The sequence below is a fragment of the Panthera pardus genome, unplaced genomic scaffold (genome assembly GCF_024362965.1).
Source record: "Panthera pardus isolate Hobbes unplaced genomic scaffold, ASM2436296v1 HiC_scaffold_1, whole genome shotgun sequence".
NCBI classification, from domain to species: Eukaryota; Metazoa; Chordata; class Mammalia; order Carnivora; family Felidae; genus Panthera; species Panthera pardus.
The window spans coordinates 37,952,714-38,096,892 of record NW_026526654.1 but is presented as its reverse complement, the minus strand read 5'-3'; the positions used below and the strand labels follow the sequence as shown (position 1 = coordinate 38,096,892).

At 37.3% G+C, this 144,179-nt stretch overlaps 1 protein-coding gene and 1 long non-coding RNA gene across 2 annotated transcripts; one reads left to right on the top strand and one right to left on the bottom strand.

Moving 5' to 3' along the window:
* Window positions 1-49,086: 49,086 nt before the first annotated feature.
* Window positions 49,087-111,600, top strand: NDFIP2 (Nedd4 family interacting protein 2). The gene is made up of 8 exons (XM_019444115.2): window positions 49,087-49,441; window positions 78,339-78,495; window positions 84,445-84,578; window positions 89,695-89,788; window positions 97,872-97,996; window positions 102,566-102,632; window positions 105,478-105,583; window positions 108,232-111,600. The coding sequence occupies exons 1-7, from the start codon at window positions 49,169-49,171 to the stop codon at window positions 105,579-105,581; spliced, it is 954 nt and encodes a 317-aa protein (XP_019299660.1). The 5' UTR covers window positions 49,087-49,168; the 3' UTR covers window positions 105,582-105,583; window positions 108,232-111,600.
* Window positions 111,601-112,639: 1,039 nt separating this feature from the next.
* On the bottom strand, window positions 112,640-137,407 carry LOC109264193 (uncharacterized). The gene is made up of 3 exons (XR_002078645.2): window positions 137,311-137,407; window positions 126,052-126,087; window positions 112,640-113,355 (listed from the first exon to the last, which is right to left on the bottom strand). It is a non-coding gene; the product is annotated as an uncharacterized LOC109264193 (long non-coding RNA).
* Between the last annotated feature and the right edge of the window lie 6,772 nt (window positions 137,408-144,179).

The window sequence follows — 144,179 nt, the reverse complement described above, 5'->3', positions numbered from 1 at the left end:
TAAAAGATATGTAGCACACAACAAATGATAAAATATACAATACTCTTTATTATGAATTCCATATAACAAATCAGTTCTGACCATGTTTTTGCTGATTTTTGCCAAATGCTTGTATCTATAACATTTTATGCACATTTTTTTACATCTAGACAATCAACGAAACAAAAAATCAAGCCCAGCTCTGTAGCAATTGCCAATTTCCATGGTGTAAATGCTCCCAAAATAGCCAATTTCGGGTTATCAACATACCACTGAATGCAGAGTTGGAAAGAGATTCACAGGAACACATCATTATACAGTAGTATTTCTACCATGAAGATACAATAGCTGTAAGTAACCTAAGGTGTACAAATAATAATAAAATAGAGTAAATAAGAAGTGATAAATTTTTAGTATTTATTGCCTTTTAAAATACAACTGATGTAATTTTAAGCTTAGATAGTTTTTAATACAAGTTGTATAAACCTCTAGCTTGTAAAATTCTTGAAAATAAGCTCTTACAGGGTGCTAACAGCCAGCTCCAGCACACCATTGACTGGAAACACCTTTACCTTCCACTACATGAGGTAGTCTCAATTTTTCAGCAACCAGAATTGAACACATGAAACAAGAAGCACAAGTAGTTTAAGAGAGTAATATCGGTCAGAACAAACGAGAAAAATGAAACTGATAAAAAAGAGGGATGAAAACCTGAATTTTTTTTGTTTTATTAAAAAAAATTTTTTTAATGTTTATTTATCTTTGAGAGAGACAGAGACAGAGTGGGTTAGGGGCAGAGAGAGGGAGACACAGTATCTGAAGCAGGCTCCAGGCTCCGAGCTATCAGCACAGTGCCCCACGCAGGGCTTGAACTCACAAGCTGTGAGATCATGACCTGAGCTGAAATCGGATGCTCAACCGACTGAGCCACCCGGGCTCCCCCTGAATTGTTTTTTCTAAAAGGCATCCTTAAAGAGATTTCAGTTCAACCCCTCTCAAAATTAAAGAATTTAGTAGATAAAGAGAAGGATAAGATGGTCACCACTGAGACATTAATCAATGATCTGGAAGATAAAAATAGAAATCATAAAAAGAGAAGAGGTAACTTGTAATTTTGCAAAGCACATCGTAGTTTAGTACATCATTGATTGCGCTGCCATGACAAAAAACTATAGATACTCAGAATTGTCACGTAAATTATTTTTTAGCTATGCAAATATTTTATATTCCTCTTAGCTTCAACATATGCATATGATATTTTTAATCTATTAAACATTAATATACTAACACAACAGTAACATTTATGTTCACTGTAGTTTGAAAGCCATAATAAATTAAAAAGTTAAAATACTCCTTCGTGTATATATTGTGCATGTAGAGATTTTTTGTTGTGCAATCCACTTATGTGGTACCATATTTAAAGATGTATTAAGAGGAACAGGGACATATTGAATAAAACTTTAACATTTATATTGAAATGCTCATCTTACTTGCTAATATTAGTGGTATATTAGCAGAACTTAACGTATGTAAGATTATGGAAAACACACAGTTTAAAACTACTCTCTTTAATATTGGCAAATGAATTAATGGCATTAACCATGTGCTAGTTTGTTTCTAAATAAAACCAAAATACACTCTGATATGCTACTACAGAGCCGGCAGAGGGAGCTCAAACATTTTTGCTATGTTTTTTAATTTACTATTGAAAATATTTTCTCTTTTAAAAGGTGTTAGATTCTGAAAAATATGTAGTTATCATTTAAATAATAAAATGTGTTCATAAAAAGTCTTTCAGTTAAAAATATATTCACATAGAAGACATCAATATCACTTAGCTTATTTAGAAATGTCAGGCAATTGAAATTACGTTCTTTCCATTTACTTTTTCCAATAGCCTGCACTTCCAAAAATTTTTCTAACCAAGATTTCTGGTTCTGGTAAGGTGGACGAAACTAAAATGGAAACTTTCCAGCTATAAACATTAAACATGGTAGATAAAATATGACACATTTTAAGTTTAATTCTTGTATATGTAATAAAACAGGAACATATTCCCATTCACTCATTTCTTAGCTCCTCCACATAAACACCATTCGTTATTATTTTTGTAAGTATCCTTCCAGAATTTATTTATGAATACACAGACACATATGAATATAAAGTCTCATTCTAATGCACTTTTTCCTATACAATAAGTAGCATTTCATACACCCTATTCTGTATCTTGGTTTTATCACTAATATATCTTGGAAACCTTTCCATAGTCTACAATTGAGAACTTAATCACTTTTTAAAACATTTGTATAGTGGATAGCAAGCGTTTTATGAATATATCACAATTTATTTACATGTTCCCATTTGGTGGGACATTTTGAGTTCTGATATTTTTCGATTGCAAATAATTGAATAATTATTGAATATTATTGAATAATAACCTTATATACATGTACCAAGTTGTATATGTAAAGAGTATACCTGAAGGATAAAATCCCAAAAATGGGATTGCTAGGTAAAAGGACATATGAGTTTATAATATTGATGGATATTGCCAAGTTACCATATATGAAGATTTTTATCAATTTATATTCTCTCAGGAGCAGTGTACCTATTTCATAACAATATTTGTCAACTGAATGTTATCAAACTTCTGAATTTTGCCAATCTGATAGATGACATGTATCTAGGTATAATGTACATTTCTCTTATTATGAGTGAATAGAACATCAGTGCCAGAGCCATTTGTATTTCTTTTTCATGACCTTACTGTTCATAATCTTTTGCTCATTTTTCTGTTGGTTTGTTGGTCCTTATTACATTGCATTCTCTTCTTATTAGGGCAATTAGCCCTTTGTGATATGTGTTGCCACTTTGTTGTCTTTTGACTTATGGTATATATTTAGCACGCAGAAATTTCCATATTTACATAGTCAAATTTATCAATCTTGTTTACAGCCTTTTAGATTTTGAGTCACAATTAGAAAATCCATCCCCACTCCCAGGTTATAAAGAATTCTCCCAAAAAAAAAAAAAAAAAAAGGGGCGCCTGGGTGGCGCAGTCGGTTAAGCGTCCGACTTCAGCCAGGTCACGATCTCGCGGTCCGTGAGTTCGAGCCCCGCGTCAGGCTCTGGGCTGATGGCTCGGAGCCTGGAGCCTGTTTCCGATTCTGTGTCTCCCTCTCTCTCTGCCCCTCCCCCGTTCATGCTCTGTCTCTCTCTGTCCCAAAAATAAATAAAAAAAAAAAAAAAAAAAAAGAATTCTCCCATGTTTTCTTCCAATAATTTTATGGGCTTTTTTAAAATCGATTTTTGGATTTGAACTGTATTCTGAAGTACAATGTGAATTATGGAACCAACTTCATTTTTCCAAATGGGTAGCAAAATGTTCCAAGACTGCCAATAGAGTATAACATCCTAATGACTTCACCAAAAAATCATGGCAACTAATAAATGAATTCAGTAAATTTGCAGGATACAAAATCAACATACAAATATTAGTTGCATTTCTATACACAACAAAAAGAAACAAAACAGTCCCATTTGCAATAGTATCAAAAATAATAAAATACTTAGGAATAAATTTAACCAAGGTGGGTAAAGATCTATACACTGAAAACTATAAGAAAAAAATTGAAGAAGACACAAACAAATGGAACAATGTTCCAGTTTTCTGAATTGGAAAAGTTAATATAGTTAAAATTATTGTTAAAATACTACCCTAAGCTATCTATAGATCCAGTGCAATCCTTATAAAAATTCCAATGGCATTTTTCACATAAATAGAAAAGGTAAGCCTAAAATTAGTATGGAATCACAAAAGACCCCAAGTAGCCAAAACAATATTGAGAAAAAACAAAGCTGGAGGCATTACACTTTCTGATTTCAAATTCTGTTACAAACTTATAGTAATCAAAACAGCATGGTACTGACATAAAATCAGACATACAGACCAATGAAACAATTAAGAACCCAGAAATAAACCCATGCATATATGATCAAATAATATTTGACAAGGAGGCCAAGAATCAATGAGAAAATGATAGTCTCTTCAATAAATGGTATTGGGAAAGCATGCAAAACAATGAATGAAATTGGACCCCCATCTTAAACCACTCACAAAAACTAAACTGAAATAGATTAAGGACTTAAGGTCTATAAGACCTGAAACTGTAAAACCCCTACAAGATAACTTAGGGGAAAAGATCTTGACATTGGTCTTGTGAAAGGTTTTTTGGATATGACACCAAAAGTGAAAGCAACAAAAACAAAAATCAACAAGTGAGATTACATCAAACTAAAAGCTTTTGCTAGCAAAAGAAATGACCAGTGAAATGAAAAGGCAACCTATTTGCCTGTATGCAAATCATTATCTGATAAGGGGTTAATAGCCAAAATATATAAGAAACTCATACAGCTCAATAGCAAAAAATACCAAATGATGTCATTAAAAAACGAGCAGAAATTTGAATAGACATTTTTCCAAAGAAGGCATACAGATGGCCAGCAGCACATGAAAATATGTTCATTGTCACAAATCTTAAGGAAATGCAAGTCAAAATCACAGTGAGATACTACATCACACCTGTTAGAATGGCTATTATCAAAAAGACAAAAAGTAACAAGTGTTGGTAAGGATATGGATAAAAGGGAACCTTTGTGCACAGTTTATGGGAATGTAAATTGATGCAGCTTCTATGGAAAACATGTAGGTTTCTCAAAAGACTAAAATTAGCACTACCATATGATGCAACAATTCTTCTAAATATTCATTCAAAGAAAATGAAAACACTGATTTGAATAGATATGCATTCCCATGTTTATGGCAACATTATATCCAATAGCCAAGACATTGCAACAGCTTAAGTGCCCACTGACAGATGAATGGATTTAAAAAAGGTACACACACACACACACACACACACACACACACACACACACAAACTGGAATATTATTCCACCGTAAAAAACAATGACTTCTTGCCATTTGCAACAACATGGATGGACCTTGAGGGCATTATGCTAAGTGAAATTGGTCAGACAGAGAAAGACAAATACCATATAATTTCACTTAGATGTGGAATCTTAAAAAAACAAACAGACAAGCTCATAGATACAGAGAACATATTGGTGGTTGCCAAAGAACATATTGGCGGGTCGGGGGGTGGAGGCATGATGGGTTAACTGGGTCAAAAAGTACAAACTTCTGGGGGCACCTGAGTGGCTCAGTCAGTTGAGTGTCCAACTCTTGATTTCACATCTGGTCATGATCTCACAGTTTGTGAGATGGAGCCCCATTTGGGGTTCTGTGCTGACAGTGCAGAGCCTGCTTGGGATTCTGCCTCTTTCTCTGGCCCTCCCCCACTCACGATCTCTCCTCTTCTCTCTCTCTCTCTCTCTCTCTCTCTCTCTCTCTCTCTCAAAAATAAACATTAAAAAAGTATAAACTTACAGTTACAAAGTAAATAAGTCATGGGGATATAATGTACAGCATAGTGAATATAGTTAATAACATTGTATTGCACATTTGAGAGTTGCTAAGTAAGTGGATCTTTAAAGTTCTCATCAAAGAGGCACCTAAGTGGCTCAGTCAGTTAAGTGTCTGACTCTTGATCTCAGCTCAGGTCTTAATCTCAGGGTTGTGAGTTTAAGCCCTGTGTTAGGTTGCATGCTGAGCATGGAGCCTACTTTAAAAAAGGAAAAACTTAATTAAAAAATCTTTTATATAAAGTCCTCATCAAAAGGAAAAAATTTTAACTATATGTTATGACAGATTTGGGTAGACTTATTGTGGTGATCATTTCACATTATATACAAATATTGAATCATTTTATTGTACACCTGAAACTAATATGTTATATGTCAGTCATACTTCAATTTACAAAATATCTGTTGACTATATTTATGTAGGTCTATGTCTGGGCTTTCTGTTCTGTTCTATTGGTCCATTTGTCTCTTCTTTGACCAGTACCACACTGTCTTGATTACTGTAGCTTTATAGTAAATCTTTCAGTTCTTCAACTTTGTTCTTTTCTTTCAATGTTTAGTTGGTTATTCTGGGACTTTTTCCCATATAAATTTTAGAATCCATAAAATAACTTGCTGGCATTTTGTTTGGGATTATACTATACCTATAGATCAAATTGGGAAGAACTGACATCTTGATGCTACTGAGTCTTGCTGTCTATGAACATTGAATATCTCTCCATTTAGATCATCTTCATAAAATCTTTCTTCATTGTTTGGAATTTCCTCATACAGCTCTTGTACATATTTCATTAGATTTATACATAGGTTTTTCCGGGGGGTGTGCTGCTAATTTAATGTGGTAAATGTATTTTTAATTTCAAATTCCACTTGTTCATGGCTGGTATATAGGAAAGCAGTTGATTTTATATCGACCTTGTATCCTTCAACCTTTCTATAGTTGCTTATTAGTTCCAGGAGGGTTTTTTGTCAATTTGCAGAGGGGGGGAGGTTCTACATAGACAATCATGTCATCGATGAACAAAAACAGTTTTATTTCTTCCTTCCCAATCTGTACAACTTTCATTTCGTTTTCTTGTCTTATTGCATTAGCTAGGATTTATAGTATGATGTTGAAAAGCAATGATGCCAGAGACATCCTTGCCTTGTACCTGATCTTAGCAGGAAAACTTCAAGTTTTTCACTATTAAGTATGACATTCGCTCTCAGGTTTTTGTAGATGTGCTTTATCAAATTGAAAAAGTTCTGCTTCTATTCCTAGTTGGCTAAGAGTTGTGTTTTGTTTTGTTGTTGTTTAAGGTAGTTAACATCACTGAACTCACAGGATCTTTCCTAGGGAGGGCAGCAGCTGCAATCTCTGTTCAGATCTTTTGGCCTTATCTAGGTTACTTTATGTTTTTATTTTTTATTTTCTTTTTATTTTAGAAAGAGAGAGAAAGCATCAGCATGGGAGAGGGACAGAGAGAGGGAGAGAGAGAGAGAGAGAGAGAGAGCATCTCAAACAGGCTCCATGCTCAGCACAGAGCCCAATACAGGGTTTGATCCTAGGACTCTGGGATCATGACCTGAGCTGAAATCAAGAGTTGCCTGCTCAACCAACTGAGCCACCCAAGTGCCCCTGGGTTACATTAAATATACCCTGAACAGCTAGAGCTTAGGCTTCAACTAAAATATGAGCAGAGTATTTGGAACTCTGGACCTCTCTTATATGAAATCTTCCTTTTTTCCTTCCAGCTATAGTTGTCATCCCAAACTCTATGCTTTGTTTATTTCTTGAAGTCAAAATGTGGGTTTCTCTCCAAAATTTAGCTCCTTCACTGGAGCCTGCCCTTAAGATAGAAATTATATATAAATATATATAAACCTGTAGCCACTTCCTTCAAGTGTTGCCCTCCCTCCAGTTTCTGCCTGATTTTGGTCACTCTCCAGTTCATTTAGGTAGTTGTTTTCTAAGGAATTTTTAAAATTATGATGTATTTGAATGATTAGTGTCAGTGCAGAGAATTGGGTCTAGTGAACAAAGGTTGGATCCAAGAAATTACACATAATAAACTGATGATAGTCTGAAATGGAATAATGAGCATAAGAATAGGGAAGGCAAAAAATTAGGATCATCTACAAGCTCATATTAAGAGTATCATAACTCTGAACTGCCACATTTGACCAGTCTAAAATTTTCTCTATCGTGTAGAGAGGATTAAAAAAAGAATTGAGGTAGTAGCAGTCAGAATTATTGTCACAAAAAATTCATAAATGAGGTAAAAATAAAAGAAATTAGTGATAGGTTGAAGCAAAAATATTTGTTCCATTTCTCCTTAGTTTCCACTACAGGAAATAAATCCAAGCATTTCATGGAGTACCATTGATAGTTGACTGCATAGATGTATCATATTACATAAGAATTTTGACAACTACTAGCAATAGAAACCTGACTACTATGACTTAAACACCTTAGTGTTTATTGTTTTACATAAAAGAAGTTCAACTGTGGGCTTTCCACACCAGATGGAGTTCCACAAAGACAACAGGAATCCAGGACTTTCTGTATGTCTACAGTGCTTTTCTTGATTCATGGCTCTATCCTCAGTGTCACAAGATGGCAACAGGAATTGTAACCATCATATGTCCATGCATATGTCTCTATGCAGGCATACCCCATCTAGATGTTCAAATAAGCATTAGGAAGTCACTTTCTTTATCTGTCACCTGTGTTTTTATATGGAATGGAAATAGTCTTTGACATATTCTTCCCTTCTGGTGGCAAGATAACTACTAGAAATAATGATCTTACATTCTCCCAGTTTAGTGATCTCAGTGGAAAGAGATCACCTGTTTCTTCATTTTAATTTTTTTTTTCAACATTTTTTTATTTATTTTGGGACAGAGAGAGACAGAGCATGAACGGGGGAGGGGCAGAGAAGGAGGGAGACACAGAATCGGAAAAAGGCTCCAGGCTCCGAGCCATCAGCCCAGAGCCTGACGCGGGGCTCGAACTCACGGACCGCGAGATCGTGACCTGGCTGAAGTCGGACGCTTAACCGACTGCGCCACCCAGGCGCCCCTGTTTCTTCATTTTAGAAAGAGTCATAAGAGGGACTCATGGTCCTTGGTATCATGTGCCTAATCCTATAATAATTGTAGATAAGAGTATGTGCTGTTCCGATTGGTCAGATCTGTGCTGTGGACCTCATCCTCCCAGGTCAGTCCCAGCTAAACCATATGAACTGAGTTGAAGGAGATATGTCTTTCCAAATTAAACTCAATGCTAGAGAAAAGATGAATGGATTCCAGGCAGACAAAAACAACAGGCCTGGTGCAGAGGGTAATAACTTTGAAGAAAAAGTTTAATTCAGGTATTTTCAGTCCAGAAATGAAAAGACAAAATAGGCAAAATACTGGTGACCTATGAATCCCTTGCATGATTCCTATTCTCTCAATATTATTCAGTAACAATGTCCACAAGGAGAAAGTATACTCCAGGCCAGTGCTGGTAATACTTTGAGCATTATGAAAAGCTTTTGTAGTTCTAAAACAACTACCAATATACCAAGAAGTTTTTCATAAGTATGCTATTTATAGGGATATTTATTTGTGGTAACTCTTTTAATACCTAAATCAAAGAGATTTAAAGTGATGCACAATCATAAGTTAATCCTTTCAACACTCTGTATTGTACAAGATTATAAGGAGAATGGGGCTCAAAGCAGTGATGTGGTTTTTTTCCAAGGTCACGAATTGAATTAGTAGCTAACCAAAGTTGCAGACTCCCAAAATATGACTCATTCTGCTCCACATTTCTATACCTTATTTTAGTTTATCATAATGATTGTTCCTTTTTAGAATTTTTTTTTGTAGGTGAATGGCAGAAAATGAAAATGACCATATGTTTGAAGCTCAGCATCATCTGCCCTAGGGAAATAATAAACAAAACAGGAGAGCACAAATACTCAAACGAAAGAAGCAAATAGGGCACAGCCAAAAAATCTACGGAGAAAAATTGCCAGTACCTAAAAATAACCAATAGTGGTGTGTAAATTGAGGTATTAAAACTTTCAGTATTTGCCATGACAGTGAGTACATGTAGAGCTGGCTGTCTTTTATTTTGTTTTAACATAATGTCATACTTACAGAAAAATTTCAAAAGTAGTACAAAGAATTCCAGAAAACCCTAAACTCAGATTCCCCAAATGTTAACTTTTATTGTCTCATAATCTTCTTCTTCATTCTCTGTCTCTACACGTGAATGTGCACATGCACACACACACACACACACACACACACACACACACATGCACTTGCGCTTCTGAATCATTTAAGAGTAAGTTACAGATACAATACTTCTTTCCTGCTATATACTTCAGTGTGTGTTTTCTAAAACCAAGAACGTTTTCTTATATGACCACAGCACATTTTCAAAATTGGGAAGTTAATACTGATACAACACTATTACCTACTATACAGACTTTATTCAGCTTTTACTAATAGATCAGTAGTAGCAATTACAGCAAAAGGAATTTAAGATCATTACATTCAGTTGTCGTATCTCTTTACTTTCCTTGAATATGGAAGTCCTGAGACTTTCTTTGTATTTCATGAAGCTGACATCTTTAAAGAGTACAGGACAATTATTTTGTAGAGTGTCCTTCAAATTAGGTTTTGTCTGATGTTTTCTTGTTATTAGATTCAAGTTATGCAGGAATATCACAGAAAGGATGCTCTGTTCTTCACAGTGCACATCAGAAGGCATATACTGTTCATTTGTCTCACTACTTGTGCTTAACCTTGATCGTTTGACTAAAGGGGTATCTGTCATGTGTCTCCACTCTGACATTATTATGCTACCTCTTATAATTAATAAATGACTTTTGGAAAGATACTTTGAGATTCTGTAACTATCCTGTCACTCCTCAGACATTTACACACTAGTTTTGGCATCCATTGATGACTACTACCTACTACTAACTAAAATAAGAATTTTTTAAAATGTTTATTTATTTTAAGAGAAAGTGCCAGTGGGGGAGGGGCAGAGGGAGAGGGAGACAGAGAATCTTAAGCAGGCTCCACACTCAGTGCAAAGCCCAACACAGGGCTTGATCCCATAACCGTGAGATCATGATCCCCTGGCCAAAATCAAGAGTTAGACACTCAACTGAGCCACCCAAGTGCCCCTAGAATGAGTATTTTTCAATTAAACTTGTTTCCAAAATGTATACCACTCTTGCCATGCTAAGCATTAGCATAATCATGGGACTTTTATTATAGATGAATTCCTATAAGCTAAAAAACATGATAATCAGGGGCTCTTGGGTGGCACAGTTGGTTAAATATTGGACCCTTGACTTTGGCTCAGGTCATGATCTCACAGTTTATGGGATAGAGCCCCACATTGGGCTCTGCACTAACCAAGCCCTCTCCCTGTCTCTCTCTACCCCTCTCCCTGCTTGCTCGCTCTCTCTCAAAATAAATAAATAAAAAATAAAAGGCATGATCGGGGCGCCTGGGTGGCTCAGTCGGATAAGTGTCCGACTTGCGCTCAGATCATAATCTCGCGGTCCGTGAGTTCGAGCCCCGTGTCGGGCTCTGTGCTGACAGCTCAGAGCCTGGAGCCTGTTTCAGATTCTGTGTCTCCCTCTCTCTCTGACCCTCCCCCGTTCATGCTGTGTCTCTCTCGGCCTCAAAAATAAATAAACGTTAAAAAAATTAAAAATAAATAAATAAATAAATAGCATGATAACCAATGATAAGGTTATGGGATACATTTTCAATGTGCCTAAAAATGAACTAAGGACTGTTAATAGGCACCAGTGATTTTATTGGGGGGGGGGGGTGTTAGTGTTCTAAAACTGACTCATGGTGGATGGTTGCACCACTCAATAATGTTACTGAGTCACTGAATTGTACACCTGAAATGAGTGGATTTTATAATATGTAAAACATATTTCACTAAAGGCATAAAGGTATAAATATAGGAAAAATGTATGAGTTAAAGAAATAATTGACTGATTTGAGTCAGAACCCAGAAACACAGACCAGTGAAAGCAACTTTTAAATGTCATGATTTACATAAATAAGAAATAACTTCTAACTCAAGGGTTCTTAACCTTTTCTTATATCATAGGCCCTTTTGGCAGTCTGGTAAAGCCTGTGGATTCCTATTAAGAATAATGTTTTGAATACATAAAATATATAGGATTACCAAAAAAGTAACTATATTGACAACGTTATAAAATATTATTTTTCTGGAGCACCAGTTTGCCTCAGTCAGGATAGCACGTGACTCTTCATCTCAGGGCCATGAGTTTGAACCCCACACTGGACATGGAGCCTACTTTAAAAAAATTATGTTTGTAATGTAACAATATATGAATTTTTAAAAATATGCTACATAACAACAGATTTCAAATATAGGCAAATCAAAGTTAAATTGTATTTTTATAACACTTATCCGTGTGAAGGCCATTGTTACTTAATATGAATAAGAACGATAAACTTTCTTTGACAGGGCAATGTGTATGTCATGTAAAATATCCAATTGATTTCCAGTTTGGGGTTTTTTTGGTTACAAGTGTTGACAATCCAGATTATCAAAAATATATTATCATAAATTTAATTAGTTTCCAGAGGTTGCTTAACAAGAAGTGGATAGGTTCCCCCAAGGAATACCAAAATTCTTTGAAGCTGTTGAGTTAAAGTTCTATTATGAGGTTATATAGCTTCAATAGGTGAAGGCCCAGATTAGTACTCCAGTGCAAGAGTGTCCATGGACAGGGAGGCTGAAAGCTAATACCATAGTACTTTTGAGGAGTGATCAGCATAAATAATATTTTAATATGTCTATAACAACTTCACTGTGGTCTGAAAGTATCTGTGGATTCTAATGGTGACAAGGTCACAGGGACCAAGATTTCTGCCAACATTCATGTTTGAAGGACTCTCTAAATTTCAGTTAAATGTTACTGAACATAAATTTTGTTTTTACCCATCAAGTTCAAATACCCTCTGAATTCTATCCATGGACCTTTTGGGTACCCAAGGAGTTCCGATTAAGAACTCCTGATATAAACAGATAGATAAATTGAACAGAATTCATAAACTCTCATATTTTGGTTATTTGGTACAGGGTTCCTAAAGACAATGTAAATACATCTTTAAGCCAGGCTGTTTTAAGAGAAAAGTCAAATTCCCTGGGTTTCATCTGTGTCAAGTTTAAAGACTTGAAAATAGGGGCACCTGGGTGGCTCAGTCAGTTGAGCGTCCAACTTTGACTCAGGTCATGATCTCACGGTTCGTGAGTTCGAGCCCCGCGTCAGGCTCTGTGCTGACAGCTCAGAGCCTGGAGCCTGCTTCCGATTCTATGTCTCCCTCTCTCTCTGTCCCTCCCCCACTCATGCTCTCTCTCTCTCTCTCTCAAAAATAAATTAACATTCAAAAAAAATTTTAAAAAAAGCACTTGAAAATAGAGTCCTAATTCTCAGTTTCTTTCAAGTTCTTCCTCATAAAACATGGTCAAACGACTTAGTGCTGTTAAACAAACAAACAAACAAACAAAACAAAACCAAAAAAACAACTCCAATGATGAGACATCTCTTTCTGCTCTTTCATTACTAGGCATTCTTGCAGCTTTGGTTTTTTTCTGCCTCATCACTTTGACGAGAAGAAATTGGTCTCTTGTTTTTTATTCTTATTTCCAATTTGGGGCTACCTTTTTAATTGTTTCATTCTCATCTATATTTAGATGTTGAATTCTTTTTTTAGATGTTGAATTATTTTTAAATTCATTGCAAGTGGGAGAAGTCCAGTTACTGTTCTCAAGCAATTAGTTCTTTCCTATTACAAAACTCAATTTAGTCCCAAATTGTATTATCTGCTTCTTTAGTTCTCTGAAAGAAAAATACTAGAGATGAAGTTTCTGCAACCTATATTCTAATCAAAATAAAAATTCTTGGAATTAAGATATAATGAAATATACTGCTGGAAGTCATATATGTTTAATCTTTTTAAAATGTTTTTAAATTTATTTTTGAGAGAGAGGGAGAGAGCATGAGCAGGGGAGGGGCAGATAGAGACAGAGACACAGAATCTGAAGCAGACTCCAGGCTCTGAGCTGTCAGCACAGAACTTGACAGGGGGCTTGAACTCATGAACTACGAGATCATAACCTGAGCTGAAGTTGGCTGCTTAACCGACTAAGTCACCCAGGCACCCGTTTAATCTTTAATCTACGTTGTGCCAAATCAGGTACTCCTAAGACTATGTCTCTGAGCCTCAGTGCTGGTTATGTAGAAAATGAGTGGTCATGTTCTATCTAATCTCTAAAGTACATTCTACCTCTAAACACTTAATAAGTCATGACCATATCTTACACAGTCATCAACTGGACTATGTTGGTGGCCACCTTCCCTTGATCTGGCTGGTTTGTCTACCCCTAATCCCCTAGCTGTTAGGAGTATTTGCTGTTAGCAATTCATAGATGTCCCCATCTCAGGCAAATTGCTCTCTTCCTTTCAGCAGAACAGAGAGAGACTGGAGCAGCCACACCCTTGAAGGGCTAACATGGGGCACATAAGTTGGCCCCTTCCCTCAAGATGGGATGAGAATTTCCTGGGGGACTGGACTAAAGTTGAAGTTAATGTCTTGATGAGATTACATCCTTGCTAACCTTTATTCCATGTGCCGCCTTGCCTCTCTCACTCACCTCTTGAGATCACTTCCTCAACTAATCATTTCAATAAGAATCCTCATCTCAGGCTCTGCTTCTAGGACTTGATACAAGATAACCTCTTACAGCAGGCATTCAGCAAATCTTTGTGGACTGAATGAATGAATGAATGAATGAAGTTAATCTGTTTGGTGTTCATCATAAAAGTTTTAGACAAAGCCTTAGAATGTCTCATGTAGTTTTCCGCAATTACTATGTGTTGGGAATATTTCCTAGCAAGTACTATGAATATGTCTGTAAACTTGCTTCTTTCTGTCTTTTCTGATAAAATTAATTAGTTCATTTGCAGAAGGAGCTTCCCGCAGATGCTTATTCAGTGTTCAGCCGAAGATGGACTTAACCACTAGCCCAAGTGATCAAAGTTACAAACTCAATATTTAGGGAGGAAAGGAAAGCTGCTAGCTCATGTTCCCAGAGTTCAGCACCTTTAATTAATTATTTATTTCTAATATAAGGGGGTACATTATCAACTTATTAGCAATACAATATTAAGAATGTATGAGAAGACAGTGCAGTAAGTGCCCAAATGTGAAGCTAACTTTCAATTATTCAGTGATAGAGAGGAGTCATGTAAATGAGTAGGTTGGAACAGATTATACAGCTTGTACCAAGCCACAGAGAACAGACAAAACTCATTTATCAACATATCTTGTTTTAACTAATAACCCAGTGTTCTTTTTTTTTAAGTGGAAAAAGCAGTTGTATAAATTTTTAAACTTTTCACTGGAGAGGAATTCTCTGTAATTACTCTTCAGAACAATCGCAAATACAAGAGCTGCTCCTGTTTTCTAATAGTAAAGTCCCAGATACCGTGGTTTGGATTCTAGCTCTACTGGTGTATGGACGCTTTCTCTACTCAGCTCTAGGTATCAGTTTCCACACCTCAAATTTTTATCTTTTAGGGGGTATTTAGTTGTTAATGAACACCTGTTTGGAGATCATTAGGACATTCTCCATTAAATGTAGTAAAAGTTTTATCATTTTTGCATTTGTGCTTCTTGCAGTAGTATGGTTAAGCTGGAAAAAAAATGTTTTTCCTTAATAATTTTTCCATGATTAGGCTACATTTACATGTTATTGTGGGGATTTACGTTATTACAGTCAAAAAGCACTAAGATTTTAGTGATCATGAACAGAAAACTCAATTTTCTTTTGTTTATTAAAGAATGTAAGAGAATATATACGTATATTGTTTATTGTTCTGCTTGTTAGAGAATACAGGATTGATCTACCACTGTGGTCTTCAGCCCAGTTAAATCTGAATATTTTAAATTTCTTGAGTGAAATAACTGTTTCTTAAAATGCTCATATTTCCCACAGTGCCTAGCAGACAGGAAGCATTTTCAACTCACCTTGAAAAAAAATACTTTAAAACCCCTTGTGTTTGTTTGATAGAGCTGTCATAACAAAGTAACACAGACTGGGTCATGTACACAACAGAAATTTATTTCTCATGGTTCTGACCACAGTATCAGTAAGTTGGGTTTCTTCTGAGGCCTGCTTGGATTGCACATGTGCATCTTCTTGCTGTGTCCTCACATGGTCTTTCTCATGTGTGCATGTCTATGTCCTGATCTCTTCTCATAAGGACACCAGTCGTATCAGATTAGGACCCACCCATATAGTATCTTAATTACCTCTTTAAATGCTCTATCTTCGGGGCGCCTGGGTGGCTCAGTTGGTTCAGCCGCCAACTGCGGCTCAGGTCATGATCTCGCGGTCCATGGATTCAAGCCCCGCGTCGGGCTCTGTGCTGACAGCTCAGAGCCTGGAGCCTGTTTCAGATTCTGTGTCTCCCTCTCTCTGACCCTCCCCCGTTCATGCTCTGTCTCTCTCTGTCTCAAAAATAAATAAACGTTAAAAAAAAAACAATAAAAAAATAAAATAAAATAAAATAAATGCTCTATCTTCAAATACAGTCACATTCTAAAGTACTGGAGGTTAAGACTTCAACATATGAATTTTGAGGAACATAATTCAGCCCATTACATTCCTTTATGTTAGTCTCATACATTTTAACTCTTATCAAGTTTGTATACTAAAACAAAAAATAAATACTTAAATTATCTTTTTTATTTAAAATTTTGATTTTAGGGGTGCCTAGGTGGCCCAGTGGTTAAGCATCTGACTTTGGTTCAGGTCATGATCTCGTGGTTTGTGACTTCGAGACCCATATTGGGCTCTCTGCTGTCAGAACAGAGCCAGCTTTGGATCTTCTGTCCTCTTCTCTCTCTCTGTCCTTCTCCCACTTGTGCTCCCTCTCTCTTTCTCAAAATAAATATACATTAATATATATACATATATAATTTTTATTATATTTCACTTTTTTTTATTTTTGAGAGAGAGAGCTAGTGCAAACCAGAGAGAGGAGCAGGAGGTGAGAAGGGGGGGCGGGGAGAGAGAGAGAGAGAGAGAGAGAGAGAGAGAGAGAGAGAGAATCTTAAGCAGGCTCCACTCATGCCCCACTTCAGGTGAGCCCCACTTCTTTCTCTCTCTCTCTTTCTCTCTCTCTCTCCCTCTTCCCCTCCTGGGATTCTCTCCCTCTCTCTCTGCCCCTTGCTCACTTGCACACTCTCTCTCTCAAAAAAAAAAAAAAAAAAAGAGTCAGACGCTCAACCTACTGAGCCACCCAAGTGCCTCTTAAATTATTTTTTTTCTGTTTTTGTGAATATATGTTTTATTTTTTTCTATTTTTTTATTTTTTAAAATTTACATCCAAATTAATTAGCATATAGTGAAACAATGATTTCAGGAGTAGATTCCTTAGTTTCCCTTACCCATTTAACCCATCCCCCCTCCAACCAACCCTCCAGTAGCCCTCAGTTTGTTCTCCATATTTAAGAGCCTCTTATGTTTTATTCCCCTCCCTGTTTTTATATTATATTTGTTTCCCTTCCCTTATGTTCACCTGTTTTGTCTCTTAAAGTCCTCACATGAATGAAGTCATATGATTTTTGTCTTTCTATGACTGACTAGTTTCACTTAGCATATATACCCTCCAGTTCCATCCACGTAGTTGCAAATGGCAAGATTTCATTCTTTTTGATTGCCGAGTAATATTCCATTGTATATACATCCCACATCTTCTTTATCCATTCATCCATCGATGGACATTTGGGCTCTTTCCATACTTTGACTATTGTTGATAGTGCTTCTATAAACATTGGAGTGCATTAGTCCCTTTGAAACAGCACACCTGTATCCCTTGGATAAATGCCTAGTAGTGCAATTTCTGGGTCGTAGGGTAGTTCTATTTTTAGTTTTTTGAGGAACCTCCATACTGTTTTCCAGAGTGGCTGCACCAGCTTGCATTCCCACCAACAATGCAAAAGAGATCCTCTTTCTCCGCATCCTCAAAAATATCTGTTGTTGCCTGAGTTGTTAATGTTATTCATTTTGACAGGTGTGAGTTTTGTGATTTTGATTTGTATTTACCTGATGCTGAGTGATGTTGAGCATTTTTTCATGTGTCGGTTGGCCATGTGGATGTCTTCCTTGGAGAAATGTCTATTCATGTCTTTTGCCCATTTATTCACTGGATTATTTGGTTTTTGGGTGTTGAGTTTGAAAAGTTCTTTATAGATTTTGGATACTAACCCTTTATCTGATATGTCATTTGCAAATATCTTCTCCCATTCTGCGGTTGCCTTTTAGTTTTGCTGATTGTTTCCTTCACTGTGCAGAAGCTTTTTATTTTGATGAGGTCCCAGTAGTTCATTTTTGCCTAAATTATTTTTAAATAAGAGTTATGATTATAGCATTTGTTTTTTCTAGCATTTGCTTGGAAAATTAGGTATACTAATTACAATTTAGTAGCTGTTATAAGCTATATAAATGTTCCATATGTGAAGAAGCAAATATTAATGAGGCTAATGAGAAAAATTGAGCTTCCATTTCCTAAACACTTCATATAAATAAAATACAGAATTCTCTGAGACAAATCTAGGACTTTTAATTAGCATCTCTTTTATTTATTTAGTTTTTGAGAGAGAGAGAGAGAGAGCACAGGAGAAGGGCAGAGGGAGAGGAAGAGAGAGCAGACTCCACACTCAATACAGAGCCTGACTTGGGGTTCGATCGAGTCGGACGCTTAACCAACTGAGCCACCCAGGCACCCCTAAAATCACTTTAAGTGTAATGTAAGTAAGGAAAAACCTGGGAGTGTTCTCAACAAAATTCCTTTTTTTGTTGTAATTATAATGAAAGGCATTTCATTTATATGAGAAACTTTTGTCTCAGAAAAGGTAAAAAAGAGAATAAACTATACTTTGGAATTTTGTTTTTTTAAAAAATAATTATTTAATTAATTTTTTATGTAAGGCGAGTCAAGTGAAGTAGTGGGAGTGGAGAAGAAACAAAGAAATCTGTAACTGGCTATGATCAATTAATTGTAAACACCACTGCACTCAGACCAGCCTCTGGCTTTTTTTTTTTTTTTTAACCAAAAAAGTTTGGATCATCTGAAGATGATACAATATCCTGGGAAAATGGAAAGAAGGGGATGATTATCTTCTTTATGTGTTATGTATGCAAATAAGTGACCCAAGTCACCTATTACAGAAGGCCTCTATATCAACTTTATAAAATATGGATATCTTGCCTATGGCAAACATATATATTTCAAGAATATGTACTTGATATTGGATTGAGGCTGTTCAACTTAGGGTTAGCTATAGCCTTTTCATAGATGCTATTATTAGGTTGAGAAAGTTCCTGTCTATTCTAGGTTTTGAGAGTTTTTATCATAAATAGGTGTTGAATTTTGTCCAATGCTTTTTCTGCATTAATTGGTAGTGATCACGTGGTGTTTTTCTTTAGGCTGTTAGTATAGTGAATTACAGTGATTGAATTTCTCATAGTGAACCAACTAGCCCTGTATTCCTGGGACAAACCCCACTTGGTTGTGATGTATTATTCCTTTTTATATGTTGTTGGATCTAATTTTCTAATATTTTGCTGAGGATTTTAGCATCTATGTTCTTGAAGGTATGATTCTGAATTTTCTTTTCTTCCAGTGTCTTTGTCTGGATTTGGTATGAGAGTAACTCTGGCCTCATTACATGATTTGGGAAGTGTCTTCTATTCTATTTTTCTATTTACTTCTACTTATTCTATTTTTTGCTTCTATTTGCTGGAAAGAATGTATTGAATTGTTTTTATTTCTTCTTTCAATGTTTACTAGAATTCTCTAGTAAAATAATCTGGGCTGGATATTTCTTTTTCAGATTTTAAACTATGAAGTCAATTTGTTGAGTAGTAATAGGATTATTCAGATTAAATTTTAGTAGTTTGTAGTTTTCAAGGATTGGCCCTTTTCATCTTAGGTGCATAGGAGTTATTAAATTGATGTGCACAGAATTATTTATAGTATTCCCTTTTTATTTTCCTTTCCTTATTATTCTTTTATTGTCTGTGGGATCTATAGTGATATCCTCCCTTGCATTCCTGATATTAGTATTTTTGTACTATTTCCTCCATCTTGCTAGAGATTTATAGATTCTGTTTATCCTTTAAAAAAATTTTTTTTAATGTTTATTTACTTTTGAGAGAAAGAGACAGAACGTGAGTGGGGGAGGAGCAGAGAGAGAGGGAGACACAGAATCCGAAGCAGGCTGTAGGCAGTCTATGAGCTGTCAGCACAGAGCCGGACTTGGGGCACAAACTCACAGACCGCAAGATCATGACCTGAGCTAAAGTCAAACGACTACTACTGAGCCACCCAGGCGCCCTTCAATTCTATTTATTCTTTTCAAAGACCCTCCTTTTTGTTTCATTGGCTTTCTCTATTGTTTTTCTGTTTTCTCTATTGTTTTCTGTTTCAACTTGGTTGATTTCTGCTCTAGTCTTTGTTACTTCCTTAATTCTTCTTGCTGTGGGTTTCTCTCTTCTTTTGCTAATTCCTGAATTAGAAACTTAACATTATTGATTTGAGACTTTTCTTCTTTTCTAATATAAATATTTAATGCTATAAATATCCTAGTAGGCACTGCTTTAGCAATTGTCTTTCAGTTTTAAGATTCATTGTATATTAAGATTATTAGCCCTTTGTCCATCTTATATGTCACTAGTATTTCTCCCTGTTTGCCAGTTTATGACAAACTTTATGTTTTTTTGTCATGCAAAATTTTTAAATTTTTATGTAGTCAAAATTATTATTTTCTTATTTGTCTCTGGATTTTGAATCGTGTTTAGAAAGTCTTTCATTACACCAAGGTTAAAAAGGAATTCACTCATGTTTTCTCTTTTTAAAAAATTTTTTTAAAATGTTTATTCATTTTTGAGAGACAGAGAGAGACAGAGGGTGAGCAGAGGAGGGGCAGAGAGAGAGGGAGACACAGAATCTGTAGCAGGTTCCAGGCTCTGAGCTGTCAGCACAGAGCCCGATGTGGGGTTCGAACCCATGAACTGTGAGATCATGACCTGAGCCAAAGTTGGACACCTAACCGACTGAGCCACCCAGGCACTCCACTCATGTTTTCTTTTAGTACTTTTATAATTTTTTAATTTATGTTTAGATTTCTAATCTATTTGGAATTTAGATATGGATCTAATTTTATCTTTTTCCAAATGGTTACCTAGTTGTCCAAGTACTTTTATGTTCTGAGGTTAATAGAAAACTCAGCAACCAAAAATGAATGAATAGATAAATGAATGACAAGATTGTTGAGAATACAGACTCCTCAGGAATTAAGTTTGAGATCATTCCACCAAGTGAAGAGCCCCAGCTAGCTGATATCTTTCCTGAGAGCAAACAAAATATGGAAAGGATAGATGTCAACGACAGTCTCATGGCCAATTACAAAAGCTGGGGCTATAGCAGCTTTGCATATTTTCTATTTGCTTAAATGCATATATTAGTGATTTTTTTCCTCTCTCATTTATGATTTTATATACGTGTTTTTGAAGGTTACATTTACAGTTTAGCCTTTAGATAACAGAATATTCAACTGGACTATGATTGAATTATAATACAGTAACTCTTGGCATTGTGTGTCTCTCCATTTTGGGAAGAGGGTAAGAACTTTTTCACGTGTACAGAGGACAGCTGTAACTTACTGGTGGAGAACTTGAGTTGTTTTGTCATAGAATAGAGGTCTAAATGTGTGGAGAAAAGTGTATATGGAAGCTGAATAGCCAGAGGATGGGCTGTGAGGTTATCGATTTATTGTCTGTCAGCTACAAATCCACCATTATTTGCCCTACTTTGTAATATTACAGCTGGACTTTAAACACTGGTGTGACCCTCCAGGCAATATCAGCAGGAACATACTTCTCTTCCAGATTCCTGTCTTCCAATATTATTCTTTAGAGCAGATTAGCAGCTGGCTGTTCAGAGGAGCTCCTGGCATACCCTAAGGTTATGATCTCCCTACCAGAAGCCTGAGCAGCTCTGGTCTGTCTACGCTTTCAGGCAATGGTGTATCACTTCTAGAAACCAGCTCCAGCCCACTCACAACTGCCAGCAATGGTGCACCCTTTTCTGCAGACCTATACTCAGTCAACTTCTTCGGCTACCAGCAGGCTATGTGCTACTGTGGTAGCCACTTTCTCTCTGAAGACATCAGAATCTCAGCCTGAGCTATGGGATAGCCTGCTTCTGGTGATTAGTTCCTTTATTATCTATTATCTATGGTTTCACAGTCTTTGTACAAAAAGTAGCTGCTTTTTTACACCTAACATTTCTGGACTCTTTTTATTCATTTTGGTAGATGACCACCTTCTACTTTCTAGCAATTCTTTATATTGTGTTATTCCTGTTCTAATAACTGGTGTGATTTCTGTCTCCTGACTGGACTCTGACTCATAAACCCTTTGAAAAGAATATCATTTTTTTTGAATTGTAAATTGCCTATTCTCATTGGTTTACTAGGTTATGAATAAATGTCCTACATCAGATTGCATTTTGTTTTATAGTGAACTTTCTGTTCTCTAAGCTCCTGTCCCCAAAAAGAAGATGTGCTATGGAACTTGATTTCATCTATTATGAAATACACAATAGCAACCTTTGTACTTGAGTAAGTGTAAAAGTTTTGTTGAAGCATTGTCATAAATAATTGCCTAAAGTCATGGAGTGAAAATTGATGACGATTCGTAAATTTTATCGGTTGGTGCAAATGAATCAGCAGCAAGTTTACTGTTTTTTAAAGTCTTTCATTTTCAGAACTATGAAAAGTTCATTGTAACTCTCAGTAGTTAGAAAAAAGCAGTCACTTTTTTTTCTGCAACAGACCTTTTCAACAAAAGGATTTGTGACAGATTCCTGAAATCTAAACACAATGCAAAAATTTTGGATGGCTTTTTTTTTTTTTAAATAAAAACCATTAACATATAACAATCAAGACAAATACTGGCCCTTAGAGTTAGACTGAGCTTTCTACTCTCATTAAAATAAGCTGCAGGGGTGCCTGGTGGCTCAGTCGGCTAAGCATCCTAACCATCCGACTTCAGCTCTGGTCATGATCTCACAGTTTGTGGGTTCAAGCCCCGCATTGGGCTCTGTGCTGACAGCTCAGGGACTTGAGCCTGCTTCAGATTCTGTGTCTCCCTCTCTTTCTGCCCCTACCCTGCTTGTGCTCTCTTTCTCTCAAAAATAGAATAAACATTAAAACATTTTTTTTTAAAAGCTGCAAACACTAATGTTATAGAGAAGTAGTTCTCAAACTTTAGCTAAATCACCTCCTGGGCTTGTTAAAATCTGGGTTGCTGGATCCCGCCTAAGAGTTGCCTATTCAGTAGTCATAGGGCAGGACCAGAGAACCTGCATTTCTAACAAATTTTCATATGATACTCATCTGGGGTCCACACTTTAAGAACCAATGTTTTCTAGAGCAACCACTCAGGGCCTACTTCCTCTATTATCTCCCATTTCTCTCCCTTTCCTTCCATTTAGTCCCAAACTGTTTGCACTTGGTATTATTATCTGGGGTTCCATATTCTTCACACCATATTCTGCCTTAAATTCCTGTAACTCTTTCTCCAACATTATTGCAAGTTAGCACATTTTTTTTCTCTTTTTTTCCTCAGTCACCTGACCTTGACATTTCCCATTGCCAAAGACTTTTAATTGCCTGCCCTAATGTTCAGTGTAATATTATACTAACTTAAATTGCAGCCCTGTAGCCAGTGTCCCTCCTTTTCCCCTCTCCCTCTCCTTGAAGATCACAAACACACTCTTCTATTCCTAGTAATGAATGGTAAGTGTGAAATTTGGAGAGATGAGTTCAGGGTGTGTTGATCTTTTCAAGTTAGTCCATGCTGGGAACTAGGAGGACATGAAGCATTCCTTAATAATCCAATTAGAATCCTCCCCAGAATCTATCATTTCAAAAATTTATGGAATGATCTTATCTCTTCTGAATGTTATATAATCTTTATTTTACTCCTTCTCTGCATCTGTCTTTCATGTGTCATGTGGGTAGCAGTGTTAAGAACAGGATTGCAACATTTCCTCTATGTTTAGACTTGATATTTCTTTCCTACCATGGTTCCTGATGCTTTTCCTCACTTCCTGCTTTTTATGATCTGATCTTTGCCTCTTGCTCCTAATGATTGATAAAATTCTTCTGATACTAACCAGAGGATCATATCCATTTATATGTGTCCTCTCTGAGTAAGCCCTATTTCTGGGACCATAATGTAATGACTTAGTTTTGTAGAAATTGGCTTTAGAGTAGCAAAAGTAAGCACTCTGACATTTATGTGTTATACATTTTATTGTGTAACTTACAGTGATACATTTTCAGGAAAGAATAACAGAAGGTATGAAGCTAGGGAAGTCTTTCTTAACTAATTCCAGGAGAGAATCAGGCCTTATTGCAATAAGGCATCCCTTGCATGCAACGGATTGACTTCTCTCCTATGCATCTAGAGTGGTACTAGTTATGGAATCAACTTGGGAAAATTAAGAAAATTGTCACTCAAATCATTTTTCCATGTTCTTTGGTTGACATGGGTAGAAATATGGCTTCTAGTGTCCCACAGAATGGTGCCTATGGTTTTGTGATTGTTCAGGGTAAGGTCTTGCCACACTAAAGAAAGTCCCCCGTTGGAGCAAAGGCAGATTTAAGCTCAAGCTTTAGGGGTCTTTGCTTGCTTAAGCCTATCCCCAGGCCTTTGGAGAGACCATATAAATTTTGAATTTGTCAGTTTTTATTTCTTAAATAGGGCCCTGCTCCCAAACTGACTACATTTCAGACTGCAGAAAATCTGAATCTGTTACTGTTCTTATTCAAACTATGTTCACCCGAAACTCCAGGATAATTACCTTTTATGGTTTCTAAACTGTCTTAAAAGTACATTACATGCATCTCATCCAGGTTCTAGGTACAATATTTACTGTCATAAATACCATATTGCTACATGGTACATCGGTTATATAAAAATGACTAGGGCTTATCCATGTAGAGTGGCACTGCAGTCATGTTACCTTGGCAGTATGCAACAGTGACCAGTCTGCAAACATGCATGCGGCATGGCAGGCCTGGCTGGGACCCATCACATGTGGGTGCCAGCCTTAGGAGCTTGAACTTCGTGTTCTCCTTTCTTTTTCCTCTCTTTTCCTTTTCCTTTTCCTTTTCCTTTCCTTTCCTTTTCTGTTTCCTTTTCCTTTTCTTTATCTCTTTCTTTTTTCCTTCCTTCTTTTTTTTGTGAAATATAACAGAAAAAGAAGGAAGAAGGGAGGAGAAGGGGGTTGCAGGGAAGTGAGCAGAAAGGAAAGAAACAACTTGCTGTGTATGGTATTTTAAAAATCATCTCACTTTATTTAGGCACATTACTGCCCTCTGACATTGCCCATAGTTACATGCTTTTATTTCCATTACATATACATATGTACACGCATGTGTGCATGTGTGTGTGCATGTGTGTATAAGTAATATCACAATCAAAAATATAACTTAAATGAGAGATTACTAAAAAATTCACTGTGAATCATATTGTTTCTTTTGATATCCCCCCATTCACTCACTCATACTAAACCAATAACACTCTATAGTCTAGAGTATTTATTGGTGTGATTACTGATGCCATTTGAACTATATAATGAGAAATAGATTTCTGGAGTTGCTTTTTTTTTTTTTTTTTAAGACTTCTGGAGTTTTAAACCCTCTTGAGCTATATAGGAGCCTTAGAATCTGTTCCTCTGAGTTTTTTGAAATATAGTTTCTTAAATTTAGGAAAATTGATTTATTTTAGATAGACTTCCCAAAATTAGATTATGCCCAGTTTTTCTCTCCAGACCTATGACAAACTCTAAAATTACAAAACTTAAGCTCTTTAACACTGTCTCTCCTACGTCATCTCCTGCCATTCCCACCTTCGCACCTTGTGTTCCAACAAAATTGGGCTGCTTAAAATTCTCTAATCCAGTTGGCTCCAGGCCAGTGACAAGAGTTGAGGACATTCACAAAGACACATGTTTCATAGCCCCTCCACGTGGGTACTCCACTGTATGGGAGGTTAAGTTGCAAATAAGCATGCCAAGATCTCCAACATAAGATATCAATTCTAAAAGGTGGAGGATATTGACCTGTAACACTTTTAAGCTATAACATAAAATAAAACAAAGAAACGAATATACTGGAATCATGATTTTTTTTTAAAAAATCCATTGACATTGCAGAATAGTGCAGAGATCAGGTGCTGCAACTCTAGTTGCGTTGGGAATCCTTGTCATTCCAGGAGAGGTATTGTATGCAAAGCTACGAATAAACAGATCCCAAATAGAATGCCAAGGATTGCAGTTCTGTATCTTATTTTGGACAATTACTGATAGCATTTAGTGGGAAATACAGTTGACTATACCACAGAAAATAAGATCTTCCTCCTGCACGGATTTTTTCCCCCGATGGAAAGAAAATATTTAACTGAGAAGCAGAATAGAAAGCCAATTTTATACAAATGATATGAAAAACAAAGTTACTGATTTTAGACTTAATTTAGCTTGTGTTCAAATAAGTAAGGAGATGCCTACAAGAGAAATGACCAAAAATAAATGAAGTAAATAAATAAAGATAGGAGTTATGCTTGTCCTTTAAAATGGCCCTAAGGAGAAAGAGGATGAGTCATAAAGCACCTCAGCAGAGCTGAAGATTGGGGCAATTCCCCAGAACTCTGTGTGTGGGGAGGTGCAGGAGGAGTATGTTACTACTGAGCTAACAAGTACCTGGCAACAGCAGGGCAGTGACTCATGGCAGGGAGTCTCTTCTGAGACAGGAAGTGGCTCAGCCACTGCTAGACCCAGTCCTGAGATCTGTGTCTGTATAATGAAATTCTACCTGAATAAAAATGTTGGCTAACCAGCTGGAGGGAAGGGTGAAGCTGTGATGTTTGTCCCTGCCCACCCAAATTGTCCTAGAACTCCATAAAGAGAAGTTAATGCTGTTAGATCATTTGCGGGGGTGGGGGGGGGTGGGGGAAGGGGTAGAAAGAGAAAAAGAACAAATCCAAGGCAAATTCAACAGCTAGATAAGGTGTAAAGATTTTTGGCTGGGGCAACTAGGTGGCTCAGTTGGTTAAGCATCCAACTCTTGGTTTTGGCTCAGATCATGATCTCACAGTTCATGGATTAGAGCCCCGAGTGGGGCTCCATGCTGACATTGCAGAGCCTGCTTGGGATTCTTTGTCTCCCCGCCCTCCCCACCCCCCACCTCTCTGCCCCTTCCCTGCTTGTAGCAGGCTCTCTTTCTCAAAATAAATTTAAAAACTTAAAAAAAAATTTTTTTTTGGCTACTTGGTTGGGCTTTTAGGAAAGACCTAACAACAGCAACAAAAACCTGAGAGAGTTACAAAGTGTAAGTTTAGCCCAGTTAGGAAAGAGGGTCATAAAGAACGAAACTGAGGGAAATCATTCTGGGTGATAAAGTTTGTGGACCTCAATTATTACTGTGCATCATATCAAAACAGAAACCCTCTTTCTAAAGCAGTGTGATTTACTTCTGAACCTAAGGAATCCTATAGCCAGAAAATTAGAAGACAAAATGAAATATAAATTGATCTTTTGGTTCTTGTGAGAGCTCAGTAATAAGAAAATAGACTTCTTTTCTTAGAAATCATTCTCCATCTGTTATATTGTCGAATGCCTGCTGTAAGCTAATCCACACAATTTGAGCTGTATCTGAATTCAAAAATTGTAGCCCCCCTCCGCGTCGCCCTGCCCCAGGGGCTCAGTTGGTTAAGCGTCCAACTTTGGCTTGGGTCGTGATCTCGCGGTTCATGTGTTCGAGCCCCGCGTTGACAGCTCAGAGCCTGGAGCCTACTTCAGAATCTGTGTCTCCCTCTCTCTGCCCCTCCCCTGCTCATTCTCTCTCTCTCTCTCTCTCTCTCTCTCTCTCTCTCTCTCTCTCTCTCCCAAATATAAATAAAAACATTTAAAAAAATGAATTCAAAAATTGTCGTTCCATTGATTTAGACAAGGGCAGTCCTGAAGCTACTTTGAGAAGTAAAAAGTCGGATCCTAAATCATTCCTGATGACGTTAGAAAGTGGGTCAGTGCATTATTTCCTCATATTTCTCTAAAGACTTTTCAACGATCTTTTCTGAACCAATCCCCAAATTCTAATATACTGGTGCATACCTAACCCCCAAGATACTGCATTCCTAAAAAATAAAAATAAAAAAACAGGATGAAGTGGAAAATGGTAAAGAAGAGTTCTTAGAAATTATACAATAGACAAAATCTTTGTTAGAAGAGATGAAGGATAATGTTAAGAAAATCTCCCAGAAAAATAGGACAAAAGGACAAAGAAAAAGACCTTCAAAACTGTAATGGAGCCTAAGGATTGATCTAGGAGAACATCTGAAGAAAAGAGTAGTTCCAGAAAAAAGAGAACAAAAAAAATTTCCTGGAATTGAGGTCATGAGTCTTCAGATTAAAAGGACCCCATTGATTACTAGCAGAATAAATGGAAAAAGATCCAAACCAAGGCATACAGTCATGGAATTTCAGAATATCAGGGATGAAAGAGTCAGACTTGCTAGCAGTAATTTAGCATCCTAAAGGACAGTATAACTATTCTTCCATTATTTGTGAGACAATGATTTTCACCTAGACAAGTTAACAGTCAAATATGAGGGTAAATGAGGACATTTGCAAACACATGGGAATTCAAATGTATGACTTTTGTAGGAAACTACTGGAGAATATACTCCAGCAGATGAGGGAGTATACATGATAGCAAACTTCAGAGACTACAGGAAGAAAGGGATCCAACACAGGTAGGGTCCCCCTCCCTGTTTTTATATTATTTTTGTTTCCCTTCCCTTATGTTCATCTGTTTTGTCTCTTAAAGTCCTCACATGAGTGAAGTCATATGATTTTTGTCTTTCTATGACTGACTAGTTTCACTTAGCATATATACCCTCCAGTTCCATCCACGTAGTTGCAAATGGCAAGATTTCATTCTTTTTGATTGCCGAGTAATACTCCATTGTATATACATCCCACATCTTCTTTATCCATTCATCCATCGATGGACATTTGGGCTCTTTCCATACTTTGACTATTGTTGATAGTGCTTCTATAAACATTGGAGTGCATTAGTCCCTTTGAAACAGCACACCTGTATCCCTTGGATAAATGCCTAGTAGTGCAATTTCTGGGTCGTAGGGTAGTTCTATTTTTAGTTTTTTGAGGAACCTCCATACTGTTTTCCAGAGTGGCTGCACTAGCTTGCATTCCTACCAACAATGCAAAAGAGATCCTCTTTCTCCGCATCCTCGCCAACATCTGTTGTTGCCTGAGTTGTTAATGTTAGCCATTCTGACAGGTGTGAGGTGGTATCTCATTGTGATTTTGATTTGTATTTCCCTGATGATGAATGATGAGCATTTTTTCATGTGTCGGTTGGCCATGTGGATGTCTTCCTTGGAGAAGTGTCTATTCATGTATTTTGCCCATTTCTTCACTGGATTATTTGTTTTTTGGGTGTTGAGTTTGATAAGTTCTTTATAGATTTTGAATATTAACCCTTTATCTGGTATGTCATTTGCAAATATCTTCTCCCATTCTGCGGTTGCCTTTTAGTTTTGCTGATTGTTTCCTTCACTGTGCAGAAGCTTTTTATTTTGATGAGGTCCCAATAGTTCATTTTTGCTTTTGTTTCCCTTGCCTCCAGAGACGTGTTGAGTAAGAAGTTGCTGCGGGCAAGATCAAAGAGGTTTTTGCCTGCTTTCTCCTTGAGGATTTGGGTGGCTTCCTGTCTTACATTTAGGTCTTTTATCCATTTTGAGTTTATTTTGGGGTATGGTGTAAAAAGTGGTCCATGTTCATTCTTCTGCATGTCGCTGTCCAGGTTTCCCAGCACCACTTGCTGAAGAGACTGTCTTTATTCCATTGAATATTCTTTCCTGCCTTGTCAAAGATTGGTTAGCTATACATTTGTGGGTCCATTTCTGGGTTCTCTGTTCTGTTCCATTGATCTGAGTGTCTGTTATTGTGCCAGTACCATACTGTCTTGATGATTACAGTTTTGTAGTATAGCTTGAAGTCCGGGATTGTGATACCTCCTCCTTTGGTTTTCTTTTTCAAGATTTCAAGATTGCTTTGGCTATTCGGTGTCTTTTCTGGTTCCATACAAATTTTAGGATTATTTGTTCTGTGAAGAATGCTGGTGTTATTTTGATAGGGATTGCATTGAATATGTAGATTGCTTTGGGTAGTATCAACATTTTAACAATATTTTTCTTCGTATCTGGGAGCATGGAATCTTTTTCCATTTTTTTGTGTCTTCTTCAATTTCTATAATTATAAGCTTTCTATAGTTTTGGTTAGATTTATTCCTAGGTACTTTATGGTTTTTTTGTGCAACTGTAAATGGGATCGATTCCTTGCTTTCTCTTTCTGTTGCTTCATTATTGGTGTATAGGAATGCAACCGATTTCTGTGCGTTGATTTTATATCTTGCAACTTTGCTGAATTCATGAATCAGTTCTAGCAGTTTTTGGTGGAATCTTTAGGGTTTTCCATATAGAGTATCATGTCATCTGCGAAGAGTGAAAGTTTGACCTCCTCCTGGCTGATTTGGATGCCTTTTATTTCTTTGTGTTGTCTGATTGCAGAGGCTAAGACTTCTAATACAATGTTGAATAACACTGGCAAGAGTGGACATCCCTGTCTTGTTCCTGACCTTAGGGGGAAAGTTCTCAGGTTTTCCTCATTGAGGATGACACTAGCATATGGCTTTTATGTTCTCGAGTTATATGATCCTTCTATCCCTACTTTCTTGAGGGTTTTTATCAAGAAAGGATACTGTATTTTGTCAAATGCTTTCACTGCATCTATTGAGAGAATCATATGGTTCTTGCCCAATTGTTTTGTTGTAGTAAACTACATAATGTAAAATTTACCATCTTACCATTTTAAGTGCAGAGTTCAATGGTATTAAGTCCATTCATATTGTTGTGCAATCATCATCACTATCCATCTCTAGAACTCTTTTCATCCTGCAAAACTGAAACTCTAGTCCATTAAACAATAGTTCCCCACTACACCCTTCCCTCAGCCCCTGGAAACCACCATTCTACCTTCTGTCTCTATGATTTTGACTACTTTAAGTACTTTATGTAAATGGAATCCTACGGTATTTGTCTTTTTGTGACTGGCTTATTTCACTTAGCATAATGTCCTCAAGGTTCATCCATGTTGTAGCATGTGTCAAAATTCCCTTGCTTTTTAAGGCTGAATAATATCTCATTGTATGTATATACTGCATTTTGCTTATCCATCCCTCTGTCCATGAACTTTTGGGTTGCCCATATTTTAGCTATTTTGAATAATGATGCTATAAACATGGGTGTACAAATAACTCTTCAAGAATCTGCTTTCAGTTCTTTAGAGTGAATACCCAGAAGTGGAATTGGTGGATTATAGTAATTTTATTTTTGATTTTTAAAGAATCAAATGGTATGACAATACTGCTTCCCACAATGGCTGCACCACTTTACATTCCCACCAACAGTGCCAAAGGAGTCTATGTTCCCCACATTCTCACCAACACTTATTTTCTGTTTTGCTATTGTTGTTTTGTTTTGTTTTTGATAATAGCCATCTTAATGAGTGTGAGGCAGTAAGTTGTTTTTGTTATTAGGTTTATTTGGCCTATTTTAAATAATTGGATAGCCTAAAGTGATTTTTAAGTATGTTTGTGGAGTTTTTTTAGTTGTTGTTAGCAAATAATAAATAAAACACACTGAGCTCATATCCTGAATATTGATCTCTAATGTTTCTGACACCAAGTGATCGGTCACCTTGAATTGATGACAACCTTGAAATTTGGTGTTAAAGTCAGAAAAGACAATTGGCTTTTTTTTTTTTTTGGTTTAATGACTCCATATTTGATAATATTAAGGGTTATTGTTAAGGGTTTTTTTTTTCAGTTTGCTTTTAGCTATGATATTGGATATTTTGATTATGCTTTAAAAAAGAGTCTATACATGAATTCAGCAAAGTTGCAGGATACAAAATCAATGTACAGAAATCAGTTGCATTCTTATACACTAATAATGAAGCAACAGAAAGACAAATAAAGAAACTGATCCCATTCACAATTGCACCAAGAAGCATAAAATACCTAGGAATAAATCTAACCTAAGATGTAAAAGATCTGTATGCTGAAAACTATAGAAAGCTTATGAAGGAAATTGAAGAAGATATAAAGAAATGGAAAAACATTCCGTGCTCATGGGTTGGAAGAATAAATGTTGTCAAAATGTCAATACTACCCAAAGCTATCTACACATTCAATGCAATCCCAATCAAAATTGCACCAGCATTCTTCTCGAAACTAGAACAAGCAATCCTAAAATTTATATGGAATCACAAAAGGCCCCGAATAGCCAAAGTAATTTTGAAGAAGAAGACCAAAGCAGGAGGCATCACAATCCCAGACTTTAGCCTCTACTACAAAGCTGTCATCATCAAGACAGCATGGTATTGGCACAAAAACAGACACATAGACGAATGGAATAGAATAGAAACCCCAGAACTAGACCCACAAACGTATGGCCAACTCATCTTTGACAAAACAGGAAAAAATATCCAATGGAAAAAAGACAGTCTCTTTAACAAATGGTGCTGGGAGAACTGGACAGCAACATGCAGAAGGTTGAAACTAGACCACTTTCTCACACCATTCACAAAAATAAACTGAAAATGGATGAAGGACCTGAATGTGACACAGGAAGCCATCAAAACCCTAGAGGAGAAAGCAGGAAAAGACCTCTCTGACCTCAGCCATAGCAATTTCTTACTTGACACATCCCCAAGGGCAAGGGAATTAAAAGCAAACATGAACTATTGGGACCTCATGAAGATAAAAAGCTTCTGCACAGCAAAGGAAACAATCAACAAAACTAATAGGCAACCAACGGAATGGGAAAAGATATTTGCAAATGACATATCGGACAAAGGGCTAGTATCCAAAATCTATAAAGAGCTCACCAAACTCCACACCCGAAAAACAAATAACCCAGTGAAGAAATGGGCAGAAAACATGAATAGACACTTCTCTAAAGAAGACATCCCAATGGCCAACAGGCACATGAAAAGATGCTCAATGTCGCTCCTCACCAGGGAAATACAAATCAAAACCACACTCAGATGTCACCTCACTCCAGTCAGAGTGGCCAAAATGAGCAAATCAGGAGAGTATAGATGCTGGCGAAGATGTGGAGAAACGGGAACCCTCTTGCACTGTTGGTGGGAATGCAGACTGTTGCAGCCACTCTGGAAAACAATGTGGAGGTTCCTTAAAAAATTAAAAATAGACCTACCCTATTACCCAGCAGTAGCACTGCTAGGAATTTTCCCAAGGGATACAGGAGTACTGATGCATAGGGGCACTTGTACCCCAATGTTTATAGCAGCACTGTCAACAATAGCCAAATTATGGAAAGAGCCTAAATGTCCATCAACTGATGAATGGATAAAGACATTGTGGTTTATATACACAATGGAGTACTACATGGCAATGAGAAAGAATGAAATATGGCCCTTTGTAGCAATGTGGATGGAACTGGAGAGTGTGATGCTAAGTGAAATAAGCCATACAGAGAAAGACAGATACCATATGTTTTCACTTTTATGTGGATCCTGACGAACTTAACAGGAACCCATGGGGGAGGGGAAGGGGGGAAAAAAAAAAGAGAGAGGTTAGAGTGGGAGAGAGCCAAAGCATGAGAGATTCTTAAAAACTGAGAATAAACTGAGGGCTGATGGGGGGGGGGGGGGAGGGAGGGGAGGGTGGGTGATGGGTATTGAAGAGGACATCTTTTCGGATGAGCACTGGGTGTTGTATGGAAGCCAATTTGACAATAAATTTCATATATTTTAAAAAAAGCGTTCTTAGTTAATTGTGGTAATCATTTCACAATATATGTAAGGCAAGGCATTATGCTGTGTACCTTAAACTTATGCAGTGCTGGATGTCAGTTATATCTCAATAAAATTTAAACAAAATAAAAACAACAACAAAAAAAACATCATCTTTCAGAGATACATACTAAAATGTACATAGACAAAATGAAATAATGTCTGATATTTGCTTCAAAATAATCCAATGGAGGTCAGGGTGAGAGAAGGCAAGTTATAGATAAAGGTTGGTTATTAATTGATAATTGTTGAAACTACCTAATGAACCCAGGAAGATTTATTGTATCAGTCTCTCTACTTCTGAGCAAATTGTGATTTTTCATTATACAAAGTTTGTTTTAAGCAGAGTTTGATCTATTAAGTATTTAAAAAGATAACAGGGTTGCCTGGGTGGCTCAATAGGTTAAGCATCTGACTCTTGATTTCAGCTCAGGTTATGATCTCACAGTTCATGAGTTTGAGTCCCTCGTCAGGCTCTTTGCTGACAGTTTGGATCCTGCTTGGGATTCTCTCTCTCCTTCCCCCCACCCCTCCCTCTATATCAAAATAAATAAATAAACTTTAATAAATAAATAATAGAGAGATAAATGAACAAATAAGTAAGAAGATAACATTTGTTAAATATGATAGGAGTAAGTTTTCACTTAATGCAGAAAAGAAAAATGTGAAATAAAACATTTGTATCACACTCACATATCATTTTTCTTACATTTGATCCTTACTATAGATGATTAATTTAGTTCTGAAATAATATTAAGTTTGTAGTATACTATAAAAAAAATTTCTGGTTACCAAAAATTGAGTAATTTATTGAATAAAATGGAGGCAAAAAACATAACTCATGAATTAATGCATAATCCAAACATGCCACTTTCTGCCTAAAGCCATAGTACAGCTCCATCCAACAGAACTTTCTGCAATAATTAAAATGTTCTATATCAGCTCTATACAATATTGTAGCCACTAGCCACATATGGCTATTGAGCTGGCTGGTGTAACCAAGTGGCTAGTGGGACTGGGAAATGGAAATTTAAATTTTATTGATTTTCACTTGTATTTTTAAGCACTTTTCATTATATCTGAGAAATTATGTTTTTCAGTGAAAATGTATATCCCTTGGACAAGTGAAAAATAAAATTATAAACTTAGTCCCACCATATATTAAAAATTGGTAATTAGAAGTCCTACTACTTGACCTAAAATACTTTATAGTATTTATAGTACTTTATAGTATGTTAAAATTTAAACAGAAGGCTGTATAAATAATCTATAAATAATATTACAGATTTTAAGAGTAGTTAATTATTGTATTTGTCTTGTTTTAAGATTTCAGTATTTAGCATACCAAATATGCACTTAATAATTGCGTGTGTATTTAATGTGTTGTAGGTTAACACATTTAATTCTTATACCAATCCTATCAGGTAGGTACACTATTTATATTCCCATTTTTCAATGAAGAAACTGAGACACAGAGAAGAAATAACTTACTCAAGTTAATGCTAGCAACTGGTGGGACTAGGATTTGAACACACAAATTTGGCTTAGGTCTACATTCTTAATTGCTTTGTATGTTTCCTCTCTTGAAATAAGTTACCAGGAAAGGAGTTAAGAAAGAATAATTAGTTAGTTGTTAAAAACATGTTCATAAATTTAGAGATTTTCATCACCTTGAAAAAATTGTATGTAAAGTATTATAAGTTCTAGTGGAAAAGGATATAAAATTGAATATAGAGTATCATTGACTATGTTTACTCTCTCCATTAGCCCCCTAAAAAAACTATGTCCAGGAAAAGAAATCAGAAATAAATATTTTATCTATTTTTTCATATATACAGATTTCTAAAATTAAAAAAAATGTTAATTATAAAACTTTATTATAATCATAAAGCATACTTAAATTTTCTTTATGGTATAAATTAATATTTTATATCAGATAAAATAAAAAACTATATTATTATAAAAGTTCATAAAAAATTTGTCTGAATAGTTTGGTTGTTTATTTTCCCAGATGCTAACTCTGAGAATCAGTTCAGTCTGAAGATGCTTTTATTTTTAATAAGTTATTAATTCCATATTCCTTAAAGATATGATTCTACTTACTTGTTAGAAAAACAAAATGAAACATTTTCTCCCTGAAGAGACAAATCACTGATACTCCTTAACCTCTTTGAAGTTGGCAAATAGATTGGGGATAGAGTAAAAAAAAAAATGCATGTTTCACAAATGATTCTTTTCTTCCTTGGGTGATCTGAATATTTTCTTTTATTTTTTTAAAGTTTATTTTTGAGAGAGAGTGGGGGAGGGGCAGAGAGAGAGGGAGACAGAGGATCTGAACCAGGCTCTGCACTGACAACAGTGGGCAGGATGCAGGCCTCAACCTCACAAACAGTAAGATCATGACCTGAGCCAAATGCTTAACTGACTGAGCCACCAGGTGCCCCAAGTAATTTGCACGCTTTAGAAGTCAAAAATACCTTTTGCATATGCCATATGTATATGACCTGAGATGACTTTTTCACAAAGCAGGTGATGCAGGAGATACATTGAGTACGTTAGTCTGGACTTCTGAGATGAATGGCACAGACTCTTGAATTGTTTGCCATCAACATGAATCATTATGTTACTAGCTACCCTTTATTTAATAGCAATTATATGACAGGCACTACACTAGGTATTTTGTTATCTTATTAAATCCTTACCCCAGTGAGATGGGTAATTTCATTTCCATTTTACAAGTGGGGAAATTAATATGCAATGGGAAAATTCAACTTGACCAGAGTCAGTTGCTATGTAAGTGACAGACTCAGCTTTCAAATTCAGGCCTACCAGGACTGGTAATTGTGAAAATTAAATAAAATAACCCAAGTGGAAACAACCCAAATGTCCACTGATGGATGAATGGATAAATAATATGTGATATATACATACAATGTATATACATACAATATACAATACAATATACAATATACAATGTATATACATACAATGTATAATTCAGTGTTAAAAAAATGAAATTCTGACACATACTATGACGTAGATAAACCTGAGGACATTATGCTAAGTGAAATAAGCCAGACGCAAAAGGATGAATCTATGATTCTACCTACATGAAGTACTTAGAATAGTCACATTCATAGAGATAGTAGTGGTTGCTGGGAGCTAGGAGAGAGGAATGGGAAATTCGAATTTCATGGGTACGGAGTCTCACTTTGGGATAATGGAAGAGTTCTGGAGATGAATCATGGTGGTGGTTGCATAACAGTGTGAAAGTATGGACTGTGCCCTTAAAAATAGTTAGAAGGGTAAATTTTAAATTTTTTTTTTTTAACGTTTATTTATTTTTGAGACAGAGACAGAGCATGAACGGCGGAGGGGCAGAGAGAGAGGGAGACACAGAATCGGAAGCAGGCTCCAGGCTCTGAGCCATCAGCCCAGAGCCCGACACGGGGCTCGAACCCACGGACCGCGAGATTGTGACCTGAGCTGAAGTCGGATGCTCAACCGACTGAGCCACCCAGGCGCCCCTAGAAGGGTAAATTTTATGTTATGTATATTTATGTGTTATGTTATATGTTATATGTATATGTATAAATATATGTTATGTATAATAAAAAGCAACTTAGGAAAACTCTTCTTTTTGTTTTTAGAGAGAGAGAAAAAGAAAGTGTGAGCTGGGAAGAGGGATGGGGTGGGGGGAGGGGGAGAGAGAGAGAGAGAGAGAGAAAGAGAACCTTAAGCAGGCTCCATGCTCAGCACAAAGCCAGACATGGGGCTGGATCCCAAGACCCTGGATCATGACCTGAGCTGAAATGAAGAGTTGGGTGCTCAACCAACTGAACCACCCAGGTGCCCCCCCACCCCCACTGCACCTTTTTTTAACTAGGCTTTATAACCAGTACAGAGCACAGCACAGGGCTTGAACTCACAACCCTGAGATCAGCACCTGAGCTGAGATCAAGACCTGAGCTGAGATCAGGTGTTGGACACTTAACCGACTGAGCCACCCAGGCACCTCATGAAAACTCTTTTTAATTCCTTTTTTTGGTGGGGGGCGGGAGTGTCTGGGTGGCTCAGTTGGTTAAGCAGCAGACTTCAGCTCAGGTCATGATCTCAATGTTTGTGAGTTCACGCCCTGCATCAGGCTGTGTGCTGACTGCTCAGAGCCTGGAGCCTGCTTCAGATTCTGTGTCTCCCTTGCTCTCTCTGCCTTTCCCCAGCTTTTGCTCTCTGTCTCTCTGTCTCTCTCTCAAAAACATTTTTTTTAAATGCTTATTTATTCATTTGGGGGTGGGAGGTGGGGAGGAATGGGCAGAGAGATAGAAAGAATTCCAGTCTCTGCACTGGCAGTGCACAGCCCAATGCAGGGCTCGAACTCAGAACTGTGAGATCATCACCTGAGCCGAAATCAATAGTTGGACACTTAACTGACTGAGCAACCCAGGAGCCCCCTCATGAAAACTCTTAAGTAAAGTTATAGCCCATTATAGAACCAGTACAAGGTTGAGAATCACGAGACTCTATCTGTAATAATAAATGAAAGCGGGGCGGGGCGCCTGAGTGGGTCAGTCAGTTAGGCATCTGACTCTTGGTTTGGGCTCAGGACATGACCTCATGGTTTTGTGGGTTCGAGCCCTGCATCAGCCTCAGAGCTGACAGTGTGGAGCCTGCTTGGAATTCTCTGTCTCCCTCTCTCTTCTGCCCCTCCTCCACTTTCACTGTCTCTATATCTCTCAAAATAAATAAATAAACTTTAAAAAAAAAAAAGTGGGAAGGAGATCATTAGTGAGATGCTATTTAAGTGGTCAGACCTAGTTCTATTTACATTTAGTATAAACCAGGAAAATATTCATGGAGAAATACTAGAGACTTTCTAAACCTCATTTACAAAGTATGGCATTTTTTGTTATCTCTTGGAATATTTTTTTTTTTTTTGATGTTAAAGATTCTTATGAAACAAGACAACATTCTATGAATGGATATACTATGCATCTATTGCATGGCAATCAAATGGAGGCTTCAATCAATTACAGTCAACAAGTCAATAATGAGGGCCTACTTTATGCAAGGACCCATATTAGGTACTGAAAGCAAACACATACATCCTATCCTCTGTAGCCAGTGCTTGTAGGCAGGGGAAAGTGAGCATACATAAAAAACTGTAAAAAAGACAGGCGAGCAGGCCAAGTGGCTAAAGGCTTTGAAAGGAATGTTGAAAAAACAAGGCAGATAGACAGTCTGGCACTCTGACAGACATGCACACACTCACTCACTGAAACCAAAGGTCAGACTTAAAAAAAAAAAATCCAAATAGACCAGATGCTGATGGATAGTTTTGCACTAACTTATTCCTCCTGTCACTATTTTAGGATATGATTTTTCACCTTCTACTCCTGGCATTTTAAGCACGTGCATAAGAGAAGGCAGAAAGTGAAGCAAATTACCTATATCTGTCACTTGCCTGAAGCCTACTTCCTAACTCTGAGAAGAGTGAAAAGGGATATATGTGTATATATGAAGGACCCATTATCTCCGAAAAAATGAGTTACTGCAAGTCCCAAATAAACACAGGTAATTAAATAGAAAAAAAAGCAAATGTCCAGATCAACAAAATGATCTCCACATGATTAATAATTATATCAAAAAGGAGTTCGACTTTATTAATCATCAGAGAAGTCAAAATTGAAATCACAATGAGATACAACTATCTTCCCATCATGATGGTCTAAATAAAAAAGACACCATACAAAATGTTTGTGAGGCTGTGGCTCAGCTGGAATTCTCATACATCGATGAGAGGAGGGGATATTGGTATAATCATTTTGGAAAACTGGCAGTACCTACTCAAACTGAACATACACGTACTCTAAAATCTATCATATCCACTTGTGGGAGTATACTCAGCAGAAATAAGTACATGTATTTACTGAAATATGTACAAGAATATTGTTAGCAGTGTTGGCCCTAGTAGCCTTGTTATGGGTTCAATTGTGTCTCTCCCTACCCCCAACTTACATGTTGAAGTCTTAACTCCCAGTGTCTCAACTGGGGCCTTATTTGGAAATAGGGTCATTGCAGATGTTCTTAAGGTGAGGTCATAGTAGGGTGTGGCCCTAACCTGACTAATGACCTTTTAGAAGGGGAGACTTCGGATACAGACACACACACAAGGAGAATGCCTTTGTAAAGATGAAGACAGAGATTGGGGCGATGCTTCTACAAGACAAGGAGCACCAAAGTTTGCCAGAAATCCGCCAGAAGCTAGGGGAAAGGCATGGAATAGATTCTTCCTTACATCTCTCCAAACAAGGCAATCCCGATGACACTTGATCTCAGACGTCCATCCTCTAGAACATGAGATAATACATTTCTGTTGCTTAAGCCACTCAGTTTGTGATACTTAGTTATGGCAGTTCTAGGAAACTAATATGAGCCCCAAATTAGATGCAACCCAAATTTCAATCAGCTGTATTTATTCAGCAAAACAGATAATTAAGATAGGATATATTCTTGCAGTGAAATACTGCACAGCAACAAAATGAACTAGCTACACCTATACTCAACTGTGTAAACAAATCTTACAAATATAAAGTTAAGCAGAAAAATCAGACTCAGAAGAGTACATATACTATGATTCCATGTATATAAAAGTCAAAACTATAAATTAGTCCAAACTACTATATGGTGTTAAAAGTCAGGATTATGGTTACTGTTTGTCTGGGAGAAGACACAGGAATTAGGCCAAGGGTTTTTCTGAGGTTCTGGAACTATTCCATTTCTTAATATGGGTTCTGGTTGCATGGATTTTTTAGTTTATGTAAAATCTGTGAGCTGTATGTACACTTACAAAATGCATACAAGTATGTATATTTCTTTTTTTTGTAATGTTTATTTTTGAGAGAGAGAGAGACCGAGCATGAGCAATGGAGGGGCAGAGAGAGAGAGATGGAGACACAGAATCCGAAGCAGGCTCCAGGCTCTGAGCTGTTAGCACAGAACCTGACATGGGGTTCGAACCCATAAACAGCAAAATCATGACCTGAGACGAAGTTGGACACTTAACTGACTGAACTACCCAAGCACCCCAAGTATATACATTTCAATAAAAAGTTGTTAAAGTAAACAAACAAACAAACAAAAACAACAAAAACAAACAGAAAATTCCTTTTACCTCAGTTGTTGGTGACCTTTGGTAAATTTCTTGAGACTCTAGGTCTCAGTTTTCTGATATATAAAGTGGTAGTAACAATAACACTTATTGCATACATTTGTTGTAAAAGATATGATGCACTTAGCAAACTGACTGGCAGCATTTAATGAATGTTAGCTATTATTACCATAATTATAATGATTGACAAACATACTTCTGGATAAACAAATGACATATTTTCTATGGTTACACATATTGGAGTCTTTTATTTATTTTAGGATGACTCCTGCAGAGCATACGCCCAGACACTTAGCTTAGAAAAAATAAGATGTGGCCAAGTTGGGAGGCCTAACCAGCTTCTGGGTTCTTTCAGCAAGTCTCCATCTTCTCCAAACTATAATATTTATTCCACATTTTAAGTATAAAAGGCATTAAACATCACTTTTTTTTCTCTTGCAGTCACTAGAAAATGAAAGAAAGGAAAAGAACCTCCAGGATTAATATTACTTTTTATTTGTATGGCTACATTTCATTTGAGCTTCACAACAGGCTGTGAGACAGAGAGGGAAGGCATTAGTATTCTGATATTTAAGAGGAGCAAACCAGCTCAGCAGGTTAAGTGACTTGCCTAGGAGCCACACTGTTAAGATATTCAGAGTTGGGACCAAAGCTATTAGAAAATTAGGCGGATAATTCAGGAAGTAAAAGAAGGAGGGTGGGGCGCCTGGGTGGCTCAGTTGGTTAAGCACCTGATTCCGGCTCAGGTCATGATCTCACGGTTTGTGGGTTCAAGCCCACCTCAGGCTCTGTGCTGACAGCTCAGAGCCTGGAGCCTGCTTCAGATTCTGTGTCTCCCTCTGTCTCCACCCCTTCCCTGATCACACTCTGTATCTCTCTCTCAAAAAATAAACATTGAAAAAATTTTTTTAAAAACGAGGGTAATTTAAGATGAATAGTAAGAGAACCTTTGCTTGAGCAATGATGGCAAATGGAACTTTCTGTGATGATGCAAGTGTTCTTTATTTGCCCTGTCCAACACAGTAGCTGTTAAACATTTATGGTTAGTATCACTGAAGAACCAAGTTTTTAATATTAGTTTAAATGTAAATGATCACCTGTAGCTATCATGTGTATGTGCAATGTATATCATTTCCAGGAATCATGACAAAGTCCCATGGTCAAGGGGTTGGGGCTGCACTGAGAGCTGGCATCCTGTTCACTGTATGTGTTTAGGTCATCTTATATCCCAACCTTATCTGAATGGGCATGCTTGTATGGGATTGGGATTGTTTAGTTTTTAAGCTTGCATGCAAGCTGTAACTTTAGTTGTAACTAATGTTAGGTATCTATTGTATTTTCAAAGACTATCTTTTTGGAGGGCTCATTTATTGTATGTTAAAAAGTAGACTTTCATGGGGAACCTGGTGCTAAACCATTTGTAGACGACCTGCTTCTGCATCGGGGTTTCATACTTAGCAGAGCAGATCTCTCACTGTGATCTATTCAAAGTCAGGCCTCAATGAAAGGGTTTGAAAAAAAATATATATGAAGAGGGGCACGTGGCTGACTCAGTTGGAAGAGCATGTGACTCTTGATCTTGGGGTCATGAGTTCAAGCCCCACGTTGGGTGTATAGATTATACTAAAAAAATATATATATAAACTTTAAATAAAAGAAAAAAGAGGGGCCCCCGGGTGGCTCAGTCAGTTAAGTGTTGACTCTTGATTTTGGCTTAGGTCATGATCTCATGGTTTGTGAGTTCAAACCCCATTACAGGCTCTGCAGGGACAGTGCAGAGCCTGCTTGGGATACTTTCTTTCTCTCTGCCTCTTCCCCTACCCCTCAAAATAAATAAATAAGTAAACAAATAAATAAATACATGAATAAATAAATAAATAAAAAGGACAAGAGATAAAACAATATTTAATATCTGTTTATAAAATTTTTAAAAAACACACACAAAAAGGACCAAAAAAAGTAGATGTTTTACTTGTTCTGAAGCAGCAACCCCTGAAAGAATTAGCAACAATCTTAAAATTTATCCTGTTTGGTGGCAATACATTTCACTATAATATTTCTTCCAAAAGAAATGTTGACATGTTGAGTTCATGATGCGTTGGAGTTCTAGATTTATTTTTACTAGTAATGTTTTGGAGGGCCGTTTCTTGTTGGATGTGGTAGGAACAGTCAATGGGGTATTTTTTAATGTTTTATAAGTTACCACATTTGAACTAAGCTGGAAGTGGAGTGGTAGTTTCACAGATAATCACTTCAAGGCACATTTACCCCTCTCAGCCTTAGTTTCGATATCTCCAAAATGAAGGTTTTGGAATAGGTGACAAGGAAGATCCCCTGAAATGCTAAAATTTTATTAATCCATGAAAACACACATTTCTCTCTTTTTCAGACATTTGGGCTCTAAGGAAATTTCAGTGACCTGTGAGCCAAATCATCTGTTGTGTTCAAACTGAAGGAATTAAATTTGATTTTCTATTCTATGTGCTATATTTGTAAGTACACGTGTTTTTCGTAACATTTATGCTTTTGTTTTTTTTTTTTTAATTTTTAAATGTTTTATTATTTTTAAGACAGAGAGAGACAGAGCATGAGTGGGGATGGGGCAGAGAGAGAGGGAGACACAGAATCTGAAGCAGGCTCCAAGCTTTGAGCTGTCAGCACAGAGCCCAACGCAGGGCTTGAACTCACAAACTGTGAGATCATGACCTGAGCTGAAGTCGGACGCTCAACAGACTGAGCCACCCAGGCGCCCCTATGCTTTTGTTTTTAAAAGTCAGTATCTGGATGCTATCATCTGAATGTTTGTATCTCTCCCCTCCCCCCTCCCCAAATTCAAATATTGAAAATCTAATGCTGAAGTTGATGGTATTAGGAAGTGGATCTTTAGGAGGTGATTAGGTCCAGAGGCATTGGATTAATGTCCTTTTAGTCCCTAGATAGATCCCTCAGGACCCCTTCTGCCATGTGAGGATACAATGAGAAGCTGGCAGGATGAAACCTGCATGGGGTCCCTCACTAGAACCCAACCATGCTGGTATCCTGATTTTGGCCTCCCAGCCTTGAGAGCTGTGAGAAATAAATTTCTGTTTATAAGCCACCCAGTCTATGGTATTTTGTTACAGCAGTCTAAACACACTAAGACACTGGATAAAGAAGATTTGAGCTTGATGTCTTTATTGGGGAAATCATGCCAGATTTCTCAGTGATCATTCTTCGTAAGGAGAATTTATAGACATTTCATGGGAGCTTCACATATTTTTGACAGGTGAAGTGGAATAGTATAAATATTTTATTTTTTCTATGATATCTAGCATATATAAAACAACTCCTTTTTTTCATTATCTTGACTTACTTAGGCTCTATAAGGCCACTAAGTTTGTTTGTTTGTTTTTCCCTATTTGAATCTTAAGGCCAGGAAACGGGTATGAATTTCTTCTTAATTATGGAAAGGCAGCATCTTGTAAGTCACTCTGTCTCAATACTGTCATCATTTTGTCCCTTCAGATATTGAATGCCCTTTATCCTCACTACTGAAACGAGGCACCTTTATCATACAGCAACCTTATTGGTAATGTTGTACAATGTTGTTAATAGCAAAGTGGCATTCTGACTTCAGATGATTTAACAAATGAGGCCTGGTTCCTGTTACAGAAGGAGAGCAAACAATGTCTTAGATGTTACGAAAATCTTGATATATAAGACATTTGTCTCTCCTAGTATTTTATACACACACACACACACCTACATGCACACAAACATAGTATTTGTCTTCTTCCATGATCATCTTGTAGGTAGTTAGTCAAGAGAAACCTGTCATAATAGGCAATGTACTCAGTGCCAATTCTGCTCTTCTATGATGAAAGTGATTATCAGGCTTGCAGAGAAAACAGGAGACAAATAACACATAAAATCCTGCCTTAAAATGGTCAAAGAACAGCCTTCTGTACTCAAGGTAAAGCAAAGAACATTTTAATAATTTATGAATTAGCCCAATTTTAAATACGTAATCCCTAAGGCAAAATGGCTGTTGATTTGATTTGCTCATGACTAAACAAAAATGGAAATGATAAATAAAAGTAGTGTTAGGACAGCTTATCAAAATTCAAATATTTTCTAATTGTTGCCTGGTGATGCCTCCATATATATAACAGTATGTATTTAAAATAAAGCTGATAGGAAATACTTATTATGGAAATTTATTTTAATCTCTAAGCTAACTCTCTGTACTTCTTTCTCTCTTCTGTTTCTCTCTCTATATATTTTATAGAGACAGTTTCACCTTGTAGTATTTAATAAACATGGGATAGTCAGTTTTCTGTGTCAGCTTGGTTAGGTTATAGCTCCAATTAAAACTCAAACACTAGGCATTGCTGTGAAGGTACTTCTAGATACTATGATCAAAGTCCAAGATCAGTTGACTTTAAGGAGATTATCTTCTATAATCTGGGTGGGCTTGATTTAATTTGTTGAAAGGTCAAGAGCAGAACTGAGGCTTCCCTGAGGAAGAAGAAATTCTGCCTGTAGATAGCAGCTTCTAGAATCTTCTAGAGTTCCAGTGGCCTATACTATGGATTTTGGATGTTTAGCCAGCCCTCACAACAGTTTAAGCCAATTCCTCACAATAAATCTCTTCATATATATCTTCTATTGGTTTTTTCTTAGGTTGAGTCCTGACTTATAAAAAACATGAGCTGTATTTTAGATTCTTCCTATATTCTTACTATATTGATATTCAACATAGTGTATGAGAATAAAGAGACAGGAAGTAGATACCTGATTGTCAAATTGCTCACTCAGATTTCCTCTCTTAAATTATAGAGCTGAACAGATGACAGGAATCTCAGAACCAGTTAAATAAGGAACACTATGTGAAGCTAAATTGAGATACAAGCCTCCAAACTGCTAAAAGATCCACGTACATGGTAATAGAGGTAAAACTTTGGAGTAATAATTATGCTCATTTTCATTTACCAAAATGACACAATAGTTTCTTGTATTTTCTAAAATCTACTTCAGAATTTAGTGAGCAGAAAATAATGGCTACTGAATTTTTTTAGGTAGAGTTAGAAATCTTCAGACAGAGAATGCAGTTTTACCTCTTTTTAATCATTCTCTAGATAAATATACAAAATCATACATATTCCAAATGCAATTAACCATTAGGATCTATGGTCACACTAACCATCAGCAACTACTTGGGGAGTAGTTTTATGTTGTATGTTCTACGTTGTAGTGGAAGTGATAAAAAACTAGAAGTCAAGAAGTAAGGAAAATTTGGAGCATTTGCCTACCTATGATTTAGGCCTGTGTAGAAAGCCATGTGCTGGCAAGGGCACGTCTGTCCACTGCTCTTTAACTGGTGAGAATAATAACAAAGAATCCTGGCACATGTACATGCAGTTTAGCATATCTGGTTTGAACTAGGAGGAGGGTATGGAGGATGATAAGAAATCAGTTTATCTCTAAAGGGAATGGCTTTGCTTCTGGGAAGGTAGGAGGGATTCCCAGTGGGAAGTATATCCCAGGAAAAGGGGTCTCTATGACTAGATAGCATCACTCTACAGAACTTCAAAGTCATTCTTGGTGGGAAGACTGTAGATACATTATGCCCACATGAGAAAATGGTAAAAATGGAGGGTAACGGGGGCGGGGGGGGGGGCGGGGATTATTCTGGGGATGACGCATCAATTAATGTGAAAAGACTGTTGTCACTTCATACAATTTTGATATTAACCATGTTTTATCACTTTATGTCTTGGCACGTGTTTAGTTTGGGTTCTCTAGGAAGCAGATGCTGATATGAAGTTATGAGTACAAGAGATTTATTGGGGAGTTAACATCTGTGAAAAAGAAAAGGATTGGGCAGGGAGAGTCGTCACAACATACTACAAAGCTAACAAAGTCTCTGCCAGGTTAGCAGGGAGTTCGGAAGCAAAGATTGCCTCTTAAAAGGATGTCAGGCAAAAGTGGCTCCACCTGTACCACCACCAGTTGATGGCCAGATGCCACCCTGAAAATAATACAACCACAGGTTGAAAACTGAAGGAAAACCGGGCAGAACAGCTGGAGGTTGTTAGTTAATCACACTCCTTATAACTAGTCACAGAGTATTTTCTTGATAGGGAATTCAGGCAGTTTATCTCCATGTCTGCCCCAGTATTGCAATGTGGCTCTGGTAAAATTTTGGGTGGCTGAGTATTTGAAAATGAAAATTGATCAGGCCACAATAAGAGGTGTTCGTGAAGGGCATTAACATTCTAAAATTCCACCTGAAGTATTTTATAGTGGTACACTACCATCAATTCCTTAGGTGACTAGAGTTGTCACCACCAAAACATTAGGGGTTGAATACATCAGTGTTGTTAAAAGCTTCTAAAATGATAAGACTATTGTTTCTCCCATTTCATGCTCCCAGTGGGACAACTCAGGGCTTCTACTTGTGATGGCCTGTTACAGGTCACACTGGCTTAGTTGTGAAATGGGCAAAAGGAGCTCAGAGTGGCTCTTTTTGGGATGGTAAGAAAGCATCATTCATTTCATATAGATCAAAAAGGTGGGATTTAAGAAATTCAGATTGGCTCTTTGTGATGCATCACTATGGGGGAGGGGTATTTTATAGCATAGTGCTTAATATAGTGGAGACTCTGGAGTCTGTGACCACCTGCTAGTGATTTGGCTTTGGACAAGTTTCTGAACCTCTTGGTGCCTTAGTTTCCTGACTTGTTAAACAAGGATTATAGTTGTGCCTACATCATGGAGTTGCTGTGAGGTTAAAATCACATATGTAACATATGCAACGCCTGGCTGGGGAAAGGCTCAATATCCATTAGCTGTTATTCTACTTCTTTCCTCTTTTTCTCTTCCTTTTCTTCACTGAAAAAAAACACTTTCTGTTGAATTTTGTTGTCTGCTGTCTAGATTAGCAAAATGTTCACAAAGCTTGGGAGGAGGGTAAAATTGAAAGAATCTGTTACTTTAACAGGATTCAGAATGTTTGCTTTTGGTCTTTGCTTTTCACCATTATGTTCTCAGTACTGTTCTGGGTATGCTAGGTGCAAAAAATGGCCACTGCGCTGAGCAGTAGTCTATTTGAAAAACAACAAATGGGCATATAAATGATTAATGAAAACACAAGCACATATAAAATTAAGTTCTAAAGGAACAGTACAGACCATAAGTGATGTAGGAATCACATTTTTCTGTTTCAACACTGTGTGTTGTTTTGGCTATTTAAAGGTGGTATCATTTGGGGTGAAACTGTGAAGGTGACCTCTTGTACAATAATACAATAAAATGTCCTATGTTTATTGTCTTCGAATCCAAAATACATGAATTTATATTAAAAGAAAACAAGTTTAAAGACATTTCAGTATGTTATTGCCTCCTTTTATTGTTAGTCTATTCATAGTCTCTACCATTAGATGTGTTGAGATGGTAAAAATAGGAAGAACTGGTCAATGCTTTGAATAAAACTATCAACAAAGCTTAAATGTTTTTAGCTGATTATTTCTCAGTGAGTTTGTCTTTATTGTATTTTTGCTATCTTAACTAGCCTATCAGACTCACTCAGTGGCTTTTTTTTATTCCAGGACTGTCCTTTGGAAATTCAGAAAGGAAGTAAAAAGTAAAGGAGATCGCTGGGCCAGCTTATGTGAGATCATAGTTTTTGGGGTATAGAAAGGTTAAAAGATACTTTACTTTGTCCCATCATACTCTTCTACTCCGTAGAAAAACATGCTTTGTGGCCTTTGGGAGATACTCTCACATAGTAGGTCACGTATGCCTAATCGGACACTAAGACTGTCTTACAATGTTGCACACCAAGTGATTTCTTACTGTTATTTCCTTTGGCATTACTGAAGTGAGTACGATGACAAAATAGTCCTATCGTACTTCCCTATTTTCTTGTACCCTTCCAGTAACCTAGGGCTCTAGAGGCCTCCTTCCTTGGCGAGACGTGAGTATGGTTGAAGAGTCCCTGTTAAATTCTTAAATCTCATACTACCAAGAAGGGGACAAAACAGTATTTAAAAAGATATCCTTTACCTCACTAATGATTTTGAACGAGCGTTTTAGGAACGTCTTAGAGACGGATCTCCCCGCATTGTCCTAGCCTGGGTGAGTTATAAGAGGAAGTGTTGGGTAAACGGATGACCCATCCTGAGGTGTTCTAGGAATGCGTTCCCTTCCTCCTCGACTCCGGTGTCTGCGTGGTGTGATTGTGTACCCGCCTGTGCCGGCGCCGAAACCCGTCCAATAGAAAAGACCTATCAAGGACGGTGATTTTTTTTTTCCGTCCCTTTTGCCACCGCCCACTCCCGGCAAGCAGACAACCTAGACAGTTCCCCGGACTTGTCTTACTTTTCCATTTCCTCCCACCCAGCCAAACCCCCCCGCTCGCGACGCGAACGGACGCCGGAAGACCCCACGAGCATGCGCGACCACTGCGAGCATGCTCAGTAGCTCGCGCGGCGTTCTGGAGCTTCGCCGCGCGGTGGCCGACGCGGAGGTTTCCGCGACTGCTGCGGGAGCGACAGGAAGTGAAGCGGCCCGGCCGGGCGACCGCGGCGGCAGAAACAGCAGCGGAAGGGGCGCTGCGGCCAGGACGTCGTCGACGGGGGTGGACGAGGGGTCCGAGAGCCGAGAGGACTCGCCCGCTCGGAAGCCGGATCCCGAGCCGGGCAGGATGGATCATCACCAGCCAGGGACTGGTCGTTACCAGGTGGTGAGTTCCTGCGTCCCGGCCCCGGCCTTCTGCGCTGCCCAGGACCCCAGAGCTGCCTCCCGCCGTGGACCTGGGAGTCCCCTTCCTCCGGCTAAAAACTGCCTAATTCTTCTTTTTTTTCTTCACACCTTTCCTTGTGGAGCTTGTCTCTGACTCCTTCGAGACCCTTTCCTCTCAACCCAAGGCTCCTCCTGCCTCCCCATCCCTCACCCGCACCCTGTATTTGGCTGTAAGATACCCTTCTCCCTCCCCCTTCCTAAAACTTCTGTTTGTTTTACTTCTCACCTTCTTGGTCATTCCTTATTTCCTGACCCAGTCACTTCTGAGATATTTCCAGTGGATTGTCTGCTGGAAATGGTGCTGAGTTCACATACCTGCTGGGAAGAGGGTCGCCGTCAAAAATGGAGCGGGTAGGGGGGAAGCAGATGTAAGCACGATGTAGGGTGGGATGTGGATTCGGTGAAAAATGTGGGTTGAAAAATTGTGTAACTACGGAGAATAGTGGTGCTGATCTGTGTCTTCAGCTCTAGTTAACCTTGCCATTTTGTCCTGTTCCATTTTGTTAGTATTCAGATTTTATTTCTGTTCTCACTTGGGGGGGGGGGGGGGGAGGCAGGAGAGGAAACAGGTTTTGCTAGAAAAAATGCAAATCCTGTTTGAAAATTATTTTTCACTAAATTTTTCACAGGGTTTTCCAGTTCAACCACACAAATCTTTGTATGTTAAATGAGTGAAAAGTGTCCCTCTACATTTTCAGTGTCAGTTTCTCTAATGTAGTTTTTCCTGTAGTCTTAATTCTGGTAGTGTCGTTGGAGATTTCTCTTCTAAACCCTCTTTAAAAAATGGGCTCAGCAATAGTTGACTGGTTGTAGCTAGGTAGCATGTTATAAACTTTCATGTGGTAATTAAACCTTTTCACTAAGGAAGAATAGGAAAGCATTAATATGTAGCATTGATGGTGCAATTAATAGTGCTGTTTGTGAAATTTTGCAGATGTAGATATATTAGTGCAGATTTCACCTCTCAAATATGTATTTGCAAATGTGAGGCTTAGTTACGAACAAAGAATTCCTATCAATAAGTGCATTTTGACGAATATGAACGAAGGCTACTGAAAGATGAAATTCCAACGTATGCAGTTGTGCATTTGTCTAAGATACAAGCTCATGATGCTTCCATTTCATCTGGTTTACATCCTGTAAACCTTCAAATGATCTATGTTGAATTTTGTGAAAATTTATCTATTTTCAGAACGGTTTAGAAAATATTGCTGCCACTGTGGAAGGCATTTTTCTTTTCTTTTCTTTTCTTTTCTTTTCTTTTCTTTTCTTTTCAATGTTTATACTTTTGAGAGAGAGAGGGATGGAGGGAGGAAGGGGGAGGGGCAGAGAAAGCAGGAGACACAAAATCCAAAGCAGGCTCCAGGCTCTGAGCTGTCAGCACAGAGCCTGACACGGGGCTTGAACCCACAAACCATAAGATCATGACCTGAGCTGAAGCGGGATGCTTAACCGACTGAGCCACCAAGGCGCACCCCTGGGTAGTTTTTTTAAAAAAGACCTTTTTTTTGCAGATGTTAGCTAAAATAAAATGCAGAAAATATTGAGTACTCTTTCCAGTGTCTTTTTTCTAATCCCTTTCTTTTCTTATTTCTATTTGTTCCCTTAATGGCATTAGCTTTATTTGAATTCTTTCTCTTTGGGGTTTTGTGTGTCAGAATCAACTGTGTTCTCATACACAAGTCACTACTCAAAACATTTTTAACTGATGTAGCTGTGTCTTAAAATAATTTGTTACAGTTGCTTTCAGTAATTATGACTAGTTGAGATTTGACTTAATTATTACTAAAAAAATGTTTTTCTGACATCAGTGTATTGAAATTTACTTACCCAGTTTTAAGATATTTTTCTTTTTTTCTACAACTCCTTTTGCAACAAATGGGTATTTGCAACAAATGGGTATTGCATACCTCCCCCACCCCCCCCCACGCCCAACTGGAGATGTGTCCTACATAAACTTTGAAATAGACTTTGAATGGGTGGAAGCATTCCTTCAGAGCAGAGGGCAAAAATTGGTTCTTGTAAAGATACTACTCATGGTAGGATATCAGTTGTTTTCTTTGTAAGGCAAAATGTTTGAGAATCTTAGCATAGTTTAAATTTGGATTTTAATTCCTGTTGCTTTGTAATTACATAGCTATTTCATCTGTCTAGTGTAACTCTGGGTTTTATTGAGGATGGCCTGATGAATAACTATATCTAGGTATTCTGAAGAAGCAGCTGAATTGTTGATTATTAGACTATTTGGGGACAAGTCTGCAGCTCTGGATTATATGATGAACACAACTGCTGTGTAGTTGTCTTTACTCAGTTTTTTTGAAAACTCTGGAATGATTAATAAATTATTGATCAATAAGTAATTTCAGTTGTTAAATGTTAAGAGCTAAGTAGGAGACAGGCAGATATGTTTAGGAGTACAATCGTCTGTAATGTTAATTTATCTCTTATTGATAGAGTTAAAATTTAGGTTTCCATATTGGAAAGTTAGTGGTGATGACCGTCAGAATGACTCATGACCATTAACCAGTGTAAAAGTTTAATGTGGAAACAGCTTTTTCTGTGATGTCTTCTTCCCTTCCATTGTTATAGGAGTCTGAATTTTGTTAAGTAAAGCAGTGGATAATAATGTAGAGCTACAAAAAGCCTGAATTATTACCCTTCTAATTTTAGAAAAAGCTAGATATGCTATATGGTTTCCTTGTGTTACGGGATTAAGTTTTGTTTGGTAGAAAATGAGCAATGTTGCCAAACTATGTAGTTGATTTAGCTTGGAGTTGTTAGGCCACATTCTAACTTTGATGTTTTCTATTGTAAAGGATTATGTACCTATACCAAGCTGACTACTAAGGTTTCAGAGATGTTCTGTATACAGGTTAAGTTAGCACTGTTGATTGTAGCAGTAGTTTCCCAAACTGTTTTCCAGAATGATGGTAATAGATGGTCTTAGAAGATTTATGGCATATATTAGCATGTTAAAACATATATTTGCATATTAAAACAATGAGAAATTCTGCAGTGAAGACAATGGTTTAGATATTTAGTCTAGCTCTTCCTAAATTTTGATCACAGATTTTTAAAGAAAATTTTGAGATTATATTAACATTTCCAAAATGTTAGTTTTCTGTGAACCTAATGAAGTATTCATATGGTAAAGATCTAGATACTTTGGCCTTGTATCTGGAGAATTAGAGTTGTCCTTGATAAATCAGGGAAGGGGATTAACTGTTGATGGTTTAAAAAAAAACACGTTTTAAAGTCATCTTGTCTTATATTTAGGTTGTGCTGCTTACAATTTGTGAGCTCTTACCTTAGTTAATTTATTTAGCATTTTGAAGCCTCAGTTTTGTCATATCAGTACCTACCTCATAAGGATTATTATGAGAATTATACGTTGTAATATACGTAAAAGATGTAATACAGAGATTGTTACGTGGTAAATATTATGAATAACTTAAGGTATGTAAACTGTAAAGTATTATATATCAGTTTTTGTTTGTGACCACTTTTGTATTTTTTTTTTTTATACAGCAACAGGAATATCAACTACTTCTTTCTTGTTCATGTCAAGTACTGTGAAAAGTCTTAAGATTTGATTTTATCCTATTTACAGGCTAAGAAGTTAGTTTGCTAATGTTTCATGGTTACTACCAGATGAGAAACAAATAGCATTCTTACTCATAGCACAGCGAGCTGCATGAATGTCAACATATTTGGGTACATTTTCCTTGCACCCACATCCCATTATGGTGATGGGTCTAGATAGATGCACTTGGTGGGTCACAGCACAGGAACTCAGGACCAAGGCTCTAGCACTTTAGCAAGCAACAAACAAGCTAGTTAACCTCTCCCTAGGAGTACAGTTATGTGCTGTGGTAACCTTGACCTTCTTTGTTGCCTAGGTGACTTATTACAAGAATCCACTCAGTACCAGGAAATAGATAAGTTTTGCAGACTTTAACACTCAGCAAGAATGTGCACAGACACTTAGGCCCATGGCAGACTGCCATACCCAATAAATAGTACATGTTCTGGGTGAGATAATAGATGGGAATTTTTAGGTGTAGTTATTTACTTTTGTTTTCCATGTTAAGGAAATATTGCAGTCTTTTACCCTATGTTGCTGTCTAGTTTTGCCTTCTTTTCTTGGCCCACCTCTGTTCCTTTGATCCTTAATTGTTTGTTTCCTTTGAATTTATCAGGATTCTTTGGTTTATATTCTTACCACACCACTTTTACATCATCAGAGTTGCCCATTGCTTAATCCAATAGATACTTTTCAGTTCTCATCTTACTTGATTTCTGTTACATTGACCCTGGGAACCTTCTTATTCCTGAGAGGAAGAAGCTTTCTACTCTTTACTTCTCTGACTTCTCTTTGTAACTCATTTTGTACTTACTCCTTAAATGTTAATACTTTCTAAGGCATCAACTATTGTAATAGCTTACTTACTACTTTCTTCCTTCATCCGACCATTCTTCAGAATGTCTTTTGCACTGTGTGAGTCCTATTTGTAGAACCTAAATTTTATTTTCATTTCTCTGCTCAAAAATCTTCAGTGGCCTCTTAATTGAATGACCTGTTCCCCACATTTAATATTAAAACTTTCAAATACATATATAGAAATGTTGAAAAATTATACTGTTACCCCCATATACCAAATACCAATTGTAGGATCTACAGTTGCCAGCAGTTAATTTTTTGTGTTGTATACCTGTCCATCTTCTTATTTTTTGATGCTTTCAAACTTGCAGATACCTTGCAGTGTACCTCACTGCAAACCACATGCTTATCATTAGCCTAGAGTTTGATATTTCATGGTTCTCTTTCTTTGAGGTTAACATTAACATAGAGTGAAATGCATAAATCTTATGTGCTTTATTGGATGAGTTGTGACAAATGCATACACCTGGTAACTCAAGTCACTTTCAAAATACAGACCAGGGATCACAAACTATGTTCCAAGTACTGTTTTGTAAATAAAGTTTTATGGTAACAGCCATGTCTATTCATTTACAATGGCAGAATTGAATATTTGAAACAGGGCTACTGAAGTATTTACCATTCTGCCCTATAATATAGAAAATGTTTATAGAAAATGTTTATTGACCCCCTGATAGAAAACATTACTATTACCCTAGAAAGTTCCCTCATGACTCTTCCCTGTTGATTCCTATTCTCTAGTTGATCGCTGTTCTGATTTTTTTGACTTCAAATTAGTTTTGCTTATTCTAGAATCATAGAGCATATAGTCAGCAAAACTTCTTTCACTCTCTATGGAGTTTTGGAGATTGATCTGTGTTATTGTGTATATCAGTAACTCATCCTTTTTATTGGGGAATAGTTTTTCATTGTATAAATTGAATGAATACACTAAAGTTTGTTCATCCATTGCTCTGTTGTTGGACATTTGGGTTGTTTACAGTTTTTGGCTATTATGGATAAAGCTGGTAGGAATTTTGTACAAATCTTTTTATGGACATATGTCTTCATTTGTCTTGGGTGGAATTACTGAGTAATAGGGTAGGTGTATGTTTACTTTTATAAGAAACCATCAGACTTTTTTGAGTAGTTGTACTATTTTACACTTCTACCAACAATGTATGAAATTTTGGTTGCTCCACCAACTTCCAAAATTTTGGTGTTGTCAGTCTTTTTAATTTTAGCCGTTCTGGTTGACTGGAATTTTGAAGTATAAATTTCTGTTTTTAATGTACAGACAGAATGGATGGGTCTTCCCATACCTGTACAATGCAATATCTTAGCAGTTCCCCCTCTTAATTTTTATGCACTAACTGCTGTTGTCCAGCAGTACTACTTATTATTAGTTCTGTAGCCATAATGTATTCTCTCTTTTACTTCCTTGATTCTACATGTTTGTTTATCGTCTGACATTCTGTACCACACCCCTCTGATTTGTTTGCCTCGTAAAATACTGTTCTTAAATGTGAAAACTACGAAACCATAATTGAAAGGTAGGGCAAGTTACTTGTGTCTGTCATCTACATCAAGGCAGAGAAAAGTTGAAAATCACAGTATAGTTATAATGAATCACGTTTTTGTATGTCTTTCTGCTTTCTAGACTGGTGTATTTCAGAGGTGCATCAGGGTTCCTGTGAATGTCTGATTTTTATCTCTTTAAAATAGGTTTTAAACATATAAAAACTGTAATTAAGGAAATTCGCACTCAAATGTATTTTATATCACGTTTCTACAGCTTGAAGATTAGTATTACGTTATTGTGTGTTGTCAGGGTAATTTGTTTTTCAATGGAGGGCGTAATTAGTTTCTTTGGCTATTTCTGTGCTTGTAGTGATATTTACTGTAAGTGGGTTACTGATTTGATTAGAGCAGCTCTTTTTTTTTTTTTAATTGTACAAATGAACAAGAAACAAGTTTTGGTGAGGACGTGGAGAAATAGGAACCCTCGTGCACCGTTGGTGGGAATGCAAACTGGTGCAGTTAGTGGAAAACATTATGGAAATTCCTCAGAAAGTTTAAATAGAACTATCGTACAATTCAGTAATCACACTACTAGGTGTTTATCCTCAAAATACGAAACACTACTTCAGAGGGATGCATGAGTCCCTATGCTTATTGCAGCATTATTTACAGTGGTCAAGTTATGGAAGCAGCCCAAGTGTCCATCGATAGATGAATGGATACAGAAGATGTGGGATATATGTGTGTGTGTGTGTGTGTGTGTGTGTGTGTGTGTGTGTGTGTTTATGTAAATATAAATCAGCCATAAGAAAGAATGAAATATTGCTATTTGCAATAACATGGATGGAGTTAGAGAGTATAGTGCCAAATGAAATAAGTCAGAGAAAGGCAAATACCATATGATTTCACTCATGTGGAATTTAAGAAACAAAACAAACACACTAAAGAAAAAAAAGACAAACCAAGAATTAGATTCTTAACTATAAAGAATAAGCTGATAGATAGTTACTAGAGGGAGGTGGGGGTGTGTGAAATAGCTGATAGGGATTAAAGAGTACACTTAAGATGAGTACTGAGTAATGTATAGAATTGTTGAATCACTATATTGTACATCTGAAACTAATATAACACTGTAAGTTAACTGTACTGGAATTTAAAAAGCTTAAAATACTCTATTAAAAAATTATACAAATGAGTATACTGTATTAGCAGACGTAATTGGAGGTTGAATCAAATGCTAGTCATTACTTAGGGCGTATTTGTTCATTACATGAGCTAGTAATTGTAAAAGATTTGTGCAGTAACAAGTAAATGCACTGGAATTGTATCATGAAAATATCACATTGTAGCTTATATGCTTATTTTATGTTTTGAGTGCCTCTTGTCAGATTTACACTTAAGGTATGGGAACAGTGTTAGATATCATTATTGATTATGAAAAAGAGGTCCTATAACTTATTTATTCAATATATAATTTATGAAGTATCTCTGCCAAATTCTGTTTTAAGTGCTGGTGAACAAAACAGTTAAGTTCTTGTCCTATGGCTTATACTTTGGTGGAGGAGGTAGAACTAGGTAGTTTAAAGAAAATGAAGCAGGCTTGTGGGATAAATAATACATTTCATCAATACTAAAATAGCAGTAAGAGAACAGTAATGACTGTGCATTATGTCAGGAATATGCTGAGAACTCTGCCAAGTGCTTTATGCATATGAGCACATTTAATCCTTGGACCACTTCTATGAAATAATGTCATGATCCTCACTTTGCAGATGAGAAAAAATGAGACTTAAAGAGGTTAAATAATAGGCCCAGCTGTGATAGATCTTGTATTCAGATTTAGTTTTAGTTTTTTTTTTTTTTTAATGTTTATTTATTTTTGAGAGAGAGAGAGAGTGTGTGAGCAGGGGAGGAGCAGAGAGAGGGAGACACAGAATCCGAAGCAGGCTCCAGGCTCTGAGCTTGTCAGTACAGAGCCCAGTGCAGGACTCGAACCCATGGACTATGAGATCATGACCTGAGCTGAAGTTGGACACTTAACCTACTGAGTCACCCAGGTGCCCCTGTTTTAGTTTTATATTACTTTGTAGCAAACTACTCCATACACAAGCATTTTATTATGTTTCAGGATCCCATGGGTTGGCTCTTATCAACAGAGTGGTTTTTCTGCTCCATGCGATGTTAGCAGGGTCTGCAGCCATTTTGTGGCTTTTTTGGATTGAACACTCACTTGGCTAGCAGTTGATGCTGACTATTGATTGGGATCCCAGCTGACACTGTTGACTGACTCATTTCAGTTCTCTTGTGTATTAAAAGTTAAAGCAGTCATAGGTCCAGCCGAGATTCAAAGGGAGAGGAAATGAACTCCATCTTTCAGTGAAGGAGAGGCATGCATGTACATGGTGGTAATAAATTAGTAGTGACCATCTTTGGAGATGTCACACCAGTTGGTCTGACCCCTTGGTTGATTGGAATCAGGATAATAGAGAACTGTATCCATTCTGAAGGTATGACAGTTAGGATGAGACTTGATTGAACTGTTGTAGTTGGTGAGTATTTCAGGTGTGGTAGTGGCCTATGGTGGAAATGAATTTATTTAAGAAATATGAAGAAAACTGTGGTAGAGCAAGATGAAGGGAGTTGGCTCATAGTGCAATGGGGCAAACCATAGTAATTTCATGAATTTGATTGAAGAATGGAACTTTCACTTACAAATTCAGTTTATAATTTTTGTTTTATGAAAACAGTGAAGTCTAGCTACATAATTTGCAAGGTCCAATGCCAAATGAAAATGTGGTGTCCTGCCCTGGGGCAGTCCCTTTCTGTAGGTCTGCTGTCTCAACCCACAGCAGATGGACAACTCCCAATGGATTGCATCCTCCATGCTAGGACTTGCTCCATACATGAATCAGCAATAGGAGAAGACCTTGCTGGTTTGCCTGTGAATGTGTCATGGTGATACCAGCCTGGGATGGGGTGCTATCTACTTCGCCCCTCTACTCATGGGGCAAAGGTGGGGAGATCAAGCTGAGCCAGAGAGTTCAGCTGACTGAGAATTCTTCCTTGGGAGGCGGGCTGCTTATGAACCAAGGTTCTAAGCCCCTGGCACATGGTCTGTTGTCCCTTTGGAGTTCACTTATAAAATAGAAGACCATGGGGGAGGGGAAGGGGAAAAAAAAAGTTGCAGAGAGGGAAGGAGGCAAACCATAAGAGACTCTTAAAAACTAAGAATAAACTGAGGGTTGATGGGGGGTGGGAGGGAGGGGAAAGTGGGTGATGGGCAGTGAGGAGGGCACCTGTTGGCATGAGCACTGGGTGTTGTATGGAAACCAATTTGACAATAAATTTCATATTTAAAAAAAACTCAGATTCAAAGATAAAATTATTAAGAATTTTAAGATGGTGACCACAAAACATTAAACCCCAAGCATGGGGCCTTTTTGAGGCAGGATTCTGTGTGACTACACTGGTCATGTGCTCATGAAGATGTCCCTGAAAGTGGTCTTACTATGAAGGGGTGGTGATGATGATGATGATTATGATGATGATCTAGACCAGGTGTTGTCAAACTTTCTGTAAAGGGCCGAATAGTGAATATTTTAGGCTTTCCAGGGTAATGTGGTCTCTGTCATAACTTCTCCAATCTGCCGTTGTAGTGCAAAAGTATCCATACTTAATATGTAAACAAATTGATGTGGCTCAAAAGCAGTGGGCTGGATTAGACCTGCTGGCTGTAATTTGTCCACCCCTGTTGTAAATGATTTGGGAATGTACCTCAATCAGTCCTGAATTTGGGGCCCTTTGCCAGATGCTTTTGCCAAATTATTTATTTCACCCAGTCTCCAAAACAAACCCTTAGGAATGTGGTAAGGTTGTTTTGTGTCACTTACTTGTAATCGGGCAGCTACCTAGTCTGTCACTAGAATGGGGGTAGAGATGAATGGATAGTGGAATAGAGTATAACATTTTTCTGTGAGAATGGCAAAGACCGGTTTCTCATGTCTGGTAGAATCTTCATTCTGTTGGAGTGGTCACGTCATTGAAGCCATTCTTTGCCCTCTTATTTGAAATAACTACACTTTCTTTACAGTACTCCTAATTCTACTTTCTCAGTTTTTCCCATAGTACTTATCACCAACTGATACTCTAAATATTTTGCATATTTAATTCCTACCTCCTCCTTTCACCACAGGTGTAATCTTCATAAGGACAGGGATTTTGTCTGTTTAGTTCACTGCTGTATCTTTCAGTACCTCGTATATGGGAGGCCCTTAGAAGTATTTGATGAGAACGAATAAACAAATGATGCTAGCTCCAGACCAATTTCGTGCACTCAAAACCTTGCTTATGTTATTTTATTCTATTTTTATATTAGTTTTTCATTGTTACTGACACTTGGGATCTCTAAGGTTGTTGTCGTGGTGGTGTGTGTTTATGTTACCTTCCAACTTAACATGTATTGCCTTGTCTTTCTGTGTATACATGATTGACACCCCCTAGAGTTCTTTATTAACCCATGAAGCCATTTGCAGTGGCCCGGCTTAGTATCTTCATTAACTATGGAACTGTGAGTACTCCTTTGGTTTTCTCATCTGTTTTATATTGGTTACTTAACGACTATTTTCTTTTTATTCTTCCCTTGACGTCAGACTTACATTCTAAAACATTGTCTGATTATGTGTGTATTAATAATATTTCAGAATTTTGTATATATTTTATGTTTATAGGCCTGACAAGTTTAAATAACTATAGAATACATTCTATTCTGCTGATGTTTATTAAATGTAAATTTACTGACAAGATCCTTGTAATTTGGACTAGCCTACCTAGCATGTGATCATAATCCATCCTGTGTCTGTGTTTTCATGTCTTGTTGTTACGGTTTCTTCCAGAGTTTGATTACATAGCTGGAATTAAGGTGTGGATAAAATTCTTGTTAAAGACATGCCAAATGCAAGTTGGGAAATGCTGCAGTAGTCTAAGATTTACTATCAGATTATTTCAACTTGCTTACTTTTAAGATTTGTTTGAACATGAACAATTTAATATTTTAAAGTTAGGAATGTGCTGTCGTTTAGTTTGTGATGTTTCTCCAGTATTACCAGTTACATTATATAAAGAGACTGCTGTTTAGCATAGGCTTTGAAAATCAGGAAATAAACTGGGTGGTTTTACCTCTTTACTAATTTTGAGGTGCTTAGGACTTATAGACTTTAGATGTTGGACTGAAGAAATCCAGTAGTGACAGTTTTTATAGAACATTGTTTTCACTTAGAGCTTTCATTTATATCAGGGTAACTTCTGTGTGATTTCCCCAAAAGAGGAAGGGCCTTGAAATAAATCTTGACCCTTTTTGAGTTTTTGTTTAGAGAACAACATGAGCCTCTGCTTGATTTGTTATTGCGCTGTGCACTAAAGATATTTTGAACTCTTTTTACTTTTGTTCTCTTGCTCTGTTCCTCTCTAACCACCACTCCGAAGCATGCTCTCTTGCTTTTTGGCTTTTGAACATATTATCCCCCCTTTTTCTTATGTCCCTCCTTCCTCAGGATTAATTTCTGTTCTTTATTCAGATCTGTTTAGATGTGCTTTCCTCCAGAAAATCTTCTCTCACTGTCTGCTTCCTCCCTCCCCCATTTCCCACCCTTTACTACCTACCAAGTTCTGTGTGTTATTTTAATACTGTGCATGGATCCCTATCATAGTTCTTGTTCTTTGGTATGTATTTTGTAAACCCAATGGGAAGTAAAGCTTAGGTCTGTCTTGTTTGTGATAGTGTATATCATAGTTCTGAACCCATTATAGATGCATAGTGCATACTTATTGAAGAAATAGATCAGGCCTTTCTGAATGATTTCAGGTGTATGCATGAGTTACTGGTGTATTATCTTTTATTTGTAAAGTGAACAGTTTTCCAAAGACCGTTACGACCAAAAAACCCAACAACGATGTTTTGCCTAGCCTGTACAATGTTGATATTCTTGATGTCCATAATTAGGGTAGGTACTTTCTTTTAGAATAGTGCTGAGGAATCTGTTTAGATGAATTCTGCAATTTTTACATAATTCTTCATCTGACTGGTGGCCTGTATTTGCAAGATAGTGAACCATGGTTAGGTTATTTGATCTACTTATGGAAAGAAGGAGAATAAACTGTTCCCATTTATTGTGGAAGTTAGCTAGTGATCATTTTCTTCAATCTTCTCATTTTATAGATTAACTGAAGGAGGAGGGTCTGTTCCAGGTTGTGCAGCAAAGGTGGGAGGACAGATGTTACTTTATTACTTGCAAACATATCAGTTAAGTTAAAATATATTACATTTTATAATATATGTTACAGTAGTAGATATTAATATTAATGTCAAATACTGAGAAATAGTCCCCTTTTCCATTCTTTGTCCTCTAAGCCATTCTCCTCAAAAAAAAAAAAAAATCTTTTTTAGCTGCTTTAACTCTGCATTTTTAACATATATGTATATTCATTTACTTATTGATTAATTCTACAGTTGATCCTTGGACAACGTAGGTATAACTTGATGTTACATGTATTATATACTGTATTCTTATAATAAAGTGTTCTAGAGAAAAGAAAATCTTTTTTTATTAACTTATTTATTTTTATTAGAAAGTGCACAAACGGGGGAAAGGAGAGAGAGGCAGAAGGAGAGCTAGAGGGAGTGGGGGGTAGAGAGAGAGAGGGAGGGAGAGAGAGAGAGAGAGAGAGAGAGAGAGAGAGAGAGAGAGAGAGAGAGAATCTTACGCAGGCTCCATGCTCTGCGCATAGCCCAACATGGGGTTTGATCCCATGACCCTGGAATCGTGATCTGAGCTAAAATCAAGAGTTAGACGCTTAACTGACTGAGCCGCCCAGGAGGCGCCCCTCATTATAATTTTCTTAAGATTTTCTTTCCTCGGGGCACCTGGGTCCCTCAGTTGGGAGTGTCTGACTCTTGATTTCAACTCAGGTCATGATCTCGTGGTTGTGAGATTGAGCCCTGCGTGGGGCTCCGTGCTGGGTGCGAGCCTCCTTAAGATTCTTTCTCTCCCTCCATCTCTCTCCAAAACAAAACAAAACAAAACAAAACAAAACAACACAAAACAAAACCCAAGAAAGTTATAATGGAAATACAATTACAGTACTGTATTTATTGAAAAAAAATCCGCATGTAAGTGGACCCACACAGTTCAAACCCATGTTGTTAAAGGGTCAACAGTATTTTCTTACATGTCCTGCTTTCCCCTTTCAGATCATGATCTTTGTAGTCTCACCTCTAGCGTTCAAATCTTGGCTGCTCACTATAGGCACTGTAACCTTGGGCCAGTTACTTAACCTGTCTATGCTATAACTTCCTCATCTATAAAGTAAGGGCAGTACAAATGCAGGACCTACTTCATAAGATTATTGTGAGGATTAAATATATGAAAGGTACATAATTTTTAAATCAGTAATAGTGTTTACATTTTATGACATGAAAATATTGCTCGTTACTGAGTCAGGTGGTGTATTCTGTGGAACTTTTTAATATTTTTAATAGAGTTGCCTAATTTTTATTTCTTTATTTTTCTCTGTATCTGAGTTAATTCTTTGCATACCCAATGGTGGTTTTTCAGAATTTGGTCTTCAGCTGTATTCTTTGTATCAGATAATTATTATTTTGTTCTTTGAAGATAGTCTTTCTAGAGCCCTTCTTCCTCCTTTTTCCATTTGTACTGTTTTCTAGGCTTAGTACAGAGCTATCATACTGAGACTTCTTTGTGTAATACTTTGCTATGTTGGATCCTGTTTCTTGAATTACAAGTCTTACTCTGATTTTGATTTATTCTTTTATTTCATTGTGACATGTTTTCTGGCAGGTTCCTAAGAAAAGATGCTTGGAGGTAAAATTCACTCAAAAATTTTGTTGCTGTTTTTTTTCCTGTTTTTCTGCTCTGATTCTCTGTCATTTCATTGATTTCAAGGTAATTTTGCTTTACTTCCTGGAACATAATTATAATAGCTGCTTTAAAATGCTTGCATGGTGACTATAATCTGAGTCATCTTGGAATTGGCATCTCTTGATTGCCCTTTTCCTGGAGAATGTTTTATATTTTCTAGTATTTTTTATTTCTAGTAATTTTGGATTTTATCCTGGATCTTCTGAGTTTTGCTGTGGTCCTCTGGAGAATATAGCTGTTTTGTTTTAAGAGCCATCCTCTCAGCTTTAGATTTTAAGTACTGCTTCACACTATGTGTGCAGTGGTTCAGATATGATATTAAATTTTAGGCCTTTACTAATCTATTTTGGGTTAGTCTTACACCTACATGGTTCCAAAGGTAGTGATGTTTCTGTACTTTCTGGCCGGTTTGGCTGCATTCCATGCTTCTTTTGGCCAGGAATAGGATTTCTATTGGGGTTTTAGTAGCCCAAGCCACAGTGGTTTTCCACAACTGTGGTTCTACCTCAGAGCAAAGCTGCAAAAAGAAATAAAAGGCGGGTGGTGGTGGGGTGCTGGTATTTTGTGCAGGTTGTTTCATCAAGTTTTAACTTTCCTCTACATCCCTATTTTCTTTAGTGTTCAGAGTGCTCAGGCAGTTGGGTTGCTTTGTATGTTGTCCCAAGTTTTTAGTTGCTATCAGTGGGAGGGTTTGACTTTAGGGGGCCTATACTGCCATGCTGGAACTAGATCCAACTGTAGATTAGTGAGATTTTTTATTTTCTACTCCCTACGTTAACTTTCTTTTTAATATTTTTGTTTTGTTTTTCTTTCATGTTGGAGATTTTCTTTAAATTGGGTACTCCTCTAAAGGAGATATTTTTCTAAAAAGATTTGTGTTTTATAAGATGTGTTTATGTGTTCTTGACTTACATAGGTGGGCTTCAGTGTTGTATTATTTCTTGGTGAACCAACCAAGAATTAACAAATGTTAGTGTCTGCAATTTAGTTAGGAAGCTATGGCAATAGTTTAGGTAAGAGATAGTGGTGGCTTGGATTAGAGGAGTGGCACTGAAGGGAAGTAGATGGGTGGATTCAAAGATGGGGTGTGTGTGTGCGTGTGTGTGTTCGTACTTGAATCAGCATAAGAAGTACTCAAAAAGGTCATTTTGTGGTAGAATGGATTACTACCCCTGATTTTTTTATTGGAGGCATTTTGAATTAGAAAGAGTCTGAATTTAGAGACAGTACAATCTGTATTTGAATCTTGGACTCTGCTTCTAACTAGGTGTGTCAGTTTAATTCATACTTGTTCCACCGTGCTCATTTTACTCAGCCATACTCAGAGGGTTATCGTAGAGACAAAAGTGGGTGATACATGTAAAGTGGCTTTGTCTTGTTTTTTTAAACTAACACTTATTGGAGTTTTACTGTGTCAGGCATTATTCTCAGTGTTTACAGGTGTTAATTTTATAATTCTTACAGAAACCCTGTGAGTAACCATTTTGTGTTTAAGATGATAAAACTGAAGCCCAGGTAGATCACAAGAGTTAGTAAGTGCTGGAGCCTAGATTTGAATCTAGAAAAGTTGATTCCAACCCCGTTGTGTTTAAACCCAGTATGCTTCTTATTTTTAGCCCAATTCAGGTGATTGAGGATGGGCTCAGAACTGTTTGTGCTAGTATTTTATTTCATTTGTCTATACGTAATATATGCCTACACAGTGCTATTCATTGACTCTAGTTAAAAGCAAAATTACTGTATAATGAAATATTACTTTCAAGTCTTTCACTGTTTTACTTATGCTAACTAAAGATTTCTTTTGAAAGCAAAATTCAGTTTTGCAGAGAGTAAAGCATTTAGATTACCAGGTTTCCCCCTCCCCCCCCCCCCCCCGAAAAACCTATTTGGTAAATTTGTTTTATTATGTGTGCTGAGATTTGCTGACAGTTGGAATTTGAGTAACATAGAGAACCACCTACTCAGCTTCTCTCTGGGAAGTAATTTTGCTCTGGTTTCTTCAGAGGCACAAGTTATAACATGTTTTTGTCTTGTGCATCTTTGCTCCTAGGGCAAATCAATACAGTAATGGAATTCACGTGTGTAAATTTTTATTAGAAAATGCCAGCAGTCGCATCAAGTTGTGTGGAAAACCTAGGCATAATGGTGTTTCTGTATTGACCATGCCTTTAGAAATGTGGCAATATAGTGATCACTATAGCATGAGAATAACTAATATTTATATGGGAGTAAAGAAATATATAGTGTGAGTCAGTGTAGAAACACAAGATTTTTTGAAAGGAACAGAGAGAATGTGTGTGTGTTTGGCTTCTGATATTGTGAAGTTATTGAGATTATGTATTTCATTTATCAGCCAACTTTTGAAGGTTTGCTTTCGCATGTAACACTGATGGATGAGTCCTTTGACTTTTGCCTGTAGTGGCATCTTGGCATTTGCTATCCTTCCTGGATGAATCATTAACAGCTTGTCTCATAATTGTTATTACTGTATTTAGTTTTGCTTGAGGATTCTGTTCATAGCTTCTCTGTGTTTGCTGAGGGAAAATTGATGTTTCAGGCCTGGGTCCTTGCTGGTCTTGGCTCTCTGGTTTATCTGTGATAGATACAGACTTTTGTTTTCCTTTATTCTCTCTGTTGTAGCCCTAGTTATACTGTATCATGGCCTTGCCTAGAGCTCCTAGTTGTTAGAAGCTAGAAGTTCTAGGGATTGATGGTTTGGAATTTATACCCATTTCTTGCACCCAGTGTGGTACCTAGAACATATTAGGCACTTAGTAGATGTTAGATAACTGACTACTGAATGAAAATGAATGATTCACAGAAAGAAGATGAAGCCCAAAGACCAGTGAAGATTATGCAGTTAGGAGGGGTAGGAAATTTAGATCTTCTGATATCAGGTTATCTTCTTTTCTAGTTTATTCATTAGCAGCTACGCAGCCATCTAAGAGAATGTAAAATCAGAAGACAGTACACTGTGCTATTTTTTTAAATGATGAATGCTTGTAATAGCAACTTCAGCATTGTTACATGGGGTTAGTTGCTTATACCCTTGGTAAATGAAACTAAATCATATCAATTACACACTATCCAGCTTCAGTCCAGTCTGTGTCTTCGAGGCAGTCTCCACAGCTCTTGATTCAGTTTTAGCTAAGACTTTTTAAAGTTGGCAGAGTAAAATAAGGACCCCTGCAAAAGAAACAAAATGAGTAGTCAGAGGTAGGAGGAAAACCAGAAGGAAATAGTTCTGTGGAGGCTAAAGAAAAACCAATTAGAAGTACACTCAATCGAGTTGAATGTATTAAAGATTTTCTTATAATGAGGACTGAAAAAAAGGCTTTTGGATTTAACAATTAGGAGGTAGGTGTTCCTAGCAAGAGCTCTTTGAGTGAAAGCCAGTTGGTGATGGATTGAGAGGAAATGAGAATTAGAAGTGCACAGAGTAAGAATAGATCTCTGTCTCTCTCTCTCTCTCTCTTTATAGGGTGTTTGTCACTGAAGGAAGGAAAGAAAGGCAAGATGGAAATACTTCAAAAAGCACAGGGGAAAAAAAACTTTATTTTTAGCTGATGGCAGTTTTTCTCTTTTAACTATGGCATGAATAGAATATACATGTGGGTAGAGAGGCAGAAATTAGTGGAGAAAGGAAGGAGAGACATAATTTAAAGAGAAAATAATCCTTTGGGAGGCAGGATCTTCTCTGTGCAGTTGTCTGGCATTTAGGAGTAAAGAATATGTTAGGATGGATGCCATAATGCTAAATTTAGAGATGCAGGGGAGAGAAGTTGAAGGAATTTTTGCTTGAAAACCTGTTTTCCTCTGTGAAGTAGGAAGCAAAGATTTTGACTGAGCTCCAAGGTCGGAAGTGGAGGATAGGAGGTTGACAGAGCTGAAACACCTGTCGTGGTGAGGACTATTCTGATGGCCCTGCTGAGATGAGAAACTAAATTTGTGTGGCACAATTGTGTGATTTGTTTTCCTCTTTCTACCTGGAGAATAGCAGAGAGACTCATTCCAGATTGGATCTCAGTAGTGTACATGTAGCAGAGGATATAGGAGCTAGAAAATTGAGTGTGTCATGTAAATTTTTCACTTTATAATCCTGGCTGCATGGGATAGAAAGTAAAACCAAGTGGCAGTGAATGGAGGGCCCAAAGAATAGACTTAGTGGAAGTAAGGAAGTGGGAAAGGTAAATGCCAGGAGTTTGTGAACCAACTACTAGATGTAGAAATCTTTTTTATAGAAGCAGGAATAGATGACTGTCAGGTCAGGAAAAGTGGTGAACTGAGGTAGTCTCTGGATAACTCAACTCTGAATATCATCACTTCCTGTTTTATAGCTGGGGTGTTAAGTTGGTTTAGTGATCCTGTAACATAGTAGGACTTAAGGCAGAGGGGATGTTGGGGGTAGAGAGCTGGCTTGTAAGGCTTAACTGGGGAATGATTTTTGACCCTTGTGAATAGTAATAATAAGATGTAAGTGGGTCTAACAAGCTGTATAGATAGTGTAAACTTTAAGAGAGCCTCTTGATCTAGATCTGGCAATATCCAAGAAAATGTTCCTTTTCTTCTTGTTCCCGGATAAGGAGGAGCTGTGGGAGGATTGACATATTTGTTTGAGAGGCCTTTGAGGGTTGTAATGCCATCCGGGGAAGTTGGATTTTGATTAAATGTGGAGAAACCATTTTCTAAAGTGACTGAAGGTGTGGAGGTTTTTCATGATCTTATAGGATTTCTAATGCTGGAATGGAAATTGTTAGAAGCCAGATTGTAGAGTTTAAGTTAATCTGTTGGTTTTTGTACAACATATTGTTCTATTTTCTTATTGTATAGCATTTTGTTTTTTAACTTTTATTTTAAAATAATTTTAGACTTATAAAAAGTGTGGAAAAAGATTCCAAAGAATCCTGTATACCATGTATACAGTTTCTTCAAATGTTGATTTTTTATTATATTTGCTTTGTGATATTCCCGTTACATTGTATGTGTATATACAAACATACACTGTTTCCCCCCCCCCCCGCCCCCCCCAAGCATTTTTGAAAGTAAATAGCAGACATGCTGTACTTTTACATCTAAATATCTCCGTGTATATTTTGTAAAATCAAAGGCATTGTCTTATAAACTTATAGTGCAAATTATCAAAATCAGTAGCATTGATATAATAATATAATCTGCAAAGTTCACTAGTTTCCCTAAGATCTTTTATAGCAAAAGAAAAATATCAGGATGTAGCTCTTTATTAAATATTGTGCTTCTGTTAGTCTCTTTTAATCTGGAACAGTTGTCTAATTTTTTAAGTCTTTCATGACAATGTTTTGGAAAGATTCACATCTGCTATTTTGTAGTATACTCCACAAATGTCCATTTTTTTCCTAACAATACTTTCACCAACTGGCTTTAGAATTTACTGGTTATTATTGCCTGAAATAGTTATACCTATGGTAGTCGTCATGGTAATTTTCTAGTTCTTTCATTTCTTCTACATTTATTTAGAGTTGTACAAGGAAACATTTCCTTGCCTCCAGTTTATTTATTCATTTATATCAGTATGAATTAATGGATTCTTATTTTATTCTACTGATTATAATTTGGTACTGTTATCATTTATTATGAGGCTCAGCTCCTCCCAGATTTGACCAGTGGTTGCCTCTTTCATCTCCCATGTCCTTTGATATGTCCCCATCATGTTTGCACTTTCCTACCATACAGAATCTGGATAATGTGAAATATCTGATTTCTAGAGTTTAGTTTGGATTGAGGAAGTACTGTTTACACTTAAACATAGGGCTGTAGTGGAAGCAAACTGACCAGCACAACAGTCACTGCCATAGTAGCTTACTATTGCTCTACTGGGTGCTTACTGAGCATTTTCTCACAGAGTTGTTTGTGGAAAGTTTGCAGAGTCGTTTATTAGCTGAGTTGTTGAATAAAACAGAATATTGGCGGCATGTTGCTGATGATGTAAGTGTGCCATCCTTGTAACTGGAGTACTAAGGACTAGATAGTGTTCCTGTGCAAACAGAATGACTTTGTAGATGATGTACATGAATATGTAATGTGATTAACAAAGGCAAAGGGACCCCATAAAGCAAACTCTGCTATAGATGGATAAGAGACCAAGAAAAAGCCCTTATGAGTAATTTTGGCCTCTAAAGTGTGTTTTATTAGAAAATCATCACACAAAAATGTGTACATATTGGTATTACTTTATGTATTAGTGCTATTAATACATAATTGTATTAAAAATTGATGGAAAATAAAGATGATCATATCAGTTTATATACCTGACTTTCTTTTCTTGTAAAGATAATGGTTATAAAAGGTTATTGGATGTATGTAGAGTATGTGGTGATTTTTTTTTAATTTGGTAATGGAGAAATTTTATAGTGTCTGTTTTCTAGCTTACAGAAACTTCTTTCTTTAAGCATAGATGGAAATGTCTTTAATATATCACTTTGTGTCTTAAGAATAAAAACGAATGTTTCTTACTTTCTTCTCAGTTCTAGAGAACTTGGAGAAAATAGAAAAGTAAAAAACAAAGAAACATAAAGTACAACTTGCAAGCGCTCATGCTGCCCATTTTGTCACCTGTCAGTTTGAAACATTTTTTCTTATTTAAACATAGAATAATATATAATTTATCCACACAATTTTGTCAGTTTTTTAATACTATATCATGATCATTTCCTTATGTCATTAAGTATCCTGTTAGAAACACCATCTTAAATGGCTCCATTCTTTTGATACTCCTATATTATTTTGGATGAATAGATTGTTTCCAGTTTTCCATTACTGTAAAACTGTGATGAACAGCTTTATAAAGAAGTCTTGTTTTAAGTTTCTGATTAGTTTGTTTGGGTGTAGTCTTAAAGTAAGAATTACTAGACTAAAGTGTGTTTTTGTAATGACCTTTTTAATTTTTCTAAAAAGTTATATATACTTATTTTTAAAAATGTAGGCAGTAAGAGTACAAAGAAAGAAGCAATATAGGCATCCATACCTTAGCAACCAGAAATAACTTATGTTAGCATTTGGTGCGCATAATTTCATTTGTGCTTATAGAAAGGAATAATGTTATAAAAATAGGATAATGCCATTTATGCTATTTTAAAAAACGAAAACATGAAATATGATTTTGTTTGAATTCAACACCAGGGGAAAAAAATCTAAATGAACAGCTGAATTCTAGATAAAGGTTTAACACAGAGCTGTTCGGTTATGTAAGATTTCACCAAAATTAAGAAAAAATACAAAAACCAGTAGGGAATTAGGATAATTTAAAAAAACTGCATGTTTTAATTTTAGGTATTAGAGATTAAATCCCAGCTGTGATAGATGAGATAAATGATACTTTCTCTCATCTCTTTTTTTCCTCAGTCCCTCATTTCTATGTTACGTATATTTTTACTTTTTCAGGTTATGTAATGTTTGCTTTTTGGGTTTTTTTGTTAAAGTTTTTTTTTTTTAATGTTTATTGATTTATTTTGAGAATGAGAGAGGGGTGGGGAGCATGCGCAAGCAGGGGAGGGGGAGAGAGGGAGAGGGAATCCCAAGCAGGCTGTCAGTGCAGAGCCCAAGTATTCACAAACCATGAGATCATGTGAGCTGAAATCAAGAGTTGGATACGTAACTATTAACTAACTGAGCCACCTAGGCGCTCCAGGTTTTTGTTTTTGTTTTGTTTTTTTTTAAGTTTATTTGTTTATCTTAAGAATGAGAGAGAAAGAGCGTGAGCAGGGGAGAAGCAGAGAGAGAGGAGAGAGAGAATCCCAAGCAGGCTTAGCACTGTCAGTGCAGAGCCCAGTGTGGGACTCCATCCCACGAACTGGGCAGTCATAACCTGAGCCAAGGTCAAGAGTTGGACACTTAACTGACTGAGCCACCCAGGTGCCCCTGATTTCTGCCAGCAGCTTAGACTTTAGCTCTATGTTTAGCATTAGTTCTGTATTTAAGAGGATTCAGTGCTAACCACCATATCTTTTCCTAATACTTTTCTCTTTGCTTGGTATTTGACTCATTTTCTGATTGCCTGTTTTTCATTGTGGATTAATTTTTTTTAAGGAGTCGTGGGTGCTATAAATATACATGGAAGACAACTTGGCCAGCTCAACTTTTTGTTTTAAATGTAAATATTAAAATTATGAAACATTTCAAACATAAAAGTACAGAAAATAATATACAAGATAGTTTTATATCCACTGTGGAGATAATGGCAAGTGGAGATAATAGCATTTTGTCATATTTGTTTCAAGTTTTGAACTTTTTTTTCCTTTTTTTAAGGAAAGGTATGCTCAAAGCCTTGCATTCATGCCTCCCCCTTCTTCCTCGTATGCTGTCTTGAAGTTGATGTATATGATTTCTATGGATGTTTTTACTATATAAAATAGATAGGTTTTAGATTTATGTGAAAATGTACTTATTACAGTTTTTTGCTGTTTTATACTTTTGCAGCTTGCTTTTTCACCTGGAATGTTTTAAAGATTTATCTCTGATGATTCATATTGATCGAATTCATCAATTTAAAGTGTTGAATTGTGTTATAAAATCATGAAATAATATTCATTTCCTGCTGGCAGACTGTTGTTTTCAGTATCTTACTATTACAGATAGTACTGCTGAGAGCAATCTTGTACATGTATTTTTATGTCCTAGTGAGTTTTCTAGTGTTGACATCTGGAAGTAGAATGATTGTATCCTACACACCTTCAGCTTTCATAGGAATTGCCAAATTGCTCTTCAAGGTAGTTCAGTGAATTTATACTCTTACTAGTTTGAGTCCCAACACTATCCTTCCTAACAGTTTGTGCTCTTTTAATTATTAGGAATATTTTCATTTTTTTCATTAATAATTTATATTCCTTCTATGTGATGCTGTTTTGTTTCTTATGTCCAGTAAAATTTGTTTTCTTAGAGTTTTCATTTCTACTAACTTTTATCAAAAGATCACCCCTTTTATGACCTGTTTTTGGTTTTGTACTTATATTCTTTCATAGTAAACTATTTTTTGATGAGTAAAAATCCTGTGTATGAACTTTCGTTACTTCTCTGTGCTCTGAGTCCCTGATGCTTCTTCTATCTGTACGTACAGTCTCAGGTAGTTTGTCTGTAATCCAGTGACCCTTACCCTTGCCAACTCATTGATTTGCTTATGGGAGAGGTTAGCTGCATGTGATATTTGTGACTTTCTTTGTTGTTGGTTGTCTTGTCTAGCTGTGGTAAGAAAGGCTGACTCTAGTGTAGTTTTTCTGAAGACTTGGGTGATGTGGGGTTGGAATTTATTTTCTTGTTTAATGTAATTCAGAGATTTTTTTCTGAAAATATGGTTTAATTTTAGTAAGCTTAATAACAAACATTTTCTTATTAACTAATAATAACTGCCCACAAAAGTTGAATGACTAAATATTTCAGGTGTCTGCTATATGTAGAGCACCGAGGAAATCCTAGAAATATATGAAATATGATTCTTGATCTTGAAATGTTAAGTGCATCTATTACTTGACTAAACTCCCTCCCCCATTTTGGTAAAAAAAACTCTGGGAGGCTTAGACGACTGTATTTTATGTGAAGCCTACTCAAGCTCTACACTCAGCTACCTGTTTTAGGGTATACCAGGATGGATAAAGCATACTTTATAAATTTCTGAAGGTTATGATCTGATCGGGAAGGTAGAAACATTCCCAAATCTAATTAGAGGTTGTCAGGGTCCCTAAGCCCCCACAGGGCATCATGAAGCACAGTCCAGACTTGCAAGTGGTAGTTTGCTGGAAGGAAATGGTTGCAATTAGAATTGACTAGATCTTGTTTTTCATTCTTGTGCCTAAATAGTTTTGATTTTAAAACCTCTTGAATGTTCAAATTCTGATTGCCGAATTAGGGGCTTATTTCATGTGTGGTGACATTTATTTTCATAGTTTCACTCTATTTTAATGTCTGAGATCTCAGTTCTTTTTTTCAGTTGACGTGTTGGAAGCAGACAATAGCAGTTTTGAAATGAAACCAAAACCCTTATTTGTTTAAGAGAAAACTAAGATGTGCCTTGATAAAATATCTGATGACACTTTTTTTTGTTGTTAAGTTTATGTATTTATTTTTCTGTAAGAAAGAGTGTGAGCAGGGGAGAGTCAGAGAGAGAGAGAGAGAAAATCTTAAGCAGGCTTAGCACTGTCAGTGCAGAGTCCAATGTGGGGCTTGAACTTAAAGTCATGAAACATGAGATCATGACCTGAGCTGAAATCAAGAGTCAGACACTTACCCAATTTAGCTATCCAGGTGCCCCGACACTTGGTTTTAAATAGTTATTTTGCAGCCTTGTTCAGGTGATGGAGCATCTAGCACTCATGGTACCGTTTGTGGAGCACTATGAAATAATGATACTATTTCATGTTAAGAAGAAAGGTTTTACTAGCAGAAATATGTTTATATTATGAAATATAAAACAACTAAAATTCTGTACTTTCAAGAGAAGCTGAAAATTAAGCATGATTTGCCAACTGACAGTTTTTTATTAATATTCATTCATTGCTTATACATTCTTTCCTAATTGTTTATATTTTTGCTTTATCATAAGCTAGCTCTCATTAGTGGATAAATGTCCAGAGACAGGAAAGTTTTAGCGAAGAAAAAACACCCTAACATTAAGACAGTTCTGTTACTTTGCTTAATAGTATATTTATATATATAAGGAAGACTGCTATAATTTAGTTTTATTGGTAGAAAATCTAACTTCATATACCAGGCAGCGGTGCTTTGTGGGAACCTGTGTTCCACGCTATTGGTTTAGATCGCTTGTGCTGTCTGCAGGGATTTCGTAGCTCCTGCTATTATCACCTTATCCCTAGAGGCATAGATAAGGTAGCTCATTTTCTTCTTGGGTGATTAAAATGAGTAGCTGGATTCTACCAGTTGATTTTATTGCAACTCTAATCTGTTTTCTCCTCTAATTGAGGTGTTAAGGCAACATAGAATGATAGAGACTACCATAGGTTTTTGCTAGAGTCATGTTATCTTATAGCAGCCTTTGCCATCTATTAATATTATATAAAGGGCAAGAATCCCATTTTATGTAGGTTGACTATTGAATTGACCATTCAGTTTTCTTGAGAATGAAAGGGGTGGAGAAAATGCTAAGTTGAATGGAGCCCTGCAATAGTAGATATAAAAAGTAGGACTCTTCTGGGAAAAACAGCTATATGGTGTGCAGCCTTGCCAGAGAATCATCCAAAATCTGCCTGAAAGTGTTGCCCTTCAGAAAAGCTAGCATTCTAATAATTTAAAAGATCTAATTAAAAAATTTTAAAGGTTTTTTATTGAGGTAAAATTTATCTCCTTGCATCTACGAACTCTTCTTCCCAGTTTTGTTTTGTGCTAAAATTAAATGTAAGAATATGGTAGTATACAAAATATACATTAGTTCTTCACGTACTCTTTTCCCCCCAATAACTTACAGTTTTTTTTTTCTCTTTCAAACACTGCTCACTGAACACTTCATAGTACATCCATACGTTCTCATCTTGGTATGTTTAGAAAACATTCATTAGGTTTCTGGCTTCTCAGAAGCAAAGCTCACAGTTATTACGTTAATCTTTTATCACCTTAAGATAGAGTGAAGTGCCATAGCATAGGAGAGCTTAAAGGAAAATAAATAATAGTTTACACATGAGAAGACTGGACGGCAAGGTAGAGTTAATCATAATGGTTAAGGTTGACTTATCATTAAAAATACTCAGCATACATCAGTAAGGATTAGCTACAGGTATGTTGAAGATAGCCCTCTTGTTATCCTAGTATCCTTCAGGCTAAAAAACTGTGGCTCCCTGTGCAACTTTTCATCACCCTGGTCACTATATAAAGGACATGTTTTAGTTTTCATGTGCTATTTTTTAAAAAAATTTATTTATTTTGAGAGAGAGCACATGAGCGAGCCAGGGGCGGGTAGAGAGAGAGGGAGATAAAGACTCCTATATGGAAGCTCAGTATCACAACCATATCATGACCTGAGCTGAAATCAAGGATCAGAGGCTTAACTGACTGAGCCACCCAGGTGCCCCTTCCTGTGCCCATGTTTTTTTTCAGGAGACTTATAAATAGGATAAGCTAGGAAGATAACTTTGGAGGTGCCTTGTTCATTATTGTATATATGTAGGTCCTACCCTATTTATCCCTGTCTCTTTTTTTGCTGTTTATGGTAATCCTTACAGAATGTAAACTAGAACCATTGCACAGCATGATTAAGGAAAAATTTCCACAAATGACACTGTCTGGTTTGATAAATGTGATTTGGTTTGAGCCCTTGAATGGACTTAGTTAAAAGGCACTCAAAGTAGGTCAATTTACAGAGGCACCAAGGAGATCAAATAAAAAAATTGCATTTTGGAAGTTCTCTGCTACAGTGGATAGACATTATTGACTGAGTTATTGGGTTTTACTGTTGATACATGGCAGATGTTCACTGTACGTTATAATTTTTTTAAAAAATAAAACTGGAACTGTAGGGCATTTGAAATAATTTAGGGTATGTTTTACAAGTTCCGAGCTCTACTTCTGAGATCATATATAAAAATATCTGTAGTTAACTCTTTTTATTGCAGTTATTTAAGTACATTTTGATAGGTTTTAAAAATGAGCTGGTCATTCTGGGGAACACATTTATGTATTTGATATGGTAAGGAGTGTTTCTTAGGAACCAGAGGAGAGCTGTTTTGTCATAAGGCGTTTTCTTTAGTATAGTTCACCCACATTTGCATTGTTAATGGTAGCGGTGGAGCAGTGGTTTCATTTTTTGACAGCATCGCTGTTAATTGTTTAGTTGTGAATGTTAGTATATATCCGTACTTCACTTTTATTTGCCTCAATTTGCTCGTCTGACATTTTTGCTTTTCAAAATATGATCAAAGATGACTAAGTTAGGTGTTCCCCTGCGTAACTTGTACGAGGAAACATGGAAGATGCTTTGTGACTCTGAGGCAGTGTTGCTAGTCAGGAGGGTGGTCGTGTAGTGCCTGCTTGGAAAACTGCAGGTAAATACAAAGCTCATGCAAAATTCACTTTATGATTATTTGACCTTACAGTTCAGTTTCTGTGAGTGAATTCTGTCACATAAACCTTGGTGTTATGGAGAAAAAAACTGTCTTAGTAACTTGAGAAGTGATTTTAGGTATGTTTATGGCAGTTCTGTTAAAATTTATGAACTCAACAAAAGTATTGTGTTAGTGAGATCACTTACCAAGACACATGCAAACAGCAGTGAAGTAAATTTTACTTTGCATATATATATATTTTTAATTTTTTTACAGGCATATGAATGACTATTGGACTGATAGCACCGAATTATTTCAGGTCACAGAATAAAGTATATTAAAGGGGAAGAAGGAGGAAACTAGTATTTATTAAATGCCTTCTGTGTGTTAGATGTTAATGTTGGGTGCCTTCCAAATATTATTTTACAATCCTATGAGGATTTTGGCTGCATTTAGAACTTAAACTTGGAGACACTGAGGCACAGAGGTTTCTCAAAGCTCCTAAAAGGTAGAGAAAGAATTTGCATGCTCTTTTTAAACTCCAAGTGCACGTTCATTTCACCACATCACAACACTCAGATTTGTGTTTATACAGTTTTGCTCTGTGACAAAATTTGGGGGATTTTTAACATTGAATTTCTTTACAAGAATAAATTAAGATGTGAAAATTGAGTAATATTGAAGACCTGTAGTTTCTTTTCAAAACAAGATTCTAATAGATTTAAAAGTATCTTAAAATATTTCATAAGAGAAGGGGAAATAATAGTTACAAATAGAGGGAGGGAGGCAAACCATAAAAGACTCTTAAATACAGAGAACAAACTGAGGGTTGATGGGGGGGCATTGGAGGGAGGGGAAAATGGGTGATGGGCATTGAGGAGGGCACTTGTTGGGATGAGCACTGCGTGTTGTATGTAGGCGAAGAATCTTGGGATTCTACCCCCAAAACCAAGAGCACACTGTATATACTGTAAGCTAACTTGACAATAAATTATATTAAAATTCTTTTAAATAGTTAATACGGACTCTTTTGCAAATATAAGGATCAATTATAGTACCTTTTTGGTGAGTCACTTTTTAGATACTGATGCTTTTGGTTGACCTCGAATTAGTTTGTATGTCATTACCATCACCTCCTAACAAATTTAAAGTTTTTAAAACACTTTTTAAAAGGTTACTTGTAAATGAAGTAAGAAGTCTGCAGCCCTGCTGCTCAGGTTTGAGTCCTGGCCTTACCCGTCCTGGCTGTTGTGATGTCTAGCAAGTTACTCTAGCCCTTTCAGGGTTGTTCCCTTCCCCCATTTTAATCTGTCAAATGGGGATAATACTATTTCATAGATATGTGGTGAGGATTAAATGAGTTAAATACAGATCCAACGTATTATTTTGCAATTCTGAGCTTTCAGTACGTTTGTTGTGTTGAAGAGCGTCTTCCAAGATTTTATATACACATTGGTTCATATTGCTTGATAAGTAATTCTTCTGGTACTTGAGAAGACCTCCTTAGAGTATTCTGCATTTTTGAAATGTTTATATATTATTATTTCATTTTATTAATTCAGGTTACATTTCAGTTATCCTAGATGCTAGTGTAATAGAAATGGTATTGTGGTTGTATTGGTTGTTTTCTTTGTAGCGATTAATACATGGTAGATGATATTAACTGTAGGATTGAATGGATTTGAATGTATTTTAGTCATGATTTTTTTTCTTTATAAATGCTTAATTTGAACCTCAATTTTATTGTAAAGAAACTACCAAAAATACAATTTTTTAATGACTGCTTAGATCTCTTACAAATTTTGTTCATCTTTTTAAATGCTATTTTTCTTTGTTTTTAGCTAAAAAGGGATCCTTTGCCTAAAACAGTCTTTGAAAATCAGCTTACATTTTTTAAAAATAATAATGAGAATTACATTATTGTTTTCTTTTTCCTTGTTCTCTTAGCTTCACAATGAAGAGGATAATTCAGAGTCGTCTGCTGTAGAGCAACCATCGACTTCAAACTCAACACCGCAGACTGCTCCTTCTGCATCAGTACTTGAAACTGACTCTTCTCCTCCACCTTATAGCAGTATTACTGTGGAAGTACCTACAACTTCAGGTATTGTTTCTAGTTTGAAACGACAAGTAATATTTTTAGTATCTCTTTTTTTTTTAACCAGTATGGTTTTGTGTAATTATCGAGTCTATTAAGAGGCTTCCTGGTTTTATGATTTTTTAAAAAAAGGTTTTCCCAAGGATAGTTTGTAAAATGTTTACTCATATATTACTTGCCTCGTATTCTTGTTGTTTTCAAAAAAATTATAAGTATAAACTTGCTTATGCTTATTACTATTTCCAACAGAGTAGCATATTGCTTTTGGAAGAAATAAATACATTGTATGTACACAACATATTTTTATATATTTGTGTTTGTGTATATCTACTTACATAGTTGTAAAACAAGGTACTATTGATGCTGAGTGTGAGCAGGAATGTGGTATGTGTGAACGGAGGTGAAGGGTGTACATAATGTTATCACATACATATGGTAGTAATTCCTGGACATACGACAGTGGTTCCTGCTTCTTACTGTTCATCTTACCTTTTCAGGTCATTCTAAAGAAATACCCTCCTCAGTTTCTCCGGCCACAATTTGTATTTTCCCAGTAATGCTAAGCTAATCATTATATAATTTATTTTTTATTCTTTACTTTTATTCCAGTACAGTTAACATACAGTGTTATATTAGTTTCAGGTGTACAATAATTTAGCAGTTCTGTACATTTCAGTGCTCATCATGATAAGTGTACTCTTAATCCCCTTCACCTATTTCACTCATCCCTTTGCTCACGTCCTTCCGATAACCATTTGTTTGTTGTCTCTGGTTAATAGTCTCATTTTTGGTTTGTCTCTGTTTTCTTTCCTTTGCTCATTTGTTTTGTTTCTTAAATTCCACATATGAGTAAAGTCATATGGTATTTGTGTTTCCCTGACTTATTTCACTTAGCATTATATTCTCTAGCTCCATCCATGTTGTTGCAAATGGCAAGATTTCATTCTTTTTTTAAAAAGCTGAATAATACTCCACTATATACATACACACCATATCTTTTGTATCCTTTCATCTACCAGTGGACACTAGGGCTTCTTCCATAATTTGGCTATTTGGCTATTGTAAATAGTGCTACAATAAATACAGGGGCGCATATATCCTTTCAGATTAATGTTTTCATGTTCTTTGGGTAAATACCCAGTAGTGTGCGATTACTTGATCATAGGGTAGTTCTATTTTTGACTTAAAAAAATGTTTTTTTAATGTTTATTTAGTTTTTAGAGAGAAAGTGAGAGAGCACGCGTGAGAGTTGGGAAGGGACAGAGAGAGACGGAGACACGGAATCGGAAGCAGGCTCCAGGCTCTGAGCTGTCAGCACAGACAGCACAGGGCTCAAACCCATGAATGGTGAGATCATGACCTGAGCTGAGGTCAGACTCTTAACCGACTGAGCCACCCGGGCACCCCCTATTTTTGACTTTTTAAACTTCCATACTGTTTTTCACAGTGGCTGCACCAGTTTGCATTCCTATAGCAGTGCATGAGAGTTTATTTTTCTGCACATCCTTGCAAACATTTGTTGTTTCTTTGAGTTAATCATTATATAATTGAAAAAATTTTAGGGGCGTCTGGGTAGCTCAGTTGGTTGAGCGTCCAACTTTGGCTCAGGTCATGATCTCACAGTTTGTGAGTTCGAGCCCTGCATGGAGCTCCCTGCTGTCAGTGCAGAGCTTGCTTGGATCCTTTATCCTCTTCTTTCTCTGCCCCTCCCCTGCTTGCACTCTCTCAAAAATAAATATTTAAATTTTTAAATATGCTTTTGTATACGATTGTAAATAACCTCTACGTATTTTATGTATTCTTTAGGAAACACTTTTTAAATCTATTATAAGAAACATTTTAATATTAGAAGACCCTTCACTAGAGTATTTCATCTTTCTTGTCTCTTATTCTATAATCAATATCAATACTTCTCAAACTTCTGCCAACTTTATCTTGTTACCATTTCTGCTTCTACAAATTTTATCTAGACCATATGGGTGTGTAAAAAGATCATACCATTTACTTTTTCCATTTACAATTTTATGCAATTGCTGAAAATGATTTTCTTATGAAGGTATTCTCACTAATTTAGTAAATGCTTACTCCTTTTATTTGTATATAATGTTTATTTGATCAGTGTGCTTGTTTAGTGCCCAGTTTGATGGACAGTTTTTATATTGATTTATGTCAGTTTTATTTGTCTTTGGCCATAGGATTTAACAGCTGGATTGGTGCTAGCTAAAATTTATTTTGGGCTAATTTTTTTTTGATTATTCTACGAGTTTCCAGAATATAGTGCAGTGAATTTGCTATTCTAGTCTAGGTAAAAGAAAAACAAATCTATTTAATGGTAGTCTTGAAGAAAGAAAAGGAGTTATTTTCCTGATGCTTTGCCTGTGTTTGAATGATGGACAATGCTAAGATTGAACTTACAGGTTTTTTTCTTGTGGCCACCATTGCCTGGCTGTATAACAAGCTACCACAAACCAAACAGAGTAAAGTAGCAGTCATTTAGTGTTATCAGTTCTCATGGTTTTTGGGGTGGGCTAGACTCAGTTATGCGATTGTCTCCCAGAATCTCATGTGATTATTATCTTTTGGTGACCTGGAGCTGGAGTCATCTTGAGGCTTCCTTATTTACATATTTGGCAGCTGATGCAAGCTTCCGCTGGGGCCTCCGCTGAGACTGTTGGCCAGAACACCTGTACGTGACCTCTTGTGGCCTGGGCTTCCTCACTGAATGGAGGCTGAGTTCCAAGAACAAGCCAAATAGAATCTGTGTCACCTGTTGTGGCATTACCACTCAAGTCACACAGTGTCACGTCTGCCACATTTGATTTGTTAGAAGTTAATATCTGGGGTTAGTCTTTATTCAAGACAATTAGTCTCCACCTCTTGATGGGAAGAGTTTGAAAGGATAAAGGAGGTTTCAGTACCTTTAAAACTGTCAATGGCTTCTTCCTCCATCACTGAACCTTTTCCTTGTCAGTTGTCTTCACTTCGGTAAATGGCTCCACTAGGCTAGAAACCTTGAAGTCATCTTTTTGGGTCTTTATCACAGAATTACGTTTTTTTCTCCTTTAATTTTTGACATAATGAAATATGTTATTACTAGATTTCTTTTTAAGCCAATTCATTTCTGCATTCATAGACTAAATTGTTACCATATTCTAACCCATTCTGGATTTATATTTGTTAATGTTTTTTTTTCCCAAAAGTTTTGCAATTTTATTAGTGGGATCTTTAACCCTTGTACTGTCTTTGTGGTTTTAGTATTAATATTATGTATGGAAGCAACATAGCATGAATTGAGAAGTTTCTCATTCTTCTATGCTGTAGAATAGTTTTGATAATGGAGCATGTCATTTTTTTTTTTTTTTAATTTTTATGTGTTTTGAGAGAGAGACAGTGTTAGTGGGGAAGAGGCAGAGAGAGAGAGAGAGAGAGGGAGAAAGAATCCCAAGCAGGTTTCACACTTAGTGTGGAGCCTGACATGGGGCTTGATCTCACAGCCATGAGATCATGACCTGAGCCAAAAATTAAGAGTCAGATGCTTAACCAGCTAAGCCACCCAGGTGCCACACAGATCATGTCATTTTTAGAGATTGGATAAATTTCCATTGTAAGACAGGTTGTCCTTGCTACCTAGGTATTCAGTTATTCTTATAATCTGTATGACTACTGGTCTCTTATTTTTACACTTGTACTAAAAGGCCATTCATGACTGTAATTGAGCACAAGAACTGAGTAATTCTAGAAGTTTGCTTCTCTTTAATGAAAAACATCAATAGTGTTTTTCTTCAGCCTTTTACTGTTAAATTTTAAGCATGGACAGTATGAGTTTTCTGTGGAGATTATGTTCTTCAGTAGGTCACTTTATGACTGGTTTTATAGATCTGAGCACCATCAATAATAATAGTTGACATTTGTATAATGCTTTACAGTTTACAGAGTCCTCTTGACTACTCTTAAATCCTGTCATATAACAGCAAGTAACAGCCTTGCTGAGTCAGTTTTATGGATGAGAAAGTAGAGCTTCATAAAGTGCTTAAATGATTTGCTTGAGGTCACACAACTTAAGACGAGCAGCTAGGATTGGAGCTCTCCAGACTTTAAATTTTCTGGTTGAGAACTGCCGCCTTAAAGGGTAGATAAAAAATAAGTAAAATTAACCAGTGAAAGTTAAAACTATAGCAGTGCTTTTTCCCAGTTTGCATTGCATTTGTTAGTTTCATTTTGCCTTTCACGGGAGTTAAAACTTTTCAAAAATTACATATCTGTTGTTAATGTAAAAGATCTCATCCTCTTGGGTAATGTATGTCATTGTTCCAGTTTTTAAATTTATAATTTTAATGTTACTGCCTTAAAATTTATAACATTGCTTTCACTTAAATTTTGCTTCTATTCGAGGCTTCAGAACTAAAGAAATCTATTTTCCTGACTGTGTGTGGTGTTTTTACATCTGAATAAGAAGTCATTTCTAAGGATTTATGACCCTTGTACCATTTTGGTGGTGCTCAGTGTTCTGCTGCTACTAGCATTACCTGTCATTGGATTAAAAATTGCCTAGCTTCATATCCTTAGCTCTTATTGATAGCATTTAAAAAACTTCTTTTAAAACCAGTATACATTAAAATACAAAAGGAAAAGAATTGCTAGAGTGAAATGTGTTTTCATGTGGAAATGCAAGAAATTCTGATAGAGAAAATTATAAACCGATATAGAAAATGTGCAAATACTGTATTTATAATCGAGGAAATCACGAAAGTGATGTCAGACATTGGGGTGTGGACAACTTTGAGAGTCTGATTTTCTTGGCAGTGATGCTAGCATGAGTCTAATCAGTATATCAACCTGTATGTATCGCTTTACCTGTACTGCTGAAGTTGGTGATAAGTGATGCAGGGTTTTTTTTCTAAATTAGCACTCTTTGGGGCTCCTGGGTGGCTCATTTGCTTAAGCGTCCAACTCTTGGTTTCAGCTCAGGTCATGATCTCACAGGTTCGTGAGTTCGAGCCCCGCATCAGGTTCTGTGCTGGCAGTGTGTAGTCTGCTTGGGATTCTCCTTCTCTCTCTCTCTGCTCCCTTCCCAACTTGCTCTGTCTCTGTCACTCTCCAAATAGATAAATAAACTTAAAAAAAAAAAGTAAAATTAGCACTCTCCCCTTGCTATTGTGTTATATTTCTGAAGATCATATTTTAAAAATCATCTAAAAGTTGGGGATGGAAAAATTCTTCATAAAAAGAAACTCTGAAAAACTAGGTAGATATGGAAAAAAATGAGAAGAGGGGGAGAGGAGTAAAAAAGAACTAAAAATCACCAGTCTTTTTTAGGAAAGAGAAATGTTGAGTTTGCTGAAGAGATTTGGACAGTTGCTAAAACTGACATGTAAAAAAAAAAATGAACCTCACATGTTATGAGAGCAAATATTGGTAATTAGGAAATCCCTGGACTCTGCCACTTGTTGGTTGTGTAATACTGGGCAAATTCCTTAAGTTTTCTGAACTTGAGAGTTGCTAGGATTAATGTCTTTAGAAGTGGCATATTAAATAATGAGTACTATACAAGTGTTGTTATTCCTGATACTTCTACTTTTAGGCTATGAGATTATGAGCAAGTAAATTAAATTCTTTGAGCATAGCAGTAGGTAGAATGGATGCTCATATGTGATGACTTTCTCACCTCCCTTGTCTTGTACAGATTTTCAGATTTCATTCTTGATATTTTTGTTTTTTGTAATAGCGTTTAGATGATATTTATGAGTCTTTTCCCTTTATAATAGATATGGGACTAAACTAACACATAGGATTGAATTAGTAACTTACTACTACCTAGCTTTATAAAATAAGACTACAAATAGCAGTAATAGTCTTTAGTAGCCTGTTGTAAATTATTAAATTATGTTTTTGACTATAAAAATTTTATTAAATAGTTTGTTTTAATGGTTGTCCTTTTTTAATCCCTTTCTTCAGATTCAGAAGTTTACAGTGAGTTTTATCCCGTGCCACCTCCCTACAGTGTTGCTACCTCCCTTCCTACATACGATGAAGCCGAGAAGGCCAAGGCTGCTGCCATGGCGGCTGCAGCAGCAGAAACAGCTCAGAGAGTAAGGCGGTCTGATTGCTTCCTTTTGAGAATATCGTCTAATAATTCTGAGTACATTCAGTCTGTCAGAAATAGTTCTCTAAGAGTGTTTGTGCATGTAGATTGTTTTTTAGTATTTTCTCTACTACTACTTATGTGTGTTGTCATGCTATGGTGAAATTGGCACTCTCCTAGTTAAATCCACCTTCTCCACCGTTTCTGTTTCTGTTTATTTCTATATCAGTCTTCCTCCTACACTCCATCTTAGTTTGTGGACATCCTAGTCCTTATCAGTATGTTTACCAGTATGTTTCCTAAGTCTTGATTTGTCTTCCCTCACGTGCTGACTTTTACCCCCCTCACTCTAGTTACTGCATCCCATTGACCTCTTCACTGTTGATATCCTTATTTCCTTCTTTATATAATTTGGATTTTGTGGTCCTTAACTACAATCATAAAGCATCTTTTTTTTCCCTACTCAATTGTGTATATTAGTATAGCCAGTCTAGTGACTCTGAATGAACTCAGTGTAGGTTAAAAAACACAGAGAAATAACATCACAAGGCCTCCAAATTATGTTTGTCAACCAACTTTTTAATATTTTTTGGCGTTTTAACACATCCCACACTAGAATTTTAGAATGATGGTCAAGGATTCCACCTGCCCCTTCTCCCCTTACTGTCTCAGTAGGAGAGCCAGTGATACATATGGATGCTACTTCTTGTTCTGGTAAAGGAGTGACTATCTCAGTAGTGGACAGTCAACAAGATGCATGTGTGCTATTTTACAGTCCAGTAAAAGATGGAAGTTATTTCATTTCAGCTTGGCTGCAAGCCGGGCTAGAGTTTGTTGCCCTTTTTTCTTGCTTTAGACGTTAGAGATGAGTACCATTTCAGAGTCCTAGATTCATCCCATTTTTTTTCAGGAAAAGACACCCAAACTTATGTTTACACAGAAAGCTAGAATGAGGTGAGGCATAAAGGGAGAGAAAGGAGTTTTTGTGTACAGCGTTCTCCTGCCATCAGGCCAGAGCCCAGCAAGTAGAGTATTTGATAGGTGAGTGTTTTCTCCTGGATGGGTTTCTTTTATCAGTACAGCACTTTCCATGCCTGCTCCCACTCCTGTACTCCAACACACAGAGTTAAATGTCAACATAAATAGCTTTGGGCACATAAGTAAAAACAGCAAGCCTCAAATTTATTATTTATGCCTTTTCCCTCTGAGGGGGAACGCAAGTCTTTGTTAAGACCGTGGCATAAATACAGCTCAGTCAATAAGGGTTTTTTGATACTTGGAGGAGAGAATCATAGAGAAGGAGCATAGATCTGTATAGAGTGTGGAGTTTCTATCAAAATCAACTCTAGGTTGCCTGGCACATATGTGGTTGTCCATGCATTGTATACATGCATGCACTCTCCGTGAACCAGAAGGACTCCTTTTCTCAGGGAGTGTCTCTCTAGAGAGGTTGGAAATGGCAGAGGTCCTTAAAAGGATGTTAAGCAAGTTTGGGACCTCTATTGCCCTAACTTGCACACAGTAGGGTAGAACTCTCCAAAGAAAGAAGCAAGCCTTGTCTTGCTCTCTGTGAGGAAAAGCTTTTAGAACATGGCTTGTTCACCAGGTAGTCTTATCTTACAACCTAATAGTGAGCAGTGTTTGGTTTTTTGTACCTTATTTTAAAGTTTGTCAGTAACTTGTCTTTTGACACAAAAACTAACACTTTATAAATTGTGAGCAACTCCAGGACGAGGACCTCGTGGTTACATTTCTAGCACCTCGCTATTATCTGGCACATACTTGGTATTTAATAAATTACAGTTTATTAAGTTGAATACTTTTTAAAAATTAGCAATGAAGAGAAAAATTAGGAAGAAGAAAATACCACACTTGTTCTCTTACAGCTTTTCATTTTAAAATATATTGGTGTCTTTTACCAGTTTTGGGATTTATAAAGCTGTGTTTAATGTAGTTGAAATTATCACAGAGTTTCTTTTATTTTTTAAGCATTTTATATAAATGTTTCTCTGTTATTTTAATGGTTGAGTGAAATTCCATGGAATCAATTATGCTACTGTAATTTAGTGGTCATTCCTCTCTGGTAAAGTTATCAGATTATTTTGAAATGTGTGTTGATGTGTCTATGTTTTACATTGTTAATGTCGTAAAGGTATCTTTGCATATATGTTTTCTTTTTACAAATGATGTGTGATAAAAATATCTGGACCGATATTTAGAAAAAATATGAAATGTTTATATTCTTGCTATCATACTGACTGGTTTGGAGGGGCTTACACTGGGTTTTAATGCTTATTTCTTGAATTCACTTGAAATTATACAAAATCTTACTGTGTATTTAGTCATTGCCAATCACTGAATTTTCTACGATATATGATTGCAGAGTACTTGAGGGATCTTTTGGCCCAAATAATGAGCAATATGGTTCTGAAAGTCTTTTTCTTTTGGCAGTGTATGTAGTGAGACTGCCATGAATATATTAGCATTTTCTTGACCAGTCTCCTGAGCCTCAGTTCCCACTAAGAAACACAAAGAGGACCAAGTAATGTTTCCACACACAGTGTTGAACCTTGGGTTTAGTGAACCCGATGTATTTTTAATGGTCACTAAACATGCCCACATCTCTGCCCTAGGGAGTGACACGCTCTCTCTTCCAAAGCTGTCTGCAATATAAACAGCCTTGAAAAGATAGTACAGAAGAAGGGCAGCCATTGCCTCCACCTGGAAGACAATCAGAAACATGAAGGACTCATCAAGAATTGTCTCCTGACAAGAGTCCACTGTTGGTGGGCGTTTAGATTGTATCTGATCTTTTGCTCTTATTAACACTGCTGCAACAAATTATCTTTAATGCATGATTTCTTATAAGTGGGAATATAATAAGTAAATTTGTACAGAGTATTTCAAGAAGTGGAATGCTGGGTCAAAGGGTGTGTGGGTAAATTTTTTTTTCTTTTTTAAGAGTTTTTATTTCAGTTCCAGTTAACATACAGTGTGATATTAGTTTCAGGTGTACAGTTTAGTGATTCAACACTTACATATGACACCCAGTGCTCATCACAAGTGCAGTCCTTGATCCCTATCGCCTTTTTGACCCATCCCCAGCCCCTCTGGTAACCATCAGTTCTCTATAGTTAAGTCTGTTTCTTGGTTTCTCTCTTTCTCCCTATGATCCTTTGTTTTGTTTCTTAAATTTCACATATGTGAAATCATGTGGTATTTGTTTTTGACTGACTGACTTCGCTTAGCAAAATACTGTCTTTAGCTCCACATCACATCCACATCATTGCAAATGGCAAGGTTTCATTCTTTTTTATGGCCAAGTAATATTTCATTGTATGTATGTACCATGTCTTCTTTATCCATTCATCAATCAGCAGACACTTGGGCTGTTTTCATAATATGGCTATTGTAGATAATGCTAGTATAAACACTGAGGTGCGTGTCTCCCTTTGAATTAGTATATTTGTATTCTTTGGGTAAATACCTAGCAGGGCAGTTGCTGGATCATAAGAGTTATTTCTGTTTTAACTTTTTGAGGAACCTTCCTCCATTCTGTTTTCCGGAGTAGCTGCACCAGTTTACATTCCACCAACACTGCAGGAGGGTTCTGTTTTCACCACATCCTCACCAACACCTGTTGTTTCTTGTGTTTTTGATTTTAGCCATTCTGACAGGTGTGAGGTGGTATCTCATTGTAGTTTTCATTTGCATTTCCCTGATGTTGAAGTATGGTGAGTACTTTCTTGTGTCTGTTGGCCATCTAGATGTCTTCTTTGGAAAAAAAATCTATTCATGCCTTCTGCCCACCTTTTAATTGGATTATTCATTTTTTGGGTGTTGAGTTTTATAAGTTCTTCATACATTTTGGATACTAACCCTTTTTTAGATATGTCTTTTGCAGATATCTTCTCCATTCCATAGTTTGCCTTTTAGTTTTGTTTCCTTCACTGTGCAGAAGCTGTTTGTTTGTTTATTTATTTATTTACTTATTTATTTTTGAGAGAGAGAGAGAGCGCAAGCAGGGGAGAGGGGGAGAGAGAGGGAGACACAGAATCCGAAGCAGGCTTCAGGCTCCAAGCTGTCAGCACAGAGCTGGATGTGGGGCTTGAACTTATGAGCCACAAGATCATGACCCGAGCCAAAGTGGGATGCTAAACTGACTGAGCCACCTAGCCGCCCCTATTTACTTACTTAAAAAAATTTTTTTAATGTTTATTTTTGAGAGAGAGACAGAATATGAGTGGGGGAGGGGCAGAGAGAGGGAGACACAGAATTCGAAACAGGCTCCAGGCTCTGAGCTGTCAGCACAGAGCCTTACCTGGGGCTCGAACTCATGAACTGTGAGATCATGACCGGAGCCGACATCAGATGCTTAACGGACTGAGCCATCCGGGTGCCCCAGAAGCTTTTTATTTTGATCAAGTCCCAATAGTTTATTTTCTCTTTTGTTTCCCTTGCCTCCGGAGAGATGTATCTAGTAAGAAGTTGCTATGGCTAATGTCAAAGAGGTTACTGCCTGGATTTTCCTCTAGGATTTTAATGATTTTGGGTCTCATATTTAGGTCTTTCATCCATTTTGAATTATTGTTGTGTATGGTATAGGAAAGTGGTCCAGTTTCATTCTTCTGCATGTTGCTGTCCAGTTTTCCCAACAGCATTTGTTAAAGAGACTGTCTTTTTGCCACTGGATATTCTTTCCTGTTTTGTTGAAGATTAATTGACCATATAGTTGTAGGTTACATTTTTATTTTTGATAAATATTGCCAAGTTGCCACCCATAGAGGTCATATAATTTAGACTCCACCAATGATCATGAAAATTCCTCTTTCCCATTGGATGCAAATGCACAGTGTCAGTCACATCTTTCTTCACATCATTTTCATTAATCCAGTATTTAGTTTTTATCTTTTTTGTTTAACCCTTTTTAAGGGTGCCCATGAAAAATTAATTCTTGCTAATGTTTTTGATTACTTTGTGCCAGATATTGTATTCTCTGTATCATTTTGTCTACACAACAAATTGAGGACATTTGATTTTATTTAAATTTTTATCTTTATACTTAAGATAATAAAGTTGTAATTGGTTTTTAGTGTGCTATTCTAATGTTACATGTTTTACAGATTCAGGAGGAAGAGTGTCAACCAAGAGATGACTTTAGTGATGCAGACCAGCTCCGAGTGGGTAATGATGGAATTTTTATGCTGGCGTTTTTCAGTAAGTGATTTTTCATTTCCACATTGTTTCTTTGGGTATACTGGCTACATGTGTATTTAAAGTAACATAGATAGTGAAGAAAGGCAAATATTGTTAAAGTGTGTCTAATTAGTGTAAAATATAAATTGTTTCTGATATGTGATCATGTGAGACCATAAAAATCCTAGAATTTATTAAACACAACTGTGTATTGCAATCATTATGCTAGATACTGACTGTATAGAGTTATATAAGCATATTTAAGCTAAATATGTTTTTGCATGAAAAATGTTGCATGTCCATGCAGTGATGTAGGACCAGGCAGAATGAAACTATTAACTTCTGCTTGTGGGGCAAAGGACTTCCATTTGAGCGTCTTTATAAGGCACGAAAGAAGGGTTGGAAAAGGAAATATTTTGGGCAACTGGAATAATGTGATTTGAGACACAAAAGAAAGCAAGTATGTCTTCTTTGGGGGAATGGTAAGTGATTAGAAGACCAGAAACCTAAGTAAGATTTTTTTTTAACATGTTGCAGAATTCTTAGTTTAATATCTGAACTTATAAAGTATACTTTATACTTTGAGGGAAGACTGTGTTATAGTTATTATTTAAATTCCTAATACAGGGATTGGCATATAGTATACTCAGTATATAATGTTATGACACCTGAATTGTTTAATTGCTAAAATTAAGTTTTAGAAACCCAATATTCATGTAAGTAAATTTCTTAGACTAGGATATGGTGAATTTCTGCCCTCAACCTGGTTAAATGACCAAGCTTTCACAGAATGCTTATTTCATTCATTTTAAGTATAATGTTTATTTTGATAATAAAACTGAGGAATATTTTACTTATTTAAAGTATCACATTCAAATTTAAACATAGAAAATTCTTCTTGAGTTACTTTTGAGTCTGGGAAATCACTAATCCTCCATTTTGAAATGGTTTCTTGCTTGCTTGCTTTCATTTCACCTGCCGAAGAATAGAAGTAGATAACCACTCAGAAATGGTAGGTGAGTGGGAAGATAGTTACGTTTTCTCTTCAAATTTAGTACCTTATGTTCTGCTTCACAGCCAGCTAATGTATATGCAATATTTAAATCTTGTGGTTTTAGTTAAAGTTTGTAATTAGATACAATGTTGGGTATAGTAGAAAGGAACACTTTGGCTACAGATAACTACTGTCTTGTGCTGTCAGTCTAGTAAACTGGCTTTTTTCTTAGTTTTAGTTTAACTAGTAAGCCTTTATTATCAAGTCTTCCACATATTTTGCTAAGAGCGTAAATATTAATTCCTCTAATGGTTATAGCTTTTAAAAATCTTAATTGAAAAAGAGAATTTAAATTAATTGCGCTATTTTTAGTATAAAGACCTGTTTCTTAGGAATAAAAATGTGATTTAATACCATCTAGTTATTTGACCCCGAGCTTGTGATTATTTCTCTATTTCTCAATTTCACTTAATCCTGCTGTCTTTTTAACCTTTATTTTTTTTTAGATTTGAAAACATTTTTTTTGATTAAACAGTGTTGTGTTTGGTAACCTAGACACGTGGTTGACCTTATTTGGCCTGTGGTGGTATATAATTTAATATAAATATATTTAATGTATTTAGTGTAAATCACCTACTTTTACTGCATTTTTACTAATGCCTCTACACCTTATTTTTTTATGCATCCCATTCTATAAGTACTGCACCAATATTATAAGAGTAAAAATATATATTATTTTCAGACTTCATTTCCTAATATATTTTTTTGTGGTAGACTGTAGGCCAGTGTTTGAGTTTATTTGCTTTGATGAGCATAGATTTATTTGTAATCACTACCATCTAGTGGCTGTTCTTCAAATTGCAACTTGGTATATTTTTCATGCTTCCACTATCTAATAGTAGCTATTGTCTAGATTCTGTTCTATTTTCTATTTCTGTGGTTCAGAAATAGATTTTTTTTAATTTTTAAAAATTTTTCATTTTAATTTCAGTACAGTTAACATAGTGTTATAATAGTTTCAAGTGTACAATATAGTGATTCAGCAGTTCTGTATATTTTCAGTATTCATCATAAGTATCTTCTTTAATTCCCATCACTTATTTCACCCATTCCCCTCCCCCACCGCCTCCTGTCTGGTAACCATCAGCTTGTTCTCTATAGTTAAGAGTCTGTTTCTTGGTTTGTTTCTCTCTCTTTTTTTTTTGTTTGCTTGCCTTTGTTTCCTAAATTCCACATGAGCGTAATCATATGATATTTGTCTTTCTCTTATTTCACCTAGCATTATACTCTCTAGCTCCATCCTTGTTGTTGCAAATGGCAATATTTCTTTTTTTTTTTAGTTTTTTTTTACGTTTATTCAGTTTTGAGAAACAGAGAGAGTGCAAGCAGGGGAGGGGCAGAAAGTGAAGAAGACACAGAATCCGAAGCAGGCTTCAGGCTCTGAGCTGTTGTCACAGAGCCCAATGCAGGGCTCAAACCCATAAACTGTGAGATCATGACCTGAGGCAAAGTCGAACATTCAACTGACTGAGCCACCCAGGTGCCCTGAGATTTCATTTTTTTTTAATGGCTGAATAATATTACTGTGTGTGTGTGTGTGTGTGTGTGTGTATACACATCACATCTTCATTCATCTATCGGTAGACACTTGGGCTGTTTTTCATAATTTGGCTATTGTAAATAATGCTGAAATAAACATAGGGGTGCATATATCCTTTTGAATTAGTGTTTTTATATTCTTTGGGTACGTACTCAGTAGTGTGATTACTGGATCATAGGATACTTCAGTTCTCACTTTCTGAGGGACTTCCGTAGAGTTTTCTACAGTGGCTGCACCAGTTTGCATTCCTACCAGCAGTGTGTGATGGTTCCTTTTTTTCCACATCCTCACCACACTTGTTGGTTGTCAGAAATAGATTTTCTTTAATATGGTTTATAGCTTAAGCATTTCAGGTAATAAAAGTTGTGTGAATACAAACTACGGTGAATATCAGTAAGAATATTTCAGTTAAAACTCTTTGGTGGCTTAATTCTTGCCTATTCTGTTTCAACATCCATTTTTCAGTCTCTTACCATAGGTAATCCTAAAAAAAGTTTACACATAAATTTGTAAAATAATTGAATGTTTATGTTCAGAAAATGTAGAGAAAGAAATGTATGTATCCCTTGATAATTTTTGCTTTTCATAATCCCTTGAAGTGTCACAGCAAAATGTCTCATACATGCCTAACTTGCTTGTTTAACAGACTTCTTAAGACAATGGAATGAAAGTCAGTCATTAGTTAAAAGCTAGAAATTAAGATTGAATTCATTGGATAAATTGATAGTCTGGAAATGACCTTGAACTTTAGTGCTTAAAAATGGAATGGACTCTGTTTAGAAAACTTTACTTCTAGGGTTTATTCCTACCTTTTATACTTACTGTAGTGATCTCTGTGGTGTGAACATTTTGTAACTTTACTAAATGAGAGCTTGTTACTACATGGAAAGAGCTTTGAAAACAAAAAATCGAGTTTGGGTCTTACTTATATCAGTGTTCTAACTTTAAATTTTAAATAATTTTGAGCATTAGTTTCTTCATAATGGGCTGGTAACAGCTGCATTTCATGATTTTTGTGAGGCTTAGAAGTGATATGATTAAAGCATTTGCCCAGTTGCTACACAAATACCATAGATATGATGTGTCCTTCTCAGTGCATCGTATCAGGAGGCAGTGATCCAGTTATGTCTTTTTACTGGTGATGTCAGTTCTCATCAGGTTAAGGTGGTGTCTGCTAGCTTTCTTCACTATTTTTTCCTTTTGTAATTAATAAGTGTCTTGTGGCTTTTGAAAATTTTAAAGTAAAGTCTTATTAATGGATAACTGTAGTGTACAATATTGCTTTCTAGGCTGTTCTGCTACCCTCTTTCTGTAGATGGGAGGTATATGTAAGAAAGAGATCACTGCATAGAAGACATGAAAGGCTTGGATGTGCCTATCCTACCTATACCTCTTACTTGCTTTGTGAGTTTATGTGGCACTTTGCTGTTCTAGGTCTCAATTTGTCCTTCTGTAGAACGGAATTAATTCTGACTTTGCCCTTCTTAAAAGGCTAATGAGAAGATCAAATAAGTTAAAATATGTGAAATGTCATAAATTATAGAGTGCTGTTGGGTGAAGGTAGTTCGTAGTAATGTTCTCCTTCCACATCTTTAATTGAGAATTCACCTTTTACATGATTTAAACTAATTGGCAGCCTTCTTTCAAATGTCATTAACCTGTCTGACTCACTTTCATACAAAGAAGGCACTGTGAACGTGACTGTGGAGAGTGTAATTGGAGCAACACTTGGCATTCTTTACCAACTTTTCTTAATTGCCCTGCTTTGCAGCTGCTTGCTCCCCCCAGTTTTATTTTTTCTAAGGAATATAGGTTTTGGAAGTCTGTCCCTTCTTTGGATTCCATGTTGGGCCTTGACTGTGTGGCGACTAGGTGCCCTATGCCTTTTAAGCTTTGTCCTAAGTTTCCAGGGAAACATGGCACAAATGAAGTAAAGCTGAAAGAAAAGTGTTCCTGTCTTTTTCCCTAGGCATATTACATTCACCTGCCTCTACTACATGTTTCTTTTATGGATTTTACACACTTAAGGTTTAGCATACATTTATTTTCTTTTTTGCCAATTCAGACATGTCATAGAGGATTCAGAATTCAATGCTTCTGCCCTTTCTGTGTTTTAAGACCTGTTCAGCTTTACTTGCTATCTTATAGGCCAAGGCCATAAAAGGTGAATCTGTTGGGGCCCCTGGGTGGCCCAGTTGGTTAAGCATCCCACTTCAGCTCAGGTCATGATCCTGTGGTTCGTGAGTTCAAGCCCTGCGTCGGGCTTTCTACTGTCAGCACGGAGCCCTCTATAGATCCTCTGTCTTTGCCTCTCTCTGCCCCTACCCTGCTTATGCTCTCTCTGTCTCAAAAATAAAATAAACATTCAAAAATTTTTTTTAAAAAGTGAATCTGTCTACACTCAAGTAGTCACCAACTTTGTTTTTTTCCTAGTGCTTAAATCATTTACAGATGGATAAAGTTATGTATTAGTCTCTTAGAGCTAATACCACCATCTGGGTGGCTTAAACAGTGGAAATTTATTTTCTCACAGTTCTGGAGGCTAGAAGTCCAAGATCAAAGTGCTGGAAATTTTGGTTTCTGGTGAGGGGTCCTCTTCTTGGCTGTGGACGGCTGTCTTGCTGTGTCTCACATGGTCTCTTTTCTACATGTGGGTGGAGAGAGAGCTCCCTTAGTGCTCTTCCTCTTCCTATAAGGTCACCAATCCTAGTGGATTAGGGCTCTACCTTTATATACTTAATTATCTCCATAAAGGCCCTATCTCTAAATTCAGTCACACTGGGGAGTTAGGGTTTTAAGGAGACACAGTTCAGTCCATAATACGTTATATTGCACGAGCATAGCTTGTAGGAATCCCTGCTGCTGGCAGAGTGCAGAAAAAGAAAACATGATGACTCAATAGGTACTTTTTTGTTTTTTGGATCTTATTTCTGGTGTGGGTACAGTGGTATGTGTACTAGATACCAGTAGATCTGATTTTGAAGAAAACAGTGTTGAATTTTCCCCTGAACTAAACATGCTCAGAGGTGAAAATGCACTTTTGGAATATTTCGCTGTTTTGTATTTTCCCCATCAGTGCTTCCTGTGTTTTAACCATGTGACATGCTTGTAAAATGATAGACTGAGGCATCACTGGGATAAAGTAATAAGTTGCTCATGGCTGCTGGCAGTCTGTCCTCTGCCCCAGACCTCACCCACCTGCTGAGGAGGAGGAGAGTAACTGTCTCAGCCAGTCACAGCACATGTATGGCACATAGGTTGGGAATCTTTACTGCTATTTATTAATGTAAATTCTTTATTTTAAATAGACAGGAAGATATTACATAAAGCTGTTGCATGGTTTCTCCACAGATAACACAAATATTAACCCATTGGATGTAGAACAGCTATGTCTAATAGTATATTCTATGATGCTGGAAATATTCTGTATCTCTGCTGTCCAATATGGTAGCTACAAGCCAGATGTGACCATTGAGCACTTGACATGTGGCTAGTGTGACTGAGGGACTAAATTTTAAATTTCCTGTCATTTTAATTAATTGAAGTGTAAATATCCTGCTTTGTAGAGCAGGGTAGGTTCCTGGAGCAAGTGGAAGAAGCAGTGTGGCTGGGGGGCACTGGATAACAGATGCAGAGTATCTGGGTTTACAAAAAAGAAAATGTGGAGTGTAAACAAGTTTTATTTCCAGTAGTGTCACCTGAATTTTTTTTTTTTTTTTTTTAAAGATACAACCTATTCTGTAAAGAGATCATCTTGTATGGGTAGTAATAATGGCTAACATTTCTTTAGGGATCACCATGTGCCAGATTCTATACCATGTTAAACTCTTTAAATTGATTATCTCACTTAATCCCCTTATCAGCCTTGTGAAGTAGTACTACAGATCAGAGAACTGTGGCTCACCAGAGTCAGCAGTGAGTCCAAGGTCATTTATCTAGTGAGTGAGTACACTTTGACTCAAACACAGGTCTCTTATTTCAAAATTCATTCTCCTGACTGTTGCACCATATAACATAGCTTACCATAAATGATCAGGAAAGCATTTGGAGAAAGAAATTATAGAAGACATTGGGAAGGAAGAAATTACAGGAGTAGGGAAATTGCTTTGAAGAAACAGCTATTTCATTTAAATTTATCCTAAAATGTTTCCTCTCTGTCTTCAGAATTCTGAAAAAGTCAGCATTTCTCTAGGTAATTTACTTTGTTTACCCTGAGAGTTGGGTGGAGATATTTGGGGTATGAGGATGGGCAGTGAACAGGACAAAGTTCTGTTCAAATTGATCTTCGGTTTTACTATTGTTACTGTTATTATTTGATAATGTTACTCTCTTGGACACAGGGCACTCTGATTATATCTCAAGGACCTGTGTCAGAATGGTTTCTGCTACAAGTAATAGAAAACCCTCATTCAACTATTTTAAATAATTAGGAGATTATCTCACAAAACAGAAAATCCATGAACAAGCAGATCCCAGCCGTAGCAAGTATCAGTGCTATAGCTCTGCTCCTCCTGGATTTCCTTCCTTCTCTAGCCTGTTTGGAGTTACAGTTTAATCCTCAGGCTGATAGCAAGATCCCTGCAGTGGTTCCAGGTATCACATCCAAACTAGACATCTGGGGGAAAGCAGTATTTCAAAAAAAAAAATGTATGTGTATACACACACACACACACACACACACACACATTTAGTAGAAATTCATAAACTAGGCAAGAGTGTAATAAACTTCTATGTATTTATCACTCAGATTCAACAGTGATTAATTTAGAGCCACTGTTATTTAACCTATATTCCATTCTCCATCTCCTTGATGTGTTTTTAAGAACTGAAGAATGGTTTTCAGAAATCCTATTTCAAAAAAAAAATTGGCAGGGAGTTTTGGCCTCCTGTGATTTTTTTTCCCCCCAGACTACTCAGGATTCACCTTTTGGAGTTAAGTATGGAGTCCAGACTTCCCTAAAATAAAGACTTTATAGGTAGGTGGATTCTTCAGGAGGGGGAAAAACAGGTTTTGTTAAGTAGGAGGAAGAGGCAATGAACAGTATCTTCTCTGGAAATACTTTATAATTTATGTGACTCATCTTTAATATTGCTTTTTAAAAAATCCAGTTTGGTTGGCTGATTGCTTAGGCTGGGTTTATTGGGTGGGATCACAAGGGAGCTACCCTGTGACTTGGTTTATTATTAGCTGGTTTATTATTATTACTATTATTATTATTAGCTGGTTTAAAAATGCAGTTTAACCTAGTGGTGACACATTTTAAGGAATTGATTCCTCTTGGCCAAACTGACAAGAAACCAAGCGTACCTGTTTGTTAATGTGTAGTTAATAACTAATACATTTGCAAAAGGTAAACTACAGTCTATAAAGAAGACTTAATTGGTACAGAGTCAAAAGAAAGGGGAGTGTTATTTCCATTGTGCAGTAAAGTAGTGTTAATATTATGTCTTTGTTACTTTGTTTCCGAAGTGTGATCTTTAAAAGAACTTTTTACTTCTCTTGCTTTTAGTGGCATTTATTTTCAACTGGCTTGGGTTTTGTTTATCCTTCTGTATCACCAATACCATAGCTGGAAGATATGGTGCCATATGTGGATTTGGACTTTCATTGATCAAATGGATCCTTATCGTTAGGGTGAGTGTTTTGATAGCGTCTATTACTCTTATCTCTAAAATTAAAATGTATGAAAATTTGTCTGTGGTTCATGAATGTTCATTTTATGTCTAGGAGTTCAATTATTTTGAGACTTATTCTTACCTCTTATTATTGTAGTGATCTCTGTGGGATGAACATTTTAAATGAGAGCTTGTTTACTACGTGGAAAGAGCTTTGAAAACAGAAAAAATTGAGTTTGAGTCTTATTTATATCAGTGTTCTAACCTTAAATTTTTAATTTTTCCTGAGCATTAGTTTCTTCATAATGGGTTGGTAATAGCTGCCTTTCAAGATTTTTGTGAGTCTTAGAGGTGATAGAATTAAAGTATTCACCCAGTTGCTCCACAAATGTGCTCAGTAAACTGTGTCTATGACTATTGTGATCAGTCAAAACATAAAAATTTCTATCAGTTAGTAAATTGTCACAGATTTAGTTATTTTCCCACTCTTTTGGGGGGGGGGTAGCATTAAGAACTCAAAAGTAAACTAAGGCCCCTGAGGTGGCTATCAGAACTCACCTTTTTTCCTTTATGTTCCTTCTCAGCCTTTCTTCTCATTTCTCTGTTGTTCCTGGGATTCACCCTCTGTCTACTTCTTATCACTTACCAGATGGTGTGTTGGGAGATAATGCCAAGTCCTCTTCTTTCTCCCATCTCAAAGCTTGTCCCATAATAAATTTCTGTGTCCATTCCACCAGCAGTAGTGTTGTTAGCATAGCTTTCCCCCAGCTCTTTGCCTTTTGAAGGCCCCCTTTGGCTCCTTTTTATGAAGCCTTTTCCCTGGTTTCTTTAGGGTAAGGCCTAGGAGAATGATTAGGAGTGCCTTTATTTATTGTTTTAATAAGTTTTCTTACAAGTAACCTATACATTTAAATGCTATTCTACAGTTGATAAAATGCATAATTTCAACAAGTCGTATTTATTTAAACATTGATTTCTAATTGAATGAATGCTCAAATGCTCCTAAAATATTCGGTACAGTCACATAGTAAAATGTCAGCTTCCCTTACGTGCTTCAGACACTTGTTATGCACCTATATTATCAAATTGATTTAAAAAATTAAAACTGGATTTAATGTGTTTTTGCTTTATTTTTAAACTTACTGCCTCCCAGAGTTTCAGTAATCTTATCAGACCTTGTCTGTGTTCAGACCAGATTAAGGTTTTGGCTATTAATCAGTTGATTCTTGGGTGAGACCTTATTGCATGGCTTCTAAGATGATTAAAACTAGAGCCATTGTAAGAACAGCCCCCTGGCAGATTCTTTTTATAATTTCATTTCAGAAGTTGTGGAGTGGATTCCCACGATGAGCAGAAATCTGTTAAGGTGTTATGGACCATACAAATATAAAGAGATGATATAGGAGTAGATGATGTAGAAGTTACTACTAGAGAACCTCAAAAGAGTTGAAGTTAGATATGTCCATTGGTTATGGTTATATTAGTAATAGAACTAATTACTGTTATTCAAATAGGATTTCTCATCTTAGTCACAGAACACAAAATGAGTTGAGGACTGTTTTTTCAGTTCTCCTAAGCTTAATAAATGTGTGTATTCTAAATTTATAAAAAAGAAGGTAGTCTAGTCCATTATATGCAACCTATGCCCTAGGGGTATTAGCTCCTAATTCTCCCATAGTAGCCCTAGTTGGGAGGGGGTTGATTAGTAATTAACTCCAGTTAATGTGATAAGGTGGGGAACTTAAATTCAAAGACTGCAGGTGCTCAGAGCTTTGTAAGGTATATACTAGCATCAAGTTTGATCACCAGGACTATTTAGTTTCCCTTTATAATAGCGCTACTGAAGGGTACCTGACTGGCTCAGTCAGAAGAGCATGTGACTCTTGATCTCAGGGTCGTGGGTTCGAGCTTCACATAGGTGTGGAGATTACTAAAAAAAATAAACTAAAAAAAAAACAAAACCCAAAAACCATAAAATGTGCCTTTAAAAAAAATAAAGTACTCCTACTGAGTTAAGGTTAATGTCATGCCTTTAGTGTATACTGAGAATTGATACAAGAAAAGGATTTTTAAAGATCTTTTGTATAAAGTAATAATGGCAGCCATTCATTGAGTACTTACTATGTTCCAAGCAGAATTCGTTACCAACATCAAATTCTTGACCCCCTACCTGTATCAGTGATGCTCATGACAATGCAGCCATTATATTGATGATGAAGCTAAGAATAAAAAAAAGTCTAATAACTTGCTCCACATCCCATAGTTTGTATGTGAATTAGAAACTAGCTTGGTCCCAGTTCAGTGCATGTTCTCTTGGTTCTGTACTGCCTCTATGACACTGCATTTTGACTTTTATTATAATGCTCCAAACAATAAATTCCCTGTGGAGCTCAGTGCTGACAGAAAGGGTTTCTCCTAAAAACCTGTTTTATTTTATTAGACAATAAGTAATTTATAAATCATACTGCAGCTTTTCTTTTTGTTTCTGAGTTGCCATGAACCTCAGATTTAATGTAAATATCTTTAGCCAATTCTGGTATTATTTCTGTCTACGGCTTTTGATCTTTTTATTATTTGTTTGAAAATGCATATGTGTTTTGTTAAAAACTAACAACTCTTTTTGAAAGTAGACAGGATGTAAACAATAAAATGCTGGTGTTACATTAATGAAATAAAATTAGATAAACTCCTATTGTCAGTTAATTTATTTTTCAAAATCTGATTTTTGCATCCTGTGATTGGCCAGTCAACATGATGGATTTATTCATTAAAAAACCCAACTTGGCTCAGCCCTGCGACTGTTGGTATTTTAAACATTTTTGCTTACTCAGTAATGAGTTCAAAAGCTTATTAGTTTATCCTTTTTACGTAGTGGACTTTACAAAGTCTCTCTTCGATTTCAAGGTGAAGGTAATTATATTTTTTACCCAGAAGTAAATAAAAACTAACTTTGGTAAATATTTTTGGTGAAGAATGATGATGTTCTTTTCTGGTTGTCTCTTGCCTGTTAGTATTATTTATTAAATATATTCTACAATATATTTAAATATTAGTTAAATGTATTGCTTTGCTTCTTTATTTCTTTTCGTTCTTATAGACTCTAAAACCCATATGAAAATCTTTTATTTATAATTAGTAATCACTTGATTAAAAAATATAGTGCAGTCCTACTTTACAAGCTATGTTTTCCTAATTTTTTAGCTCTCCCTTGTACTTATTTTAATGATGTAGGAGTCTGGAATTTGCGTCTATAATGGCACTTTAAAAATTTTAATCTCTGAAATTTTTGAAACTCTAAGCTGAAAATTTAGATTATAGTTGATTTATTAATTATAAATACTTCCTGTGAAAATATTTAAGGTTTTAAAAATAGATTTAGATAATCTTTAGTACATATGCATCCTCAGTAGTGATATTTTTATTACAGTTTATAAGCATTTTGGTTATTACCAAACCTATAGGATTTTTAAAAATGCTTCTGTGGAAAATACCAACGGATAGTTGGAAATAATTATCAAAAAAAGTTGGAGATAGATACTTTTAATTTCAGACTTGAGGGCAAGTCTCCATTTGATAAAATCATTTTTAGTTAAATCAGATTCAGTTTGGAGACCAATGGAAACAGAGTAGATAAAACGACGTAATTTTTAATAGTTTTAGACTAGGTTATATTACTTTCAGCAAACAACTATTTGCAACACTGTTTAATGCTAAAGGGTCATAGAGAAGAATTATCTGAAGTAACTCTGAAGACAATTAGTTTGACTTTTTACAAAAATTTTTTCAGTAATTAAAATCATGACGTCCAGAGTCTAATCAAGGAAAAGATAGCCGTGTTCATTGTCATCAAACTCTCCCTTCCCATCTGCCTGTTCATATTCTCATTTTACAGAACATATAAAACTGTCTACCGTGGTCACTAATAGGAACTGTTGAAATGCCACTTCAAGGTTCATTTAGCTGTTCTCAGCTCACTGTTGAGAGCTGAATACTGGAGCATCTAGTTTGAAAATAAAAAGAGTCTAATGAGTTGGGGGTCTTTATGTGCCTAGTATTCTTGGCAGTGATTAACAGTAGGGGGTGTACAGAAGGTCAAAAGCTCTTCTTTTTAGAGGTCAGCCGAACATCCCCATCTGATAAGATTAAACTAATGTGGCTTTTGGTGTTAATATCTAAAGCAGCGGGTTGCTGTAGTGTGTTTGGGATGGTAGTTGTGGCTTTTAGAGATTATGAAGAAAGAACCGACATGTGAACTCTTTAATGAGAAAGTTGGATTCAGATACAGAGAATTTACCTTTCTTTCTTACAAGCATCTTGAAACTGATTTTTGTTTCTAAAATACTTTGTATAAGTTTGTTAGCTATTGTATAAAAGATTTTAAAGAGTTTTTTCTCAAGTAACTATGTATATATTACATAATGTATTAAGTAATTATGTATGTATTACATAATGTATTAGGCATTTTGTTTTCTCTTTGTGTTAAGTGCTAGAGATTATTTGAGGTACATGATTCTGAAATTGAGGCTGATCTTTCATTTTCAAATTCAGGTACATAAATATGGTTAATATATTTATGTTCACTCCATAGTTTTCTGATTATTTTACTGGATATTTCAATGGACAGTATTGGCTTTGGTGGATATTTCTTGTACTTGGTAAGTTTATTCTTAATTAAATTTCAGTTTAATTTACATTTAGTTTAACTTTGATATTTCCCCAAATTGTAAGATGTAAACCCATTGTGTTGGAACTTAGGTGGTAATAATTTTTCTGTTGTAAAGTTCTCCTGTCCTAGCACTTAAATCATCTAAGCTATTTGGGTAATTATACATAGTACTCTAGATTTTGGATTTAAAAACCAGAGCCTTTCGATTTAAAAAATCAGTGGTTGGATGATAATTAAATATATAAAACTTGAACACCCTAAAATGATTTTAAAAAATGTCTTCGGCATTTATCTTGGAAAATATACATGCATAATTTCTTTTAACGATCCTAGGAGATGTTGAGAGTAGGATAGTTGTTCTATGCATTTTACTTATTTTTGGAACATTGAAATGTTCTTTATACTTTTGATACATACCCTGCATTAATCATTAATCAGCCAGGCAGAAGACTTCATGCCTAACTACCCCAGTACTTCTGTTGAGTTTTCTTCTTACAAGGCATGTCTTTTTATTAATATTGATGAATTTTATGGATTTCCAAATTTTGTTGCCTGGTGATTTTCACTTTAGATATATGATAAGTTAATCTTAAAATCACATGATGCCTTTAATCCACATTTCAAATTTATTTACTGGCATGAAGAATATACTGAAGTTTAAAAGCCCACATTTCTCTAGGAACATTATTGTACCAGAAAATAATAGCATTTCAGTAGGTGGCAGTGTTCTCATTGAGTTTTTGTTTAGTCCTGCTATTGGATCTTTAGGATCTTTATGGAAACAAATTCTTGCGATCAGATAAGGTCACTAAAGATCCTGTATTCTTTCTTTAATAATTATAGTGAAATTATTCTGCTGTTGTGATTTTGTTAGGGAGCCAGACTCTTATGAGGGTTTAGGCAGTTTTTTTGCATTGTTAATTGTGTTCTGACTGCCTGAATTCTGTGATCGTTATTGAGCTACTTATTTAACAGTGAAAAAAATATATAGTCTATTAGATGTTTAAGCATATTAGGTGAGTATAGTTGCTTCTGAATATATTATTAACGATTGGACCTTACTATAGGCCTGAGTGGAATGCAGAGGATGACCTCATTTCCACATCAGAACCATAATCTATCTAGCATTTAGGGAAATATGGAAATTTAATCCATGATGAAAATGTTGCTCTCACATATACTCAGAAGAATGTTGAGTACATTGTAGAACACTGAGAAACGATAGCTGCTGAATGATTGATTGGTTTCTAGGTATGAATTGGCTTATTTTAGAAAATGGTTGAGCAGAATAAAATATGTCTTAGAAACAGCAGTTTTCATAGACAAAAGGAGGGATTTCACAAATAATTTTGGTTTACATTATTCAATAATGCTTTTACATTTGGATCACAATAGCATTATCTTTGAACAGCATCTGCAAGAGCACGAGGGTGGAATTCAGAGTGGGAGTCACAAATGGAAGGAGTTAGGATATGGGAAGCAGATGTGATCAGATTTAGCTGAAATTTATACCACTTGTTTAAGTCATTATTTGTGTATCTTCTATGTTTTTCGTTTATTACAACCATGCTCTTTTTTAGTACTTTGGTTACTGTCTTGCATTTGGGGTATGAATTTAGTTTGGGACTTTGCATTTGTATATATTTGCTATATGTATATATATCTTCTGTTTTTGTTTTGCATCCCCTCCCATTACTAGTTAAATATTTACTGAAGTTAGTAAATGTTTCCCTTAGAATTCTATGCGTAATATCAGAGAATTTACTAATAATGCTAATGCTTTTTGTGGTTAACTAATATTTTTCATCTGAAACTTTGAAGCATTTCACAGGCAATGCTTGCTCTCCTTCAATTACTAAGGAGACCTGTTAGCAAATGGCTGTTATTTAAAATTCCTATTACAGAGAATACTAAATAGATATAGTAAGACCTATCCCAAATCATTTAAGAAATCACTAGAGTGGTTGCTTCATAAGTCTTTCCTGATTCTTCTTATGTAAATTTGTATTATAAATTAGTCTTTTATTATTACTTGAAAATGAGAAGTAATAATTAAAATTATTTATGTAACACACATGTCTTCAAATACAGATTTAACAGATGACAGGCACTTGATATTGCTAGACAGGCTTCTTGGTTTTATCCCACGGTTGTTAGCAAATTACATGCATATATTCCTTCTTGAATACTTTATATTAGCAAATATGTCTTAAGTTTGCTTAGTAGTTGTATTAATTGAAAAGTTTTATATGGGGGTGCCTGAGTGGCTCAGTCAGTCAATCTGACTTCAGCTAGGTCATGATCTCATGTATCTTGAATTCAAGCCCCGTATCAGGCTCCGTACTGACCATGACAGCCTTTTTGGGATTCTCTCTCTCTCTCCCTCTCTCTTGCTTGCTCTCTCTCAAAATAAATAAATAAACTTAAAAACTCAGAAATTTCTTTAAAAACAAAAAAAAGAAAAGTTTCATATAAAAATGGGATTTCTCTGAGTTGAATCACATTAAATGCATTAGGTAACTTTTCTATTTAAAGAAATGGAATGAATGTATATATTTTTTATAATTCTGGATTTTCATGGCTGGATTTGCTTTACTTTAATTTAGATACATCTGGACTTAACAAATTGAAAGAATTTTTGGGAGGCAGTAAACTTTTATTAAATTTTTCCAAGATGACATTATCATTATAATGTAAAATAGGTTATGGAATGAATGGAATTTTACAGATTAAATTCTTTAAGCCGAGAGGATCTTGTTTATAATTGTCTATTTTAAATTTGTGGTACCCCCTCTGTATAAGAACATAATGTATCTGTGATTTTAACCTCTCAGGCCTGCTTCTTTTCTTCAGAGGATTTGTTAATTATCTAAAAGTCAGAAACATGTCTGAAAGTATGGCAGCTGCTCATAGAACAAGGTATTTCTTCTTATTATAGAGGTAAGAAATCTTAACATATTAACTGTTCCCTTCATGTATTCATATTCACCAGATGCATATAATGTGCACTCATATTGTTTGTTTAAATTTAGCATATTTAATATATTGATATACTGTTAATCAACTAATGAAAATTTATTAAGTTGTGAACTTTTTAAAGTAGATTTTAAAAATTGAATTTCTTTGGAAATTTTAATTTTTTAAAAATACAATGAATAAGCAAACTTTAAGTCAGACTTTTTACACTTCTTTTTTAAAGATTAACCACAGGATGTAACCATTAGCACAAAATTTAAAAGGTTGAAAAAATAGGACAAGGCACTTACACAGAAGGGATGGGCACTTTGTATAAAACAATGTGAAAGTCACACATGTGTTGAAGAAAACAAGAAACAAATTTGTGATTGAAAAGTAATTTTCTGTGCACTGATCTTAACAAACAAGATCGGAGAGTTAAAAGCTGTGTGAAGAAAATAGGAGCTCTGATATTGTTTACTTGAAGTGTGTCAGTTTATACTAATAATGAAGGCTTCAACTTGAATAAACGGGAATAAAGAAACGAGCAGGGATTTCTTACTACTTATCCAGTGAGTTTCTGGAGGCTGTGTGTAACCAGTAGTATCTTCACCTGAAGGGACCTTGTATCTCTATTTTCTATAATAGATTCTTTTTTATTGAAATACAGGTAACATACAATATTATATTTGTATTATAATATAATTTGTAATATAATATATTATATTATATTTGTATATATGTGTATAATACAGTGATTTGACATTTGTATATTTTGTGAACTGGTCATCACAGTAAGTCTAGTTATCATCTGCCACCATACAAAGTTAATACAGTATTATTGACTGTATTCCCCATGCTGTAAATTACTTCCCCATGACTTACTTGTTTTGTAACTGGAAGTTTGTACCTCTTGATCCACTTCACTCATTTTGCCCCCCTCACTCCAAAACTCCTTCCCCTTTGATAGTTATCACTCTGTTCTCAGTATCTGAGTCTGGATGTTGTTTTATTGTGTTTGTTTGTTTGTTTGTTTGTTTTTTGGTTGCATTTATAAGTGAAATCATGCAGCATTTGTCTTTCTTTGACTTATTTCACTTAGCATAATACCCTCACGGTCCATCCATGTTGTCACAAATGGCAGTATCTTTTTTGTGGCTGAGTAGTATTACATTTTACACACACACACACACACACACACACACACACACACACACACCCCACATCTTCTTTATCCATTCATCTATTGATGGGCACTTAGTTCCCATATCTAGGCTATTGTAAATAATGCTACAGTTAGCAGAGGGGTCCATATATCTTTTTGAATTACTCTTTTCATTTTCTTCACACAGATAGCCAGAAGTGGAATTGCTGGATCATAGGGTAGTTCTACTTTTAATTTTTTGAAGAAGCTCCATGCTGTTTTCCAGCATGGTTGCCTTAATTTACTTTCCCACCAACGGTTCACAAGGTTTCCCTTTTCTTCATGTCCTTGTTAACACTTGTTTCTTATCTTTTTGATTATAGCCATGCTGACAGGCATGCGGTGATAATCTCATTGTGATTTTCATATGCGTTTCCCTGATGTATAGTGATGTCAGGCATCTTTTTCGTGTGCTTGATGGCCATCTGTATGTCTTTGGAAAAATGTCTATTCAGACCCTCTGTTCATTTTTTGATTGGATTGTTTGGTTTTTCAGTTATTAAGTTATACGAGTTCTTTATTTTGGATATTAACTCCTTATTGAATATATGGCTTACAAATATCTTTTCCCTCTATACTATTTTTAAAACAAGCACCATATACTTCATGTCTATAATTGATTTGAACTTTTAAAGTATTTGAACTCCATAAGCAAAATGTCTGCTAAAACACTTAACTTTTGTATCTGTCTACAAGTACAAAATGTTCCAAAGTTACTATAACTAAATATCCTTTTTATAAATAAATTGTATGGTTTTTTTATTTGAGCGCTTAAACTTTATAACATGAGTTTTACATTATCTAATATAATTTATTTATTTCTGCTGAAGAGTAGAGTGAATGTAGTTGTATTTCTGGATAATATTAAAGTATACTTTTAAATGTTGTTTTACCTCGGGGCGCCTGGGTGGCCCAGTTGGTTAAGTGTCTGACTTAGGCTCAGGTCATGATCTCACAGTTCGTGGGTTCACGTCCTGCATCGGGCTCTGTGCTGACAGCTTGGAGCCTGGAGCCTGCTTCAGATTCTGCGTCTCCTCCTCTTTCTGCCCCTCTCCCGCTTGTGCGCACGCGCGCTCTCCCTTTCTCTCTCAAAAATAAGCCAGCATTTTTAAAGAATGTTCTTTTACCTCTACCTAGAAGAGGTCAATTTTCTCTTTAGCCACTAAAATGTCTTTGCAAGAAATAACATTGAGTGTATTGTGATTATCTTGTTTGCATTTTCAAGAGTCTATACTATACATATTTTCTAGATGGTTTTCTATAGAAGCTTAAATGTTGGAATATATTCTGATATATGCTGTTTTATGTCATCTTTACCAAAAGAGCATTATATACTTGATGTACTACTGCTATAAAATGGGTTTTTGTACTATCATTTAGATACTTGCATTTTAATATGCTTTAAGACTAATTCTTTCTTTGTCCCTAGACTACATCGACCAGACATTCTTTTCTTATATCAATGTGAAATTTCCAGATCATCTGTAAACCTACAACTTTAATAGAATAGAAGACTACTAAAAGCAGAAGAAAAATTAGTGAAGAAAAGATAGATCTTCAAGATTGAATGGCAGGGTGGTTTATGCTTAAAGGCCAATTCTGTTCATTCTCTTAAATATTTATATTTCATTGGTTTTGCACATTTGCATATGTGCCCATTTAAAAGATTTGCATATACTTGAAAGAGACCGTAAAGTTGTATCAGTAAAGTCCAGTCATATTTGGTCAGTAGGTGTTTGGTATAATTGAAAGAGCTGAGTAAAAAACAGTCTTCCAGCATGTAAATGCCATTGACTTTTGACCTGACATTTAGTATAATAAAATGAAATTATTAACCATGTCAAATGCTTTATAGTTTCTGGCTTCTAGATTCATCTAGTAACTCTACACATGGAACATCCTTTGTTATATATAGGTTTTTGAAACCTGCAGTGCTGATTATAGAAAAGCTTTGTCAGATTTGTGAACATGATATTTACATTATTATTTAGCATATTCTTTCTGTAAATAACCATGCATAAATTACTTTCTGCTTTGTTTTAGAAACTGTCTGGATATCTTTTAATTTAAAATTAAGTGAACTTAATATATAGAGAAAATTTGGGTGTTAAAGATAGTTTGTTTTAGGACAAATTTTAAGCAAATGTGGGTATTCCACATGTCCTTTATAAAAAAAAATCTTCCTGTTTTTTTTTTTTTCTTTTTAAGGGACATGCCAGTTTTAGGTACTCTTAATTGAGAAGCTTGGTTTTTAGCATTGCCATCTTAGAGATTCTTGGAGGAAGAGATTGTATTAGATGTTCTATTTATTTCATTTAAGACGTTTTTGAAAGTTAATTTTTTGAATAAGATACTCTCATTTGCATTTGTCTTTTAAAAAGCCAATAAAAGTATCTTTCAATTATGATTGTAATAATTTTTTCTTTAGAGGTTTAGTTTGTTAAACGAAGCAAATCAGAACTTGTACTAGTAGCTTCTTGCTTTGATTATAGGATTAACCTATAAAAATCCTATCTTGAATTGAGATATGCAGAATAATCTGTCTTCAAGTTATGGAAACGTGTGGAATATGGGGGTGTGGTGTGTGTGTGTGTGTGTGTGTGTGTGTGTGTGTGTGTGTTGCAAGAATATGTGTGTCTGTGACCATTATTACAACTGGAATCTACATTCATAAGCTACTGCCATTTTGCAAATCATTTTATGTCTCATCTGTTTTCTTTTTAGTTATGTTTTTGCTTTTGAATGCCAACATCAAAAATGATGGAAATTATATCCTCTTTTCAACTTAAAAATCATTTAATACGGATATATAGAACATATAAAATTGGTTGCTCGTTTATTATTTGACGCTGACTACTAAAAAATACATCTAAAAGTATTCAGGGACATTTTTCCATTTCTGAAAAAATAAGTTATACTTTATAACTTCTTTTGTATTTCTCTGTATTTTCTGATTTATTTCATTGTCTTTGATAAATAAAACATGCAGTTTTGTTTTGCTAATTGAGCCTGTTGTTTTTCCTCATTCATTCTCCCTGCATGGAATTTCTTATTGTTGATTGAGGTACCTGTGTTACCCCCTTGAGGTCAAACAGTAGCATGGGGTAAAGAAAACAAAATATTTAATTTAGTTGCCTGATTTGGAAATTAAAGTTAGAATGTACTTATAAGAAATATGATCTAATACTAGATCTCTTCTTTATCTCATATTAAGTTCCTGTACACCTGTACTTGTTTTTTTGTGGTAATTTTCAAATGAAATTAAGCTTTCATACATGGTAATTTTAGATTACTAGATCACCTATCACATCACTTTATTAAAATGTAGTATTTTAGTCCTTGTGGTATTTATACTTGGTTTCTGATTATGGATGTGTCACTTTTGGTCCAACATCAAAAACTTCATTTTCTGTTTGGATTTTTTTTTTTATTTTTTTTTTTCCCCTTTCAAATCTATAAGGTTCAAGTGTGCATGTTGCCGGATGCTTTCTAAGTGGTACAATTCAATGGTAGCCTTAAATCTCATTAGTCAGGGGCATCAGAATATTAGTTTTAAAAACTTAACATTCTCTTCTGGATCTGTGAAATCCTGCACACTTCCCTTCATTTGCTGTGAGCTGGGGTAGAGCAGCTGCTGTTGTGCTTGGGGGATTCTGAACCACCTTTGCACTCCGTCCTGAAGTTCACAAATCGGAATCTTTTAGGATGTCTAAATAATTTTTGAATGAATATGAATCGGGGCTTGGAAGTTGATGTGAATATTTATTAAATTATATTGATTATATTTGAATAAGCTAGTTATGGCCAGGATAATCCATTTTTATGTATTTATGAAATCAACTGAATTTAAGGTGAAAATACATTTTTCTGTACAGTGTGTTCAGGATCGAATTAGAAATTTGAAATTAAAAGATCTTATACTCAGTTAAAATAAAAATCTCCATTTAACAGAGAAAAAAAATACTAATGTCTAGCCTTTTGAGACCGTGAGATACCTCCCTTGCCTTTGAGGTTGTTCATAAATTTTAACCTGTTAGGACGGTAATCACTAATTCCCAGCAAAACCTTTCGTCACAGGAAAAGTGAAATCCAAAAAGTCCAATTGGAGAAAAAAAAAATCAGGGTTTCTTAATTTAACATTTCTTTTTCAACTGGTCCTTTCTGTCCCCCAAAGCACAAACATAACAGTGGTGAATGTGATACTGTATTTAACTGGAGTGACATGTCCTGAGCTTGCTCAGAAACAGTCGTGATTATTTGTTTTCTCAGCTTAAATAGTGCCTCTTCTCTGAAAAGTGTCCTAAAAAGGAGAAAAAGTTATATGAACACAGTGTCTATATAGCTGTACCTTTCACTGCAAAGTGACTGCCTAAGCCCACTGCCCTTTGGGAGAAGGAGCTGGCGTATTAGGTCAGGAGTTAATTGTTGTCACAGCCTTTCCTAGCCAGTGCATTTGTCTGGCCTGTAGAATATGCACAGTATCTTTTTTTTTTTTTTCTTCCTTTTTTCTTTTTAAATAGAAATTGTATTGGAATGACTCCAGCTTATAGTAAAGAGTAAACAATGAGCTTTTATATTTTAAGACTGCTGTTAAATGTTATGTTAATTGTTTATTAGTTATATAATTCCTCCGACATATGAAATGTTAGTGTATTCTTTTAAAAAATCTCATTCAGGATAAAGTTCAACTGTTAGATGATGATGTGCCAATTATTGTAAGAATATCCTTGCCCATATATAAAACATGCTGACATGTGTTTTACTTGTTAATAAAGTTCTATAGATGTGGAAATGTGAACCTGTGCATCCTTTTGAAAATCAGTTTAAGACTGACAACATATTATTGCCACCTTGGCCTCACAAAATGGTTATATGGTAGACGTCATTTAAGATGAAAACACCTGGCATGGAATTAGGTTAGAGTGGGGAACAACATTTAACTTGTCACAGTAATTTGTTGGGAGGTGATTGTAGTTTAATTTTAATAAATGCAAAAAACCAGCTTTATGGAAATAATTTATGTTCATTGCTACTTTGCAAAATATCAGTGGTAACCATGGGCCAGACCTGCCTGTGTTATGGGCTTGTATTTTCATTTGGGACATAAGACCTAAAGTGCAAAAAACTTCAAGTTACTTAGAAAAAAAGAAACCAAAAAGCTCATTCCATACTTCATAAAAGTTTTTAAAAATGTTTATTTTGAACTCCACATGTTTGCATTAACTTTTCTTTCTTGAAGTTTTCAGCTTAGCTTTCATTCTTTGATTTTGGTTTTGAGAGATTGAGCTACCAGCTTTTAAAAACCCACTTGATTTTCATGAAAACCGTAAAAAAATTCAGTAGAGTATTACTGTTTTAGCAGTTGAGGTTATGGCAAGCGAACGTCATACACTCCTGGTTTACAGAAACTTACAGGTGGCTTTCCTATCTCTCACACTTGCAAAATGAGTCACCTCATTATTTTCCCACTCCTTGTGTGTTTGTTTTACTTAAAATCAACATTTTACCTTCAGTGACACAAGAAGGGGTATAGGCTATCCTTACAGCATACTTTCCTCTTTTAGCTTTGTCAGAAGCATAGCAAAGTCAAGAAACATTAAGTTTACTCAAAGCTCCAAAGAAATTTGGAAGAGCCTCTGCCCTCAGCATATGAAAAGTAGCAGATAACCTTGTTGGAAAGTATGAACTCAGAGATTCAAGAACAGTTCTTGTACATAAATCCCCTGTGTGGAAATACATTTATCATTCCTTTCCCATCAAACTTACTTTATCAGCCATCTGAATTCCTGCTTAGTGATTTGGTTTGGCTATGAAATCTATGTATGGGATTTGGGCTCTACAATTTTAATTTTCATCTTATTCAGAGATAAGACCTAAAGACTCTAATTGCTAACGAGCATTGGTGATGGCATAAATGGGAAATATCACTTCCTAAATCCAGCTTTTAAAATGGCCAGCAGATAATGGAAAAGAACATCAGTTCATTGAGAGGTATGAACTTTTAAAAGATAAATGAGTCTTAACATTTCCCTAATCGAGTGGCATCTCCAGGGGTGAATTCTTGATTGAATGATTCTTAGGACCTCTCTTTAGAGCTGTGTATGGTGCATTATAATCACCTGGAAGTTTGGGTAAATTAACATTCCAGCTTCAACTTCCAGAGAGTGCAATATACCTGCCCAGTGGACAGCACATTTCCTTCCCATAGTTTGAAGTTCCGGGATTTGGGTCTGATAGTACTGCTGATTCCTTTTTCACCATTGTGTGCTCTCTCTAGCTAGCTCCTAGTACACAGGTGATTAGTTAACAATGTTAGGATCAATGGAAGACTTCTTGCGGGGAAAGGGAAAAGGCACATAAAACAGATCTTAAAGAGTTAATGAGCATTTCTTGAGTTCTTGCTTTATGACCTCTCTGAATGAGAGCCCTTCTGGTTTTCGTGCCTTTATACACACAGCGAGGCTCTGCAGGGCTGTATCAACAGGGCAGTGTGGGAGCGTTGTGGCAGAATAGAACTGTTTGTGCTGAGAAGGCAGTTGTTTTCTCCATAATCCTGTAAAGTGAGCAGAATTGGATTAATTTTCAGACAGTTGATTTTGCCTCAAAAAACGTAACTACTTTTCCACTAGCACCTTCCCTTCTCTATCCTTGAGGAGCCTATGGATTATTAAGAGAAGCAGCTTTATGTAACAAAGACTGGGTTTGGGAGCCAGGTTAACAAAACCTGAGCTCAAATATCAACTTCCATGCAAGCTGAGGCAATTTGCTTAACCAAAGCCTCAGTTTCCTCACCCGTTTGTTGAGGGGCACAACATGTACCTGAAGATTAGGGGAGGTTTAAGCAAAAGAAAAAGGTGGGCAATATTATGTCTTTGCTCAGTGTTTCCTGACCAAGACTGCCTGTTAGTGTCAGCAGATGCCTCAAGGATTTGAAACAAGCCCGACCCTTGCCTGATGTGGGCATTGCACCTGCCAAAAAGGGTGATTATAATATCCTGTTGATCTAATGTTTGTTCCTTGTATCTTCTTTGCAGCAAGTGGAATCAAAACAAAATTTCTTAGGTGACAATTGACTTTAAAGGACACAATCATGCCAAGGGGAAGGAAGTTGCCTGTTTGATGAGCAATAAAGCACTCTAGCTGGTGGGGAGAGAAGAAGCTCACACAGATCTTTCCAGGCCAAAGCGTGGAGGCCCCCAAACCAGTCCCTCCAAGCTTTGCTGTTGAATTGGAATGAGGTTACTTTTTTTTTTTTTGTATTGATGTTATTTTTTATAAGTATCCCCTGCTTTTTGAAAGTCTGCAGTATGCCACTTCACTTCTGTGAAAACCTATGTTCTCGTTTTTGCTAACTGAAAGAAATCCGAAGAGGATTTTAGCTTTAATGAAGAAAGGTGAAAAGCAAAAATAGCATTCAGCATTTGTTTTGCAGCAAGCTGTTAAAGGAGCAGCGTGCACCCCAGGTGGCCAGCGTGGCCCCGTCAAGCTGCTTCCCATGACCGGCTCCTAGTATCTCAGCATCAGGCCGCCAGAGCTCTGATCTGTGTCTGTGAGCATCTGTGACTTATCATGGTTGGTTTTGTGCATTTGTTAGCAAGATGTCTCCTAAGGTACCAGAAAAGCCTGAGAGAGATGATTTTTTGGATCCAGGAATACTCAAAAATTAATGGTAATAAATTTAATGGTAATTGCTTTCATATAAATCTATGGTAATTGCCGCTTTATACATTTTGGCTTACAAAAGGTTTCATAGGAATGCTCTACTTTTGGATAGCGGGGGAAACCTGTAATTGGTGACATATTGCTTTAGCTCAGGGGATCCGTGTGCTGAAATCCTGGTTAGGAAGCAATCGGAAGATAGTTTGTGGGCAGGTTGTTTCTGATTCTAGGAATTCTAGGACTCACCAGCTTTCTCTTATAATTATGGTTTCTTAATCTTCAATTTATTTTCGAAAATGTCTATTACGTTGGAAGGGAAATACTTAGATGGGAGTTAAGTCCCCTCCCTAGACTCTACCCTGATTATAATTGGGGTCAACTAAATATTTTTGAATGCTGAAGGGCTGGTGCTGTTGCCTTCACATGAAATCCATCTACCCTATTCATTTTTCCACCTTCTTTAAAAAGAGCTTTTGGGAAGGCCATTCTCTCTCACCATCTCACTCTGATTCTGGTCCTCTTGGTTTTCATAGCCATGTGTATTATTTCTATCAAGGCACTTAGGACACCGCATTATCATTACTGACTTTCGTGTTTCTATCCTCAGTTGCAGATACTAAATCTTATTCAACTTTGCCTGCCTCCCCAACACCCAGCACAGCTCAGAAAATGGCTGGATGGGATGGCTGCTAGTGCCAAGCTGTGTGTGCATCAGGATACGGGAAATACTTTCTGCCCTTTAACTCAGGGTCCAGTGGAGGAAGATTTATAAACAGAAAAATGTGCTAATATGAGGTAGGGACAGAAATCATGGATCTGAACTGACCTCTGGGAGAACCAGGGCTCCCTTCACTACGGAGGTGACACTGGAACTAGATTTAGAGAAAACAGATGTGCAAGTATGTTTACATGTATTACAAACATTTCATAGTTTGCCGTGTCTTCCATGATGCTCTGCCTTCCTTGGTCCTCCTCAGAAGGAAATAAGCGTTCTTCCAATCCTCATGACACTTCATCTCACTTCATGAGCCCCGTTATTATCAATCTGCTTTCTGCTGTGTGGCAGTCATTTGCATTCATGCCTCATCTCTCCTGCTGGAGGCTGGGCCCATGCCTGCTGTAGCTTCCTAGCCTCCGATGTGCCCGGCACAGAGGAAGCGCTTGCAAAACCAACCTGAGGTTCTCCACATGACCTTGCGAACCACTCGCTTTGCCACTGCAGCTACTACTGGCCTCAGAAGTTAATGATGGTACAGGCACCCTCTTCTCTAATTACACTGGTACAAGACGTATTAGAATAAACTGTGATCTCTCCTTTTCACATACCTTCCAATGTTCTCTCCCTTTCCAGAAGCAATCACTGTTAACTATTACAGAATCCTACAGACTTTTTCCACATACTTTTTTTTTTTTTTTTTTAACTAGGACGGCCCTGTCTTCTATGATGTCATCAGAACTGGTTTCACATGAAGGTGAGCTGATCCGAGGTACAACGTCTGAGACAATGGGCCTTTTTCTCTGTATCCCAGGAGACCACTCTCAGGGGGAGATTACTGTTTATTCCTGCAAATGTACTTTGTTTCTCCTGAGAAACCAAGGTTTATTTTCTTGGTTCTTTAGTCTCTAGATGAGGCATGACATGTGACTTCAGGGCCTTTGGGAGCTGGGCTATTCCAGGATCTGATATCTGCAGCATTTAGATGTCCTGCTTTGTGATCTTTTGATAGGTCTATTTTTGGTGAGAAGTTCTCTGGAACGAGGTTATAAGGAGGAAAGGGGTCGGAGTCAACAAAATACCCAGGCTGGGTAGGTTTAGGGAAGACCAAAATGATTCTGGGTTTCAAACTAATTCCCCTTGTTTCAGGACCAAAATTGTGTTCCAGGATGTGGCAGTCACTATTCTCTGGCTAAACCAACAAACGTTGGCAACCCCTCACTCACTTTTTCCCAGTTTTTCCTTTCTTGAGCTCAAGGGTGACATCTTGAGCTGAAGCAACTATTGTGCCATTGAAGCAACAGTTGATAGACTTAAGTATGACAGAAGTAAGAAAGGAGGAGCCTTGATTTTGCTGACATCACAGAGCACTGCATGAGCCCTGGACCTGCCTACCTTCCAACTTTCTGCTCAAAGAAAAATAATTGCTTAGGTATTGTTACTCAGGTTTTTGTTACAGATATTTAAGAACAATTCAGACTGATACAGGTGTAACCATCCATTTCCCCAAAGCCACCCATTTTCCCAGAAGAGCAGCTCAAGGTCATCAGAAGCCACCAACATGAGCCTGCCCACAGGATCACTGACCATCCAGTCTCCTTGCACTTGATTTATTGATTGTCAGTCAACTCAATACAGTGGCAGTGTAAGCAGCGGGTTTACATCTGCTTTGCTCACCCCTTCATTCTCTTTTTTTTCTCTAATTGGGAGTCCCATGGAGCGACTAACTTCCCAACAACTGCTAACAGATAGGCTTAGTGAAAATATCAGTAGCCATAATTCAGCCCCCATCGCAGAGACCATTCAGTGCTATCCACACTTCCTGTCAACAAATTTTGCTAGGGGAAGCAGGTGCCATTTTTAAATTATTGCTTGGTGGAACAACCAATGAGAATGGTTCAGGTGAATTAGGCAAACTCTTTTTACAGTAATCTAGCTCCCAAATTATGATTTTGGTTTGTATATTCAGAAATGAAATCAAGTCTGATCCTTTGGAGCCAAGTAGCTTTCTAGATAGAGACGCTGCTGCCCAAATAGGCCCCCCAAAACACCATCTCCGCTCTCACCTGCCTTGAGTTCTGCCCTCTGACCAGTACAGGAGATATGACTCTGAGACTCATTGGCTGTCCCCACCAGGGAAGTCTGTGCAGACACTTCCCTAATAGTGTATTTGCAATGATTATGTACAGTTTGGAGCTTTGCTTTGCCTTCCCCCTCAATGTTAGCTGGAAATCCATATTTTCTCACTCCAAACTATTCCCCAGAAAAAAACCTATTTTCTCAAAGAGTTAAAGAAAGAATGTGTAATGAAGCCCTATAGAAATACATACCTCTTGCTTGTTAACGTTCCAGATTCTGAAATTGATTTCCCTCTCAACTCTGTGTAGCACAATGCAGAGGAGATGTAGAGAAAGAAGTCTGGCACTGTTTATACCTACTTGTTAACAGCGGTTGCCCTTCCCCTCTTTTGTTTCTACCTCCCTCACTTCCTGCCTTTTCTCCCTTTTCTGCCTTTTCCTTCAATTACCATTTTTTTGCTAACATAAACCTAGTTTGTCATTGTCTGAAGTCAAGAGTAAAGGCCAAATATTAAAAATTCTGAATGAGAAATTACTTGTAATGTGAGCTCCATCCTGTGTATTAACTTCAGCCATTTGTCTACATTTGTCAAATCTCTGGGACCTCAAATTCTAGGGAAATGTTTCTAATAATGCTAATATTTTACAATTTGTGAACTAGAGGTGTTTGTTTGTTTTTAAGATTTAATGTACTGTTGGAAGATGGGGGGATGTTCCTCCACCACTTTTGATGTTTCTTCCTTGTGGATGAAATGTAATTAGTATAACTTCTGACCTCCCTTTTTATTAGGTCTTCCTCTGGGGAGTAATTTATTTGATGGATAAATTTGAAATGTAAACACCTAGGCATGTTCTGCTCAGCTTCTCTTCTTCCTCTGGGGAGCTAGCAGCTCACAGGGGTTGCAGTTGTGCTCTGTTCTTCAGGGCAAGCTCTGTTCTGCTCCTGCCCAGGGAAGTCTCACATGACCTGGGTAGGGTACATCTGCCTAATTCTGGAATTCATTTAACTAAACTATACCCTCCAATCTAGTTTTATCAGCAATAAAGTTAGTATTTTAATTCTCCATGTTCCACTCTTTTGTTGTATTGCTTATATGTATATAACCCACGTGGGAAAGAGAAGTGCTTTACTGGGACTGTCAGAAACTCACAATACACATCCCATTAGATTGCTGTTGACTAGATGTCTCATTAGCCATCTTCAATATACATGAGTCAAATGCAAGACTATCTGAATTCTTAAATTTGAAATCTTTCAGAGGAGGATTTTTGGACAGATCCAACAGACAAAATCAGTAAGGATATGCTGAACTCATCACCATCAATGAACTGGATATAATTGATATCTACAGACTACTTCATCTAACAAGACACATTATTCATTCACCAAAGTAGACTACGTTCTTGGCCACAAGGTAGAGCTTAATAAATTTAAAAGAATAGAGATGACACTATGTCTGCTCTCAGATCACAATGGAATTAAGTATCAATAACAGAAAGATAACTGGAAAATCCCCAAATTTGTGAAGATTTTAAATAACACACTTCTAAATAACACATGGGTCAAATAAGAAATCTCAAGAGAAATTTAAAAATATTTAGAACTAAATGAAAATGAAAACATAACTTATTGGGGTGCCTGGGTGGCTCAGTTGGTTAAGTGACTGACTTCATTTCAGCTTGGGTCACGAACTCATGGTTCATGAGTTTGAGTCATGCATTGGGCTCCACAGCTGGCAGTGTGGAGCTTGCTTGGGATTCTCCCTCTTTCCCTCTCTGCCCCTCCCCAGCTCATGCTGTTTCTGTCTCTCTCAAGATAAATAAACTTAAAAAAAAAAAAAAAAAAGACAACTTAGCAAAATTGGTGGTGAAAGCAGTGCATAGAGGGAACTTTATAACAGTGCATACATTAGAAAAGAAGAAAGCTAAAATCAATAATTCAAGTTTCTACCTTATGAAACTAGAAAAAGAGTGAATTAAATCCAAAGTAAGCAGAAGAAAGAATTAGAGCAGAAATCAGTGATATTGAAAACAGGATTTCAATAGACAGAGTCAAGGAAACCAAAAGCTAGGTCTTTGAAAAGATAAAGAAAATTAATAAACCTATATAAAGCCAGGCTAAAAAAATAGAGGACACAAATTAGAAATGAAATATCAGAAATGAAAAAGGGGCATCATCATTACAAATCCCAAAGGATAATAAAGGAATATGAGTAATACCTCTATACCCCCAAATTTAATAACCTAGATGAAATGGACCAACTCCTTGGAAAACACAATTTGCCAAAATTCACGCAAGAAGAAACAGATGATCTGAATAGGCCTATCTCTATTAAATAAATCAAATCAGCAATTAATAACCTTCTAAAATACAAAGCACCAAGCCAGGTGGGTTCACTGGTGAGTTCTACCAAACATTTAAAAAATTATACCAATTTTCTACAATTTCTTTCAGAAGACAGAAGCAGAAGGAATGCTTCCTAACTCATTCTATGGGGCTGGCAATACCCTAATACCAAAACCAAAGCCATTACAAGAAAAGTAAACTAGACCAGTTGTTCCCATGACCATAGACACAAAAATCCTCATTACAAATCCGGATTAGTAAATCAAATCCGACAGTCAGTGCATAAAAAGTAAGATTTATCACCAGATATGCAAGGTTGGTTCAACATTTAAAAATCAATGTAATCCATTACATCAACAAACTAAAAATGAAAAATCACATAAATATATCAATAGATGCAGAAAAAACATCAGACAAAATTCATCATCTATTCATGATAAAAGCATTCAGTAAACTAGGAATAGAGGGGAACTTCCTCAACTTGATCAAGACTGTCTCCAAAACCCTAGCGCTAACATCATCCTTAATGGTGAGAAACTCCAAATTTTCCCACTAAGATCAGGTACAAAGCAAGAATTTCCCATTTCACGACCTCTTTTAAAAATTGTACAGAAAGTCCATGCTAATGTAATAATGCAAGGAAAGGATATTAAAGCTATACAGATTGGGAAAGAAGAAATAAAACTGTCTTTCTTCACATTTGAGATGAATAGACAAATTCCTGGAACCAACAGGCAATTATAGCAAGGTTAAAGGATACAAGGTTAATATAAAAAAAAAAAAATCAATTGCTTTCCTTTATATCAGCAATGAACAGGTGGAATTTGAAATTAAAAACATAGTACCATTTACATTAGCACCCCCCCCCAAAATGAAATACTTAGGTATAAATCTAACAAAATATGTATAAGATCTATATGAAGAAAATTATAAAAGTGATAAATAAAATTAAAGAAGTAAATGGAGAGATAGTCTATATTCATGGATAGAAAGACTCAGTATTGTCAAGATGTCAGTTCTTCCCAGTTTGACCTATAGATTTAATGCAATTCCAGTCAAAATCCCAGCAAGTTATTTGGTGGATATCAAGCACCTGATTCTAAAGTTTATATGGAGAGGCAAAAGAGCCAGAATAGCCAACACATTATTGAAGAACAAAGTTGAAGAACTGACCTGACCTGACTTCATCACTTACTACAAAGCTACAGAAATCAAGAAAGTATTGTCTTTTCTTGGTGAAATAAGGGACAAATAGATCAATGGAACAAAATAGCCCAGAAATAGACCTAAATAAATACTGTCAACTGATCTCTTACAAAGGAGTACTGGCCATACCATGAAGCAAAAGTAGTCTTTTGAACACATGGTGCTGGAACAACTGGCCATCCACATGCAAAAGATGAATCTAGACACAGACCTTACACCTTTCACAAAAATTAACTCAAAATAGATAGACCTACGTGGAAAATGCAAATCTATAAAAATCTTAGAAGATAATACAGGAGAAAACCTAGATGGCCTTGGGTATGGTGATGACTCTTAAGATGCAACACCAAAGGCACAATCCATGAATGAAATAATTGATAAGCTGGACTTCACAAAAACCAAAAACTCAATCTCTGTGAAAGACAGTGTGAAGAGAATGAGAAGACAAGTCACAGAGTGGAATACAATATTTGCAAGAGACATCTGATAAAGGACTATGATCCAAAATATACAAACAACTCTTAAAATCCAACAATAAGAAAACAAACAACCTGATTAAAAAATGTGCCAAAGAGGGCCCTTGGCTGGCTTGGTTGGTAGAGTGTGTGACTCTTATCTCATGTTGGGTGTGGAGCCTGCTTAAAAATACATTAATAAAGGGCGAAAGACCTTCACATCTCACCAAAGAAGATACACGTAGATAGCAGCTAAGCATATGAAAAGGTATTCCACATCCCATGTTATCAGGGAAATTCAAATGAAACCACTACAAACCTATTAACATGGCCAAAATCTGGAACACAGACAACACCAAATTCTGGAGAGGATGCAGACCAACAGAAATTCTCATTCATTGCTGGTTATTATGCAAAGTGACACAGTCACTTTGGAAGACAGTTTGGCAGTTTCTCACAAAGCTAAACATACTCCAGGATCCAGCAATTGCACTCCTTGGTATTTACCTAAAGGAGTTGGAAACTTATGAACACACAAAAACCAGTGCATTGATGTTTCTAGAAGCTTTATCCATAATTGCTAAAACTTGGACGTAATGAAAATGTACTTCAGTAGGTGAATGAATAAATAAACTGTAGTATCAGACAATGGAATATTCAGTGCTAAAAAGAGGGTTTTGCTTTTTGTAAGATTGAACAGACGTCACTGGGATTGTATACAGAAAGCTCAGAAAACATTAGAATTATCCTCTTAAAAATAAGCTATTGTCCCCTCCAATAATTTAACCATTTTCCTGGTTGTATGATTTCTGCACCGTCATCTGGATTTAGGAATCCCAGTAGTCAGTAAATTACACAGTGCCCGTTTTCAGTCTGTTGTTTATGCCAGACACGCCCTAACAGTCCTTGGTGTGAGCAGTAACGTGACTTAGCAAAAGGAAATTTGAGGTGGTATCTATCTCCTTTGAGCTTCCATAGCTGTTGGACCTTCTTTTATAAGATGCTGTGTTTTCTTTTTGTTTTTGTTTGTTTGTTTGTTTCTTTTTTTTTTTTTTTTAACCACATGATATGGTCATTTCTGGTTTTAACTTGTTGTCTTTGATGGCAACTTCTTTTGGCAACTCTTGGCCAGTTGTATGTCCTTTGTATTCCCAAACTGTGTAATATTTCTCAAATTTCAATAATTATGTTGAAGAACAGAAGAGAAAGTGGGCAAAGAACACAGAAGGAAAGCTAGGAGGGAGAGTGGAAGGAAAGAAGGTAAATATGTAGATGAGAGCGAGGGCATTAGGGTCGCATGGCTATAGACAAGAAGGCAACTACATAGGAAGGGAACGTATGTTGTGCCAATAATTCAGGCTGTGCAGTGACTCTAGCAGCCATGGTAGATGTTTCCTGTCATGGTCCATACGGAGAGCTGCAGCAGCAGGACCAGAGGTCCGTGGTCATCCAAACTCCACAAGTAGACACTCCTGTTGCAAAGCTCAGAAATCTACGCGAGAAAATTATTAGAGGGATGTAGGGATATTGGGACTCAGGAAACCTAAGGGCATGAAATGTGGCTTATATGCAAAACGACCTGAAACTGGGCACTGGACAGTGAGCAGGGGCCAAGTCAGAAACACATTCACACAAATCTTCTCTGGAACCCCATGGTTTCTTGTCTCTTCTCCCTGTGTGTCTGCTTTGTTATTATTTTTTTCTTTCTACAGACTGATTTCTTCAGTTTTTCCTTCTTGTGCCTAACTCATAACAGTCATCTCCAAGTGCCTGCCTCAGCCCTTTACTTGACCTGACCTTGAACTTAACAGAAGTTAGCTTATGAAATCTGTGTCCCAACCTCAAACTCTCTGGAGATGGAATTTCATGTGCCTCTCTCCCAGGCGCCCTGGATTCTGTCAGTCTGTGGTACTCACCCACAGCGTCAGCTGGCAGGAGGGAAGGACAGGGTCACAGCTGCTTTCATCTGAAGCCGTGGCAGGGGCGGATTCTTGCATAGAAATGAGAAGGCAATTATTGCATCTTTAGTATACTGCGTACCCCTAGAAATATGATCAAGGTGGGGGATCCCCCGACCTAGGATGAAATTTCATCTTAGGTCAGAACTGATTTGGGCTTAAACTTAATGGAGTTTGAGTGAAAGTTGTCTTCCTGTCAAAATGGTACAGCTTTTCCAGATTTTGTTCTAGGCAAAATAAGATTGTTAAAGGATTTTTTCTGAGGACTTCTGCTTCTAGAAAGATGGAGCGGACATGCTTTTCTATTCCACCTACTGAGTATAACTAAAAACCTTGAACATTATATAAAACAGATCTACCAAAAAAGGTGGAGAGAGGAAGGCAGACCAGCTAGGGACCTTGGGATTCGAAGACAACACTGGGGTGAATTCCTTGAGCTTTCCTTTGCCTTGTATATCCCAGACATGGAGCCAAAGAAGCCAGCAACTGGAAACACCAAAGGCCACACACACAAAAAGTGCCCAGCAAAACCGTGGTCTCTCTACCCGCAGGACCAGAGAAGGGGCAACCTAACAGGACAGAAAACTTTTGGACAACAGCTACTCTACAGCAACCAACACCACAGAAACAAATTGTGTTCTCCTCCAACCTTGACCAACAAAGCGTGGTGTCCAGACTTCAACGCTCACCAGGTAGTCACGAGGCACTCCACCCTCCACCGGGAGTCAGGACTTTGGTCTTCCAGTGGTAATAGGACCACCCCAGTGTCACCATGTGGGGAGCTGGAACACCCTTCCTGCCAGAGAAAGCCAGCTAAAACAGGTTTCAAGAAGATCCAGAGTCTCATAACACAATATGAAATGTCCAGGTTTCATTAGAAAATCATGCATCAACAAAAGGGTTTCAATGGTACAGTAACTAAAATCTAAACCAGGAAATAAAGGCCAAGAAATGCTCATGTGACTGTTAAAGTATTTAATCTTTTTTAAGAAAATGTTTATTTATTTTGACAGAGAGAGAGATAGTGAGCGGGGGAAGGGCAGAAAGAGAGGGAGACTGGATCCGAAGTAGGCTCAGTGATGACAGCAGAGAGCCCCATGCAGGGCTTGAACTCGCCAACCATGAGATCATGACCTAAGCTGAAGTCAGTTGCTTAACCGACTGAGCCACCCAGGTGTCCCTAAAGTATTTAATCTGACAAGTAACTGAAATTTTTTTTTTTAATGTTTTTATTTATTTTTGAGACAGAGTGAGACAGAGCATGAGCAGGGGAGGGGCAGAGAGAGAGGGAGACACAGAATCGGAAGCAGGCTCCAGGCCCTGAGCTGTCAGCACAGAGCCTGACGTGGGGCTTGAACCCACAGACTGTGAGATCATGACCAGAACTGAAGTCGGATGTCCAACCGACTGAGCCACCCAGGCACCCTAATCTTACAACTTAGACTGGAGAGAAATCCAAGTAATTTCAGCCCTCAGTTGTTTATTTCAACATATTTCAAGAATGCTAACAGGTAGAAGCAGATAAAGACTTATAACTGAGTTTAGGCCCTGAGCTTATGCTGTGCTGCATATATGAAAGATAGAGCCCTTGGGAGGAGAGTTTGAAAGGAGAATAGAATGGAAGGAACAAGATTATCCAGAGAACCATGAGGATCTTGAGTTACAAGATCAAAGCATCAAGATGTACGATGGGATCTATACACTAGGGAATTTTTCTGGAAATATCTGGAAAATAAAGCTAGTAAGATTCTTGGAGGGAGGAGTATGGTTTTGCTTTTACTGGAGAGGTATTTTATATTTTTCTAAGTAAGTAGATGGCCTATTTAGTTGCCCATGTCAGTAAAAGTTAAAAATGCTTTAAAAAATCTTAAAAATTTCCATCGCTCCTGTATATTGTCATTGCTGATCAGTCCACAGATTTCTGGATGAATTTTGAACATTTTTCAAAAAGCGGAAAAGATATCATTCTTAAGTGAAGAAAAATACTGCCAATTCTTTAAATAATTTATTTTGCACCACTCCCATCCCCCAGGTCTGGCACGCTTAGCTCTCACATATCTGTAATGGGGGTATGAGGGATGAATGAGCTGTTTAATTGTGTAACCAAGTTTGCCTTCTTTTAATGTCTGAGAAGAAGGGGAAGAGAAAGATCAGATGTGTTGACTTAAGGGTAAGTAATAACCGAATGCTTTTTGAGGGGCTAGATGAGTATCAGAGAAATGGTTTATGTAAACTTTGGTTTCTGCCCGCTGCTGATGCCCACCCAGAATGCTCCCTATAAAACCTTCAGTCTTGCTCTCCTCAGGTTCAGCCTTCCTGAATTTACCATATAAACTTTTAATGAGTGCCCTATTTGCAAACCTCCCTTCCGGATTGGCAAACACAAGTTGATAGGGAACGTCTATGCCTTTTTTCTTATAATTTCCCTTTCCTTATACTTCCCCCGCTTAACCTTACTTACCAAGGCAGGAATCACACACACACCACAGAGAGTACACTTAGTGGCCAAAGGAAAACAAAAAGCCAACATTTACAGTGGTAGTTTACAGCATTTTTGCACTGTGATTTCAGAATGAAATGATGTCAAATCATGTTGTACAGCTAAAGCTAGTATGACAGTATTTGTCAATTATGTCTCGCTAAAGCTGGAAAAGAAAAGAAGGGTTTTAGAAAAGGGTGAAATGCGTTAGGCACTTTGATTTAGAAAAAAATTAACTACCTGAAATTTAAATTTAAAAAATAAATAAATGAATAAAAATGGTATCTGTTTTAGCCTATGTGGAAGTTTTTAGACATAAAACAAACGCTTCTTAGTAAATGTTAGAACCTACCTAATTGTTGAAGGATAAAGTGACATATAATGACACCTGGAAACAAAAGGAAGAAAGGGTTGAGATCTGTTATATTTTGATTTAAAGTAAGCAACTAGAATGCATTAGTGCTATTAGCTATCTTGTAAGATAATTTTACAAATAGAGAAAAGATTTGATTTACTGTTCAAACAAAGCAAAGCCACTTAACTCTCAGTATTATTCCCTTCTTATTGTGTATTCTGTCTTTCCTCTGGAATGTACATACAAAATGTGAATTAAATTTAGAATTTGAATGAGGAATAAATTCCGAAAAAATTATTCAGTTATGTTGAATTAGTAGATCAGCCATAATCACACCCCCTCAAATGTGCATGTTTGTAAGAGCAGTACAATTAAAACAGGGTACTTTGAGACTCTGTGCTGTTACTGTTTGTCAGCTGCTTTTCAAACACTGAAATGCCAGTAGATCATGCAACCAGTACAAATTTGATTATGTCATTGAAGGACTATAATGCTCTAAAGAAAAGCCATTCTTTTTTCACATATTCTTTAAAGAATAAGAATACTTTTTCAATGGAGAACTCACGTGCCCCTATAATCAGAAGATGTCAGTGGTCTTTTCAAAAAAATTCCAGGGGCTTCTGGGTGGCTCAGTCAGTTAAGCAGCCAACTCTTGATAGCGGCTCAGGTCATGATCTCATGGTTTGTGAGGTGGAGCACCCCCTACCTCCCCACCCCCTGTTTGGCTCTGCACTGAGAGTTCGGAGCCTGCTTGGGATTCTGTCTCTTTCTGCCCCTCCCCACTTGTGTGTGTGCACACGCACACACTCTCAAAAGAAAGAAATAAAACATAAAAAAATTCCAACAAAATTTAAACATTGTCAAGTTTTGAAAGAAAAAAGAAATCACTTCTTTTTTTTTTTTTTTTTTTTGAGAGAGAGAGAGGGAGAGGGAGAGAAAGAATCTCAAGGACGCTCCACACCCAGGGTCAAGCCTGACGGCGGGGTGGTGGGGGCTCAATGTCACAATTGTGAGATCATGACCTGAGCCGAAATCAAGAGTCAGACGCTTAACCGACTGAGCCACCTACACACCGAGAAATCATTTCTAATCTCATTATCTTGATAAAATTTTCATTTTGGCTCATTTTTTCCTGATTTTGACCCCATGCAGTTGTTACTATTTTTCAAACAAATTGTGTTCTCTTTTTTCCTTAACAATGTTTTACCCTAAAATCTATTTTTTATACAATTATCATAATTACTGTTTGTGATAGTTGTAATAATCTCATTTATGGGAACTTATCATATAGAAAGTATTCAGCAAAGAAAAAATACTTTATATAAAGATGTTCATGATACCCTTACATATAATAATACTTAAAGTAATGATCACATAATAGTAATATATTACTGAATAATATAAAAGTAAAATAATGAATACAGTCACTGTCCAGCAATGGTAAATCATGGCCTATAAACTGCATGGAATATGACATTAGTGTTTTCAATAGTGGCCGAAAGGCTGAACATTCTGATTCACTCTCTGGTCAGCTCCATGGACTCTTAATGGTCGAGTGTCAGGGTTGGTTGAGTAATATTTCTGTGCTGCCTTCTGTGTTATGTTTCCAACAAAACGTCTTATTTGACAGTCAGAATGTGAGAAGAAATGAGTAAGAGAGGCCCGGGGATGGCAGTTAGAACAAAAGTGAAATACACCCTAAAATGTGGCAGTGCCACAAGCAGAGACGAGTTGACAAATGTAGACGTTTTTCCTTCCCCTCAGGATTTTCTATAACGAGGGACTAAAATGCTGGGCTGACTTAGGTCACCTGGCTCCGGAAACCAGAATAAGGGAATCTGGATATAGGTCAGAACGGCAAAGATACCATGTGGAGGGACTGATTACACTTCACTGAGGTGCTGAATTGAGATGCTGGCTGCAGGCAGCCTGGGTGGGGCAGGTCCCACACAAATCAGAATGTCCAGCTCCCAACGCAAACTGCAAATGCTCCTTCAGTGGAAAGAGCCAAGGCCATGGTTGATGCCCACAGTATCCTTGCCATTCTGACCTATATCCATACAGGCAGGGCAGGTCAAATTTGGACTTTGGGTTTTCACTGGGTATACTTATTCCACTGGTAATATATTTAAGAAATGTCTTAAAGTTTATTTATTTTGAGAGAGAGTGGGAGCACCAGTGAGGGAGGGGCAGAGAGACAGAGGGAGAGAGAGAGAATCCCAAGTAGGTTCCATGCTGTTAGCGCTTGATCCCATGACCCTGGGATCATGACTTGAGCCAAAATCGAGTTGGATGCTTAACTAACTGAGCCACCCAGGTGCCCCTAAGAAATGTCTTAATTTCATGTCATTATCTTTAAATTTTTAAAAAATATTTATTCATTTTTTGAGAGACAGAGAGAGAGCACAAGCAGGGGAGGGGCAGAGAGAGGGGGAGACACAGAATCCAAAGCAGGCTCCAGGCTCTGAACTGTCAGCACAGAGCCTGATGTGGGGCTTGAACTCATGAAATGCGAGATCATGACCTGAGCCGAAGTTGGATGCTTAACCGACCGAGCCACCCATGCGCCCCTCATGTCATTATCTTTAACAAAGGTTCCTCAATATATGTAAAAATTAAACTAAAAATAAAAGTGGATTAGGGTTTTCCTGAATAGGTTCATTGTTCATTGATACTTCATTCATAAATGTTCTATTTCAGGGGTGCCTGGGTGGCTCAGTAGGTTGAGCATCTGACTTAGGCTCAGGTCACGATCTCGCGGTTTGTGAGTTTGAGCCCTGAATCAGGGTCTGTGCTGACAGCTCAGAGCTCGGAGCCTGCTTCGGATTCTGGGTCTCCCTCTCTCTCTGCCGCTCCCTGCTCATGCTCTGTCTTTCTCTGTCTCTTAAAAATAAGTAAATGTTGAAAAAAAGTAAAAAAAAATAAAATAAATGTTCTATTTCACTTATTCATCGGAAGGTAAAGGAAAATATCTTACATTTTAAATGTCATACTTATTTTGAAATGAATATCAAAATGATTGCAAAATATTTTAGTGCAATGAGATAGTAGCCTACAGTATTAATCTATGCATTTTTTTTTGGTCTCCCCTGTGACCCCTACCATGTGCCCCTCAGTCAGGCAGCAGGGAAGGTTAATATTAACATTTCTCGGTGTATGGTTATTAGAACAGCAAGGCGAGGACTAATAAGTAAGGGGCTCGACTAAAAAAAAGTGAATGTTCGGTTTCATGTTCTCAAATAACACATTCATTGCAGGAACAGCAGTTGGAAAGGAAAAGTTTTTTGAGTTGTAGGAAAATCAGTGTCAAAACTCAGAACTCTGGAGAACTGAAGTATATAAAATATTATGCCACAAAAACAAGGTAGAGAGGGCTATTACACAGATCCAGGTAGCCCACCTACCAAGACTAGACAAAGTTATATCTCTCTAGGGGAAGAAGAGAGTAAGCAAGGAAAGCCACGATTAGGGGATGAAAGGAGGGAATGAAGGACTCCATGCAGGAGTGCACTGCAACTCTTGTTTCCTTGGTGGGAACTGGGTGACAGGCAAGGTTCCAGATTTCTCCTACATTACAGCATGGGTCATGATGTCTAGGCAAAGTGGCAAGGAGAGCATCGAAAGCCTTACCCTCTCCCTAAGATGGACACAGAAACAGGCAGAGAGGGCTGTTGAACATACGGAACCCCACAGTTAGGACATGAGTGATGCAGAAGAACTGCCAAGGAGTTTAGGCTGCGGGCCAGGTGGGACTATGGCCATGGGACTACGGACTATAGATGTCCCACATTAGAGACCAGTGAGAATGAGGACCAGCAGGAAATGCCAGGATGAGCAGATGACAGCTGGGCCCCGAGGCACACCTGCTGCCTATGCCTGGATGTTGTAGATCTTTCTGTATCTTTGATGCAATGTTGGAGAAATAGAAAGGGGATGGGAAGGGCATTGTGCATCGGCCAAGGAAATTCTGCCAGACTAGCATTAATTTTATGTCATCAGTGAAACGAGGGCTCGAGAAAGAAAATAAGTTTAGTTATAGAAAAATAGATATGTTTTTGCCTATCTGAACTCGCAGGCTATGAGATTCAATGTCTCTACATAGTTATTAGTACAAAGACCTCATCAAAAATTTATATCAGAACCTGACATATCCAAATAAAATTAAGCATCTTAAAATAATCACATGTAAAAGGTTAAATATCAACCCTTGGAGGGAGATTTTCATTTTATAAATTCATTCCATCAAAATGTAATGCATTTGGAAGGGGATCTTGCTCAGTTTCCACAGCGTTCTTATGACATAAATGTCAGCACTGTTACAGTAGTTTCCTTTGTGGAAAAAAAAATATTGTAACATTTAAACTAAGTTTAAATGAGGACTTTGATTCAGGGGAATCAATAGGTTAGAACTTTGCCTTTTCTCTCTTTGCGGAAACAGGTGTATTCCGAATACTGGGTCACTGTTAAGCTGAATCTGTATCTAGTTCTTTGAGAAGAGCTTTCTGCTTTGAACATGGAGGTGCTCTTCCAGCTATCATGGTTCTTTTTTTTTTTTTTAAGTTTATTTATTAATTTTGAGATAGAGCACGAGCAGAGAAGGGGCAGAGGGACAGGGAGAATCCCAATCAGGCTCTACCCTGTCAGCACGGAGCCCATCCTGGGGCTCGAACCCATGAAACCGTGAGATCATAACCTGAGCTGAAATCAAGAGTCGGAGGCTCAGTGACTAAGTCACCCACGCGTCCCCCAGCTATGGTGTTTCTGCAGTCCCATGGACACAGCTAATTTGTCCAAAGGTATACAACTGACCTAGGCCGGGCCAATCAGATTCTGTTCCAGAAATTCAGAACTTAAAAACAGAGACTAGGAGTTTTTGGTAACTGAGACACTGGAAACTCATGTGGTGAGGTTCCCAGAGCAGCCCTACGTGGATCCTGAAAGCTTGTTTTTCATCAATCCTTGAATTTCATCAGCTTTTCTAAAAACATCCTACCATCAGTTTTGCTTAACTAGGTTGGTTTCTAGTCCTTAAAAACAAAAGGGTCTAAAATCCTACTTATAAATTTACTAGAAACAATTTAGGCAACAAGGCCCTACTCCAATGACCTGGGTGAAATCAGGTCTTGCTTGGGATGCTGGCCTCTATTTTCCTGACTGAATACACATCTCACATTAAGCATGTAAAAACACACACACACTAAACAAAGTGTTCTTCCTGAAATCAGCTCACAAAGGTTGTTGAGGCAACCCTGTAAAACTTAGCCCTTGTTCCTGGAGTCTTTTTTTAAAGAGAAAAATAATTTTCTGTGTTCATCTAATTTATTCTTAGATCATCACAATTACTTACCAATGGCATGTATGCACCTGTTGGGTACTACAGAACTTCTCAAACCTTGGAATCAGATTAGACACCACCACCCTTGTTTCCTGTTCTAAATTGATGTTTCCAAGTCATGCTTGCTTATTTTTTATCACAGCAATCGCTGACAACTCAGCTTCACAAGGTATGGTGTTATGGAAACAAATATAGTGTGATCTCATGTTAACGTTGTGAAACTAATTCGAATGAGCTGTTTGTCCATTGTCCGATAAATGGTGCTGTATTTCTCTCAAAAATGTAAACAGCCCGGGGGCCCCCATTGTGACTTGGCTGCTGTAATTCTGTCAATTTTTTGTTTGTATACATTTTGAAGCTAGGTCACTGGGCATCTAGTATTATAATTGTTAAGCTTCTCATAGTGGGTTGGATGCTTTTATCATTCAGGAAAATCTGTCTCTCAAAATGCTTCTTGCCTACATTATTTGATAAGAGGATTTCTGAAAACGTGTCTTTCTGTTTCAGCGAAACTGTTCTTGACAGCATTTGAAACCTGTTCTAGAGAATATTTATATGTGCTTCCTGATGAGAAAATATTAGGGCTGCTTGAAAGTGAAATTAAGATTCCGGAGTACTCTTTTCTGGCTTATTCCTGTCGATTCTGTAAATGTTATTTAAAATAATTCATACCGAGTTTTAGAGAGCCCTAAGTGGCCCACACACCCTTTTGCACAGGTCTGCTCTTTGGAGTCCTACTCTGTCCCAGGGAGTCTGCCCACTGGAGGAAACCTCTCATCCCGGCCAGCACCATGACTTTTCATTTTGCCTCCCTTCCCTTTTCCCTTGGAGACCTGTAAGTGTACTCTTTAGGTCGAAGGGAAGAAACTCAATGTCTTACTCACAAAGTTTTACTTATAAAATTTAAAAGTCTGCAGAGTGAACTGTGAGCTGCCCATTTCCCATCAGACATGTAAAGGGCTTGCGTGTCCCTCTTGTCCTTATAACAAGAAAAAGCTGAACAAACTGAAAATCAAGACCTGCACTTAGATTTCTCAGAGGATGCAGGTCACAAGGCCAGACATTGCCTCAAGCATTGAAGAGATAGGTGAACACAGAGAATTACGGTTTAATGGGAGCAGAAGGCAGTCCCAGGGTAGAAAAACTTACACTAATTGATGAATTTCTGGAGGCTTAGTGCAGATGAGCTAGAGAGTTAAAATCTCTAGGAGGCTCAGTTTTAGGAGTCTGCCATGCTTTTGTTAGATTTACCTCCCGGTGCCCCACCAAGTTCTCAAGGTGAAGATCAGAGAAAAATCTGGTGCGTCTGGTGGCAGGAAGGGGTAAGGTCTCTTTGAAATCTGCCCAGAGCGTTCTGTTCTTTTGAACAAAATCCTGCCTGCTGGAGACATTATTTATCAGAGGCTCCCTGACTTAGGGGCAGGGAAACACCCAACTATACCTCCCTCTAGCCTTCCATGTGGGAGAAGAAAACACCCAACTACTGCCCCCTCTAGCCTTCCTGTTTCATCTGAAGTTGAGGAGCATGTTTGAAGATCACATCCCAGGGGCACAGGCTCACTAAAAGGTTGAGACCTGGTCACAGGACTAATAGAATACTTCCCCTCTCCCCACCTGTTACTACCACATGGCCTGTGCCTCTGTATAATAACTAGGGATTACAACAGAAGGGACTGTCTGCCTCAGATCCTATGTAAGAAGGAGTGTCTAGGGAAACCCAACAGACAACAGGGGAGACAAAAAACAATGAAGGTAGAAGGAATTTTAGCCTCTGACACCTGTAGCCACAAGAGTAAACACAATCTGACTTCTATACAGACAAACATGAAACCTCGCACTGACAGCCCATTTAACTGTGAGTTGCCTTGACCCAGGATCTGATCACGCAACCTCAGATGAAAGTAGGAGGCCTTACCCTTCTCAGAGAGTCAAAGGAACTCTGTTCTCTAAATAAAAATATTGCAGTATTTGCAAGTTCCTAACTGGCCACTTGACAATATTCTCTTTATTTTGCAAATAGTTTTTTTTTAGAAATTACATATTGAATACTATGCAGGGATATTTATAACCTGCAATGCATAAAGAACAATAGTAACTAGAACACGTGAACACCTGTCTCCTGCCACCAGGCCTGTGAATAGGATTATCCTAGGGCTCTTCAAGGCCTAGTGGATACTCCTGGACCCTAGCCTTCTACCTGTACCACAAGGGAAATTCTCCTGAACTTTGTATCTGTCATCCTCTTGCTTTTCTTTATAGCTTTTCTGTAACTTTAAACTTTTATTCATTTTTTGAGAGAGAGAGAGACAGAGACAGAGACAGAGACAGAGAATTTGTGGCAGAGGGGCAGAGAGAGAGGGAGACACAGAATCTGAAGCAGGCTCCAGGCTCCGACCTGTCAGCACAGAGCCCGACCTGAGGCTTGAACCCACGAACTGCGCGATCATGACCTGAGCTGAAGTCGGACGCTTAACTGACTGAGTCACCCAGGGGCCCCAACTTTTCTACAACTTTATAACCAAGAGATGTTTTTTAGTTTTGCACAGTTTTGAACGTTATATAAATGCAACCGTCCTAGGTGGATTCTTCTGCAGACGTTTTATCAATGCTGAGATTCATCCATAACAATACATGTGGTTGTAGTTCATCTCTTGATTTTCTTGGCACTAGTTTCTCTTTTGTTAAGGTGTATTATTGTTCTGTAGTTTGGGTTGAGTCATTAAGGACCTATGTCAGCCTGTTATTATTGTACACTTTCATGTATGTTTTATATATGTTTATTTTATGTATATTGTCCACTGGTCATAAGTATTTTCCCTTTTTACTCCCTCGCATTCACTCCCATTAACACATGGGGCTTGGGCCCAATAGTCTCTCATGGGCTCCCTTTCTTCCTCTGTGACTACAACATTCAGAGGCAGGAAAAGAGAGAGGCTCCCCCCAGGTGTGTTTTAAAACCTCTCCAGAAGCCCCTCAGAGCCTTCCCTCACATCTTTTTGCCATTCCTAACCCGTTCACTGGCAAGAGCAATATAATTATGATGGCCGAGGCTAACAAGATGGAGGAACAGCCAGCTTCCTTGAAGCGTACCGCCTCCCCAAATGCAGACTGAGGTAACACTCTCTCAGACAGAAGTGAACAAGGGGAAAGAGAGCACTTGCCACACAACCCTGCCGCCTCACAGGGTGACAGTGGAGATGAAATGATGGAAGACAAGCAAAAGATGAACAAATGATGTAAGAAAAACCAAAAAATATAAGATGTCATTAGATTGAGAAACTTAAAGCATAAAATATGTTATTTCCTAAGAAACTACTATCTTTGCAGTTTTCAAGAATAACTATGAACAAAATAAAAAATAGTATTTTTATAGGTGTGTTCTGAAAAACCAGTATTTGAGATGTGCCTTATTTCAACAACTACCATCCAGGACACAGTGGAATCCAGGGTCTATGGGATGAAAGACCCTCTAAGTTCTGGGGTCTTACTCTTGTAATAGAGGGTTGCTGGCATTCTGTTAGATTTGTAAACTGAGGTGGTAGACTAAATTTCCTGTTCTTCTTGGGACGCCTGCGTGGCTCAATCAGTTAAGCGTCCAACTTCAGCTCAGGTCACGATCTCACAGTTTGTGAGTTCGAGCCCCGTGTCGGGCTCTGTGCTGACAGCTCAGAGCCTGGAGCCTGCTTCGGATTCTGTCTCCCTCTCTCTCTATCTGCCCCTCCCGTGCTTATGCTCTGTCTCTCTCTCTCTCAAAAATAAACAAACATTAAAATTAAAAAAAATAAATTTCCTGTTCTTTGTGACTTAGGAAAAATAAAACTTAAGAAGGAATTTAATAAGATACTTGAGGCTTAGGCTTTTATAAAGGAGTATCTTTCCTATGAACATTGCCACATTATTTAAAAATCAGCTTTGAATTTAGATTTTAACTTTTTTTTTTTTTTTTGTCTAATATTGTCTTGAATGAGAACATGGTTGACAAGACTCACCCATTTGAAGTTTTCTAGGAGAGATTACATTGGCTAAATAATTTGGAGAAATTAAAGGCTTTATATTAGATATAGTAATTCTACAATTATTAATTGATAACCAAAATATCATTATATTAAGTATAATAAGCTTTCTAAATATTTATATTGTCTTCTATCTCTTAAGTTAGAACTTTGGTAGCAAGATACGGTTTAAATATTTGATTTGTGTTACATATAAAGATAGAAGTTATGTCTACCGAAAGTGACTTTATATTGTGGAAAAAGACATTTTTGACACATTTCTTTTACAGTTTACTTAGATCTGAGCTTTTGGGCTTGAGAGCATTATGGCCAGTTTTATAAATCTACAAGGCATTTTGATGCAAGAGTAAAGAATGGAAATAATATAAATAAATTTATAATAGAGTTTTCTAAAAGCGGTAGCTGGGAATGAAGCATTGTGGTAAAACTGAGCAAAATTACACACCTTGTCCACATGCTGTGTCCATTTAAAATTGGAGATCATAAAGAGAAATAAATCTTTTCTTCTGTTAGGTCCATAAGTTGTTGTTTTGCTTTTTTATTTAACTTTTTTAATTAAAAATTTTTTTCAAATGTTTATTTCTTTTTGAGAGAGAGACGGAGTGCAAATGGGGGAGAGGTAGAGTGAGAGGGAGACACAGAGTCCAAAGCAGGCTCCAGGCTCTGAGCTCAAAGCCTGCTCTGAGCTCAAAGTCGGCACAAAGCCTGATGTGGGGCTTGAACCCAAGAGCTGCAAGCTCATGACCTGAGCTGAAGTCATACGCTCAACCAACTGAGCCACCCAGGTGCCCCTGTTTTCCTTCCTTCCTTTCCCTCCTTCCTTCCTTCCTTTTTCTTTTTCTTTCTTTCTTTCTCTCTTTCTTTCTTTCTTTCTTTCTTTCTTTCTTTCTTTCTTTCTTTCTTTCTTTCTTTCTTTCTTTCTTTCTTTAAGTGAAGAGAGGAGGTAGAGAAAAAGAATTACAGAGAAAAGATCCTGAGCAATGGTAAGAAGGGGAGAGAACAATAAATGTCAAAACTCAAGGAATTTTGTGTGGTGAGCACAAAGTCAAGGGTAGTGTGTAATGGGAGAAGAGCCTAGAGACTCAAGCAGGGGCCGATGATGAAGTCCTAGTGGGAGACGAGGGAGCCAGAATAGCTCCCCAGGAGAGGGGAGAGGGGAGATTCCTGCTGGATCATTTCCTCGTGGGACAATGGGTGACAGAGTTAAGATTCCAGGTGGTGGCATCTCTGGGCTATAGCTGCAGGCCAGCTTGCAGAGGCTGAGCAGGTGCCTTTAATCTTCTCATTTACAGAGCACAGTTTTCCAAATTATAGGACACTTACATAGGGTAATCATCTTAAGTGGTGTGTGCATGAACATTTCTACAAAAAAGTATCTCCATAGTACAATTGGGACCTTCTGAATGTTATTGCTCATACATAAATTAAACATTTTAAATAAAACGATTCGTGTTTTAATTTACTATTTTTTAAATGTTTCATTTATTTATTTTGAGAGAGATAAAGACTGAGCAGGGGAGGGGCAAAGAGAGAGGGAGAGAAAATTGCAAGCAGGCTCCACACTGTCAACCCACTAACCCTGAGATTATGACCTGAGCAGAAACCAAGAGTCCCATGCTTAACGGGCTGAACAACCCTGGTGGCCCTGAACACTGAAACGTTCCTAATGAGAAAAACTGTCCTCCAAAATAAGGTGGACTTGGACAGTATTACATTATGTCTGGCAAGGAGGAACCTATGCCATTATCCAAAGAGAATATTTTGTGTTCCTACATACTAATGTATCATCTTTATTAAATCACATGAGGACACAAGTAAATGTCCTGAGGGATCCAATTCCCAGCCTAGGGGACTTAATAAATCAGAGTTCAGATCATGAGGCTCTTAATGGACAAAATTAGTACTCACTTTGTGAGTCATGGTCTTAATCTGTGTTTTCTCTCGCAGATACTAAATTGTTACTGTGGCGTCTGCCTCCGGCGCAGCCAGTTAGCTACCAAAGGAGGCACCCCCGTGCCAAGAACGCCCCCTGCGGACCGCTCAGGACACACTTCCGGGGGTGGGAGGGGCGTGTAAGAGTGGAAGCGCAGGCCCCGGGGCTGCAGTGTTGGAGGAGGAGGTCATCCAGAGGACGTGACCGCTGGTTGACCCAGAGCTGGATTGGTAATCAGAATTTCCCCACCCTTCCGCTCTCCGTGGAATGTACCTTCCGCCCACCAGTTCCACGGCGGGGTCTCTTTTCGAGGGCACAGCCTTGAGGGCACAACGTGTTGTTTAGACCATCTAGATGGTATACGTGGCTGAACCCCGTTAAGGCCTCTATAAACGGTCCGGTCTTACGGCTGCTGAAGACAAGCCTCGTAAGTAGGCTTATTTTAAAACTGCCCCCCTTGCTTTTTTAAAAACTGCCGCCTAGCAGCCTGGAAGGGTCTGCCTCTTTCTTCCATCTCTCCTACCCCTCCCTCCACCAGGCCAGTTTCAAATTTCAGCGCGGAAGCCCCCACCCTAGAAGAGTCGTAGGTGGAGGCAGGAAGTAGAATAGGAGTGACCAGGGGCAGGGGGAGAGGGAATGGGCCGTTACTGCTTAATGGGTGCACGGTTTCGGTTTGGGGTGATGAAAAAGCCCTGGAGATGGATGGTGCTGATCACTGCACATTATTGTGAATGTACTCAATGCCATTGAGCTGTACAGTTAAATATGGCTAAAATGGTAAATTTTATGTTAGGTCTGTTTTGCCGCAATAAAAGAAAAAACCCCTAAGGGCGCCTGGGTGGTTCGGTCGGTTAAGCCTCAGACTCTTGGTTTTGGCTCAGGTCATGGTCTCCCGGTTTATGGGTTGGAGCCCCGCGTGGGGCTCTGTGCTAACAGTGTGGAGCCTGCTTGGAATTCTCTCTCCCTTCTGTCTCTGCCCCTCCCCTGTTTGCGCGCGCTCTCTCAAACATTAAAAACAAAACGAAACATAGACTTTGTATTAATTGAGTGAAAAATCACTAAGGTGGTCACATCATACTTGCAGTCTTACAGACTGCACCTTTACCACTGGACCTCTGACACAGTCTTGCCAGAGCTGAAGGTCCTGCAAGATCTTTCAGGAACTTAAGTCTTTCTACTTCTCAGTTTACCCCTCTCTCAGAGAGACTCAGAATCAGGCCTGCTCTGTGTAACACATACCAACCCTCATTCTGTATCTCTTCCCTTCTCCGGAGCTTCGGTGCACTGAAAACATAACTTCTGACTCCTTCTTTAGCTACAGTTCCGGTCGGTACCCTCACTGGATAAGCCTGGAGACTGCATGCCCATCAGTTCAAATAAATAGGGGCCCACAGGGACAGGGGAATTGCTTCCTGATTTAGGATACCAGTTTCAGCCCGGAAGTACCTACTAGTGTAAGATATATATTATATATTATAGTATAAGATAGATCATATTATTCTGAAATGAACTTTTTAAAAAAAATTTTTTTTTAACGTTTATTTATTGAGACAGAGAGAGACAGAGCATGAACGGGGGAGGGTCAGAGAGAGGAAGACACAGAATCTGAAACAGGCTCCAGGCTCTGAGCTTTCAGCACAGAGCCCGACGCGGGGGCTCGAACTCACAGACCGCGAGATCATGACCTGAGCCGAAGTCGGCCACTTAACCGACTGAGCCACCCAGGCGCCCCCTGAAATGAACTTTTTACTTTGTGTTTAATCCCCTTACAGGAAGCTGGTGGAAGGGAGGGACCATGTCTTAACTGTGTATGTTCCTAGGGCCTAACTCTGTGCCAGACACATAGGAGTAGGTATTCAGGAAATTTGTGCAGTTAAATTAGGGATCTTCAAGTCAATTAAACCAGTAAACTAACATTTAGTAAGTACCTGTATTAGTCATCTATTGCTGTGTAATAAATAACCCCAGACTTAGTGGTTTAAAACACTAATAATCATATGCTACTATTTACAGTTTTGCTGAGTCAGAAATTCAGGGTTAGCACAGGAAAGAGGGCTCCGTGAGGACTAGGTCCACAGGCAGATGACTTGAAGGCTGGGGACTGGAATCCTCTGAGTCGCATTCACTCCCATGTCTAGTGCTTGATGTTGGTGTGAGCATGTCTGGCTTCTCCACGTGGCCTGGGCTTCTTCCCAATATGGTGGCTGAGAATCAAGGGTAAGCATCCTAAAAGAGAGAAAGAGAGAGAAGCTGAAGCCATATGTTGCCTTGTCTGACTCAGAAGTTACACAGCATCATTTTTGCAACTTTTGGAACAGTTGCAAGGTATGCCTAGATTCAAGAAAAGGAAACAGACCCTAGTGGAGGTGTGTCAGTCTCATTTGGTAAGAACATGTGGGAGGGGTCATGTTAACTGTGGCCATCTTTAGAAAATACATTTGCCACAGAGCTTGTAATGTGTCAGGGACTGTGTCAGTGCCTTTCTCTAGGCTTTTTTTTTTTTATGTTTATTTTTGAGACAGAGAGACAGAGAGACAGAGTGCTAGTGGGGGAGGGGCAAAGAGAGAGACACACACACAAACACACACGAAGAATCCGAAGCAGGCTCCAGGCTCCGAATTGTCAGCACAGAGCTGGACGTGGGCCTTGAACTCACGAACTGCAAGAGCATGACCTGAGCCGAAGTCAGACGCTTAATTGACTGAGCCACTCAGGCACCCCTCTAGGCTTTTCTTTAGAATATCTATTTAAGTTCTTTTAGATGATTAAATAGTGATCAATGAAAGCAACATTCTTTTGCTCTCGTTCTTCTACTTCATGTTCTCTTAAGTCTAAAAATGCAGAATATAATTGGTCATCGTTTTCATTATTCAAGGTTGATTTACTTATTAACTTGTTTTTTTTTGGCGAGTATTTATTGAGCACTCACTGCCAGGAAATAATGTTTGGTGATAAGGGGAGAGGTGCACAACACAGAAGTGGTTTCTGCCCATGTAAAGACTGTGGTCTGGTTGGTGATGGAAGAAAGCCTTGTACCATCATTTTATCCATGTGCAGAATGAAGACTGAGTCAGATAATAGACTCATGGATCGACAAGGGTATCATCAGGGCCACCATTCTTAGTAGGCCATGTTGACCAGATAGCTGACCATTCTAATTTTAAAGCTCTCCAGGATATAAAAGAGGAAATTTCTGATGATAAAACCTGATGGCAATTCAAGCTCAATTCTCTCTTGTCTGGTTTTCTGTCAAGCCACAGAAGTGGTTAGTTCTCTCCTTATAAAAACTTGTTATATATTGAGTAATTATTATCAAGTCACTTAACAGCTCTTCCCTTTTCTAGCTAAACTTCCTCAATTTTTAAACATTTCCTCATGGGGCCATTGTTTATTCTGTAATCATTTTATTATTTTGTCTCGTTTCTGTAGGGAATCTCAAACTGTATTTTGGGTAAAGCCAAGAAGCCACGGGAGTGAAAGAATAACGTGTGGGCTCCAAATGCATTTCTGTGAGTACACACTGATAACACTGACTTTTAATGTGACACCAGCTTGTAGCTTAGAGTTCACGGACTCTTCTTTTCCTCTTCTTTGCGATGTGAGTTCCAAATCACATTTGTAGCCTTGCTGTAGTTTCTGCTTTGTTCTTAAATGACCATGCTTACCACCACCATTGGAATTAACACTTTACCAACTGAAATAGGGTCTGGGATTTTATTTTCTTATTTTGATACCTTAAATAGTTTAGCTTTTTCTCTGACCTAGGGTTGAGTGTTTGAATCTAATACGTTTAGACAAACCAGTTCTAAACACCCTTGAACCTGGTTTCTTTCATTCCGCAAATATTTATTGAGTACCTACTATGTGCCAGGTGGTGTGCAATGCGCTAGGGGGTCAAATGCCCAGCAAAAGCTGACATGGCGCTTGCGTTCTCAGAATCTAGTGCTTGCCAAGGGAACTAGATGTTGATTGAATTGCAGACCAAGAAGATGCCTGCTTAACAAGAGGTAGAACTGTATGCTCTTATAGAAAGTTGTGAGTTGGAGGGGCGCCTGGGTGGCTCAGTCAGTTGAGCGTCCAACTTCAGCTCAGGTCACGATCTCACGGTCCGTGAGTTCGAGCCCCGCGTTGGGCTCTGGGCTGATGGCTCAGAGCCTGGAGCCTGCTTCCCATTCTGTGTCTCCCTCTCTCTCTGCCCCTCCCCCGTTCATGCTCTGTCTCTCTCTGTCTCAAAAATAAATAAATGTTAAAAAAAATTATAAAAAAAAAAAAAAGAAAGTTGTGAGTTGGAGCTCAGAGCCTGATATTTTAGTTAAATAAACTTTTAATTTTTGAACAATTTTAGATCTACAGAAAAACTGGGAAGATACTACAGAGCAGTCCCGTATACCCAGTGCAGTTTCCCTATTATTAACATTTTACATTAGTATGATCTGTTACAATTAATGCATCAGCATTGGTACATTTTCATTCAAGTCCATAATTTATTCAGATTTCCTTAGTTTTCACCTACTGTCCCTTTTCTGTTCCAGCATCCCGTCTGGTGTACCACATTACGTTTAGTAACCGTGTCTCCTTAGGTTTCCACAGGCTGTGATAGTTTCTCAGATTTTCCTTGTCTTTGATGACCTGGAAAATTTTGAGGGACACTGGTCAGGTGTTTGTAGAGTGCCCATCAGCTGGGATTTGTCCAGTGTCTTTCTCATGATTAGACTGGGGTTATGGGTTTTGGGGAGGAAGACTATGGAGGTAAAGTTCCATTCTCATCACATCAGATCTAGGGTACGTGCTATCAACATGACTTATAAGTTGATGTTGACCTTGACCGCTTGTCTGTGGTTGTGTTTATTAGGTTCTTCATTGTGAAGTTATGCTCACCGTTCCATGGCAGCTTCTTTGGAAAGAAGTCGCTATGCACAGCCCACACTCAAGGAGTGGGGAGTTGTGCTCCACCTCCTTGAAAGCAGAGCGTCTCGGTGGATTATTTGGAATTTTTCTGCATGACAGATTTGTCATTCCTCCTCCAGAAAGTTTATTTTATAATAGCTAGCTTTGTTGTTGGTTAGCCATGTGACCTCTGGCAAGTCGCTTTGCCTCAATGGATTTGTTTCCTTATCTTAAAAATCTGTCTTCTTCACATAGAGTTTTGAGACGTGGTAGGCCAAAATGCTTTGTGCTTTATGAACTGTGACTATAGGAAGGACTTGATGATTGTTTCTCTTAGTTCAGCTTTCTTGTCCCCCCTGGGACGGCCTTTCCTGAAGGTTATCTACGTGTGCTTTGTGCCTAGCTGTCAGTGGAATGGCCACTGGTGGAGGGGGATCTGAGGCCTCAGGGGGCAGTTGCTGGCTCTGGAGGGACCCACAGATCCCAGTAGGGAGTCCTGCATTGCTTTCCATTTCTTCTCTTCCTGCCAGGAAAGTTCCTCATCTGGGGTGATTGCTGTGGTTAAGATTACCCAATATCGCTGTTTTAAAGCTGCTAACCAGGTCAGAGGGATGAGGAAGAGAAGGGCTTTTTCTAATCAGGTGACACGAAGAGAGCCCAGAGCATTTTGGTCCAAGGATTTCAGTACGCCTTGCCTACTCTTTCCTCTCTTTGCTTCTCTCTCAGTCTCTCTTAGGAGTATTTTTGGTTTCAGTTTTGTGCAAGTTCCTAACACAGTTGCAGGTTGTGATTAGGATGATTGTCTTTATACAAGACACTTGAAAGTCAGGTTCAAACACAGCACATGCACGTTCTTTGCAGAAGATGTCAAGCTTGTTGACTGGAAGCCTGCCTGCCAGAACAAGATCCTTCTTCGAACACCAGAAACAATCTGCTATTGTCTCCTGGGATGAAACGGTGCCAATAAAGAATGAAAACTCTGAGCCAAGAGGAGGAATACCGCATTAACTGCTTCACCACTAAAAGTAATTATGGGAAGGGAGAGACGGGGTAAAACCCTCTCCTTTGTTTTTAGCTTGCAAGGACACACAGAGCACAGATGTGACCAGAGCAAAGCCTGCTGTGTGTCTGGGCCCAGTGGAGAGAATGGTTCACTCCTGTGTGTGCACTGGTCAGGGTCAGAGCCCCTGCCTGCCTTCTGAGCACACTTGATGCTGCCGGTGGAGAAAGCTGGGCACCCCCTTAGTTTCCTTTCCGCTTGGTTGTCTTGGTTCCAGAAGATGTTACCACAGGGACAGGCCTGTGCTGGGGCTTAGGGGGAGGGTGGGGGGAGTGCGCATAGCTTTAAGGGCACCTTAAGAGAAGAGGATAAAATGCATTATCCATGGAGGGAATCTGGGAAGAAGAAACAAGAGGGAAAAGACCAAAGAAAATAAATTGAATTAGGTAATGGGGAGGCTTATCTTGTTTTTTTTTCTAATTGTTTTATTAATTTTTTTAAATGTTTATTTTTGAGAGACAGAGGAGAGAGAGACAGAGCACAAGTGGGGGAGGGGCAGAGAGAGAGGGAGACACAGAATCCAAAGCAGGCTCCAGGCTATGAGCTGTTAGCCCAGAGCCTGACGCGGGGCTCAAACCCATGAACTGTGAGATGGTGACCTGAGCCAAAGTCGGCCGCTTAACCAACTGAGTCACCCGGGTGCCCCAGGCTTGTCTTAGTTTTATTAATTCTTTGATTTGTGACTGACTGAACATGGGGACAAGAGAAGACAGGGGTAGGGGGCTAAAATTCTCACAGCCCCTCTTCATGTTCACCCCTAGCCTCTTATGAATAAAAGTAAAGGAATATTAATTAAATCTTTGTGGGATCTCCATTTTCTTCCATCCTACAGTCCTGGTCAGCAGCCAGCCTGCACTGCAACTCCTAGCAAACTCTCTGCTGATGTTCTGAGCCCCC

Bases quoted from the DNA above. Each gene is read 5' to 3' on its own strand.
- NDFIP2 (XM_019444115.2), top strand. From the start codon at position 49,169: ATGCTCAGTAGCTCGCGCGGCGTTCTGGAGCTTCGCCGCGCGGTGGCC. The intron at 49,442-78,338 runs GTGAGTTCCTGC...TTGTTCTCTTAG, and splicing joins GGACTGGTCGTTACCAGGTG to CTTCACAATGAAGAGGATAA. The intron at 89,789-97,871 runs GTAAGTGATTTT...TCTTGCTTTTAG, and splicing joins TTTTATGCTGGCGTTTTTCA to TGGCATTTATTTTCAACTGG.